Source organism: Juglans microcarpa x Juglans regia, chromosome 1S, assembly GCF_004785595.1.
Source record: "Juglans microcarpa x Juglans regia isolate MS1-56 chromosome 1S, Jm3101_v1.0, whole genome shotgun sequence".
Lineage (NCBI taxonomy): Eukaryota > Viridiplantae > Streptophyta > Magnoliopsida > Fagales > Juglandaceae > Juglans > Juglans microcarpa x Juglans regia.
Window position 1 is genome coordinate 14,976,650 of NC_054595.1, and position 144,179 is coordinate 15,120,828.

At 36.6% G+C, this 144,179-nt stretch overlaps 5 protein-coding genes, 2 long non-coding RNA genes, 1 other non-coding gene and 1 pseudogene across 9 annotated transcripts; 3 read left to right on the top strand and 6 right to left on the bottom strand.

The window, feature by feature from the left end:
• Positions 1-21,292: 21,292 nt before the first annotated feature.
• LOC121245814 lies at positions 21,293-23,713 on the top strand. The gene is made up of 3 exons (XR_005937003.1): positions 21,293-21,310; positions 22,110-22,112; positions 23,395-23,713. It is a non-coding gene; the product is annotated as an uncharacterized LOC121245814 (long non-coding RNA).
• On the bottom strand, positions 23,473-26,036 carry LOC121245813 (adenosylhomocysteinase). The gene is made up of 2 exons (XM_041143682.1): positions 25,221-26,036; positions 23,473-24,516 (listed from the first exon to the last, which is right to left on the bottom strand). The coding sequence occupies exons 1-2, from the start codon at positions 25,929-25,931 to the stop codon at positions 23,770-23,772; spliced, it is 1,458 nt and encodes a 485-aa protein (XP_040999616.1). The 5' UTR covers positions 25,932-26,036; the 3' UTR covers positions 23,473-23,769.
• Positions 26,037-37,502: 11,466 nt separating this feature from the next.
• Positions 37,503-58,889, bottom strand: LOC121247084. The gene is made up of 4 exons (XR_005937212.1): positions 58,878-58,889; positions 52,401-52,405; positions 41,912-41,920; positions 37,503-37,626 (listed from the first exon to the last, which is right to left on the bottom strand). It is a non-coding gene; the product is annotated as an uncharacterized LOC121247084 (long non-coding RNA).
• A 7,475-nt stretch (positions 58,890-66,364) lies between these two features.
• On the top strand, positions 66,365-72,163 carry LOC121246621 (serine hydroxymethyltransferase 4-like). Of its 2 annotated transcripts, XR_005937151.1 has the most exons (7): positions 66,365-67,098; positions 68,084-68,474; positions 68,569-68,670; positions 69,033-69,352; positions 69,396-69,406; positions 69,576-69,586; positions 72,138-72,163. XR_005937151.1 is itself a non-coding variant. In XM_041144814.1 (4 exons), the coding sequence occupies exons 1-4, from the start codon at positions 66,421-66,423 to the stop codon at positions 69,275-69,277; spliced, it is 1,416 nt and encodes a 471-aa protein (XP_041000748.1). In that variant the 5' UTR covers positions 66,365-66,420; the 3' UTR covers positions 69,278-69,441. The 2 variants fall into 2 exon arrangements, 1 of the variants encoding a protein (XP_041000748.1); XM_041144814.1 differs by lacking the exons at positions 69,576-69,586; positions 72,138-72,163 and having other exon boundaries at positions 69,033-69,441.
• Positions 72,164-75,404: 3,241 nt separating this feature from the next.
• LOC121247340 lies at positions 75,405-79,656 on the bottom strand (annotated as a pseudogene).
• Positions 79,657-91,144: 11,488 nt separating this feature from the next.
• LOC121247341 lies at positions 91,145-93,387 on the bottom strand. Its single transcript, XM_041145706.1, has 3 exons — positions 92,360-93,387; positions 91,798-92,324; positions 91,145-91,323 (listed from the first exon to the last, which is right to left on the bottom strand). The coding sequence occupies exons 1-3, from the start codon at positions 93,385-93,387 to the stop codon at positions 91,145-91,147; spliced, it is 1,734 nt and encodes a 577-aa protein (XP_041001640.1).
• Positions 93,362-94,599, bottom strand: LOC121247342. Its single transcript, XM_041145707.1, has one exon. It carries the CDS (start codon positions 94,597-94,599, stop codon positions 93,466-93,468), a length of 1,134 nt encoding a protein of 377 aa, XP_041001641.1. The 3' UTR covers positions 93,362-93,465.
• On the top strand, positions 94,094-94,200 carry LOC121247960. Its single transcript, XR_005937360.1, has one exon. It is a non-coding gene; the product is annotated as a small nucleolar RNA R71 (small nucleolar RNA).
• A 17,510-nt stretch (positions 94,600-112,109) lies between the features above and the next one.
• Positions 112,110-113,706, bottom strand: LOC121247343. The gene is made up of 4 exons (XM_041145708.1): positions 113,149-113,706; positions 112,648-112,869; positions 112,337-112,506; positions 112,110-112,233 (listed from the first exon to the last, which is right to left on the bottom strand). Exons 1-4 carry the CDS (start codon positions 113,704-113,706, stop codon positions 112,110-112,112), a joined length of 1,074 nt encoding a protein of 357 aa, XP_041001642.1.
• Between the last annotated feature and the right edge of the window lie 30,473 nt (positions 113,707-144,179).

Genomic DNA, 144,179 nt, shown 5'->3' on the forward strand with positions numbered 1-144,179 from the left:
GTCATCACAAACATCTTCAGAGTTAGTAGCAGTAGAAAGAGTAGTTTGATTTGCAAGAAAACCAGATGGCTACTTAGTATGAAATTTGTGTCCAGGAGGATATCCATTCAATTTGTAGCACTTCTCCACCGTGTGCCCAGTCAAATGACAATGTGAACAAATGGGTGGTTAGGCATTCCCAATTTTGAAGCAGGTCTCCAAAGAATGGCCTAAGATTTTGCAATGGCTGCAATAGAGGCGATATTTCTTGGATGAATTGTTTGGTTTGGTAGAAAATCTGGGAGGAAAGTAAGGTTTCTTAACAGCCAACGCCATGGTTTCAGATGAGGGAACATTGGAAGCCATATGGTGATGTCTTTCTTGCTGTTGAGTTGGGTGAATAAGAATCATGGAGACCCATTAAAAATTGAAAAACACAATCTCTCTGGTATCAGTCAAGTAAGGTCTTCATTGTGCCGCAATTGCAAACATGTATGGGGTCATACACAGAGAGTTCATCCCAGATTCCTTTTAATTTTCCATAATAAATGCTTACCGAATCGTGTTCTTGGAGAAGGGCAGCCAATGCCTTTTTGAGTTGGTAAATTCGAGGACCATTCTGTTGAGAGAACCTATCTTGAAGATCCAGCCATATTTCTCGAGCATCATCAACGAAAAGTACGCTAGATTGTAGGGAAGGGCTGATTGAATTTTGAATCCAGGAGACAATCATATCATTACATTGCTCCCAGAGTTCAAGTAAAGGGACATTGGAATCGGTAGATTGGACAATTGAACCTATGATGAAGCCAAGCTTGTTTTTCCCTCGAAGAGCATGGCGGGTGGCGCGGGACCAAGTGGCATAGTTGTCGGTGGTGAGAGGTTTAGAAACAAGGGTGATAACAGGGCTATCACCATGGTCTAGACGAAATGGATTCGTTGGATCACTAAGATTCAGGTAACGTGGTAAGGTGTTTGAATGAGGTTTTGAGAAAGTTTCAGAGGAATTGGTATTCTGATATAAGGTGTTTGAATGAGAGTTTCAGAGGAATTGGTAGTCTGTTCTGCCATTAAAATGCACTCTCGAAGGCTCTTGATACCATGTAAGGTAAAAACAACCTTGCAGTTGAGCAAAATAAGAAAGCAGAGAGCAAGTTAATGGAGGCAAAAAGAATCTGCCATTCTCATTGAGAAGTTTTTTGTACAATGTAATACAGACCAAAATGGTCATATATACAAAAAGAATGCTAACTGACTAACTAACTGAACCTATGGCCTTGTGCCAGCTAATATGGAATAAAAGTAAATAACAAATGAAGCAAATAAATAATAAACGGCTAGTAGCTTTGGCCCGTATCTGTTAACAGTTGAGGCTTGAGGTTTCTTCATGCAAGAAGTATGTATATATAGGTGATTGAAAACAAAGAAGAAAAACCCTAGAGATGAGGAAAAGAAAGAAGTACGTGCATGGGACTATGGGAGTGGAGGCGTGGGGGGTTTAAAAAAATAACTTACATTGGTTCTCACGGGTTGGGTTTTGGGTGATCGAGTATGACCCATTTCAAGTATTTGGGCCCACGTTTTTGGGTAGTGTGTGAAAATAATAAATGGGATTTTCTCTAAATTTTGGGCCAGATGCTGCATTGAAATGGATATCACCCAACCTGTACAAAAGGGTTTTTGGATTGGGGCTCTTGGTGAAATGGGTAGTAGGTTTTTGGAGGTAGTTTTTCAAACTCTGCCCGCTTTTTTCCATAGGTGTCATGTTCAAGGTCATTCGGACACAAACTGCCACTTGTTAAAGAAATCTTCAAATGCAGTGGGAGAAATAGTGCAAATGAAACAAAAAGAAGCAAAGAAAATTTGGCAACAGGTTAAATGAACCGAGAAGTCTCATGAGGAGATAAGGAAAATTCGCATTGATGAGATTCTTCAAAGGATTCAGGCTAGACAGCAGTCAGGGGTGTCATCGGTTGAAGTCCTGTACGGTTCCAAGGATGGGATTGTGATGGGAGTGGAGGTGTTTGCAAAGGAGAGGGAAGCAGTGGAATGTGAAGATCATGAAAATCCCGAAGATAATTTTTTAGAGGCCATGGAGGAGGTTGGATCCCCATGGGATACCTAACAACTCTTGGCTGAAAAGCTGAAGTCCCCTCGAAGTTCTTTAAAATTGGTGGATGAACTGTTGGAGTATGAACTGGGACTTGTTGCACAACGAGTTATTAATGATATGGAGAGGGAGAATGAGAAGGAGTCTAGTTTGGTAGCAAAAGAGGATTCGGTTTGTGTTGTCTCAGACTCTGACATGCCGAATGAAGATGGTGACCAATCAAGGAAGGTTTATGAATCCGATCTAGACATGGGAGTGCCTATTCGAGACTTGTGGAATTTAGAGAGGATGAAATCTGGGGTGATGAGGGGGGTCACCACTAGATCCAGAAAACATCATTAATCATGTTTAACATCCTTAAGTGGAATATTCGGGGTGTGCGTTTGTTTATAAATCGTTTATCCCGGTTAATGAAGAAGTTAAAACCACGTATTGTTCCAATCATGGAACCTTTTTTGGATGACAAAAACATTCAAAGATGGGCTCCTCGTTTAAAGCTCCATAACTATGCTTCTAATTCGCAAGAGGGTCGCAAGATTTGGTTGTTTTGGGACGATGATCTACAGTTTACACCTGTTATGGCCACTAATCAACTTTTATCGGGTCGGTTCTCGCTTGGGGAGGAAAGGATGCTTGTTACTTTTTTCTATGCCAGTTGTTTTCGACGTCTGCATATGGAGTTGTGGCGAAGCCTAGACAGTGAGGGGAGGCCATGGTTCCTGGCGAGAGACTTCAATATTATTCGATAGGATAGTGAAAAGTGTCAAGAGTTTCATAAACTGGAAAATGGAAACTGTCATATGTACTAATGTAGACTATCTGAAATGAAAAATATTGAATGAATCAAGTGAATTGATCATTTGGGTTTACATCTATTTATACTAAAAATAGAAAATAACTAACTAATGTATATTGTCTACTTTAGCCTTCTAACTAATGTATATTGTCTACTTTAGCCTTGGCCTTTCCTTCTTTGGATTTTAACTCCATGTTTTCTATATGGGATGCTATACTCCAACACCCCCCGTCAAGCTGAACATGAATATTGAGAATGTACATCTTGCGTAGAGTGTGATGAAAAGGCAATGAATCCAGTGGCTTGGTGAGTATGTTTGCCAACTGTAGCCGAGAGGGAATGTAAAACAGCTTGATAAGCTTCTCTTGCAATTTCTCTCGAACCAAGTGACAGTTAATTTGTATATGCTTAGTTCTTTCATGCTGAACTGTGTTGGTGGCAATAGACATTGCTAATTTGCTATCTGTGTATAGAGTTGTGGGTTGTTGATGATCAATCTGCAAGTCCTGTAAGGCATAGACCAACCATTGCACCTCACATGTTGTATGTTGTAGCTACAAGAGCTCGATACTCTGCTTCAACAGAGGATCTTCTAATTGTGGCTTACTTTTTGGACTTCCATGAAATTAGGGAATTGCCAAAAAATATTGCAAAACCTATTATGCTTCTCCTGGTGTTGATGTAGCCTACCCAGTCACTGTCTGAGAAGGCTTTGAGCTGAAGTTCTGAAGATGATGAGAAAAACAAACCCTGCCCTGGTGTAGCTTTCAGATATTTGAGGACCCTCATTGCTGCTTTGTGATGGCTAACAGCTAGTTTTGCTAGAAACTGACTTAACACTGGATCATCAGCAGTGAGTTTGAGATTTGATTCCATTGGAAAAGCAGCAGGCTTTGAGCCTAGGTTACCAGTGTCTTGTAATATGTCCAAGGCATATTTTCGTTGGTAAAGTGAAATACCAGTTTTTGTAAAAGGGAGAATATTTTCATGGAATGTGACATTTCTAGAAATAAACACTTTATTAGTGTTTACATCCATGACTTTGTAACCATTTACATCAGAGGGGTACCCGAGAAATAAGCATTTGACAGCTCTAGGATCAAACTTATGTCTGTGATTTTGAAGTGTAGAGGCAAAACAAAGACAACCAAACACCTTTAAATGGGATAGTTTTGGTGTTTTGTTGAAAAGCATTTCATAAGGGGCTTTATTATTATGAAGAGGGATAGGTATTATGTTGATTATATGAGCTGTTGTGAGAACACAGTCACTCCAAAAAGATAATGGAATATTTGATTAAACATCAGTGCTCTAGCTGTAGTAAGTAAATGTTGATGCTTTCTTTCAACTATTCCATTTTGCTGTGGGGTTTCTACACAGCTTTTTTGATGTAAAATCCCATTTTTACTATAAAAATCTGTGAGAAAAAATTCAGGTCTATTATTTGACCTTATGGTTTTGACAGCAACATTAAATTGGGTTTTTATCATTATACAAAATGATTTTAACAGAAATGGAACTTCAGATTTAGCTTTAAGCATGTAAACCCAAGTACATCTTGAGAAATCATCAACAATTGTCAAGAAATATCTATAACCTAAATAAGAAATAGTAGCAAATGGACCTCATATGTCACAGTGCACCAAATCAAAAATTTTATTAGATTTTGTATGTGATACAGGGAAAGGCAATCTTCTTTGCTTTGCCAAAGGACATATATCACATATATGTTGACAATCCATAGAGATAGAAGAGTCTAAGTGTTTGAGGGAAGAAAGTCTAGAAATAGATACATGGCCTAATCTATAGTGCCAAAGGTCTAAGGGTTTTTGAGAAACAGCAGAAAATTGAATTGAATTGGATTTAGAAGTTGTGCAGGAAGGTATAAAATGATATAGTCCTTGTTTCTCAAATGCAATCCCAATCGTCCTCCTCTGTGATTGGTCCTGCAAAAGACAATGAGTTCCAAAGAAAGACAAAGAAAGATTAGACTATTGTGTTAGCTTAGGAACAGATAAGAGATTAAAAGAGAATGAGGGTACACACAAGACATTTTGTAGGAAAAGATTATTGGAAATGCAAATTGTACCAATGTGTGTGGATGGTATAATCTGTCCATTAGGTAGGTTTATAGATATATTGATTGGTTTATGAGGAGAACAACAGAAATGTGGTAAACAGATCATGTGATCTGTTGCACCAGTGTCTAATATCCAAGAGTGATCTGGTATAGCAGAAACAAAATTGCAAGAAAATTTACCAGAAAACTGAGCAGAAGTGACAAGGTTACAAGCAAGGGAATTCTTGATATTTGAAGAAGACTGAGAAGGTTGTGAAGAATTTGCAAGAGCTAAAAGCTTATTAAATTCTTCAGAGGTTAAAGAAACCATGTGAGACTCGTCCTTATTTTGATTACAGACTTCATTGGTTGAAATGATAGCATGAGCAGCATAATAGTTTCTCATTCCTTTTGGTCCAATCCAACTAGGAGGATATCCATGAAGTTGAAAGCATTTGTCAATAGTGTGTCCATTATACTCACAATGTGTACAATGGAGTGAAGATTTCTTGGCCTTTTCTTTTGAAAACTTGTATTGATTTGCTACTGAAGTAGGAAACTACTTTACCATTAATGCATGAGTTTCAGTTGAGACTGAGTTGGTCAGTTGCCTTTGGCTCTCTTCTTGAAGTAGCAAAGAAAAAACCATTGCCATAGTTGGTAATGGTATGGAAAGAGGCAATTGACTTCTAATAGATGCATAATATTCATTTAAACCAACAAGGAATTTCAAAACATAATCTGACTGCTACCTTTGTAACAGAAAAGGAAAGATGTCACATGTGCAACTTGACATTTTTCCACAAGTGCAAGTTGGGAAAGGACGAAAACGAACATATTCATCTCATTATGCTTTAAAGATACTAAAATACTCAGTAATGGATGAAGAACCTTGGTTTATAGAACTCAAAGATTTTTCAAGATAGAAAACTCTTGGTCCATCACTCCTTAGGTACCGTGTCTTCAATTCATTCCAAAGATCAAGAGCTGAATTAACATACAACAAGCTATTTCGAATATATTTGGAAATTGAGTTTATCAACCAAGAAAGTACCAAATTATTGGCCCTCATCCACGCTATGTAAAGAACTGACTAAGAAATCTTTGGAGGTCGAATGGAGCCATCAATGAATGTTACTTTATTCTTGACAAATAAAGCAATGATGATCGAGTGGCTCCATGCAACATAGTTATCACCACCGAAAATTTTTGAGACAAGAATGGCACTAGGGTTTTCACTCGGATGCAAATAATATGGACTTGATAAATTTTCTGATGGATTATTTTGTGGAATGGGAGGACTTTGGCAATCTAATGGATTAGTTTGCGGTACTGAGTTGACAGAGTCTGTGGAGCTGATAGAGGCCATTTCAAGAAAAGCAAGAAGAGCAAAAAATCAAAAGAATCAACAGAAGAATCACTACAAAATAAAATCAATGTAGTGCAGAAAAACTTGAAGTAACAAGAAAGAATCAATTTCTAGTAGAAAAGAGGAGTTGTGGAATTTTACTAATCTGATACCATGTCAAGAGTTTCAGAAACTGGAAAATGGAAATTGTCATACAGACTAATGTAGACTATCTGAAATGAAAAATATTGAATGAATCAACTGAATTGATCATTTGAATTTACATCTATTTATACTAAAAATAGAAAATAACTAACTAATGTATATTGTCTACTTTAGCCTTCTAACTAATGTATATTGTCTACTTAAGCCTTGGCCTTTCCTTCTTTGGATTTTAACTCCATGTTTTCTATATATATGGGATGCTATACTCCAACAAAAAGATAGGGGGGATACACCGGGCAGCTAGGGCAAAGCAAGACTTTAACAGCTTCATTGATGATTGTGGCTTGCTGGAACTTCCTTTTGAGGGCTCTAAATTATCTTGGTGCAATGGTCAACAAGGTCGTCGTCGCATATGGGCACGGCTAGATCGCATTCTAGTGAATATAGAGTTTATGAGTAGATTCCAACATGCAAAGATGTTCTATTTGCCTCGCACTTCTTCGGACCATAGTCCAATGTTACCGAAGTTGTTGGGGGATAGCAGTTTTTCCAGTCCACGCCAATTCCGTTTCTAAAGAATGTGATGTGGATTTTTCTATTGCTGGTTCGTAGAGTTTGGGATTGTGGGATGGACGGTAATGTTTTGGTTAGGGTGGCTAGTAAGCTAAAAAAGCTTAAAGTAGCCTTGAAACTGTGGAATGTATCCACGTTCGGGAGGGTGGATAAGGAATTACGGCTTGTGAAAGACCAACTGGTTCGCTTAGAGCATGAAGTTGCTGAAAACTATTCTAAGGCGGCAGAAAAGCAGATGCTAAACCACAAGGCGAAGCATCAGCTGTGGTTGAATAGGGAAGAGACGATGTGGAAGCAAAAATCACGCATTCGGTGGTTGGCAGAGGGTGATGCTAATACTTGCTTTTTCCACGTGAGTGTCATGCAAAAGAAGAGATGGAATACTTGGTCTAGCTTGACTATGCAGGATGGTACTTCCTTTCAATCTCCTGAAGAGATTCACGATTGAGCTATTGTTTCTTTTAAAAATTTGTTGGCTGCTGAACCGGTGGTTCGGGATGAGGATTCCCTTTATATCATTCCGCAGCTTGTTTCTGAGGAAGAGAATTTCGCTTTAAGTCAACCCCCAACCTTAAAGGACGTGCAGAGGCTCTTGAGTCCATTCCTGAAGACAGTTGTCCAGGCCCGGATGGTTTTACGGCGTGGTTTTTTCGAGTGGCTTGGGACATTGTTCGGGAGGATATATGGCAGGCGGTGGTGGAGTTCTTTAACGGTTCTCCTTTACCAACCTTCTATGGTGCTACAAACTTGGCTCTTATCCCAAAAGTTGATAAACCAGATAGTGGATTCGAAAATCCAAATAATCGGGGTTCATCTAGCGCCCAGGTGCCATTGCTGTGAAGGTAATTTTGGTACTGAAACTTATGAGCACCTTTTCGAAAATGGCTCTCAAGCTGAACAAGTTTGGGAATTCTTCTCCAAAAGGCTTGAAGGGAGCAAAGTATATATGATCGCATAACTCTTTGGTGGTCTAGAGCAAATAAGAACTCTTCTCAGCTGGGAATGTTGCGTAGTATTTTGCCGACCTTGATAATTTGGGCTCTATGGCATTTTCGCTGTCAGGTTCGGATGGAGGGCCGAAAATATTACTTGGAGCAAACTGATTCTGTTATTGTTTTTTGGATTCAGGAATTTTTTTCTAAGCCTATCAATTTCTCCTCGAACTCCCTCCATGACCAAGAGATGTTGCGGAGTATTCGATGCCCTATTTGTAATATCTCGCTCTTTCTTTTTTACGTACGCTTTTTTTATTCCTTCTTTTTGACGTAAGCAAGTTTCGAGGATGTAAATTATGTAACCGTCTACCCCTTCTCTCTATTGACTGTGAGACTCATCATGCGTGCCGAACTCTGATGGCGTGTTTCAAAATATATTATGTAACTTCTAAGGCATGCTCAGTGTTTTAAATATACTGAAAATATTTATAAGGAGTATTCCAGTGTCATTGAACTAAGTTTGATTTTAAATACGACAATTATAATATTCTTGAAGAGCTCCAAAAATATTATAATTGTCAGAATTCATTTTAATATTATTATTAAAATGATTTCAGTTATTTAAAATATTATGGGATTTAAATTACGTTGAAAACTTTAATTAATTAAATGGTTTTATCCTTTTAAATATATCAAATAAGACTTCATCCTTTATTAATGATGAAGAAATATTATTTTATAAACTAAAGTTAGTTTAACTAATATTCTACCTTAATTCCTTTAAGTGCTTTTAATTAAGTTAATGTTTATGCAATTTCAAATTAGTGTTTTAATCCTTCACCGTTAGATCATTTTGAGGATCCCAAGACGAAGGGACTCGGTTAAATACCCAAACCCCTCTTCCTTCTCCCTCACTTTTCCCTCCCCTCTCTCTCTCCTCCCTCTCCCTCACGGATTGCACTGCACGACACCCCCATGCCCGAATTCCTCCACTGCCCAACCCGGCCCTACCATGCGCCAGTGAGCCTCACCTCCGCCACCACCGGCACCTCTTCCCTCCGGTGAGTTATCCCATGCCGGTCTCCCTCTCTCACGCTCTCTCTTCCTCTCTCTCGGCAGTGCATAGCCTAAATGGGCTTGATGTTGATGCGCCGCCATACGCCACCACTTCCACGAGAGCCTCCCCTCCCACCGCCCATCCTCCTCCAGCGAGCTCGATGTCCACCGTGCAGCCTTCCCTCTCCTTTAACGGTAAGTAGCCAAAATGAGTTTTGAACCCATTTCCCCTTCTTGCGCCGTTGTGCGCGGCCACCCACGGCCACCAAGCGCCTCCATGTGCTTCCCCATCCCTCCATCTTCCTCCTCCATGTGACCCAAGGCCCATAGCCTCCCTCCACCGCACGGGCTCTCTCCCTCCTTCACACACAGGTTCTCCCCTTTCCACAGCCGTGCGCCGCCACCCATGGTGTCCAACCACCGTCATGAGCCTCCTCCATCCACCACCAACATATCCCGACCACCCATGGCCCCAATCGGCCACCCATGCATGCACACTCTCTCTCACTCTCTCATGGCATCTCTCCCCCTCACACAGGACCAAGTTCACCTCCACCACCGTGGACCACAGTGCCACCACCTCCGAGCCTCCACGGCTCCACCAGCAACTCCCTTAGCCGAACCCTAAGTCCAAACCACCACTTTATGTAGTGGGTAGCCACTACACGTGATGGACAGCCACTACGCGTGGCTGACCGCCATTGTACATTGCTAGATCCGCCGTATTACGCTCCTTGCCACCATCACATGGCCACCTTGAGCCCTTCCAAAGACCACACTTAGCTATCTAAACGCCCAAACAGTCACCGTAGGTGGGTTAGCTTCCACATACGACTCTTCCGACATCATCGACTGTGACGATCAGCGAGCAACGCACGGGTTATCTCATCGATGGTATAACCCTCTATCCCTCTTTAATTATGTTAGATGTTGATTAGTTGACTAGTTTGTGAACTGTGCTGCTAGTATTATGGAGTTTGCTGTGTTGTGATGTGCTGTGTAGTGTGGTTGTGGAGTATGTGTTGTATTGGAAACGTGGCATGTGGAATGGGAACAGTACACACTGAGTGTACTCTGTGCATGTGTGGCGTAGTGTGGGATAAAGAGAGTATATATAAAATATATCCTCCTGGCGTATTGTGAAATGGGAAGAGTACACATGAAGTGTACTCCATGTGGTGCAGTGATGCACCGTATGGCGGGTATGCCATAATGGTGATGTGGCGTAGTGCATATGAAGGGAGTACACATAGAGTGTACTCCATGTGGTGGAGTGATACACTATACGGTGGGTATGTCGTAGTGGTGATGTAACGTAACGTGTATGAAGGGAGTACACGAGAAGTGTACTCCATGTAGCAGAGCAATGCACCATGTGGCGCGTATGCCGTAATGGTGATGGGCCGTAGCGTGTGAAAAGGGAATATACGTGGAGTGTACTCCACGAGGCAGCGACACTCCGTGTGGCCTATCGTAGAGATAATGATAGTTGTGTGATCGATGGGGGTGGAATGTGATGAGTAGTATCGGGAACTGTGGAACAGTGTCCCAAAGTAGTTATGGCTAGCCTGTAGTCTGAGGTGACAAGTGTCACCTTGATGGACTTATGGCTAGGAGTATGCGTGAAGTAGCAGAACAAGTGTAAGAGTGCGCAGCGGAAGCATGACGGGGGAATGTCACTTCGTGACACGACTACTGGTAGTCGTGCTTATGATGGGTGAGGAGTTAGTGTAGAAATGATGTAGTAGGAACGTGATGAAATGTCACGATGTGACAGGAGTATGTGAGGAACCGTACTTGCGATGAGTTAGGAGTTGGCATAGAAATGACATAGTGGGATGTCAGGTGATGTGACAAGGTCATGGTGTAGCTTGGGTGTAGTCTCGAGCTATATGACGTAACATAAGGCGTGGTTGTGAATGGAGTCTTGTCGTGTTAAGTGTTGGGATGAACTGTCAAGAAGGACGGGTAGCATGAAGAGTCATGCTAGCCGGGTTAAGAGAAAGTTGGTATTGGAGTATGCCATTTTCCTCACGATGCTTTACGAAAACACACGAAAGACGTTTTATGAAAAACAAAGCTAAGTGTTCAAAGGTATACGTATGTATGGCCCTCCTTGGCAGCTCCTTTTTATGCAACGAAAGTATTAATTGTACGCATGTGAATGGATGGCTATACGTTGTATCTATTGTATATATTTTCTAAGAAAATTCACGAACTGATGGAAACGCATGAAAGACATGAAAATGGATGCTTTTATGGATCCTACGAACAGACACTTTCATGTGTGCCATGAGGTGATGCTCATGGATGCCATGAAAGACGACATTTAAGGTGACGCTTATGGATGCCATGAAAGCTGACGTTTAAGCTCATGTATGTTTTAAAATGACGTTTTCCATGAATGAACTATTAAATGAAGGATAGAGCTGAAATAAACTGAAAGTTTAAGCCCATGCCCTAAACGATATTTTTCCATGAACTGACCTATTAAAGGAATTGAAAGGACTAAACTGTAAGAAATGACTGAACGAATGAATGCTTTAATGTATGAAGATACATAACGGCCACATAAATGAATGAAAATGGTACCAATGAATGGGCAGATTGCAATGCCGGGTAAGTAGTACTGGAAGTGCACCAAATGCTGCCCCTGACTGAAAAAGGATTCCTAACCCATGGCCACGGGCGGAGTCCGGGTCCAAAGGAAGACCGCTAATCCCAACACACAGGGCGTAACAATGTGTACTGGCCTATGAAAGTGATAAGAAAGTATGGATGTAGGCACGAATGCACGAACTTACGAACTTTTAAGAAATGAAGGCACTAACGGGAGACATGTCTTATGAAAAGAAAGTCCCTTTTTAAAAAAAAACCTTGTCCAATGATGTTTTCAAATGAATGGACGTATGCATGAACACATTGCATTCTTGCAGAAATGAAAGTCCTGACAGGGGACACGTTTTACGAAAAGAAAATCCATTTTCCAAAGAAAACTCCGTCTAGTGAAGTTTTCAAGTGAACGCATGTATGCACGCACACATATACATGTAGTATGTATGAATAATGAATACATGAATAAAAACCTATATTGTTATATTTTAACTGTATGAAGTAATGTTTAAGAGTCATCGACTCATTTTAATTTTTATGCATGTCCTTCCCCCTCACAGGAATTGAATGATCAGGATGGACACGGCCCATGGGGAAGAGCACGGAAGTCTAGGCATGAGTTTTAATTGTACGAGAGACCTTTTTATTATAAGATTAATGTTTTCTACTGTAAACCTCTTTTATTCTCAAAGCACATTTTATCTTACAAATGTAAAGTCTTGCACCCTGGGTATGCAAGTAAAAAGTTTTAAATTGAACAGTAATTCCCGTTTTCCTTTATAAAAACATTTTATAAAAAGTCTCACCACAAGGACGGGCATTACACCATTATCCTTCCACAAGTTCCTCGAGTGAGAGCTTTTGCTTGGCAACCTTTATCGATGGGTTCATGGAAATTAAATGTTGATGCCTACTCACTTGGTAATCCAGGTTGGTCAGGTGGGGTGGTGTGGTTTGAGACAATAAAGTAATTTCTATGCAGGCTTTGCTCATCATTACAATGTTCAAACTAACATTGTTGCAGAATTCTGGTCTTTAAGGGATGGTCTTTGGCTTTGTCATGAGCTGGGTTTATCCGACATAAGAGTGGAAACTGACTCTCTGATGGTGACTTCTTGGATTCAGCGAGGTACTTGTTCTCATTGGTATCTATAGGGATTTTGGGATGAGGTGGTTGGCCTCCTAAGGGTTGTTGATGGACACGTGTCATATCTTTCAGGAGATAAATATGGTTGCTGACTTCTTTTCTAACGAAGGTGGTTGGAATTCTTGTCCTGCTCTTCGTGTTGGAAGTATCCTTGGAGACTCAGAGGGTTGCTTTGCCTTGACAAATGGTCTTTACCTTATTTACGGATGAGGTAGTTCCTTGTGATTTTTGTTGGTTGTGTCTTTTTCTGCTTGTTGTTAGCCTTTTACTAGTTTTTTTGGACTTGTAACCACGTTATTCTTCTGCCACAAGTGAGGGCTTATCAATAAAGCTTTGGAGGTCATAAAAAAAAAATGGAAAGTATGATAAATGGAATCCTACTTTATTAATATGAAAAATACCCCTAGGTTCCTTTGGTGATGTAATAAACTATATATTCACGGTCACCTTTGGCACCCCTTTTTGCAAGTGCATTAGCCACTTGGTTAACCTCTATGTAAACATGATGCAATGAGGATACCAGGTCCCTTGGCATCAACTGAAGCCTATCCCAACCATCATTTACTTCCTAGTGAACCTCTCCACGTCCATCCATCCAGTTTGCCACTATTTGTGAATCAGTTTTAACTTCCATGCACATTCTTGAATTGCAACTCAACTAGTCACAAAGTCTTAAGCCATCCAACAAAGTGTTTACTGTAGCCATCATGTTCATACCTAGTTGCTCCATTCCTAATCACCCCTCCACCGCCACACTTACCTTGGTTGCCGGCCAAGGTACGTACATCCGTCCATATCTAGTTTGGCACATCTAAGCTGAACTTAGGCATTGTAAAACCATAACATTAGGAGATCTAATGGGAATAGGAGCCATACAAAGTTGTTGTAAATATGTGTGTATCTACACTACTTATTCTTTTGAAAGAGGACAACTTCATCATTTGATCTGTAAGTAAGCTTTTAACTCGTAAACACATGACTCCCCACAGTCTCCAATTTATCTTCCATTCAAACTATGCATCTTCTAAGCCAAAGGCACCACCTTATTATAAATGGTAGTATGTCCACTACAACTCCTAACTGAGACGCATCATGGGCTTTATTGAGTCATTCCTCCTGTATGTTTTTCCAGCTTCTTAGAGCACTAGCATCGGCTTCACTATTCCATTTGTTGAAGTTTGCCTAATATCATACTTTTTTAATATATTTTATTTTAATTAAAAATAGAGGATGAAGATGAGTATTGGGTCGTTGAGAGAATTTGAGAAGAGATGGTTGATGATCAGATAGAAAATGTGATGGTTCCATTGATTTAGTTTTTGTTAAATCGACATAAATGAGAAGAAGCGTGGGAAAGACTAACTTGCATGAGGAAAATGAAAGGAAAAATACATATAAAGATAAAGAAACTAAGGAAAAAAAATAGAAAATGTCGTTCCGCTAAGAAGAGCTTTCTTAGAAATCTTATACCTGGATCAAAGTGGTGAAGGCCCTTGGTCTTGGGATATCACTCCCTTCAAGGTCCAAGGTTCAATACCTCATAGGTACAAACAATCCTTTGGGGCCACACCCTTGGTGAAAAATCAACGATTTAACCAATTCCGCGTAGGGAAACTTCCAATGGTGCAGTGCATGGGGCCAAGGTTTACTCTGCAGAGATGGGTTTGAAGAGCCCTGCCTTAGAGAGGTTCCCAACATAAAAAATAATAAATAAATAACTTTAAAAAATTAGGATGGCTTTCAATTACTTTAGATCAAAGCTTTGATGACATCATGATACCTAATCCCCTTCAAGCTAATTTTAGACGAAATTAGGCATTTAAGGGATTCTACTGGCATTTAGATAAGTCAATGCCAGTGCTCGTATACAATCAAATCTAAATCCCAGCAAAGAAGCAAATTCATGCCACAAAACAAAAGAAAATTCACTGGAGCAGTACAAGATATGGTCAATTGTTTCTTTATCAACACTGGAGCAACAGCTGCACTTCAATTCTAATGCAATGCATAGCTTTCAGATGTTTGAGTCAATCGGCGGTCTCTTATTAAAGTATCTCCACACGAAAATAGAAGTTTTGCAAGGGATAGCTTTGTTCCAAATCCATTTAGTCCAATCCACTTTGGCATGAGAGAAAAGATATTTACAACAGTGAACTGTGAAACCGCCGCGTAATTACTTTGAAAAAAAAAATGAATAAAACATAGAACCCACATGAAAAAAATAATTTTTTAATAGTAGACTCTACTATTTTTCAAAACGATTATACGGCGTTTACACACTTCCGAGTTGTATATAGAATTACTTTTGGCATGATGCTCTAATCGGTCATAGACCAAGCAGCTTTAATAATGACAACATTGATAGTGAAATTTTCTGAATTTGAGAAAAGCTTTCTTCATTTGTCCCAAATCACGTATACCAAAACCCCATTCTTTAGTAGGTTTGAAATCTTATCTCACGATACCCATTTTTTCTTCTTTTTACCCTCTTTGTCACCCTAAAAATAATCAGCGAAAGAGCTAGGCAACTCTTCCAAAACTATCTTTAGGACATTCAGAATGAATAATACATGCAAAAGAATGTTAAAGAGAACATGTTTCATAAGTGTTGGTCTTCTACTAGAAGACAACATTGCAACCTTCCAACCCGCTAGTTTTTTCTTAACTTTTAACAATAGAGGTTCAAGAGTTATAACAATGAGTTTACCTATGTGGAAGGGGGCTTCCAAATAAGTACATGGGAGTTTTTCTTCTTTAAAACTCGTTGCTCATAATATAAAAATTTTTCTAGCTTTTGAAACCATGGTAAGTAAGAATATGGCAAATTTACTATTGTTAACCCTTTGACCAAAGATACCCTAATATTGTTGAAGACCTTATGAGCAAGCCTTGAGAGAGCATTTTGAGCCATTTAAGAATAGAACATGAAGATCGAGGCCCTAGCCTCTCTTGCCCCTTCCCTTTTCTCTCAAGAGCGCCCCCTCAAAAAACCTAGAAGGGAAAGAGGGTTAGAGCTTCGGCTCCTCCCTCCTTCTTCCCTCCTCCCTCCTCCCTCTAGTTTTTTCCTTTATTTTATTTTATTTTTAGTTGTATTTGTTTTCTATTCATAGTAGGGCAAAATGTTGACTTGTTCTCCAGAGCCCAGTAACCACCACGCACCCCACCGCAAGATTCCCAAGACGTTGATCCTTCAGATGGGTGAAGAATCTCGTCGAACGAACCAGCGTGTGGGCCACACACACGTCCCATAGTGGCGCGTAGCAACCGCAAGGGGAGCTCTATCACCACCACGCGCATCATTTCTAAGACCAAGGCCACCGGTTTCTTCAAACTCGATTGTCCGCCGTACTCCCAGGATGGCGCATCCTTCACACGCCATCTCAGTCTCTATGTTTGCTTTTTTTATTTCCTTTAAAGTTGAAAATGCAGATCTACAACTTTTCAAAATGTATTTTGTTATTTTTCCATGTATTTTTTATGGTTTCTGTTATTTCATTTGTTTTTAGTCTCTTGGACACTTTATTCATAAAGTGAAAGTCCTATCCTCCACCAGAGGGTGGTGTTTGAAATCTTGAGAGATGGCTATGTCCAAGTTTGAAGTAGAAAAGTTCGATCATCAGAATAGCTTCAACTTATGGTGTATCAAGATGAAAGCTCTGTTACGACAACAAGGTTTGGCAAAGGTCTTGAATGAGATAGTGTTGGATGAATCTCCTACACCGACAGAGGAAGATGAAGAGAAAGCACATAGTGTTGTTCTATTGTCTCTCTCCGATGGAGAATTGCGAAAGGTCGCTGATGAGACCTCCACCAGTCTTTGGAAGAAACTTGAGAGTCTATACATGAAAAAATCGCTCACCAACTGGATGCATCTAAAACAACAGTTACACACTCTCAAAATGAAGGAAGATTCTCCTGTTTTCAAATATCTAAATGAATTTAATCAAATCATTATGGATCTGAGGAATATTGATATTAAGTTTGAAGAAGAAGACCAAGCCTTAATTATTTTGTGTTTGTTATCTATATCATTTGATAATTTGTTGAACTCGATGCTATATGGTAGAGATACTATCTCCTTGGCAGATATAAAATTTGTTTTGAATTCTAAAGAGTTGAGAACTAAGTTGAGTATAAAAGGCACGGATAATCATGCCAAGGGCTTGTTTGTTAAAGTTTCCTCTAGTAGAGGTAGATCTGGTGAAAGACGTTCGGAGAAGGGTAGGGGTAAATCTAGAGGCAACTCAAAATCAAAGTTTAACAAAAAAAAAAATATTAAATGTCATTACTGTCATAAATTTGATCATTACAAGAATGAGTGTCCAAGACTAAAGAACAAGGAGGAAGGTACAAGTTCCTCTAATGCCATTAGCGTTGCTGATGAAAAGTCTAACGGCTCAAATATTGTCCTAGCAATCAGCGGCTCTAACAGTCGCATTGGTGACAAGTGGGTTATGGATTCGGCTTGCACATTTCATGTGTCCTAGAAGAGATTGGTTCACCACCTATGAATCAGTCAATGATAGTTCCGTTTTGATAGGAAACAATATGGCCTATAAGATTGTTGGGATTGGTTCTATAAAGATTAAGATGTTTGATGGGATTGTCCGAACCTTGTCTAACATTCAACATATCCCAGATTTAAAGAAAAATCATATTTCTTTGGGCACTCTTGATTCGCTGGGTTTCCGGTACACAAGAGAAGGTGAAATTATTAGAGCTAACAATGGCTTTATGGTTCTAATGAAAGGAGATACGACTGATGGTCTTTATTTCCTTCAAGGCTGTACAGTGATTGGTGCAGCTGCAATATCTATTTCAGACGATCCAAACTTAGACATTACTCGGTTATGGCATATGCATTTGGATCATATGAGTGAAAAATGAATGTCTATTCTGAACAAGCAGGGCTTGCTTTGTGATCAAAAGATAGGAAAATTTGACTTTTGTGAACGTTGTGTCTTGGGGAAATAGTGCAGAGTTTAGTTTACTGCAAGTGTTCACAGAACCAAAAGTAATGTGGACTACATTCATTCTGATCTTTGGGATCTATCTTCTATTCCATCCAAAGGTGGTGCTCAGTATTTATTCATGTTCATTAATGACTATTTAAGGAAAGTCTAGGTTCATTTTCTGAATCAAAAGAGTGATATATTTTTTAATTTTAAACAATGGAAGGTTTTGATCGAGAATCTACCAGGCAAGAAGGTAAAGCGTCTTCAAGCTGACAATGGGATGGGATTTTGTGGAGGTGAGTTTGATGAATTCTGAAAAAAAATGAGGGCATTGTCAGGTGTCGTATAGTTAGACACACTCCACAACAAAATGGAGTAGTTGAATGGATGGATAGAACTCTCTTGTCTAAAGATTTTTGAGCTAAGGCCATTAACACAAATTTCTATTTGGTGAACCGTTCTACAGCCTCGGCTATTAAATTGAAAACTTCAAATGAAGTATGGTCTAGAACTCCTGCTAATTATTCAAATTTGAAAATTTTTTGTTGTCCTGCATATTTTCATGTGAATAAATGTAAACTTGAACCAAGGGCAAAGAAGAGCATATTCATTGGATATGTTAGTGGCGTGAATGGATTCAGACTGTGGTGCATTGATCCTAAATCACTCGAGTTTGTAATTGACAAATATATTGTATTTGATGAAAAAACCATGCTTAATCTGAGAAATGAGTCCACTGTTTCCACAGGTGAAAAGAAGGGTAATGGCAAGAAGGTAGAGTTACAGGTTGAAGCTTCACAAGGAGTGCATAGTGACACTCATGATCATGTGATTGTTGATGAGCATGATTCTGATTTTGACTATTGCACACAGTGTGAGCAAGATTACAATATAGCTACTGCTAGACAGAGCAGGCAGTTTAGGCCACCTCATAGATATGCTCATGCAGACATGGTGGTGTATACACTTACTATGGCAGAGAACATTGACAATCAAGAACCTTCCACTTATTCAAAAGCTATCAAGAGTAAGGAGCAAAGTTTTAAAAATCGTTTCGTACCGGCCGGTACGGCCGATATTTGCCGTACCGGCCACTGGGCCGGTACAGATACTACCTGTATTTCGTACTGGCTTAAATATCGGTCGTACCAGCCGGTACCTGCAGTTTCGGCCTAAATTTCAGCCTGTACCGGCCTAAATTTCGGCCTGTACCGGCTGATATTTCAGCCTTCATTTTTTTTTTTTTCATTTTTTCAAACTACAAGTTCATTTTTTGACCCCCAATTTAGACTAGACTATTTATAATTTATATATATGTATGTATTTATATATAATTTATTCATATATAAACTATTATTTTAGAATATAATTGTTATATATATTTATATATATAATTTATTCATATATCGACTATCCCGAAACGGTACACAAAACGGTACCGATACTGAAATATTTTGTTCCAGTGCCTTGACCGGTACGCCATCCGGTACGGTATTCAAAACATTGGTAAGGAGTCTTCACAGTGGTGCTCTGCGATCACTGAAGAGATCGAATCTCTTCATATGAACCAAACTTGGGATTTGTTTAAGTCGCCTAAGAAGACGAAGACTGTTGGGTGCAAATGGGTCTTCAAGAGAAAAGATGGAATCTAGGGTGCTAAAGATGCAAGATACAAGACATGCTCAGTTGCAAAGGGCTATAGTCAAAGAAAAGGTGTGAATTTCAATGAAGTTTTATCTTCAGTGGTAAAACACAACTCTGTTCATGTGCTGCTTGCCATGGTTGCTTTGTAAGATTTGGAACTACCGCAACTTGATGTTAAAACAGCTTTTCTACATGGTGAGCTTGGAAAGACTATCTATATGCATAAGCCAGAGAGGTTCATTATTAAAAGTAAAGAAGACCATGTATGTAAATTGAATAAATCATTATATGGTTTAAAGCAAGATCCGAGGCAATAGTATAAGCATTTTGACACTTTTATAGTTGATCATGGTTATTTGAGAAATAGCTATGATAGTTGTGTCCACCACAGACAGTTGTCTGATGGCTCTTTCATTTATTTGTTGCTTCATGTTGATGACATGCTCATTGTTGCCAAAAGCATGTTAGATATTAGCAAGTTGAAGACACAACTCAATAATGAGTTTGAGATGAAAGATTTAGGAGCTACAAAAAAGATTTTGAGGGTTAAAATACACAGAGATAGAAAAGCTGGAAAGTTGTACTTATCACAGAAGAAGTATATTGAGAAGGTGCTTGAGCAATTTGAAATGACCAATTCTAAATCAATGAGTACCCCACTCGTAACACATTTTAAACTTTCAGCATCTCTATCTCCAAATGATGAGGAGGAACAATTTATGTCATGTGTTCCTTATTCTAGTGAAGTGGATAGTATCATGTATGCTATGATTTGTACTCATCCAGACATTTCACAGGCCTTAAGCATTGTTAGAAGGTATATGGCTAATCTGGGTAAAGTTAATTGGCAGGCTGTAAAATGGATACTTCAATACTTAAAGGGCACTTCAAATGTTGGCTTGGTCTTTGATAGAGGAAACGACGTCAGTTCAAGCGTCGTTGGTTATGTTAACTCTGATTATGCTAGGAACTTAGATAAGAGAATACCTCTGACATAGTATGTCTTCACTGTGTGGTTCTGCCATTAGTTGGAAAGCAATGCTACAATTAACAGTTGCTTTATCAACTACAAAAGCAGAATACATAGCGGCAGCAGAAGCAATGAAGGAAGCCATTTGGTTGTGGACTTTGGTTAGTGACTTGGGGCTACAAAAAGAGAGAACCTTTGTGTTTTGTGACAACCAAAGCACAATACTTTTGACCAAAAATCAAATGTGTCACGAGAGGACCAAGCACATCAATGTTAGATATCACTTCCTTCATGAAGTTGTTACAAAAGGAGTAATAGTAGTCCAGAAGATTGCTACCATTGAGAATCCAACTAATATGATCATGAAGCCAGTTCCTGTATACAAGTTCAAACTTTGTTTGGATTTGATAGGTGTTTGATATTTGTGAGTCCCTTAGGGGATTTGATGGAGTCGGTTTGGTGGAATTCACTTTGTTCAGGCTTAATGAAATTCAAGCCAAGGTGGAAATTTATTGGAATGGTGGCTTGATTCCTGTTGAAAAAACATCATTCTAGATTGTTTGCTCGACGCCTACTCAGTATACAGCTCAAGCGAATTTCAAACAGCTTGTTCGCTTGACATCCACTCGATATACAGCTCGAACAAACTTTAGACATAATGCCCACTCAAGCGAATGTTCAAAAAACCTAGTGTTGCGGCCAATATACAAAAAAAGAGAGAAAAAAAAAATCCTTTTGTGAGATTCTTGAGAGCACATTGGTTGTATTGAAACTTTGGGATTAAGAATTTTTGTGATTACTCGTGTACTCGACCTTTGTTTGATAGTGAATTCATTAATATCGACCTCGTCAATAGACGTAAGCTTGTTTAAGTAGAACCACTTAAATCTTGATATTTTATGTATGATTGTCAATTTTACTATTTCCAAAATGTTGGTATATAAAATAACTAGTTATTTGGTATTTTCTGGGTGATTGTCAATTCTTCGAATGGAATGGGAACCCATGTTTCACTGTGTAGGAGCTAGAAGACTTCCTCAACATCTCTGCATCACTCCGTACATATTTTTTCACGAGCCTCACTTTTGTTTTTGAAAAGGGTTTATTCATAATAATCTTTTTAAATATCATTCTTTAATCATCCCTAAATGTTTGATGTCATATTAGGAGATGATGCAAGCACAATGATTAATAGTATTCTTTCTATATTTTTTTCTAGATCAATTAATAGAGATTGGGATCTTTTGTATGGCTTGAGAACCAAATGCCACAAAAAGAGGCTGGTTTGCACAATGAGAAGAATAGCGACGGAAATTAAGGCTAATTCAGGATAGTCCTTACTGATTTGTTTTTAAATATACTAATATAAATATACTAAAACATTAACTTTGCCGCTCATCCACTCGGTGAACAATTTAAGGGATCCAACAGTCCAAACTGCCAGCCAGCCCACTCGGGATACGGGGATAAGAAAAATTCTAGATATAAACGTCACTCTCTGCACACTATTTAAAAAAAAGAATAACTTCAGACCATAGACTCCTATAAGGTTAGAATATCAGAGACCAGTAAGAAATAGACACGTAAGCGAGCGCACATGACCTCCCCCTCTCTCTACTCTCTCACTGGATCTGATTCTCCCCTCCCCCTCTCTGTCGAAAGAGAAAACCTCTCCTCCCCAATGTTTTGAATACCGTACTAGATACCGTACCAGTCAAGGCATTAGAACAAAATATTTCGGTACTGGTACCGTTTCAAGATAGTCGATATATGAATAAATTATATATATAAATATATGTATATAAATTATATTTCAAAATAATAGTTTATATATGAATAAATTATATATAAATACATATATATATATATAAATTATAAATAGCCCAGTCTGAATTGGAGATCAAAAAATAAGCTTGTAGTGTGAAAAAATGAAAAAAAAATTAAGACCGAAATATCAGCCAGTACAGGCCAGTACACAGGCCGAAATATTGGCCGGTACGACTGGTATTTGGGCCGATACGAAATATATATAATACTTGTACCTGCCCAGTGACTGGTACGGTAAATACCAACCGTACTGACCGGTACGGTACGATATTAATAACAGTGCTCCTCCCTCTCTCTCTGCTCTCTCACTGGATCCGAAAGAGAAAACCCTCACTGCCTCTCATCGAAGCCACCAAGCACACACCAACGTATATCTGAAATTTTCCAAGATTTTATAGAGATAGACGTAGCATTACACCTAGTTTATCAAGAAACAAAATCAAGCATATTATTACAGGCCAGCAAATTTGTGGACAAATCAGACCAGAACCATACGAATGAGTCTCACCAGATGGCTCCCATATATGCAAAACTAAAAGACAAGGTGAGAGGAAAAGAGAGAATTGAAATGATATCAAGAACAAAACCATAAACTCAAGAAAAGAAAATCTCATTAGCTTGGGGGGAGAAAACTGAAAAAGTTGAAAAATCAGAACCAGAAAATAATAGGTAATTTACGCAAGCAAAACAATGAAGAATTAGATAAAACAACCACACAAGGGATTCAAAAATGCAAATACAACCATTAAGAAAGTTTATGAATTGGGTACTGGAAAAAAATAATAGACAAAAATTGGAAAAAAAAATGTTCATCTAGTAATCATCCAACGATTCCAATCGAACGAGAGAGAGGGAGACTCGATCGACGCGTTTCTGAAATCTAATGAGAGAGTTGATCGAGAGTGGTTCGAGATGAATTACCGAAGGAGAGAGAGGAAATCGAGAACGAAGGAGAGAGAGAAACTCGATCGGGAAGGACAAAACAAGATGACCTTGTATGCGTCCCCACATTAACATGGCATAGAAGGCTTACGTGTCATCTATTGATTGGTCTCCGATAAACCCACATTTTAGGTGTCTCCGTTCTGAAGCGTTTTTGTTTAAAAAATATTAATTTTACTTTTTTATCCTTCCATTTCTGGAAAGGAAGTTTAAAGTGTACGAAAGTCGGAAAGAGTAATGCCATTTTGGAAAGAGAATTGAAACAAAATAACTAGTTCTAACATTTTTCATACCTAAATTGAATAATATTGGAGAAACATGATTCGAGAAAGTCACAAAGTAAGACATTAGTCCTAGGAAAATAGTGCGGTAGCTCTTTTTTTCCCATTTATAATAATGAAATGATAAGAAACGCAGCAAAACTCAAAAGTGCAGCCGTTACAATACAACTCCCACTCGGTCCCATCCATATTTATTCATTCAAAAACCCAACCTGGTCTTTCATTCAAAGGAGACCCATCAATTTCTTCCCATACCATTCCACCAACAAACACAAACCCTACCAAAATCAACTATAGCATCATACCACAAACAATCAAAGCCGTCCAAATATCCAAATATTATATATTTTTCTCACCTTCTTGAATCTCTCAGTACCTGTAGTGAGCAGGCTTGTAAGGTCCCTCAATGGGCACGCTAATGTAATCAGCCTGGTCCTTGCTGAGCTTGGTGAGCTTAGCCCCAAGCTTGCCAAGGTGTAGCGCAGCAACCTTCTCATCAAGGTGCTTAGGCAACACATATACCTTCTTCTCGTATTTTCCACTTGTCTTCTCCTTCCACAACTCCAGCTGGGCAATCACCTGGTTCGTGAAGGAACAGGACATCACAAAACTAGGGTGCCCTGTGGCACAACCCAAGTTCATGAGCCGACCCTCGGCCAAAACAATGATGCCCGAGTTGGTCTCGGGGAATACCCACCTGTCTGTTTGAGGCTTGATGGTGATGCGCTTCACGCCCGGGTAGTTCTCGAGCCCAAGCATGTCAATCTCATTGTCAAAGTGGCCAATGTTACAGACAATGGCATTGTTCTTCATCTTCTTCATGTCACTCACCATGATGATGTCCTTGTTACCAGTGGTGGTAACGAAGATGTCAGCCTCTGAAACAACGTCCTCAAGGGTCAGGACAGGGATGCCTTCCATGAGGGCCTGGAGAGCACAAATTGGATCAATCTCGGTCACAATAACACGGGCACCAGCTTGCTTCAAGGCAGAAGCACAGCCCTTTCCAACATCACCATATCCACAGACCACAGCAACCTTGCCAGCAATCATAACATCAGTAGCTCTCATCAAGCCATCAGGGAGGGAGTGGCGGCAACCGTACAAGTTATCGAACTGTTTAAACCAAGATCACAGCCACTATTAGATCAAACAAGAGAAAGGAATCTAACAGTTAAAAAGTATCGAATTTGAAAAGAAAAACTCGACTTTGATTTGGTAGGTATAAACAAAGATCTGTTTGTTAGTTGAGAAGTTGTTGAAAAATGAACAGTGAATCCGTCCAACAAGTATTTTGCAATCTTAGAAAATCGACAAAGGCTCCATTCCGACAAAGACATGAAGCAAAGCAAAGCAAAGCAAAGAAAGCATTGGATCTTAGATTCGAAATCCTACGAAACAATATTCAAATGATCCACAAGAATAAGCACATGATTTTATTATCACTTTTCTTGCAGAGAACAAAAGAATAATAGAGCAAAGATTCGAAATTAAACAAGCATTTCATGGCCACAGTTTTTACGAGGCCTCAACTATTCAAAATGAATGCGTTTCGTTGAATAAGGACAACAGAGCAAAGTAAACATAGAAAAACAGAGCCTTCATACTTCAGATCTGGTTCAAAACCCATAAGATCAGTAAGATCAATACCTAAATCAGCTTAAATGAATGAAAACCAAATTACGAATAAAAACCTAACAGATCTGAAGCAAAATCCCTATAACTAGAGGGGGGGAAGGGGAAGGGAACACTATCCAGATCCAAACAAAATCACACAGATCTACAAGTACAAGCAGTGAGCAAAACAAATAAATTTTTACCTTGCTCTTGGTGACAGAGTCGTTAACGTTAATAGCGGGGAACAGCAAAGTACCATTTAACTGCATCTGGTAGAGCCTCTTAACCCCGGTTGTGGTCTCCTCCGACACTCCGACCAGTCTGTCCTTCATCTTGTGGTACCTCTTGGGATCGGTCTTGAGCCCATCTCTGATAATGGTGAGCACAATCTGGAACTCGGCGTTGTCGGTTGAGGCAGGGTCAGGGAGTGTCCCACTCTTCAAGTAGATCTCCTCGGCCTTGACACCCTCGTGGATCAAGAGGGTGGCGTCACCACCGTCATCGACGATAAGGTCGGGGCCACCGCCGGGGCCCCAGTCGAGGGCGCGCTCGGTGCACCACCAGTACTCCTGGAGGGTCTCGCCCTTCCAGGCGAAAACCGCAGCGGAGTCGCGAGCAATGGCGGCTGCGGCATGGTCCTGGGTGGAGAAGATGTTGCAGGAGCACCAGCGGACCTCGGCGCCGAGGGCAGTGAGGGTCTCGATGAGGACGGCTGTCTGGATGGTCATGTGGAGGGAACCGGTGATCCTGGCTCCCTTGAAGGGCTGGGAGGGACCGAACTCGGAGCGGCAGGACATGAGCCCAGGCATCTCGATCTCGGCGAGCTCGATCTCAAGTCGGCCGAAGTCGGCCTGAGACATGTCTTTGACCTTGTATTCACGGCCAGCCGTGGTTTTCTCCACCACCAAAGCCATCTTATGAGAATAGAGACGGAAAGACGAACAGAGATTTTCAGATTGTGGAGAGGAGGGATGGAGAGTGAGTGAGCGAGCGAGCGAGGAATGGGAGAAGCAAGAGTTGGTTTAAATAGGTTAGATCTCTAGGATTGACGGTCCCGATCTCTCTATTGGGTTGGTGGATTTGGTAAATGATAACGAAACGTTTTTGCTTGCGATACGGAACATCATGCATGTGAGCAGACATAGTGCGTTACTTCTATTTATCTGATCTCCGATCGATTCCGTTTGCTTTTATAAAATATTATTAAAATATTATTTTTTAATAATATTATTATTTTAAAAGTTAAAAAATTGAATTTTTTATTATATTTTATATAAAAATTTTAAAAAATTATAATAATAAGATGAGATGAAATACTTCTTGTATTTAAATAGGACCACTTTTTTTTAACTTCTTTTTAGTTTCATATTTAGCTCAATTTAGAAAAGAATTTTTTATAGACTTTTAAATTTTAATTTAAAAATTAAAAATTAAAACTAAATCATTAACTGTTGATTTATTTATATACTAATATCTAACTTATTTTTATACTAAAGTTATACTATAATATCTAATTACATATTATCATATTGTAATATTACATATTATTTCTAGTGTCCAATTATATGTTATTATACTATAATATTATGTATTATTAACTTATGATATTAGACTTATTTCTATATTAGACTTATATTATAGTGTCTAATTACACGTTATTATACTTTAGTAAATTAGTATTATGTATTATTAACTTATTATGCTAGACTTATTAGTTATTTATATACTAGTGCCTAATTTATTTCTATATAAGACTTTTACAATAGTGTATAATTACATATTATTATACATTAGTATTATATATTATTATATTAATGTCTAACTTATTTTAACTTAATTATATACTAGAATTCCATATTATCATACTTTAGTAAATTATTATTATGTGTTATTAAATTATTATACAAGGCTTATTTCAATATTAGTATCTAACTTATTTTTATACTTGATTATGTATGGTAGTAATATATCATATTTACATATATATACTAAATTATTATTAGTTTATTAATATTATAGTATGAGTATATTATTTTATAATAATTAGCTCATACTAATATATTATTGAATCTAACTATATAAGTTCTAATTATTATTAGTTTATTAATATTATAGTATGAGTATATTATTTTATAATAATTAGCTCATACTAATATATTATTGAATCTAACTATATAAGTTCTAATTATATAGTTATATAAATATACTAGTATGATTTTTTTTTAAAATTTTTTAGTCAGAATCAGTTCAGCGACACCTCCGACTCACTGACATAGAAGGTTTAAAAATAATTGCATAAAAAATGGTCGTTTTCCATTGCAGTGAATCTTGATTAAACTAGGAGAGAGCCATGACAGATTGAACATGACAATATGCGAGCCCGCTTACAGGTCGAGTTCTATACAAGTTAGTTCGCGAATATTAATCGAGTTTTATTTGAGTTATATGGTTTATAAATAATTAATTATAATGTTATGTTTACGAACGATCTTATTTAATAAATGAATCAAACACGAGTCGAGTTTAATAGAACCCAATCCGAGCTACCTATCGAATAGCTTGTTTAGATTAGACCCGTAGGCTGTAGCGACAATCTCATTCTCAACCTCATCCATGAGAAGAATTGGGAGCAGATTTGCCACGGTTGTTGTTACTATTAAGGCTCTGTTTGGATAGTAAAAATATTTTATTTCATCTCATTTTATCATTATAATTTTATCAAATTTTTACACAAAATATAATAAACAATTTAATTTTTTTAAATATCAAAATAATAATAATATTAAAAAATAATATTCTAATAATATTTTATTTAACTTTTAACTTTTATTTAAAATTATTTCATCTCATCTCATTTCACAACCTAAACCGTATCTACAATGTAGTAGTAATATCAATTGAGGCAACAGTCATCATGCTAGGATATTTTTGTTGCTCCAGTTGTAAAAGACCGGGAATGAGGGGATGAAGGAACAAATTAGTCACTTTGGGAGGATTAGACGCTTGTCTCGGCAATTGTTTTAAGGCCTAGTTCACTTTTATAAAATTTTTTATCTCATTTAATCTGCGAAAACAAATAAAGCCTAAGAGAAATACCTTAGAACAAACACTCGTAATATCCCGTAATAAGATGGAAATACCGCATATACGTACTCTAAAATTATCTAACAATTACTTTGCTCTAATACCATAAAGCAATACAAATATTTTGGAATTATCCTCTATACAAATCAATGGAGGCAATTCAATTTGTTTAGAGTTCTTATTACATATATACATGAAGAGTCCTAGTCATGATACTAACTAATTAAGCACTAGCAGAATCCTTGTGGCCATGTGATTGAAAATTTCCTCGTAGAGGTTGATCACGTTGCATATAATCAATGTAAGTCTCTTTCTGATTGAGTTTCAAATTTCTTTTCATGCACCGTTTCTAAGTTATTAGAGCTGCAAAAGTTAAATTGTCTCGGAAAGAGATTTTTCAAGCATACTAGTACTCTATACATGGAATCAAAATGTCAAGAACTTGACTAGAAATAGATCATCACTTGTGATCAACAATACTTCTCTCCTTTCTAAGATAATTTTATCATTATATCTTTTGATGGAATTGGGATCAAACTAGGGTTCGAGCTGTAGCAAACCAACACTTATATGTATGATCTTTTAGTTTTTGACCCGCATCCTGATAGGACTTGAGGTTTGATATTTATAGGTTTTCCAACAAGTAGATCAAGATCAGGTTCAACCAAAAGATTCTAGCATGTAATGACCCGATCCAATAATTCTAAAGTTGGAATATTTATAATTTTTATAAGACTTAAATTATATTTAATGGGTCATATTGGATACGTCCACGAGCGATAAATAATTGAGGTTGATTAGAAATTTAAATTAGGCTCAATAACTAGGTTAAATTCTATTTATTATTTATTAAACGAATTAGACTCCTTTTAGAATTTAAAAATCCACCATTAGAAATTTATTTTAATTTAAAATCACCACTAATTGAAGTCTCCTACACAATCTCAGTCACTGCCAATCTTACATTGAATGAACTATTAGATCGTGTTTTTAAATTCAAACTCTTCTTGTATGATCGCGATCAAGTCCAACTCGAACTCAAACTCGTCAGCACACTCTCTTGAATCTCTCTATAAACATCTCACTTTCATGTGTTATTTGGAAAAAAAAAACCATAAATCTCCATAAGTGCAGCAGCCGAACCCAAGATACCCAGTCCAGCACTATGATCGATTTAGTGTCAAGAATTTTAGGAAGCAACACTAAAAGGTAAGTAGTTCAATCATAAATTAGAATTAGCATACGTTAGTTAGTTATATATATTATTATCAAAGTCAGTATGTACGTACCACATATGTAATAATATTTACAAACACGTCATTCATCATGTTTCATTCTGCATATTATAGTTATGTATGTATTATACATCTTACATTGCATAAGACATTTAAGTTTTCCCATGATCAAGTGTAAGGCAAGATCGGATTAGTTAATAAGATGATCATTTAGATGCAGGATACCAATGCGATTTATGAGTGGATATGCAAGCCACGGATCTAAACGTGGTCCACCATAGTATGTTAGAATATTATTACCAGCTCCACTTGCAGCCGCAGGATGTGGGGCCAGTGCACAACCTTGCACATAGGATTAAGTGTGTAGGCCAGTAAGATAAGTATGATAAGTCAAATAATTCGAGAAAAATCATGCATGGCATAAACATACGTACGAATGATCATAATTTTAAGTACTCAGCATAAAATATTACATGAAAACCTTGTATTAAATATGTTTACGTTATGATAAGTTTCTTACTGAGTTATCGACTCATTTTAGTTTTTTTTTTTTTAATGTTTTTAAACTATTCCAGGTCAAAATATTTATGAAGGTAGAGCTACAGGATGTGACTTAGTCGAGGGAGGCATGACAATGGCCTAAATCATGTATAGAGATTTTAAGTTATAATTTTTATGGTACGGATTTTGAAAAATTTTAATAAATACTTTCGCGCACTCTCATTTATGATTTGAGTATTTTAATATAAAATGACTCTATTTATTATAAGGAATCTTTATACTTGACGCTTCCTTTAGAAAAAAAATATATATTTTTAAGTCGGGTTCAATAGTAGCACTCCAGCTTCCCTAAGAATTTCTAAAAGTGACATTATTATTAATCGTGGAGAGCGGGGTGTTGCATAGCCTCTATCCTTTGAGTTAATAAAAGAAATGCTACTTATTTCCCTTCTAGAAAGAGGACTTGAAGTTTAATACAGCCTTATGAAAATTATTCCTCGTTCCACATATACTACACAAATGCCCTACCTAATTCAAGACTTGCCTAAAATTCATTAAAAGTCACTTTTGTATATATGAAAATGATTAATACTATTTTAGAGTGTACAAGTCTCACGTACTTTTTAAAAAAAAATGGACAACTCTAAGACCCATATGAAAAAATCTACTTTTTAATTGTGGATGACACTTTTTTTTAAAAATGTACATGAGTCTTGCACACATTAGAACAATATCTAGCATTACTCTTGTCTTGATATTAAACAATTCATTTTCTTTTTTAAATGGTGAAATGCATGAGCCTTTGAAAACTAAAAAATAAATAATAGCATAATATTTAAATAAGGTTAAGAAAACTTTTAAAAAAAGTATATCTTCGATTAAAAAATATGAAAAACGAGCATTATAGCTCAACTTTAATGAGTGTTGGCCTAGGTGCTCTTAGGCTTGGTTTGATTTCACAATGTTGGGTTGTATGTGGAGTCTGGTTTGTGAGTAGAAAAAGTGCAACCCATGAGTTCTCTAAACTGTCACTCGACCTAGCGCTCGAGCGAAACTCAACCCGTAAGTTCGCTTGAATCTCGCACAACAATGGATTTGAGTGAGACACAAATCTTAGTGTTCGCTCGAGCTGTGCTCGTCCATTGGTTGTTCGCTCGGGTCACACTTGACACGTTGCTCAAGCAAAGAATCTCTTTTTCAATTAGGGTTTCCAATACCGTTTTCTATAAATATATAATATTATGATCTCTTGTACATGTTCAGCAGTTTTAAAGTGAACAAAGAGAGGCAAAGTGTAAGTGCATATTGTGAGAGAGAAAATGCCCTAAAGTGAGTGAGTTGAGATTGTGTGATTGTAATTTTTTCTGAATTAATAAAACTTCTACAGCTTTGTGAACGTAAGCACGTTGTCGAACCACGTTAAGTGTGTGTTTTGTGATTACTTGATTGTTGCTCTTTATTTGTTTGCCATCGTTAGTGTGTGTTTTTCACAATAATTGGTATCAAGAGCCAAACTTTGGATTTGAAGGAGAACAATGGCTGGAGACAAATTGAAAGCACTCTGGATCGAGAAGTTCGACGGCACTAACTTCGGGTATTGGAGGATGCAGATCAAGAACTATCTCTACGAGAATAGGCTTCATCTTCTACTATTTGAAAATAAGTAGGAGATCATGAACAATGCTGAGTAGAATCTATTGGATCGACAAGTTCTGGGGTTTATTCGGTTGAACCAGTCCAGAACAGTGGTGCACAACGTTATTAAAGAGAGAACTACGGCGGATCTCATGACAGTTTTGTCAGGTATGTATGAAAATTCGTCGACAAATAACAAGGTGCATCTGACGAAGAAGTCGTTCAATTTGGAGACGTCGAAAGGTATGCATGTAACCCAACACTTGAATGATTTTAATACGATCACAAATCAATTATCTTTTGTAGAAATTGAGTTTGATGATGAGATCAGAGAGATGAAAATGAATTACGGTGATGTACGTGACATGATTATTGTTGAAGAGGTACGTAGAAGAGATTCTGGTAAGTTCTCAAGTTCGGGATTGGCTGTGAACATTGACAATCTAGCAGAACATGAAAGGTTAAGCTCTAAGAACAGGGGCAAGACCAAGACGAGATTTGGACAGCAGATCACTTACTAGAGTTGGGGCAAGTCGGGACACATAAAGAGAGACTTCCGGAATCACGAAAGTGCTGAGAATGACGTTTTGAATGTAGTGGCTGAAGAAATACAAAATGCTCTAATCCTTGTAATGCATAGTCCGATTGATGATTGAGTGTTGGATTCAGGGACTTCATTCCATAGCACTTCACATTAAGAGATCGTACAAAATTATGTTGCAGGTGATTTTGGAAAGATGTAGGCGGCTGATGGAAAGGCACTGGATGTAGTGAGAGTGGGTGATGTGTAGGGGTGTAACCGGTCCTGTTCGGTCCGGTTTTGGATAAAATTTAGGACCGAACCGGTATGTACCAGTTTTGTATTTTTCAAAACCGATTACGCACCAGTTATCCTCCTAAACCGGTACTTCCGGTTTTACCGGTTTCCGGTCCGGTCCGGTCCGATTTTCCGGTTTTTTTTAAAATGTACGTTTCACAATTTGTTATTAAAAATTTGTTTATAAAAAAAAAAATTGATTTAAAAACAATTGTTTTATACTTTTATTAATATATTAGACTATATAATAGTATTAATATTAGACTATTGGTATAGTTATAAGTTATATATTAGTATTAGTTATAAACTTTTAGTGATTTAATATTAACATTTTATGTAATAATTTATAAATTATAACAAGAAATTACTTCATATATGAATATATATAATTATATATATATTATATATAAAAATTTCACATAAAAATTTATAATTATACATTATGTATAAAACTTATATATATTAATATTTAATATATATAAAATATTTTGTATAAAACTTATATATAAAAATATTATTTTTTATTTTTTTTAATCAATCGGTCCGGTCCGGTTCGGTCCGGTCCAAAAAATCCTGGAACTGGAACCGGACCGGAACCGGCCGGTTTTTAGATTTTAAAAACCAGTTCCGGACCGGACCAGTTCAAAACCGGTAAAACCGGTCCGGTCCGGACCGGTTTTCCGATTTGAATTTACACCCCTAGTGATGTGCGCATCACAGTTTTGAATAGGGGCATGTGGGGTTTATAACAAGTCAGACAAATTTCAGATCTAAAGAAAAACCTGATTTTTGTGAGACTACTTAATGACAGCGGTTATGCAGTAGTGTTTTCTAGAGAAGCATGGAAGATCACTAAGGGTGCGCTGCGCATGGTAAGAGATCTAATTCTTTGTATTTAACATCATGGTCCAATGACGTGTAGGAAAATACTGGAGTGCAAAAAGGCAGATTTAGTCGCGCAAATCATATGAGGAAGTAAAAGGGAGTCAGTTTTGTCGTTCATCATGCAAGCCTGAGGAAGTTGGCTAAGGTTGCCAAAATCAGTTTGAGACTGGATACTCCTAGTGTAGTAGGAGTTGTGAGCCGCGCAGTGGATGTGCTGACTAATGGCAATGCATGTGAGAGACTGAAGTCGGGTTCGACTTTAGTGCTTCTTCTAGCTTGAATACGGGAGCTGTGAGCTACAAAGGTAGTAGGGCTTGGCTAGATGTGGAGAACCAGTCCCAAGTGGGAGATTGTTGGGTTGCATGTGAAGCTTGGTTCGTGAGCAGAAAAGGCACAACTCGTGAGTTTGCTCAACTATTGCTCGAGTGAAGTTCAAACCATGAGTTCACTCGAGTCTCGCGTGACAATGGACTTGAGCGAGATACAAACTCTAATGTTCGCTCAAGCCAATGTTCTTTGGTTGTTTGCTTGAGACACGCTCAACATGTTGCTGGAGTGAAGATCGTACTTTTTGTCAATTAAGGTTTTCAATGTCATTTTTTATAAATATGTAATATTTTGATCTTTTGTAAATGTTTTTCAACAGTTTTAGAGTGAACAAAGAGAAGCAAAGTATGAGTGCATATTGTGTGAGAGAAAAAGTCCTAGAGTGAGTGAGTTGAAATTGTGTGACTGTAATCTCCTCTAAATTAATAAAACTTCTACAGCTCTGTCATTTGTGGATGTAAGCACATTGTCGAACCACATAAATTGTGTATCGTGTGATTACTTTATTGTTGCTCTTTATTTGTTTGCCAATGTTTGTGTATGTTTTTCACAACACACAAACCCTTCATACTATTTCATCTCATCTCAACATTCAAACATCATTCAAACACAAATATTTTTCAATTTTAAATTTTCAACTTTTTCATCTAATCGTTTCCTAATCATTATAACTTTCTCAAACTTCAAAATAAAATATAAAAAATAATTTAACTTTTTTGAATCTCAAAACAAAAATTATATTAAAAATTATATTCTCCCTCTTTTAACTTTATAATTTTTTTATTCAACTTTTTTTCTTATTTTCCAAAATCTCATAAAAATTTAACTCAAACCATCTCATTATTATTCACCAATTATCTCACTATTATTAATAAATTTCTCATCTTATTCATTTCATCTCGTATATTTACCCAAACGAAACCTTAGACTATGGTTATTTATTACGGTGGTATTTTTAGCATATAAAATTGAATGATAATTAATAGATAAATAATTAGATCGAACCCAGCAAGTGCTTGGCATTTCATCAAGTACCAATGTATCGTGCTAAACGAATAATTCTGGCATCTACCACTACTAGTGTAAAATTCTTTGTCTTTTTTATATTATGGATAATGTTACATTCAGTCGTAGAGTATTCAAACGTCACACAATTTTTTTAAAAATAATAAAGTTTACTTTAAAAATATTAATTTTTTATCATGTGTATTTCTATTTATTCACTTTTTTTAAAAAGATTGTACAATATTTATACATTTCATAACTGCTAATATTATTTTCTTTTATCATTTCGTGACGTAAAACAAAATGATTTTATTTGTAATATTTTTCTTTTATAACTGTGCACAGCATCACCAGCTACATCTTCGTGGGTGCTCTTTAATTAAGATTAAATTCTTATTGCCAATGAAAAATATATTAAAATTTAGATTAAATCCCTACCAAAGATCGTGTTAAAACGTGAGCATATGTACGTGTGGATGGATGATCCCAACTGGCATGTTGTCACGTGCGAAACCTACATTGTTAGGTATTTCAAGTTTTTTTTCTTTTTTTTTCTTTTTTTTTTTTTCTGTAAGTAGTGGTGGCAGCATTTCTTTACATCTAACAAGAGAGATTCTTTTATTAAAAAAAAAAAAGAAAAGAAAGAGGAATAAATTATTTTTTTGTTATCGTGTGGATAATATTAAAGCTATTCTTGGAAAAAAAAATATTAAGTTTATAAAGTGAGTTATAAAAAAAAGTCATATTATAAATTTACGTGACTTACTATAAATTATAAATCCCTCTTTTACTTCACACATTATTATTGTTAAGTTTTAACTTACGATTTTGTTTTTGAGATTTTTATCTTTGAACTCATTGATCTTTCCTTTTTTTTCTTTTTTCTTTTTTTCTTTTATTTTTTATTTTTATAAATGTTGAACCTCATACTGTTCATTCAAGTTAGATTTTTTTCCGGTCCAGTTTAAAACTAGGAATCTAGGTTCATATAGGCGGTTATCATCTCGAGTAAAATCTAGGTCGAGAACCAAATTCTCTACCCCCATATAAGGGGACGGATACGGTTATAAAATACAGGTATTAGGTAAAAATCCGATACACGAGTTTTAATTTTGAAAAAATTAATTTTATGTGCACAACTAAGTCGATTTGGTCTGCAATATTATTTTCTACATGTATTATGTATTGCATAAATTTTACATGATAAATATTATATATTTTTTTTTATCTTGCATGCAGGTAGTTAAAAACGTAATAAGTTGTTTCTAGCTTTAGCTATTCTTTTGACATAAAATTTAGTTTTCTATTTTGATATATTTTTATTATGTTGGACAATGGACAATGTTCAATGTTTTGAGATTTATTGTCTTTGTTATTTTTTCAACATTATTTTCTTTCTTGAAAAAAAATTACTAACAAAAGCCTTTAAAAAATTGGGATTTTGTAAAATTTGAATGCTCGGTACAACCTGAGTAATTGGATTGCTACGTTTCAAAAATCTAGGAACGTCTGGGTACCCGCCCTAGTTATAACTCGGGCTACAGGACGGGTACTCGAACCGCATTATACATTCGTGTCTGTGTATAGCTTAATACTAGAATCCGCACCTGAGTGAACAATACTATTTTAACTCATATTTTAATCATCTAAGATTATTATAGGAAGAGGGCTTATGACTTTATTAATTGAAATCTGATGTAAACCCAAATTGATATAGGCCATTTGGACATTCTGCCCGGTGTCAAAACCTTTGTTATCGATCATTCGTTTATTATTATTCTTTAACACATAATATGAATCTATCTCTCCATTATGTCATCCCTTAACATCATTCTTCTTAGGATAAAAAAGCATACACAAATGAGGTCGCGCTTACCAAAAGAATGTAGGAGTTTAATGTAATGAGATAATAGACATTAACAATGTTAACCCATGTATCCAGTCCCTTGTAATGGTTGAAAGCCATCTGCCATGTTATATGGAATGAAAGTATCAGTTATAATATACATATATATATATATATATATATATATATATATAGGAGTTTAATATATTAATGAGCTGGTATCTAAAAGTCAACTAAAGTTCAATCACAAGTCATAGGCCAACTTGAACTCAAGAAAAGTTTGACATTTATAGTATTGTTTTCCCTCTGAGTGCAAGAAATACAAAAGATACCGTTAAAAACTTCCATAAAACTTGAAAGATACCCTTTCCTGAAATTGGCTATTCAAATATAGAAGAAAACCCATCTAAGACAGTTGCATGAGGGTTAAATGCTACTTTTGTGAATGCTAGTAATTGTATTTATTGCATCATAGGTAACCTATGCACTTAATCTTAACTTTCCATTAAAAAAAAGAAGTAATGCTTCTCTTCATATTAGATTTTGTTATCCATGATCTTCTAGTCATATTCTTTATAAGTCAACCATTTAAATAAAAGTCAAGTCAAATTATAATAACATCAATTGTTGTGACTAAAAGTACATAACTGTCAAGTTATAGTTAGAATTTCAATCACAAATAAAAAGAAATAATAATTAAAAAAAATAGAAAAGAGGAAGCTTTCATGCTTACAATTGTGGAAGATAATAACTTTACACAAGTCAATACGTTTTTTCCCATTTAATAGAGTCCAATCAAAAGCTGTCACGTCTGCTATACACGGGTTGGCCTGTGTGAAGCATTTCAGGAGATTTTTTTTTCTCTTAATCTGTGAGTGCCTTCTCTCTCTCTCATTTTTTTTTCTTTGTCTGTGAAACCCTTCTCTCTCTCTCATTTTCTTCTTCTCTGCCCCCCGAAGGACTTCTCCTCCTGCGTCCTCCCTCTCTCACTGAAACAAACCTTCTCTCTCTCTTTCTCATCTTTTTTCCTCTTAGTCTGTGAAACCCTTCTCTCTCTCTCATCTTTTTTCTTCTTAAGTTGCGTTTGGATGTTGAACAGAATTGAGTTGAGTTGAGTTAAGATGATAAAATATTATTAGAATATTAATTTTTAATAATATTATTATTTTGAGATTTAAAAAAGTTGAATTGTTTATTATATTTTGTATTGAAATTTGAAAAAATTGTAATGATGAATTGAGATGAGTTGAAGTGAATTGTAGTTCCAAACGAAGCTAATTTGCAAAACCGGCCTTCTCTCTTTTTGTGTCTCATTTTCATCTTCTAGGACTCAAGAAAAACCAACATCGACACACCTATTCATGTCCCATTTTCTGAAAAATGGAAAAGAAAATAGAATTTGTTTACGCTTTTCTTTGTTGCAGTTAAATGGAAAATACAATTTTAAACAAATATTAAATTAATTTTTTGTTGAGAAACTCATATAAATAATGTTATATATTTTAGGATGAAACTTGAATGTATTTGTATTGTGTGCGACGGAAGATCGGAAGGAGTGGAACGAAAGAGGTGTGCCGGTCTACTCTGAATCTCCTCCACTAGGGTACGGCGTGTGGCTTTCGGTTGAAGGCTAGGGTGGAGTATGACTAGGTGACAGTTATTTTCTGTCTAAGGGATTTTGTGGGAGTCACGAGATCCAAGTGAGATTTCTGTAATTGACTCAAATGTCCTTATTATGGTACAATTAGGTTTATAGGTTTCGTTTGGATTGATAATTCATTTTAACTCATCATTATAATTTTTTTAAATTTTAACACAAAATATAATAAATAATTTAACTTTTTCAAATTTCAAAATAATAATAATAATAATAAATAATATTCTAATAATATTTTATCAATTTAACTCAACTCACTTTAACATCTAAATACACTCTTAAATTTCATCTTTTTCTAATCCTAAAGTTCCGTCTTATTATTGGTGTACTCCTTTTATGGGACAGACGTGCTCAAAGAGGATTGTGAATAGTCAATGTTATAGTAACGATAGGCAAGCCAAACAACAGAAATACTTTATTTTGAGTAAAAGGTGGAGAGATCCAAGAATAATTACGTAACAAAGTCACAACAACGTATTAAAAAATAAAATAAATGGAAAAAAAAAGTGTAAAATGGAGTCAAATTAATAACTGTCTTGGTTCATCAAATATAAAAAGTGATTTGGGTTTCTTTGCCGAACTTGAAAGGCGTAAAATAAAAAAAATAAATTATTATTATAATAATAATATTATTTTAATATTTTAAAAAAGTTAAATTATTTATTATATTTTATGTAAAAATTTTAAAAAAATTATAATAATAAGATGAAATAAGATAAAACACTTCTTATATCCCTACCGTGCCAAAGTTAATTCTACAACATCTATAAATGTTTAAGTGAATTTTAATTTAATAAATATTATGAAATTCACCGTATGTGTCTACTTTTCTCTACATATTGTATTTCAGTCAAGAATTTCAAAAGTGAAATCCGTAAAAAATAAGCTGTAAAAAGGACTTATACAACAATTTTAAAAGAATAATTTTTTTTATTAGTTACTATTTACTGTCTCACACTTCACATCTTATAAAAAAAGAAAAAATTATTAGGTATGGGAGTAAATAATAATTGATGTATAGTAAATCCTTTAAATAATTTTAAGTATTTTTATAAAATAATTTATAAAAATAATATTATTTTACAGAAACTTAATTTAAAATATAATTATATAATAAATTATTAAATTTATGATACATGTGCTCATTTATTACAGCAGCCCCGAGTACATAGTATCCCTGTCTGCACCAACCCTTTCGATATATCTATTAGACTATAGGGACAAACAGGTTGGCTTGTGGTTGGTGAAACTCCTTATTTATAAAAAAATGTATGAATTGGATTGCGGCTAACATGGGAGAGTAGTGGCGAAGTGCTCCACAGCCTCCACCACCAACCGCATGGACTGCGTAAAGCCACTTTCAATTCTGGGAATGTGACGTCTAAATTGACCAGATTGCCCCTCACCAACCCTCAAAACTTCTAACATCGCCTCAATGTACTGTTATCCCCGTACCGGTATAGTATCTTCTGCTTCATATTTTAGTTTTTTCCTCCTTTTTCTTTTTTATTCTCTTTCATCATTCTTTAAAAAATTCATTGCAAAACTAGTAGTTCAATGTTACACATTTTATAGATTGAGAGTTAGACTGAGTTTGTATACAAAAAATATTTTATCTCATCTCATCTAATTATTATAATTTTTTAAAATTTTTATACAAAATACAATAAACAATTCAATTTTTTCAAATTTCAAAACAATAATAATATTAAAAATAATATTCTAATAATATTTTATTCGATTTTCAATTTTTATCTCAACTCACTATCCAAACATACCTTAAAACTTTTAATTTTTACAAATTTAATATTTGAACTTTAAAAATTCGCAATTAGGAACCCTCATTTATCTCTAGTAAGAAAATTAATTATAAAAAAACTCTACTTGCACTCGGGGTTGGGAACCTCCTGCGTACACGTCCATCCATGTATAAAAATGATATGAGTCGTTTCGTTCAAATTCGGATACCTCTCTTCTTCTTTTCATCTTCCTATTTTCTTCTCATCTTCATTTTTTTATTTGAAATGCAACCCTCTCTTTTGTATACCCACAAATTCGGCTTCGGTAGCAAGCTTCCCCATAGACGACCACAAAGATGAAACATGAAGACAGAGTCTTCTCCATGTAATAATTGAAAATCATAGAACAAAGAAAGCAGAGAAAGAGACTTTCTTCGACCCAGAGGGGGGGACATACAAAGATCTTTAAAGAAAGGCTTTTTTTAGTAGCTCTAGTTTCATTTGCTTTGCTTCTCAAGTTTGCTTTGTTTAATCGACGTCCCCGCAAAAGCCATTGCAACAACACGATGAAAAATAACTGAAAAAAAGAGTTTTTTTCAAAACATTGCACTTTCCCTTCTCTGATCAGGTATGCGCTTTATGTCTTTCCTTCTTTCCTTTCTCTTTCTTTGGCCTTTTGACTTTGGAGATTTCTTTGTTTTGTTTCTCGTTTGGCCGCTGAGTAATTGTGGGAAAAGATAAAGATCAGAAAGTGGAGATGAATGGAGGCATTGGTGTTCTTGAGTCTTAAACAACGAATACTTCCAGCTTTCTTTCTTTTTTTCTTTCTTTGTTTAATATAAATAATATTGGTCACGTCAGCTGATTCCTCAAAAGATACCCAACGTCGGGTACATATAGTAGAATTATTAATTATATGCCACTTTGAAGCCACCCGCATCGCACCATCGTATTCCCAATTAATTAAATGGTGCGTGTCCCATATGTCGGCGACCGTCAAAACTCCAATTGTCACATGTGCCGTTTCATCAATTATTGATCCTTAGATCTTCAAGATCTGACCATTCACAACCCTTCATAGCCAACACGTGGCCCTCACATGCCATCACGATTTAGACTACTCCTTGGACGCTTGCAAAGTTGTGATTATATCGTTCCTCTATTCCCACCTATCCTAACATCCATAATCAATGTACTCTCTTATCCTAGTCTGTGGCGTACGGGACGAAAACCCTCTTCAGTCACAACAATTGACCCAGATCTGGTGTAACACCATCTACAAGCACCTCTCATAGGTTTAGAAGAAACCCTAGGTAGACCTCTTCGAGGACTGTCTACAAAAACTATCTTTATGGTTTGCCATTTCTTGAACCATACTGCAATAGTTTGTAGATTTTGGAGTGATTGTAAAGGTTTCTAACCCATGCCTACTATTCTTTCGATTATTATTGTAATGAAATCATTTGCTTATATATATATAAAAAAAATGATTCACTTACAATTATTTTATAAGAGTAATGCTATATACAGTTGTGGAGTGCGCAAGCGCTGTGCAGTCACTTTGAAAAAAAGTATGATCCATTATTAAAAAATTAATTATCTTTTCATGTGGGTCTTGTATTCATTCAATTTTTTCAAAGTGATTGCGTGGCACTTGCACACTCACGACTACAACTATCATTTCTCATTTTATAATTTTACAAAAAATGAAGGGTAGTTTTGTAATACTGAAATTTACTTTTAATGGAGTAGCATGATTGTATTGGTTGATTGAAAATGAGTTATAAAATAGTTGTAAAGAAATCGTAAATGTATAGTTACCCCAAAAAAAAAAAAATTGAACTTATGGTCCATTTAAGTACAAAAACATAAGGTATTTTGATTATTGAGTTAAATGATTAATCGTTAAACCTTTTATCTTATTACTATTGTAGATAGCAATTATCATTAAAACATTTACTTCACTCCAAGTAAATTGAAGCCCATGATAGTGTCTCAATCTTATTCAAATAAAGTATTTTTAGCCGTTAAACAAACCGAATTCTATCTACCTCAAGCTGCTCGGTTAGACTTGTGAAAATAAGGGCAATACATAATAAGAGCCACTTCAAAAATGCTCGGTTGTTTGGCAGAAAAAGTCATACAAATCATAAATCGTACTACCCTTAGATTCTAAGAGAAGTTAGTTATTGGTCAAGACTTTGCCAAATAACCACTCAATTTTTATTTATTTTTTAATAGAAATAGACTTCATTTCGTTTAATGAAATTGAAGTTACAGCTGTGACTGATCAATACAGGAAAAAATCCAGATTACAAGCCAAACTACTCATCTGTTAAAGGCACCCCCGCCCACAAATTTCTCTGTGGTGGACATTGACTTAACTTCTATAAACTCTCTCCAGACACAGAGAAATCGCTTTGTAAAAATAGAACTAAACGACCTGTTTTCCAAAGAAAGATAGGTACTATCACACTCCGTCCTCCCAAGGATGAGGAGTACTATCACACAACTTCCTCCAAAGGAGGAGTGAGACTTTTCTGCTATGGACACCAAGTCCAATAGCTTATTTATTTTTATTTTTTACCTAAACTAAAACAACAAAATTGCAAATACATAGAAGATACTGAAAACCAGATCTACAAACAAAAGAAACACTTGGACAGAAAAAAATACTGAAAAAGGGGCTGTAGTGGTGCGTGAAGGGCATGAGCCACTCTGGGAGTAAGCCCGACGGTCGATCTTGGAAGTCCCACAGTCACTGGCCCTAGAAACGCCTCGAGCGGCTTCGGTAGAAAGCTCCTCGCGGTGGTGTGTCAGAGCCACGCGCTCACCTTCAACCCTTGCATGCGTGCTATATGCCACTCTGTTTGGCGCCGCGATTGGTAGTCTTGAAGATCAGGGTTGGAGAACACCATGGTGGAGCACACGTTCGAGTTGGGTCGTCGGAAAATCCTAGATCGGCATTTCTCCCTTATTTGACCTAAAAAAAACAGAAAATAAAACAAACCACAACACTGGAAGTAAAAACTAGGCAGAGGTGAAGGGAGGATGGGAGGGAGGGTGGGAGGGGGGAGGAGCCAAAGCTCCCACCCCTTTAGCGGGTTTTTGTGTTGGGAGAGTTTTAGAGAGACGTTCTCTCTCTAGAACTAGGGGTTTATTTTTCCCTCTTCTCATATCATGCATACCACTCAAATTAAACTAAAACAAGATTTAATAAGTATAAATATTAATCATATTTTATTATAGAATTTGTAAAAATTATAAAATAACCATTCTGTCTTTATTTGGCTGTTTAAAAAACTTTCCCATGGCACTCTATAAATCCGATGCAACATAGGTAAAAGGCAATGAGAGATAAGTAGTTTCCCACTTGAGGTTGAAATATCGTGAGAATTATTCGGTACAGTTAATGTTTAGGAGAAGTTAATAGGAAGTTGACGTGTGAATATTTATGTAAATGCCAAAAGTCGCATAGTAGGTCGGAACAGAAGAAAGAGTCATTCCCGATCCATTTAGGTGATCCAAGTCTCAATGAGGCGGTCTGAAGCCCACGATAGCGGTCTGAAGCGGTGGTATGGTACCCGTACGTACATCCATAGCAGTGAATATAAAATAAATACAACAAATGTAAATAGAGATGGGGACACACAGATTTACGTGGTTCGGTATATGGCCTACATCCACGTGTCATTTGGAGGAAAAATCCAATATAATATGAGTATTTACAATCTCTTATGGTCTTTCATTTTTCTATGTATCTAGAGAAGATCCTATCTCAGGAGCTCTTGTCATGAGCTTGAAGATGATACTCTGTGTTCTAGTAATCGTCGCTCTAAAGTCCCCCATTTCCCTTAGATCTCAAATCCATTTTCTTGTGTCCACTAGTGGTAGGTGAGGAAATCAGTTTTATGTCATTCATCTCTTACATGTCTAACTTGTTTTCCTCCATTTTCTCTCTTTTTTGTCACCTCCCCCTTTCTATCTGATAATTGCTTTTCTTTGTCCACTCTTTGTCTCTTCTTTACTCCTTGATGATGGGACTTTGGGCTGGACCTAAGATGCCATATGGGCTAGGGGAATTTTACCCCCTAACAGGGTGTAAAGCCATTGTATCTTACAAATCTTGTATATGGGGTAAAACTTAAAAAAATGAAAACAAAAAACCTTCTTCAAAAGAAGAAGCAAATATATAATATTAATTGCAATTCGTGTCAAATTATTCGGATTTATGTTATAAATGAACCAATCTTATGTTGATCAAAATAGCTATATATATACAAATCGGATTTGGGTCATTTAGATTCGCATAAGGTTAATCTTCTTCTTTATTATTAGTCTTGCACACGAGTTAATTATTCTAAAAAACTCTTAATTTGTTAAATTAATTGGCAGTCTGTTATCACTTCACATGTATATAAGCAGTTTTACTTTTTGCCTTTTCATATAATATACAATACAAGAACTTTACCATCTTCTCAATTCTAGAATGGTATTAGAGCAAACATTCATCTGCTCCGATCCTCTCCTATGGTAAATACGATTGATGATCCTACAATCCTTACTTCATTCATCAAGGTGATAGTCCCAGTGTCCTCATTTCACAGTCACTTATTTGTGAGAATTTCCAAACTTGAATTTGGTCAATGATTATGGCGTTAGTTGCAAAGAACAATTATACCTTCGTTGATGGAAGTTGCAAAGAACGATCCTCTATATGTTTCTTGGATATCGTTGCAATACTATGGTTCTATCTTGGATTATTAATATATTGTCCAAGGAGATTGCCTCTAGTCTTATATACATGATTGACTTGGTTGAAGCAATGTGGAAAGTTCTCAAAGAAAGATTTTCATAGGCCAATGGTCCTCATGTTTTGCAATTGAAGAAAGATATTTCAAGCCCGGTTCAAGATCATGATCCTTTTAGTTCCTATTTCACTCGGCTGGAAAGCTACTGGGATGAGATACAAAATTTTTGTCAAATGCCGAAAATGCAGTTGTGGCGCACTGCAAACTGTTCTTGATTATCAACAACGAGAGTATGTTTTGCAATTCCTGATGAGACTGAATGAGACATTTGCTAGTGTTTGTTGCCAGATCTTGCTTAGGGATCCTTTACTAAACATTAACAAAGTCTTCTATCTTGTTCTTCAAGAAGAATGCCAATGATCTATCACTATCTTGACTAATGTTTCAAAACTTGTTGTGATGTTTAGTAAGAATAGTTCTAACAAAACGTTTCATAGAAATGGCGCCTCAGGTTATTCTCATGGTAAAGATAAATCTATTTGTACACATTGTGGTAAAGAAGGTCACACCGTTGACAAGTGCTAAAAGCTTCATGGATTTCCACCAGGTTTCAAATTCACTTGCAATAAATCTTCTTCTGCTAACAATGTTTCTTTTCAAGGTGGTCCAGATTTTATTAATATTCTAGTGTTACCTATAACACAAGAGCAATGTTAGCAAATCCTTGCTTTTATCCAGTGTCGGACCAATTAACCTATGAATAATCAATCAACTGAGCCTTGTCAGAATGATCAACTTATGACAAATCATGTTGGCAGTTCTCTTTCAAAATTTGCTATTGATCACTTAATTCCTCGTCTTTCAAGTATATCAAATTCTTTCAAGCATTCTATATTTTCTTCATTTCTGCCAACCAACTATTTCATCAATTCTTGAATAATTGACTATGGTTCAACTTTTTGCATCTTTTACCCTTAATAATGTCTTATGTGTTTCCTCTTTCGATTTCGATCTCATATCTGTAAGCAAACTAGTTTCAGATTCACTTTGTTGCTTGATTTTCTTTTGTCAATATTGTTTTGTGCAGGATCTCTCCAGGAGGATGATTGGAGCGGCTAAATTTCTTCAAGGCTTATATTAATTATTGCAAGACTCGACTTCTTCTACAAGATCAATCCCTACTTCTATTTCTTCATGTACTTTTAATTCTGTCAATAAAACTTAATACGTGTGGCACTCTAGACTTGGCCACTTATTTGATATGATCTCCTTCTAAGATGCAACTTTTACACCATGTTTTTCCATCCATAAAACTCTCAAATAATAATCATTGTACCATCTGTCCTCTTGCTAAACAAAAATGGATATCCTTTCCAACTAGTATTATAAAATCTACTTCTGTGTATGATCTTATTCACTGTGACATATGGGGTCCATTTTTCACCCCCTCCTATCAAGGTTTTCATTATTTTCTTTCTATTGTAGATGACTTTAGTTGTTGCACTTGGGTGTATCTAATGAAACTAAAATATGAAACTAGAGAGCTCATACAATCATTTTTCCAGCTTTTAGAAACACAATTCAATTTAGAGATCAAAGTAATACGATCTAATAATGACAATGAATTCAATATGACAAAATTCTACAATAATAGATGTGTTATATGTTGGAATATGTTGTAATATATATTTAATTATTGAAGGAAGAGAGTTTGTGAAAAGATTTAAAAATCTGTGTAAACCAAGCCTCTTAAATTATTGAAAATAAAATGAAAAGCCACTTGAGGGTTGGTGGGATTTGAACCAATGAATGGGATGTGGAGAGACGCGTCTCAACCACTGGGCTAGCGCGTCACCTCATTTGTACATGTAACCGTTATATTATTTAAACATAACTTCAAACGGTTAAGTTACAAAAATGTGTGACTTTTTACAAGCGTCTCTTTAAGTTTATAAAATAGATCTGGACAAACGCGAGAAACAGTTTGTCTTCTTCATCCCAGTTTCAGACTTCACAATAGAAACTCAAGAACTCTCCAAAATTGCTATTTGTAGAGTTATAGGCTTTGTTATATCCTGGAGACGATTTGCTAGGAACCTATTAGCAAATTCTAATCGAGTGGGGGCAAATATTGTCTTAAAGACAGTATTTTTATATGCCTCAAAGTCTACAAATTTCTTAGATTCTCTTTTCAATTCCTTATTTCCCAACAATTTTAAGATGATATTTCAACGGAAGGAGGGTCTGATGTAGCAGGTTTCAAAGTCATGAATCAAGATTTTGTGAAATTGGACAGATTTGATGGAACCAACTTCACATGCTAGCAAGACAAGATGAAGTTTCTTCTCACTGCACTGAAGATTTTCTATGTTTTGGATCCAAGTCTAAAGCCAATTTTTTATCCAACTCTTGAAGATACTGAAAATATTATTGCAGAGAGGAAGAAACATGAAGAGAATGAACTTGTCTGCAGAGGTCACATTCTCAATACTCTCTCTGAGCGTTTATATGATATTTTTACTGCTATTAAGTCTCTTAAAGAAATCCGGAATGCTCTGGAAGAAAAATATAAGATAGAAAAATTAGGTACTGATAAATTCATAATTTTGAAGTACTTTGAATTCAAAATGGCTGATAATCTGTCTGTCTTAAATCAAGTGCATGAGTTGCAAGTCTTGGTTAACAAACTTCGTGATCTGTCAATTAGTATTCCTGAGTCTTTCCAAGTGGGAGCAATTATTGCAAAACTTCCACCAAGTTAGAATAACTACAGGAAGAAGCTTCTGCATATGGCATAACTCACTTTAAAACAAATTGAAAAAAATCTACGAATTGAAGAAGAGAGTAGAATTCATGATGACAACCATTTTGATTCTAAAGCGAAGGTTAACAGTATTCAAAAGGGAGATGACAGAAAGCAGAATTATCTTAAGACCAAGAAGGGAAATACCTTCAAGAAGAATTATTCGACCAACAAAGACAAGAAAAATAGGCCATGTTTTAACTGTGGAAAAAAAGGCCATCATATTCGTGAATGCAGATTCTTAAAGACTAAGAATAAAGAAAATGGCAGTAGTTCAAACATGGCAAATGCAATTGAAGAAATCATTGCAATGGTAACAAAAACGGAGATTGGCATGATTACTGAGGTGCATTTCGCTTCTACTACAAATTCCTCTAATTGGTGGCTTGATTCTGGTGCTACTATGCATGTGTGCAATGAGAAAGCACAATTCAAGAACAATGTCATGGCTACTGATGGTCAAGAAGTTCTTGTGGCAAATCACAATTCTTTTCAAGTTCATGGAAGAGGAAATGTAGAGATGTTGCTTACTTCTGGGAAGAAACTAATTTTAACCAATGTTCTTCATGTCCCAGATATTAAAAAGAATCTCTGCCAATTTGTTATGTAAAAAGGGCATAAAAGCTGTCATTGAATCTGCTAAGTTGATCTTGTCAAAGAATGAGGTATTTGTTGGAAATGGATATTCTTGTGATAGGATGTTCAAACTCAGTATTATGAATAAAGATGTTACACATTCTTCTTATATTGTTGAGTCATTTTCTTTATGGCATGGTCGATTAGCGCATTTAAATTTTAAATATATGAAACATATGTCTAAGCATGGTTTAATTTCTTACAAGAATGTTGATGATACAAAGTGTGAAATTTGTATTCAAGCTAAAATGACTAAGAAACCATTTCCTACTGCTAATAAAAATTTACAAATTTTAGAACTTATACATTCTAATATATATGAGTTAAATGGCATTTTGACTAGAGAAGGTAGGAGATATTTTATTACATTTATAGATGATTTTTCTAGATATACTGTTGTGTATTTAATGAAGAATAAAGATGAGGCTTTTCACATATTCATTCGCTATAAATTTGAAGTAGAAAATCGAAAGGCAAAGAATATAAAAATTCTTAGAACCGATAGAGGTGGAGAATATTTCTCACGTGAATTTTCTAATTTTTGCGAAGAACATGAAATTGTTCACCAAATACTACACCTTACACACCACAACAAAATGGTTTGGCTGAATGGAAAAATAGGACACTTGTAGACATGGTTAATGCTATGATTTTAAGTGCAAAGTTGCCTTTTAATTTGTGGGGAGATGCATTACTTACAGCATGCCATGTGCATAATATAATACCATCTAGAAAATTACAAATGTCACTATATGAACTATGGAATGGAAGAAAACCAAATCTAGATTATCTTAAAGTGTGGGGGTGTCAAGCCTTTTACAGAGTTCCTGATCCAAAGATGACTAAATTAGGACCTAGAGTAATCAAAAGTGTGTTTTTTGGTTATGCTGAAAATTCCAAGGCATTTAGACTATTAGACTTAAGCTTTGATGTCATAGTGGAATCAAGAGATGTTGAATTTATTGAAAATAAATTCAATAATGATACTAAATTTGTTTTAGAACCTAGTCAAACACAAGTTTCTAACTCTGATTTGAGTATCTCTCTTAATAAAAATAAGAGCAAGTCTACAGATTTGCCAATAGAGCAAAGAAAGAGTCAGAGAGTTAGAAAAGAAAAGAATTTTGGTCCTGACTTTATTTCGTCTCTAGCTATAGTCTTCCTTGTGGAAGGAGACATAAACATAGTCCTTAATAAAATATCCATTGTTCTTAACACTAAGGATGATCCAAAAAGTTTTGATGAAGCCATGTCTTCTAGAGATGCAGCTTTTTGGAAAGAAGCTATAAATGATGAAATGGACTCAATATTATCTAATGATACTTGGGTGTTAGCGGATCTACCTCCAAATTCAAAAACTATTTGTAACAAATGGGTATTAAGAAGGAAGTTTAATTTTGATGGATCAGTCCAGACTTTTAAAGCAAGGTTAGTTGCAAAAGATTTTAGTCAAAAGGAGGGAATAGATTATTTTGATACCTATGCTCCAGTAGCAAGGATCACATCTATTCGTGTACTTTAGCACTTGCATCTATATATGACTTATATGTACATCAAATGGATGTAAAAACTGCTTTCTTAAATGGTGATCTTGATGAGGAAGTATACATGGAATAACCTGAAGGGTTTGTTCTGCCTGGAAATGAAAAGAAAGTATGTAAATTAGTTAAGTCATTATATGGTTTAAAACAAGTACCAAAACAATGGCATGAAAAGTTTGATTCTATTATTTTATCTGATGGTTTCAAACGCAATAGTGCTGATAAATGTATCTATTCAAAATTCACTGAAGATTATGGTGTTATTATTTGTCTTTATGTTGATGACATGCTAATTTTTGGAACTAATATGAAGGCATATGTGATACCAAGAAGTATTTGACTTCAAAGTTTAAAATGAAAGATCTTAATGAAGTAGATACCATTTTGGGAATCAAAGTGAAAAAACATAGTGATGGTTATGCATTATGTGAGTCTCATTATATTGAGAAAGTGCTTCTTAAATTCAAGCATCTAGGAATAAAAAAAGCAAATACACCATATGACTCTAGTGTAAAATTAAGTAAGAATTCTGGAAGGGCAATAGCACAGCTTGAGTACGCTAGTGTAATTAGTAGCATGATGTATGCTATGCATTGTACCAGACCAGATATTGCCTTTGCAGTGTGCAAACCTAGATACACTAGTTGTCCTAGTATAGATCACTGGAAAGCAATTGGCAGAGTCCTTGGATATTTAAAGAAAACATTCTACTTATGACTCTTTTATTCAAAGTTTCCAGCTGTATTAGAAGGATACTCAGATGCTAGTTGGATTACTAGCACAAGTGACAATAAATCTACGTCTGGTTGGACATTTACCCTTGGTGGAGGTGCTATTTCTTGGGCATCAAAGAATCAAACATGTATTTCTCATTCCACAATGGAATCGGAGTTTATAGCATTAGCAGCAACAGGAAAAGAAGCAGAATGACTCAGGAATATGTTGTTGGATATAAAGTTATGGCCATAACCTATGCCAAGTATTTCCTTGCATTGCGATAGCGAAGCTACTATGTCTAGAGTATACAATAAAGTGTACAATGGAAAATCTAGACACATAAGTCTAAGACACGATTATATTAGACAATTAATAATTGATGGAATTATTATGATTGTCTATGTAAGGTCAAGTTGTAACTTGGCAGACCCTTTTACCAAAGGTTTATCGTGAGAATTGGTAAGGGTTACATCAATTGGAATGAGACTAAAACCTTTTCAAAAGAATTACCAATAATGGTAACCCAACCTTTTTTCATATTTAATCTGAGAAAGAGTTTAATGGGTAATAACAAGTTACTGATTTGTGATTAGTTGAGCACAACAAGAACAAAGTCTCATTTAGAATGGATCAGTGCAGACTGTTACGATTAGAAGGATGAGTTTTATTCTTAATGAAGTTCAAATATAGAAGTGTCTTGGTAACAAGGACATAAAAGGATTTTCACCTATATGAACATAGAAGTGGTGCCGCTTCTAACAAGAAATTTAGGTTTATACTTGTAAATGTTCATTAAACCAGGGTGTAGCACAAGGCCATAATAGTGCTAATAATTATGAACTTATATTGTGAATTAGATATTCTCATGTGTGTATTATTTCCAGTTTTGAGTAAAAAGGTTTTGGTTTAAGCCTAGGCCACCAATTACTTTTCAGAACTTTGAATTAATTACACTAAGAGAAGGTTTAAGTCGAAAGATACATTCTTTTACGCATGATAATATCAATACTGAAACTGAATATAAAATATATATTACAACCTAGTGGAGGATTGTTGGAATAGGTTGCAATATATATTTAACTATTGAAGGAAGAGAGTTTGTGAAAAGATTTAAAAATCTGTGTGAACCAAGCCTCTCAAGTTATTGAAAATAAAATGAAAAGGTGCTTAGGGGCTGGTGGGATTCAAACCAATGCATGGGTTGTGGAGAGACGTGTCTCAACCACTGGGCTAGCGCATCACTTCATTTGTGTATGTAACCGTTATATTATTTAAACATAACTTTAAACGGTTAAGTTACAAAAAGGTGTGACTTTTCATAGGCGTCTCTTCAAGTCTATAAAATAGATCTGGACGAATGTGAGAAACAGTTCATTTTCTTCAACCCAGTTTCAGACTTGCAGTAGAAACTCAAGAACTCTCCAAAATTGCTATTTGTAGAGTTATAGGCTTTGTTGTATCATGGAGACAATTTGCTAGGAACCTATTAGCAGAGGGGGCAAATATTGTCTTAAAGATAGTATTTTTATACGCCTCAAAGCCTACAAATTTCTCAGATTCTCTTTTCAATTCCTTATTTCCCAGCATTATACACCATAAAACTTATGTATACACACCTCAACATAATGGTGTTGTTGAACGAATAAAGCATTAACTCATTCTAAATGTTTCTATAGCCCTTAGATTTCAATCCAACATTCCTCTCTTTTTCTGGTCTGATTGCATTCTTACCTTAGTTTACATTATCAACATATTACCTCCACTATTGTTGTCTAACAAATCACCATTCGAAATGTTATTCCAGAAAACACCTTCTTATAATTATTTTAAGGTTTTTGGATGTCTCTGTTATAGATCTAGATTTGCTGCTTGTCGTTCAAAATTTGATGCAACAGTCAAACCTTGTGCTTTCCTTGGCTATCCCCCTGAAATAAAAGGATATAAATTATTAGTCTTTGTACCAAATCTGTTTTAAACTCCAGAGATGTTATTTTTCATGAGGACTCTTTTCCCTTCCAATCCTCATTACCATCTTCTTCTATTTCAAATCCATTTCTAGTCATTCTTTCCCCTATTATAAAAGACATTCATCTTCAGTCTATTCGTATTACACCTAATGATACTTCTCTTCCAACTCATGCAAGGTCTATTTGTACCAAGACTTTTCATGTTTCTTCCTCTACACAATTGGTTGACATTCTTACTAAAGCTCTTGGATTTGACCAACTATCCATACATCTTCGCAAGTTGGGTGTAATTAACATCCACACTCCATGTGAGGGGCATATTATTAGTCTTGTACACGTGTTAATTTGTTAAATTACTTGGCAGTCATTCTCACTTCACATGTATATAAACAGTTTGACTTTTTGCCTTTTTCATATAATATACAATACAAGAACATTACCATCTTCTTGGTTCTAGAATTCTTGTTCTTCTTTCTTTTCTTTTGCACTCTCAATTTTATTTTTCTTTTTTCTTTTGTTGAATGGATCTACTTCAATTATATTATTACCAAATGCTTTCTAATGAAACATCTTCTTATTTGCTTCATCATTCATTTGCACACCCTAATATATTGGTATTAACGATAAGATTAAGAATATATTATAAACTTGAAATGTTTAAATTTTCAAGAATTCAAATATAGATTGAAGCACCCAACATAACGTAACTGCTTTACAAATCTGGAAAACTAGAGGGTTTCTACTTGAAAGTTTATATCAGCTCCTAAAGGCAACATGGATTGAATATTTGGATTTTGACTAAACTGTCGAAGTTAATGATAGAATCTCTGAACAGAAAAACTCTATAGATCATCAATTGTTGTTGATCCCACACCCCACACTTGACGTGTGGTTTTATTTTCATCTTCCTTTTAACACGTTATAAAACAAAACTTGAGGAGAGTTTGAGGAGAGAGAGGTCAGAGAGGAAGGTCAAGGAGAGCTTGAGGTCGAAGAGAGAGAGAGAGAGAGGTCGAGGAGAGCTTGAGGAGAGAGAGAGGTTGAGAAGAGCTTGAGAAGGGAGAGAGAGAGAGGTCAGAGAGAGATTAAGGGGGGAGAGGTTGAAGGTGATGGCGATGGGTCTGACATAAAGCTGAAAAAAATAAAGTGTGGTGTGTGAGGGCAAAACAGTGGCTGATGTATAGTAGGGCTCCTTTGAATAAGGTTTATCCTATATTTTTGGGATTTTTTGAGGGTTTTCAATTTTCAACACCAGCATATTTTCCTTTTGGGAATTCACTAGGTTTTGAAAATAGACGCAATGCATTTTTGTTACATGTTTAATATTCAAGAGTAAAACAATCACTAATAATTTATTCATGAATTAATTAAAACTTTTTAAAAGTATATCAAATAAATTGGTTAGTCAAGCCAATCCACATGACTCGAATATGACAAGATTATTCATCGACTTAATTCGGGTTTGTGTCAAGTTGATCTAGATCTAATTAAGTTTGATCGCAATCTTATTATTTCACATGATGTCCATATTGAATTCATAAGTCTTATCAAAGATTGTTAGTCCTACAAATACGTGAACATGTAAAACTAGAAAAATTTTACATATTACACTATATTCCTATTTATATTGTATTATATTGATGTAACATTTTTCATTATTCTTGTATTAGAAATTATTTGAAACAAAAAATTTAAATCAATAAACAATAACAAATTAACATAACAAGGTAAAAGTAAAATAAAAGTGCAGTATATACTTTAACTCGTATAGCAAACTAAAAATAAGATAAAAGTATAGTATATAAACTTTCCCGTAAAATTGAAACAATGTAAGTACTATAGAAGTAAAAAAATCCAATAAACAAGAAGAAAAAAGTATAAATGTGAGAACCATTTTAGTTAGGGCTGCTACTTGCCCTATATGGCGGGTAGTGTTCCTTCCTAACCCCCATCCTTGCTTGGGCGGGGATGGTCCCATGCTATCTCATCCCCGAACCCGTCCCAGCCTCTTTCCGCTTGTAGCCATTGAAGATGCAAGTGAATTTTTTATATATTTGATCTATCGATTTTGGTTTTTTTTGTTTTAATTTTTTTTTTTTTTGTGTTGAAGATCATCATTGTGGCGGGTTTGCAAATAAACTAACCAAACAATACAGAACTATAATAAACTAAGCAAACTCGACAAATCTGCAAAATAAAGGGTCACATTGCATTGTGCAGCAATCGACGATAATGTGTTGCACTGCATTACGCAGTGAGATTAACTACCATTAGAAGGGATGTTTAGGTCCCGTGGCAATAAGCCCACGTCTAGAGGTTAGATTTGGCCTATGGGCCCAAGATTGGGAGAATCACGGCCCAAAAGCCCATGGCACAAACAACGTGATATGATAACGCTACTGGATTAGGTTGGTTATCTCGTCCACTTGTTAAGGGATTATTCATGATGAGCCATTGGATTTAATGTTTATCTACGTCCTCAACATTTCTATAAATAACACCTGAATGTAATAGATAATTTATGATTACTTGCACACTTATATTGAGACTACAATTCTCTGACTTAGGCATTGGAGCTCCTCTGAAAGCCTAGTGCCGCCTTCTCATATGTTGCAGGTTATCGAGTAGTTGGCAATGTTAAACACGTCATTTACATTGGCACCGTCTGTGGGATCTTTACAGACTTCAGTGTGATTTTCACATGCCAACTACTACGCGATCTTAAGCAACCCGCAATCAAGAGATGAATGCGGCAGGGGTAGAAGCAAGGCTGGTAGAAGTCGATGAGAAGTTGAAAAAGGCCATGACGGTAGTTGAGTAGTTACAGAAGGAGAATGAAGAGTTGAAACGGCAGAATTCCGCTACACTGCCTGTCCAGAATGGGCAAGTGGAAGGAGATGCACACAATGCAGAAGACATGAATGGTGAAGAGCTAGAAAAGAAAATGTTACACAACGAACTGTGTAACTTCATTGACAAATATGAGGAGATGGCGAGAAGAATGGGAGGGTCCTTTTCCATGGAACAATTGCTTAATCGGACTGACTTCCCTTATAGCGAGGAAGTAATGGCAGTGCCTTTCCCACCCAAGTTTATGGTTCCTCAGATCAACATGTATGATGGGTCGCGGGACCCTGTAGATCACCTGGAGAACTGCAAAGTGCACATGACTCTCCATGGCTTTTCCAGAGAGGTGGCCTGCTGGGCTTTCCCGCTAACGTTAAAGGGAATTCAAGGCTTTGCATCTGGGATCCATTAGAAGTTTTGAGGAATTGGCCAAGCAGCTCTTAACGCAGTTGATGGCAAGTAGGAGGTGCTGTAGACCAACCGCCTATCTGCTCACCATTAAACAAAGAGAAGGAGACAGCCTGAAGGCATATCTAACTCGCTTCAACAAGGAGAAGTTGACCAGATGATCAAGATGAAAAGATCATGCTAGCCACCCTCCTAGGGGCATATGGCCTCGGAGGCTATTTATGGCTGAGTTGGCCAGGAAGACCCCCTTCCACCTTGAGGGAGTTCATGGATAGGGTAGACGACTTCGTTAATGCTGAGGACACATTGCAAGCTCTTTCCTAGCCCAGGAAGCAAGAAGTAAAGCTAGAGACTAGGAACTCGAACGACACTAGAGACAAGAAGACTGGGTAGGGTCATCAAGATGGGAGGCATGAAAGGTATTCCAATCGATTAGAGCAGGGGCACTACCTCATCTACAATAATCTAAGTATACAAGAAAACGACCAGGCGACGAGGAAGGAAGCGAGTCCACCGGCCAGAGGGCAGCACTATTGCAAGTGCCACCAGTTGGATACTCACTAGACAGAAGATTGTTCAACGTTGAAAAGAAGGGTTGCCAGCTTGGTAGGAAGTGGGGAGCTCGAACGAATGTTGGCCGAGTATCTCAAGCCAACAAGAGAAGAAGGTTGTGAACGTAAACCTAGACGAAGTAGAAGTCCCAAATGACAAAAACATGAGAGGGAACGAGGACACAACACCCCTCGGTAGCCACATGATCAAGACCAAGCTCTTTTTGGGGAGATCCACACTATAGTGGGAGGGCTCGCCGGCGAGGGTGTAACAACGTCCAGCAGAAAGGCTCATGCCAGCAGAGCAAGGTATCATGAGGTGTATATGGCAGATAAGCCTCCTAAACACCCTAGACTAAATACCACCACTACCATCTCATTGGAAGATGAAAACTGCTAGTGGGTTTTATACCCCCATGACGGTGCCTTGATCGTCACCCTCCTGATAGCCAACTACACGACCGGGTGGATTCTAGTTGACAACGGGAGCTCAGCTAACATCTCATTCTGGAATGTTTTCATCATATTGAGCATTAGCCCTGATAGTCTGTATAGCTCTTCACCATCTCCCCTGAAGGGACTCTCGGGAGAAACTGTCCAACCCATGGGTGCCATTGTGCTACCCATCACAGTTGGCTAATGATGGGAACCAAAGTGGGCCTAGACTTAAAGATCATTTGCAAGTTTCATATAAGCCAATTACAAGGTCAAGAGCCAAGAAGATCAAGGAGGCAATGCAATGATTGATGCAATCTACTTAGGACGAGTTTAGCAAGAGCCCAATATTCAAGATGGGCTTGAAAGATAAAGATCCAGTTTTGATTCATTTGATAAGCTATGGAAGATGGCAACAACATGACTTAAAGGCTTTGGGCACTTGAAAGCTTTTAATTTGTTTAATTCATTTAAAGGACTTATTTTATTAGTTTAGAATAATTGAGTTTATTATGGGAATGACTTAAGGGGGGCCTCTGCAAGGGCATGTTAGGAAATTTATTATTTTGTTGAACTAGGATTTTAAGAAGTATTGTAGCGAACTAGGGTTTCAAAAGTACTGTAGCGGAGTTACTGTAGCATCGTACTGTAGCCGTGGCACTATTCACTCAGGGTTATTTTTGGAAGTTGGGGCTTTATTTTGGCTAGGGTTTTAATTAGGTTTTGTTTTAAATACTCTTTGTTGCCTCATTTTAAGAAGTTTATGAAATTTAATGAATTTATTCATTGTGAGTTGAGTTTTACTCCTCTTGTTCTTAATTGAACTTATCAAAAGTAAATTACAACATTTGTGGCGTTCCTCCTTTGTAATCTGGATTCTTGAGACTTGTTCTTCTACGGGTCTAGATTTTAATATAATCTAGGTTCTTGAAACTAGTTCTCATCGGGTCTAGATTTTCTATCTATTGACTTGGTTTTGACTTTTTTGGAGAGTTTTCAAATTGATTGTGGGTTCAATGGATTTCATTTCCGCTGGTTTATATCATTTGGTATTTAGAGCAAGATTTCCAATCAGGTCCGATTCTATTTTTTAATTCTTGCATCCTTAAATTTAATTCTAGGGCTACATTGTTCTAGGGTTACCAAAAAAAAAAAAAAATTATGTCAAAATTCTTAGGGTTTTGGGTTTGGCTGAAATTTACATCACCTAGGGTTTCAAAATTCAAGGGTTTAATGCATCTTTAACTTTGTCAATTGTTTGGAGTGCCGTTCCATTGATTCTCTTCTATTTCGTTGTCAATTTTTGTGTGCTTGAATTCAATTGCTTAATTTTCACAATTGATTATTGATGTTTGTGATTTAATTTAGAGAGATGAAGAGAAAAAGAAAGGAAAAGAAAAGAAAAGAAAGGAAAATTCGAAAAGAAGAAGAAGAAGAAGAAAAGAAAATGTAGCATATTCAAAAGTTGCTACATAGTTACAATAAACAGAAAGAAAAACATTTGTTGATTGAGCTTTATCATCAAATGTGTAACACGCCGTATTTTAGTATATTTTTATTGAAAGATTATTTTTATTAATTCAAAAATTTATTCTCTTGTTTTAAAATTGTCGGATTTTTAAATGGTTTATTTTTATGATCTTTAAATTGTGAAAATTAAATTTGATATGTTTCCTTAATATTAATTATTGTTATGCATTTAAATTGTCCTTTATTTTAAATTAATTTATTGTGGGATTTAATTATTTTATTTTTATTTTGTTATTACGTTTAAATTATTTTAATTCAGATGCTGTTTTGAAATCTTTTTCGTTGGATCATTTTTGTGACCCAAGATGTGAGGATTGGACCTCATTTCTTTCCCTCCATTTTTCCTTTTCCTTTTTCTTTTCTTCTTCTCTTTTCTTTTCTCCACTGCTCTCCCGCAAGCGAAGGCTTCTCTCCCTCCCTCCCCGTGCATTGCTTCGCCTCACCCAGCCTGCCGCCGTAGCGCCGCCGTGTGCCTCACCGCCCTTCCCAACCTCTTCCCCTCCGGCCGACGATCACACCCCTCCATTCTCAGCCTCCCTCGCGCCGCCGTTTGTCCCCACGCCCAACGCGATGTTGCGGCCTTCTCTTTGCTCCAGCTCCGCCATCGCGCCACTTTCAGCCACCATCTCTTCACCACTTCATCCTTAACCTCATAGCAACCCAATGCACCCATCCTCAGCCCCGATCTACCGCCGGTGAAGCCCATCTATCTCTATCTCTAATTTGGGCATTTTGGTCTTCGATCGCCCTCTACGCCGCCACCCACGGCCAACCACCACCACCACTAGTTTCACAGACATCCTTAAGCCCTACCCTAGCAATCTTGGGTCTTTGTTTCTACCTGTTCAAAAGTGGGTTTTTGAGACCCACGACCACAGTGTATTTTGCATTGAGCCACCACTTCTTGCAGCTCTGTGATCCTTCAGAAATTATTATATGGCACTATAAGTATTTTTTCAAAGAACTATCATGATTTAAATATATTTTTGCACTAACTCATTTTATTGTGATCTGGTTGGTTATGCCGGACTGAGTCCGAGAAGTACGGGGGTTGGATGGATTGGAGAACGGAGTTGTTGGTGTGTTTGGTTTGTGTTGTGAGTTGTTGGTTGTTGGTTGTTGGTTATGGCGTCGTTCATGTACATGGCATATTTGCACGCATGATCATGTTTGTAAATGAAACTGAGTTTTCGTGTAAATGCATTCATGTTCATGTGTTTATTGAAAACTGGGTTTTCATATGTTAAAGGATTTTTGGGTGTGTGTGTATCATGACCCCAAGCCGAGATGGGGTATTATCTCGGTGGAGCTCCTTTGGTCACTCGGGAGTAGAATATACTGAGTGACGTCCCCTGGTTTGTCGCTGGGTGACAACGGGATCAGACAAGATGGTCTCGTGCCGACTCTGTTGGCCCCTCTGCTGGCGGGGGCTAGAGGATGCTTAGCCATGAACACGTTGGGCACGGAACTGGGCATCGCTACGAAGCCAAGATGTGCGGATGGTTTCTAGGGGAGATCATGGTGCATATGGTAAAATGGATTAATGAATTATTTTCTAGAAAAATAGCGTGTGTTGAATAAAATGATTTTTATGTGATTCATTTTCTGGGAAAATGATGTTTTATTGATTTGGGTCATTTTCTGGGAAAATGACGGATTATTATTTTTAGGCCAAAATGGAATTTTGGCGTGTGTTGGAAAATATCAATTTTCGGGGAAAATGATATTTTGGGTCTATCGCATATTTCTTCATATGCATGCATGTTGGTTGCATTAATATGTTTTTATCTCGTGGTTATTTGGTTTATACTTACCTGCGGTACCGTTCTATGGTAATGCAGATTTTGATGCAAAGAAGGATGAGGGTGAGCCTGAGAATTCGGCTCCGCCCGAAGAGTGATTGGGATCACTCGTATTTGGTTTGAGACTTGTATTATATTTTATTTGGGATGACTGTATAACTCTTTTAATCATTTTACTTATGTTAGTTTGTATTAAAAATTCTGGTACTTAGTTGACTTATTTATATTTATCTGCTGCGTTGTTTATTGTACACTGTTGCATGTACACACACTTGGCACTTTCGTTAGGATGCGTGACCGTGTTGTTATCATCCTGGCGTCTCGATTCTCGTGTTTCCTTACATGGGGGTCGGGGGCGCCACAAAAGGGGTTGAATATATCTTTGTAGTTGGTATCTTGTTTTATTATAATTACTCTTTTCCTCGAATAAATTCTTTGAGTCTCGTGTCATTTTATTCCTTCCTTATTTCTTGTTTTTTGGATCTATATTACTAGTTGGAATAATACAAGGTTGTATTGTCTTGATTTAGTTCAACTAGTTTTTAAAGAACTTGAGCGGGAAAACTTTTGAGGTAAAAGACAAGAGAGTGTGAGACTCTTATCGGGAAAGAGCCAATTAAGAGTGAAACACGAATGGAGTGCCATTATTTGAGTGTAAACACGTAAGGGAGTGTGTGAGGTTTTCCACTAACATTCTTTTGTGTAGCACTTTATAATATCTCACCGGAGTGGCTCTTCACTAAAGGGGATGGTAGATAACTCATCTTTTGTGTAACAATCCAGGCAATAACAGTTTGAGCAGTTGAACTTGGTGTTGGGTGAAGTGAGGGATATGATAAATCATCAAGATGCGGTAATTAGAAATCTACAGGGCAGGAGAGATAGGAGGCGAAGTGAGTCTAGTGTTGAAAACGGGTATAAGAAAGAAGAGTATGGTGATTCTCTTGTTACTACTCGTGCACTCAATATACAAATTAAGATGGATGATACAAAACAGTAGAGCGAGAACATTTTTCATACTAGATGCCACATCAACAACAAGGTATGTGGCATGATCATTGATTTGAGGAGTTGTATTAATTTGGCTAGCACTACTTTAGTTGAGAAATTGAATTTACCAATCTTGAAACACCCTAGACCATACATATTGCAGTGGTTGAGTGATTGTGGGGAGGTTAGGCTAAATAAGCAAGTACTAGTTTCTTTTTTAATTGGGAAATACCAGGATATGGTCCTTTGTGATGTAGTGCCTATGCATGCTGGCCATATTTTGTTGGGAAAACCGTGGCAGTTTGATAGGAAGGTGATACATGATAGGTTAAGGAACATTTACAGTTTTGAAAAGGATGAAAAAACAATGAAGCTTGCTCCTTTAACTCCAACACAGGTCCATAGGGACCAATTGAAGCTCAAAAGTGAGGTTTCTCAAAAAAGAAAGAGTGAAAATGAGAGTGATAAAAAAAGAAAGAGTGAAAGTGAGAGTGATCAAAAAAGAAAGAGTGAAAATGAGAGTGATCAAAAAAGAAAAGATGAAAAAGAAATTGAGCTAAAAAGCAAGAGTGAAAGTGAGATTGAGCTAAAGAGTGAAGGCGAGATTGAGAAAAAAAGAAATAGTGAGGCCGAAAATGAGAGTGAGAGAAAAATGAAAGAGAAAAAAATATGAGGATGAGGCTGAGACCTCAAGAAAAAGAGAGAATGAGTTGAAAAATAATTGTGAGGTTGAGAGTACAAAAAAAGATGAAGAAAAAGAGAGTAACAGAAACAAAGAGAGTGAAAAGAAAAAAGAGTGAAAGCGAAAAAGAGAGTGAAAAATAAAAAGAGAGTGGAAAGAAAAGAGAGAGTGGAGAAAGTAAGAGAAAAATAAAGAGAAAAATGAGTTTTTATGCTAAGGCGAGTCTTAATACTAACGAACTTGACGTATCTTTGCTTAGTATTGTTGTCTCTTTGTTGCAGGGATATGAGGTCGTGTTTCCTAGCGGTGTGTTTAGTGGATTGCCACCTATAAGGGAGATAGAATATTACATTGATTTTGTGCCAGGTGCGACAATTCTTAACCGACCTTTCTTTCAAGAACACGAGTCATTGACACACATGAAGGGACAAGGTAAGTTGCTGACTAGAATGCATGCTAAGTGGGAGGACTATATTGATACTTTTTCTCATGTACTCAAATACACACAAGGTATGAAAAATTTTGTGATTGATGCTTTAATAAGAAGGTATGTCCTTGTCTTCGTTTTAGATGCAAAATTGTTGAGACTTGAATATGATAACGAATTGCATGCTAATGATGATGACTTTGCTAGTGTATGGAACATGTGAGAAAGCATCATTTGGTAAGTTCTATAAACTAGATTGGTACTTGTTTATAGAGAATAGATTTTGTATGCCTACTAATTTTATGCTTAAGTTGCTTGTGTGTGATAGACATGGTGGTTTGTTGGGTAACCTTGGTGTAAGGAAGACTTTTGTTGTGTTGCATGAACGTTTATGGGAATATCATTTGCTATTCAATGACGTGTTGCATAAACGTTTGTAGAAGTATCATTTGCCATTCAATGACGTGTTGCATAAACGTTTGTGGAAGTATCATTTGTCATTCATTGAGGTGTTGCATGAACATTTGTGAGAGTATCATTTGCCATTCATTGACGTGTTGCATGAACGTTTGTGGAAGTATCATTTGTCATTGTTTAACGTGTTGCATGAACGTTTGTGGAAGTATTGCTTGCCATTCATTGAATTTGCATATAATTGGAGTAGTCATTTTCGTGTAAGGAAAGCTTTAGGTGTGTTTCATGAACGTTTGTGGGACTATCATTTGCCATACATTGACTTGTTGCATGAACGTTTGCAAGAGTATGATTTGTGTTTCATGGAGTTTGCATATAATTGGAGTGGTCATTTTGATGTAAGGAAGACTTTAGATATGTTTTATTAACATTTGTGGGAGTATTGTTTGTCATTCATTGAGTTTACATATAATTGGAGTGTTCATGCCACTATTCAATATTCACCTTTTGAAATTGTTTATAGACTTAATCCATTTACTACTTTAGATTTAAAGCCTTTACCAGTTGATAACAGGAGTATTTTGGATGGACTATTCCAAATTCTTGAACAAATTAATGATAATGCATATCAAGTAGATCTTGCTGGTAAGTATCATGTTTTTGCTATTTTCAATGTTACTAACCTTTTTCCCTTTGATCCAGGTGGAGATTAGAGGTCGAATCCTTTTGAAGAGAGGGGGAATGATGGGAACCAAAGTGGGCCTAGACTTAAAGATCTTTTGCAAGTTCCAGATAAGCCAATTACAAGGTCAAGAGTCAAAAAGATCAAGTAGGCAATGCAATAATTGATGCAATCTACTTGGGACGAGTTTAGCAAGAGTCCAATATTCAAGATGAGCTTGAAGGATGAAGATCTAGTTTTGATTCATTTGATAAGCTATGGAAGAGGACAACAACATGACTTAAAGGCTTTGGGCACTTGAAGGCTTTCAACTTGTTTAATTCATTTAAAAGACTTATTTTATTAGTTTAGAATAATTGAGTTTATTATGGATAGGACTTAAGGGGAACCTATGCAAGGGCATGTTAGGAAATTTACTATTTTGTTGAACTAGGGTTTTAAGAAGTACTGTAGCGACTAGGGTTTCAAAAGTACTGTAGCCGAGAGTTATTGTAGCGCCGTACTGTAGCTGCGGCATTATTCACTCAGGGGTATTTTTGGAATTTGAGACTTTATTTTGGTTAGGGTTTTAATTAGGTTTTGCTTTAAATACTCTTTGTGCCTCATTTCAAGGAGTTTTTTTTATGAAATTTGATGAATTTATTCATTGTGAGTTGAGTTTTACTCCTCTCGTTCTTAGTTGAACTTTTGAACTTATCAAAGGTAAATCACAACCTTTGTGACATTCCTCTTTTGTAATCTGGGTTCTTGAGACGGGTTCTTCAACGGGTCTAGATTTTAATATAATCTAGGTTCTTGAAACGAGTTCTCATCGGGTCTAGATTCTCCATCCATTGACTTGATTTTAGCTTTCTTGGAGAGTTTTCAAATTGGTTGTGGATTCAAGAGATTTCATTCCCGCGGGTTCATATCAGCTAAGGTGCGCACAAAGTTACAACGATGACAGATTTCTTGGTGGTCAAAGCTCCGTTATCTTGCAATGCCATATTGGGGAGACCAATCCTAATTGACTTAAAGGTAGTCACCTTTACCTACTACTTGAAGATGAAATTCTCGATGGAAACAAGCATTGGCGAGGTTCGTGGAGAGTAAATTCTGGCATGGGAATGTTATGTTCAGGAGCTAAAAGCGGGGGTGCCTAGCGTGTTTGTCGCAGACAATTTGGAAAAAAGGCCACCGCCCTCACCCTTGGTCGAAGTTGGTCAGGATATAGAATCAAGAGATGAGAACAACTTGATTCCGACCGAAGCGAATGAGCCACTAGAGATAGTAGCCTTACATCCAGAACGCCCAAACACCACAATGAGAGTAGGGATGAGACTCCCGCCAGAACACAGAAAGGCTTTGAAGTAGTTGCTGATCGAAAACCAAGACGTGTTTGCCTGGAGCCAAGAAGATATGCCAGGGATTGACAATGCCATCATAGAACATAAGTTGTGTGTCAACCCGAAGGCAAAAAAAGTGTGCTAAAAGAGAAGGTCATTCAGTATGGAGAAGTGCATGACCATAGGCGAGGAGATAGATCATCTCTTGGCGGCAGGATTTATAAAAGAAACATACTACCTAGAGTGACTCTCCAACGTAGTACTATTTAAGAAAGTTAACGGAAAGTGGAGAATGTGTGTAGATTTCATTGACCTCAACAAAGCCAGCCCCAAAGATAGTTTTCCATTGCCACGAATCAACGTCATTGTAGACACCATGATAGGACACAAAGTTTTGAGCTTCATGGACGCGTATTCGGGGTGCAATCAAATCCAAATGAATAAGGCGAATGAGGAGAAGATGACATTCATCATTGACAGAGGCCTTTATTGTTATCGAGTAATGCCTTTCGGGTTGAAAAACACTGGAGCGGCCTATCAAAGGCTGGTTAATCGGATGTTCAAGTATCAAATTGGCAAAACTATGAAAGTGTACGTCGACGACTTAATGGTGAAGAGCAAGGAACCTGCCTAGCATCTAGCAAACCTTAGAGAATCCTTTGTGGTGTTATGCAAATACAAGATAAAGTTGAACCCAAGTAAGTGCACCTTCGGGGTCAACTCGGGAAAGTTTTTGGACTTTATTGTCTCGGAGAGAGGCATTGAGGCAAACATCGAAAAAATTGACGCCATCTTAAATATGGCATCGCCAAAAAGTATTAATGACACGCAACGATAGGTAGGTAGGGTAGCCGCCTTGAATATATTCATATCGAGGTTTACGAACAAGTGTCTTCCTTTCTTTAGGGTCTTGCGAAAAGCACACCCAAGGAATGAGAAATGCGACAGAGCCTTCTAGAAGCTGAAGCAATATCTGGCCAACCCGCCTTTATTATAACTGCCAAATCAAGGGGACATCTTATATGTGTACCTGACAGTTTCCCCCCACGCTGTTTCAATGGTCTTAATCAAAGAAATTTAGCAGGATAACTGGAAGAGATGTTTAGGTCTCGTGGCAATAAGCCCACGAGTAGAGGACAGATTCGGCTTATGGGCCCAAGACTGGGAGACTTATGACCCAAGAGCCCATGGCACAAACCGTGTGATATGATAATGTCGATAGATTAGAGTGGTTATCTCGTCCACTTATTAAGTGATTATTCATAATGAGCCATTGGATTTAATAGTTATTTACGTTCTCAACACTTCTATAAATAACACCTGAATGTAACATATAATTCATGATTACTTGCACACTTATATTGAGATTACATCTCTCTGAGTTAGGCATCGGGGCTCCTCTGGGCGCCTAGTGCAACCTTCTCATCTGTTGCAGGTTATTCGAGTAGTTGGCGGTGTGAAACATGTCATTTACAACACCATGGTCTCTACGCTCATGCCGTTAACAAGGTAGCACAGGGTCACAAACCAAATATTAAGAAAAAGAAAAAGAAAAAGAAAAAGAGGAGGAGAAGAGAATAAAAAAAATAAGAAATAAATGAAGAAGAGGAGAAGAGGCGTGAGAGATATTCCGTTTTAATGTTAAAAGTATTTTAGATAATCTATGAATAATAATGAAAAATAATGATATAGTTTTTGAATAATAAAATAATAATAATGAATAATTTGTGAATAATAATGAATTGTTTATAATTAATAATAAAATAATAAAAAATATCTAAAAATAGTTCAATTTTCAAACTTATATGTATTCGGTTGTTTACACATTTTGTTTCTCGATATTGCCCGCTCGCCTGTCCGAGATAATGGGTAGAGAATAAGGGCGGACTACGGGGCCCTCATTTTTGTACTTAGAAAAAAACACAAAATCGACGGACTAAAAAATGTACAGGCCTTGTGTGGCCTGGCAACCAACCCTATGGACCCCACACGCCTACAACCCCAACTTCCCACCAAGAAAATAAAATGTATAAAGTCAGAAAATAAAAAAAGGGTAGATACGTACTTTTATGTCCGAATGCATTTCCTATAAACAGCCCCGAACCCAGCTGCTTGTTCGTTGTCCTCGCCTCTTTCTCCTCTCTCTCTCTCTCTCTCTCTCTCGATGGATCCCGTTAACGCATGGGGAAACAAACCGCTCCAAACTGTGGATCCAGAAATCCATGACCTTATAGAGAAGGAGAAGCGCCGGCAATGCCGCGGCATCGAACTAATTGCGTCGGAGAACTTCACCTCCTTCGCCGTCATCGAGGCCCTCGGCAGCGCCTTGACCAACAAGTACTCCGAGGGCATGCCTGGGAACAGGTACTACGGTGGGAACGAGTTCATTGACGAGATCGAGAATCTATGCATGTCACGTGCCCTCCAGGCCTTCCACCTCGACCCCACTGGCTGGGGCGTCAATGTCCAGCCCTACTCCGGTTCCCCTGCTAACTTCGCTGCCTACACAGCCGTTCTCCAACCCCATGACCGCATCATGGGTTTGGATCTTCCCTCTGGCGGTCACCTCACCCACGGCTACTACACCTCCGGAGGGAAGAAGATCTCTGCCACCTCGATTTACTTCGAGAGTCTTCCCTATAAGGTGAATTCCACCACTGGGTATATTGACTACGATAAATTGGAGGAGAAAGCCCTGGATTTCAGGCCCAGGCTGATCATTTGCGGTGGGAGTGCATATCCCAGGGACTGGGATTACGCCAGGTTCCGCTCTGTTGCCGATAAGTGCGGCGCGCTCTTGCTTTGTGACATGGCTCACATTAGTGGCCTTGTTGCTGCTCAGGTACATTAAACGTTTCTTCTTCTTGGTTTTTAATTGCTGATGTCTTTTCATGTATATTGGAATTCGATTAGTCTTGTTGCCTGCTCTGGGATTAGATCTGCATGTCACTTGGTGTCTGGTTGTTTTGGAGAGGACAAATCTAACATTCTGGCTCTGAGTTTTTATCTGATTCAGATATACTTATAGGTTGGTGGACCTGAGTTTTGAGTGATCGTTTGTGTAGATCTGCATTTGGGCTGTGACTTTGAGGTCTTAATCATGATATTGAATTATGGGCATCAAACAATCAGTTACAATTATGTGCTGCGAGATCGTTCCACATCTTTTAGATTGAGTGAATTATGAGTTTAGCATATGTTAAAAATGTGATGCGGGAAGAAATTATACTGGATCATTGCATTGTAGTGTTACTTAAGAAAAGAAAAAAAATCTCCGTGTAGTAGTGTCTGATCTTGAATAAATGTAACGGGAGATTGTAATTTTGTATTGAAACTTGTTCTTTCTATTACATTGCTACATGCAGTAGACATGCAGTGGACATGAAAGTTTAGATCTGCCATAGTAATATTTCATGCACCATAGTAATATTTCATGTAAGTTTTACCTATCGAAAAATATTTCATTCAAGTTTCTAAGTGCATGGGTTGATTTTGGTTGCTTGCAAAATATGTTAATCTGTGGTGGGAGGGATTATGAATTTTTCTGTATTCTGTATACAAGGCTTCATTATTATTGGTCTTGTACAGACAGTCAAGTTGAAAGTTAAAAGTTAAATTGAGTCTCAGAATTTTTTTATCGGAAGCTTGCTTAATGTTGTGCTCAAAGTTTCAATTTCAAATTTTACTCAAAAATTAGTAATTAGCTTATTGTATTCCTTCTAACATTTGCATTTTCTTTTGTGTATCGTCTATGCATATTAGATTTCTACTTAAAATTTTCAAGATCTGATTCTTGTCTATATAATTAATTTTCCTTTTGTGTGTAGGAAGCTGCGAATCCCTTTGAATACTGTGACATAGTCACGACCACAACTCACAAGAGCTTGAGGGGTCCTAGGGCTGGTATGATCTTCTACAGGAAGGGGCCTAAACCAGCCAAGAAGGGCCAGCCAGAGGATGCAGTTTACGATTTTGAAGACAAGATCAACTTTGCTGTTTTCCCCTCCCTTCAGGGTGGTCCTCACAATCACCAGATTGGTGCCCTAGCTGTTGCTCTGAAACAGGCCATGTCACCCGGGTACAAGGCCTATGCCAAACAAGTCAAGGCCAATGCAGTCGCCCTTGGAAACTACCTGATGAGCAAGGGATACAAGCTTGTCACTGGTGGAACTGAGAACCACCTTGTCCTGTGGGATCTTCGGCCTCTTGGGTTGACTGGTAAAATAAATGATTTAGTTGGTTTAGAAAAAGTTACTGCTGTGGGAATTGATTCCACTAATATGAATATGAATTATTGATGGCCTTCTTGCAGGCAATAAGGTTGAGAAGCTTTGTGACCTGTGCAATATTACTGTGAACAAGAATGCCGTGTTTGGTGACAGTAGTGCCTTGTCTCCTGGAGGAGTACGGATTGGTAAGTGCTACCATATAAAATTAATTGATGTTTAGGGTCTATCAATGAATATGTTAAGAGTGAAAGCGATGGTTTTCATAAAATGTGATGTTAGGTCCTCGTTCTCTGGTTCTCTGGGGATGAGATAACGGTGGTTTCTTTTTCTTAATGGTTGTATGCATATTTGACGGTTCCATGTCTTATATTCTCTTGAAATAGAAAAAGCATTCTGCAGCCTTTTTATCAAAAGGACATCACACTTGAAATCAGCAGTCAGTTTTCACCTGGTAGAAGGATTATGAACAGAGCATTCATGCACATATTAATATAATTGGGACTCCTTTATCAATCATGAAGAATTAATGGTGATTGTTTTCTGACAGGTACCCCGGCCATGACTTCAAGAGGGTTGGTTGAGAAGGACTTTGAACAGATAGGAGAGTTCCTTCATCGCGCCGTGACAATCACCTTGAACATCCAAAAGGAATTTGGAAAGCTATTGAAGGACTTCAACAAGGGCCTGGTGAACAACAAGGACATTGAGAATCTCAAGGTCGATGTTGAGAAGTTCTCATCCTCTTTTGACATGCCCGGATTCCTGGTGTCTGAGATGAAGTACAAGGATTAGGTCTAGTGCTTGATTCATTCCTATTATATTTGGTCCATTGAAGAAGAAAAGAAAAGTTTGGTTTGGCTAGGTTAGTTGCTGTATTATCCCACTATATATATATATATATATATATATATATATATTAATGTGTTTGTTGGTCTATGTTATGAGAGTATAAATCATATCCTCTCCTAGCAACAATTTTTTGTCCTACTTAGTTTCAATAGAACAATAAATTACAATTCCTGTTCTTTTTTTTTTTTTTTTTTTTTTGCCCTTTTCTGTTTGTTACTAATAATGATTGGTAATATATGAGATTTTGATTTTGTGTAAGAGTTTGGTTTGGAAATTGGATTCAATAGATTTGAGAACTGGATGAATTGATAAAAAAGATGGGTCAATATCATCTTGAACCCCAAGCTAGCTCCGCTGTCAACAGAATACAAGTCCGGCAAGAGTCCCTTCCTGTAACGCCCCAATCCCGGATGAGTTGGAAAGTTAGCTCTTATCACTTAAAATCGCCTTCCAACCACATGGTATATACTCCAAATTTCTCTATCCAGGTTGGGGTGTTACACTTACTTTCCATTATCTTGTATCTGCGCCAACCGTTTTTAAAAATTTTGAACCGAATGAAATACCATTATCTTTGATGTAGAACAACTTCCACATTAATAAAGGAAACTTATAAATTGTATTCTGTGTGCAAACGCATTATGCTTTAGAACGAAGAGGATCGGAGAGCTCAAAAAAAAAAAAAAAAAAAAAAAAAAAACAAAAAAAAAAAAAAAAAAAAAAAAAAAACAAAAAAACAAAAAACAAAAACATAAACAAAAACAAGAACAAAAATGAAAGCATCAGGAGTCGTAGAAGGATATACGTGAGACCTATCTAGAGAAATCTTATATACTTGGGCACTTTTCTTTTTGAACCTCCACGCATGAATTTGCTATTAACACTATCTAGAGAACTCCCATTTTAATCTATATTGTTCTCAATATGTGCAATCTAGATAGCTTTGTTGCCTAGAACGCTAATTCAAGACTGTGACCATGTTTCCTTGTTTTCAAAACGTTGTCTTCAAAGAAAATAGAAGAAGCCAATATCCAAATTTTATTAATATGCCCTCGCTATTAGTCGAGGAATACTTTTTACAAGTAGGAGTATGAAGTTATCAGAAATTCCAAAACCATACTCATAGAAAAAGCTATAATAAAACTATGCTAATTACAAGATAAACCTGGAAAATACTACATAAAAAAGCCATAATTCTTAACAAATCATTTAGAGAAAAACATAGAGTAAGTATCAAAGGAAACCTACCAGCCATTCATTACCTGAAATTTGGAAGACTTGCGTGGTCCCTAACTTAGTAACCAATTGATTTCTTGGGGAGATGAGGTAAAGATTGAAAGGTAGAAGAAAAGCCATGCGCCCCATGATTTTCCAAGCTATCTACCAATGCATTTCTTTCTCCATAGACATAAGGGAACCAAGTATATCATCCCATAGTTCATAGTATTTCCATGGTGGGATGGAATTTGACTTCAACAAATTTATAGCCAACAAAGAGCCAGTTTCTATAATGAGTTCTTGCAAACTGAGTTGATAGCATCAAAGCAAGCCAATCTTTAAAGCTGAAAGTTCAGCATAGACATTCAGACACGTTAAATAAGATTACTTCGAACTACCTCATAAGTTCGGATCTTTGCTTGTCTTATAGCCCACAAATGTTGTAATTGTACCTCTACATCACTTAGGAGGCTACTAGAGGCTCCTACAATAATTCCACACTTCAAGATCAAGAGTTTAAGATAGTCGCTCTAGAAAATTGTAGAGAGAGAGGAGAGGATTTTTTTTTTTGTATGTTCACTTTTTCCACACTTATAAAACTAACATACATAAAACGCTTATTTAAAAAGTTTCATGATGGAGTAGTTAATTAACTTTCCTAGAAGTTAATTAACTGCTTATAACTCCCCACCCGTGTGGACGCTAAATGGGTCATGGGATACCATCCATTACTATAACATTTCCCACTTGTCCACAATAGGTGTCATCCCATTAACAATTTCCTCATAATCTCTCAATTAATTATTCTTCATATGAAAAATGAAATGTACAACTTGACGAGAAGGCAAAGGGTAGGACCGTAGGAGTACTATATTAAGTCACCATCTTACTAACATAATACATCACTTATAACATCTTGTCTATGTCCCGTACTATTTAATCTCACTAGGTTAAGGGTCTTTAATCCTTCACGAGTTAATAACTCAAAACAATTATTGACCTCACATTATATAATATGTTCGTGATTATATCTAGTGACGGAACCACGTTATCTGGTCCTCTATTTTTTTTTTATTTAAATTCAAAATATCTCCTAGTTATATATATATATATATATGTATATATACACACACATAAAACGGTTGCCTTAAAATTATAATTCCCATACTCTCCAAAACTTTCTAAAACTTCTATATACATATAAATGCCTCTTCAATGTCTTTTCCTATAGGCCTAAGATTTTGTATAATTTTCATATATTATTTATTTCCTATGATGAGGCCCATCCAAAATTAAGTTAAAGTTAAGTTTATGAGAAATAACAAACTTATTAATCTATATCCCAAAGTCTTTTATTATACAATATTAGGTTTCTCAATATGGAACTTAAAGTGAAATAAATTCAAGAAAATTATTTAAGTTTGATAATCTATATGAAGAATAATTGAGAAGTTTTATCCCCCTAGACATCATTGAGTAAGAAAATGTTTATTTAAAGTGAAAGATAGGCTTCTCAAAGATCACTTGATAATTTTTATGAAAAAAATAAATTCTAAATATTTCGTTGCAAAAATAATAATGGATGAATATATATATATATATATGAAATATTGTGGTCATAAATCTAAATAGTTGTTAAGATGTATTTTTATAATTTTATCTCCGCATGTATATAGCAAATTATCGATAATTGATTTTTATATATAGTTATGTTTTTATGATTCTTTGTGAAATTAAAATTAAGATTTACCATTTTTATTTTACATAAATGTGTGATACATTAGAAAAGCTAGCCCCAAGAAAACTTTCTAGTTCCACCATTGATTATATCGAGTCAAAACACATAATAGTCCAGGCTGTGGAGAATATTTCGGGCAGGTCGTCGTGTTTTTGGTCAGATAACACCCTCCAATGGGAGAGTGCCACATTAGCGGCGCATTGAGCTAAGCATAGGAATGGACAATACATGATCACTCAACAACAAGAGAAAACTTTGTTTAAAGCCGAGCTTCCCCTTTCCCAGCTGAGCCTGAGCTTGACCCCCAAAATTGTCGTGAATCTTGAATCGACGAGATCTCACCCATTTCCATCGACGAAGAAGCCCCTCAATTCTGATGAGATCTCCATAACCCTTGCTTTCAATGAGATCTAGGTGCGGCATTGCCATCGATGACGAAGAGGAAGAACTCGTGGCTTGGGAAGGCAGTTGTCCCTAAACACATGTAAAAGGTGCTCGCTTGTGAAAGCATTACACTATATTTCTCTCTTCTGTTCAAATGCATTACACTTTTAATTCAAAAGATAAATTGAAAATGATAGTGTAAGAAAATATAAACGTATAATTTCTGTGAGTTTCGTTCTCTATAATTATCTTTTTGGGTTTCGTTTGCTCGTTCATGTTTGGTGATTTTTGAAGCTTTCTGATTTTTGGGTTCTGTGGATTTAGTTTACTTATCCCCATTTTTGTTTCTTTTGGAATTATGAATATGATGATGTTTCATGCTGATATGATTTTTCCAAAGGAAAGCAATATTCAACTCAAATTAGCGGAAAGATTGGGGCATGACAGAGATAAGAAGAAAGGATAAGAGGAATATGTAGAAAAAGAAAAATGGAATCAAGATCCAATATGATTAAATTGTGGAACTTGATAACTAAAATGCTAGGGATAGGTCTTGGCGGTGTAGAACATGGTGGGCAATGTTGTGGTGTCGTGCAGTAGTCTTGAGGTCACTAGTTCAATGGCTCACAGGTTCACACAATAAACAACCCTCTGTTTTCAATGAAGCCCCATCATTTTTTCTTTTTCACGTAGGTCACTAGATTTTATCACCTATAATGAGTCTCATGATTTTAGTCTATGGAATGTTAGGTGGCCGACTTTTATTGAATGGTGTTAAACCCAAAAAAATGGAAGGTCTGTTTTAAAGAGGAATTGCAAGCTATGAGACATAAAATAATAAGTAAGAATCCAAATAATCTTTCTTAGACACTCATGTCAATTCAAATAAACTTGACTGCTATCCTAGATATGCCCCACGAGACTGTATCCTTCGTGACCTATGCCATGAGATAGAGTAGGGACCCATCCAATCACTCGATCATATGGTCGTCTATAGCACATGTAGTATGAAATGTATGTTATGACAAAGTTCCTACTCAATTAGGCTTGTCACATTCAAATTTCGTAGGAATCTTAGTCTAGTTGCCATAAAGGCATCGTAACTTGAGTTTCTTAGCACAATCACTCATCTAGCATCTGTCTAAGTTTTCACATTTCGCTTTAATCAGGCTTCATGGAGTTATGCGAATACTTCATGAAGATGCGCAAATACTTTATGTATAACATTTGTAAGTCTCATCTTAGCCAAACTAAGGCTACATTCTTTGAACTTATCTTGAATGTTTCTAAAGCATCAATATGTTTACTTGCTTGTTTTTCAAATGCCAAAGTAACCAATTTGTCTCATCTTGCAGGCTATACAAGCGCCAATGTGATCATCCATATGAGTGGACTGATTTTTCGCTTGTGACATCTTTATGATGTGTACTTTTCACTTAGTATCAATTAACTTATAATATGAGATAAACACAATAATCTCATCGATGCAATAGATACTGACAATATTAAATGTACAATAAAGTCTAAGGTATCCTTAATTCAATATATAACAAATCCAATGAAGTCTCAAACTCCTAACATGAGTTTAGAAAATATTTTTATTAGTAGCCTTAGTAAGAGGATCAACTACTATCTTACTAGTAGAGATATATTGTAGGATCACCTCACCTCGTGCAGTAACATCTTGAATGTAGTGAAATCGAATATCTAAATGTTTGGTTCTTCTATGTTATTTGGGATCCTCGGCATATGCAAAAGCCGCCATACTACCACTATATATCTTAATTATTTCATCTGCAAGAGTCATAACCTCTTGGCGTTAAAAAAATATCCTCAACCAAACAGTCTCTTGTACAACTGCTGAACAAGAAACACACTCTAACTCTATCAGGGACAAAATAATGTATGATTATATCTTGCTACACCGAGAAACAACTCCTCCACTATGCATAAATGCGTAACCCATCGTGGATTTACGCTCATCTTTATTATTAGCCCAATTAGTATCATGTCTCCACCTTGATAGCAAAGAACAAGGTCTTCTGTCCCACGAAGATATCGGAAAATCCTCTTAATTGCTTACCAATGAACAAGCCATGGGTTGCTCTGATAACTATTAAGCAACCCAACTGCAAAACAAATATCAGATTGTGTACACAACAAACATCAAAACAAACATCAGATTGTGTACAAAACAAACATCAAACTTCCAATTGCACTTGCATAAGAAATTTCGGTCATATCTATTTTTTCTTATTATTCTTAGAGCAATGATCTAGACTTAATGTATAACCATTCTCAATCGGAGTGTTTACGGGTTTAGAGTTGTGTATGCATAATTATTTTAAAATATTCTATAGGTAAGTTTCTTGAGACAAAACAAGAAGTTTCCTAGACCGATCTCTTAAATTTTAACTCCAAGTACATAATTTGCTTCATCTCAAAAGTAGAGGATAACCACTATTTTGTGGTAACAATTATCTTCATATCATTTCCAACTAGGCGTACACAATTGGCCAGCCCAATAAAGTTTTGGCCCGACCCAACTTGGTCAGCAGGCATGGTCAGGAAAATCTAAACCAACCCGACCCAAATTAAAAAATTATCATTTTTTTTTGTAATTATTTTTTTATTTTTAAATGATCATTACTTTGAAAGGCTTTGTTATGATATGCAGAGAAGATTACTTTCAGTTCTACTTTTTTTTTTTAATATTTTGTGACCAACATATCACCTATTTGAAATTCTCGACTTCCACTGAGGTTTTGAATAAAATAAAAACTGCACAAGAGCTCTGTCATCTGCTACAATCAGGCAAAAGCCAGGCTCTCTCCTCACCCCACTGTCATCCATCAACTTCTCAGCTTCTCAACCCCATCCCACTCGCCCCTTGAAGCATATATGTTAGATAAAAGTACATAATCCCCACTATGGTCCCTTCTCATTTCAAGTAGCCACTCATTTGTAAAAAGTTCAAGGAAAAAAAGTTTTGTCAACATCGCTTAGTTTTCTCTCTGTATGAAGCTTAACCCGTGTGTGAACAATGTTTGAGAGAAACCCTAACCTTCATATCCTGCCCCACCCTTACCCACCATCTATTGGAGAGGGACACCGCAATCACAGATAAGGCCGACAGGCCCCGGTGTCCTCACTGAGGGCCGTCGGCGTTGTTTCCTTGCTGGCGAACACTGGTATTATTTTTTATTTTTATTTTTAATTTTGTCAGTATCGGTCGCTATGCACTTTGAATCCGTCATAGAACTGATCGACAGACCCAGGTGTCTTCGTCTTGGGGCCTCTAACGTTAGTCTTTCTTAGGCGACTGGTATTTTTTCTGCTACTCATCCGCTTCTCCTCCGGTGATGTGTGATCTGAGCCTTTCCATTAGCCACTGCTACAGACTGTTTCAACAGATTCCGACGACCACATTGTGGGCATTCGACGTCATCCGCCGATGACTAGAAGTTCTCCGTTACCTCAAGGATTTTTGCAAGAAAATCCATGAACTCAGGGCCTCCAACAGATCTGTGTTTTACCTTAGGATGAAGTGGGAGTAGTAGGGAGCATTAGGAACAGATTTGCAGTGGGATTTGACAATGAAGACGAAGCATGATGCAGTTTCGTCGCAGTTGGAAGGTGAGAGGTGGTTGAAAGTGGAATAAAAAACTTTCATTTTTACAAAAGAGGGAGGAAATATCTTTTGTATTTCTGAACGTAGCAAAATGATAGCTATGTTCATGTGTCTAGGGTGGACGACAGTTTCGTGGGTGGCTAAGGGGATTGAGGATTGTTTAGACCTTAACTGCCATGAAGGTTTCTTCAGAGAGCTAAGGATGGGTAAAGGAGTTTTTAGCATTCAACATCATGTTAATGCAAGGGGCAATTTTCTGCAGCTCTCAGAATTCCGTAATGGAAGTAGGAAAGGTTTGTTGGTGATTCCGGAGGGCGCAAATGGCATTGGATGGAAAGGTTTTCTGCAGTCCATTTTAAGTGTCACCGAATCCAAAGCCACTTCTCGAAGTGGAGAGTTTGTTGATGGGAAATCAGTGGGAAGGCCTTCCTCAATCAAAGGTGCTTCATACGGCACTTGTAGGAGACAAAAGACCTCAAGTGACTTTGGGAGAGTTGGAAGGGATTTTGTGGATGTCAAATCTCAGTTGAAAGGAGTTATGGGTTATGTAAGAGATATAATGATTATGGTGGATAAGGGGTTGGACCTAGTCGTGGGTACAAGTGTGCTAGCAAGTGTGCTGAAAAGGGTGTAGGCAAAGGGTGTGTCAACGATAGGGTCGTTGGACGCTAGCATCTTTGTTCATGCCAGTGTCACTATACCTTCTGAAGGAGCTGTAGGGTTTCATGCACCAGTTCCAGATGTAGTTGGTCCTTCTGTCCAGGGTTCATTTGTAGTTAAGAAAGACGGGGTCCCTCCAAGGTCTCGAGTATTTTCGAAGAAACAGTCGAGCCTCTTTTAGAAGATACAAACGGGGTAACAAAAGGTAGTGCTTCCCCTCTTGAGGAAGCAATAGGGCCACACAAAGTGGCACATCAAGGATCATCAAGGGGTGAAGCATATACACAAAATGTTGATGGAGGAGAGGAATCTATAATGGTAACAGATGGAGGGGAAAACAACCATATACCTATTGAGCAACCATTTGGCGAGAAGGAAATTATCGATTTGTCATTGGTGCCTTGTGTGGGGGAAGGTTCAGAGTCGGGAGTGCAGTTGGGTAATGTGGCTGGGGATAATGTTGTTTCCCTAGTTTCTCTTCCTTCGATTAACGATATAGCAGGTTCAATAGCGGATTGGATTCTGAATAAAGATAATGGGTTTTTACAAACTCTGAGACTTTCATATGGAGAGCAGGGAGAATATGAAGACCAATTTAAAGCACTACTCAGTGCGATTGAGGCGAGCCACACACTTGAAACCAAATCTAAGTTTAAGAAAAGCAGGGAGTTAAAGAATCTTTCTTAGGCAATCAACTACAATACTAAGGGAGCTAGCTCAAGTCGAGGGAAGGCTAAATGGAGGGTTTTGTGAAGACATTCTCGTAGTGGGATGAAGGGGATGGGGTTGGGGAGGTGTATTGATAGTTTTCCAATTTGGGCTTGGTGTATTTTGGGTAGGTTTTCATGGGCTTTTGGGTCATTAGGGGCTTTCTTGTATGGGCTAGGTGTTTTTCTTGTATACATCTAGTGTACTTGGTTACTCCTATTGATATATATATATATATAATATTATTACTTATAAAAAAAAAAGTAGCCGCTCATTTGCACGCCTTGCCAATTCAACATTTCCATGTATTCTGCATGCCACAAGTAGAGTCCTCCAAGCAATGGCATTGGGCTCAATCTCCATCGAGTCTATGAACTCAAATGCTTCCTTTAGTTGCCCTGCTTGCCCAAGCAAGTCCACCATGCACCCACAATGCCTAATGTTTGGCTCGATTTTATACTCATTCTTCACAATATTTAAGTATCCTCGTCCTTCTTCCACTTTTCCTACAAACTACCAAGACATTGACGAAAGTGATCTCATTTGGCCTGACTTTCAACCTCCTCATCATGATAAACAGATCAATTGATTCCTTGGCGTGGCCATGGAAAGCCAAGCCTCCTATCACTAAATTCCAAGTAGATACATCTCTGTCTCTCATTCCTCTGAACACATCGAGTGCTCTCTCAATACTCCCGCACTTGGCATACATATCTATAAGTGCATTCCCAAGTAAAATGCTCAAGTTTCTAAAACATATTTCCAAAAGGTTGTAGTGTATCTTCTGCCCAGCATCTAAATTTTCCAAATCAGCACAAGCAGACAATACACTCAACATGGTCACCTCATCTAGCTGCTCTCCCACACTTCCCATCTCCTTAAACATCTCCAGTGCCTATTCATTCAATCCGTAAAGCACATACCTAGGAATCATTGCATTCCAAGTCACCAGACCTCTGTTTGGAACCTTGTTAAAGAACTTCCTAGCGCTCTCCATCTCCCCTTACTTCACATACCTATTATCATGACATTCCAAGAGATCAAATCTCTACCTAGCATTTCATCAAAGAGCTGCCTCTCAATACCTAACACCCCACGCCTCGCATACCCAGCTGTCAAGGCTAACCAAGGTACAACATCCCTTTTTGCCGATTTGTCAAATAATGCTCTTGCAACACTCAACTCCCTACAATTTGCATGAAAATAAATAGTAGCTGAAATAGTAATTGCACCAGCGAAAAATGATCTCTTTGAGAGTGGAGGGATTCAAGTTGAAGCCGTTGACGAGTACAAAAAGGCTTCTTTCAGAGCCCATAGGCTGGTGCATTTTTGCCATATGGTTGACTGTTGGGGACGGTTAGTACTCCTGTCGTTCGTTCCCTTTCGGATCATTAAAGTCTTTGAAACAGAGAAATTTGAAGCATGAGAAACGGAACATACCTCAGGAAATCGACTTGATCTTGGAGTTGAGGCCTAACGGTGATGGCGAATGGTGATGGAGATGGCAACAGGGAATGGTGATGGAGAACGCCACTGCAAGGGTTTCTGCATGCAGCGGGGAAGAAGAGAATCGGTTTTGTGACTTGTGTCCGTTTTTTACTAAACACAACCTGCATGTATATGTTGGTCCGATGAACCCATTTTTGTTCGGGTTGGACAGATCGGTTAGTCGGACGAGTTGGGCCCAAAACCCATTACGCACAGGCCTAGCTAATATGATGTTATCCATGTAAAAGGACAAAATAAAAAAACTGTTCACTATATGTTTGATATACATACAATGGTCAATGATCTTTCTCCATTAACTTAAAGCCAATTGAAATAATGGCCTCATGAACTTTGAAGTACCATCGTCTAGACGATTGTTTAACATTTCAGCTTGTATACTTTGCGCTCTTGTCCCTTAATCTTAAAACTGACAGATTGATCCATATAGATTTCCTCGTCTATTTCAACATTGAGAAATGCAGTTTTCACATCCATTTGAGAAAGTTCCAAATATAAATGTGCAACTATAGTTAGAATGAGATGAATGGAAGCAAATCTCACCACAAATGAGAATGTTTTTTTTTATAATCTATACATTCTCTTTGGGTATAGCCTTTCGCCACGAGCATGACTTTATACTTGTCAATTGATCAATCTGCCTGTCATTTAATTTTTAAAACGCATTTGTTTCCATAGATTTGTGCCTAAGTGAAAGATCAACTAACTCCCAAACTTGTTTCTTTGCTATAGAACTCATCTCACTTCTCATAGCAGCCAACCATGTATTTCAATTAGGTGAATTTAGTGCTTCCCCATAAGAAACAGGCCCATCAAGGTCACAAGCAGCACACATAAAATATTCCTCTTCAATCTCAAAATGATGAGGAGAAATGGTTTTACGTTTGCTTCTACGTAACTGAGACTCATGTGAACTATCTTTTGCATTTCTAGGATGTGAGAATTCTACATCCTCATCAAAAGATGGTGTAACTCTCTCGAGTTCTTGCAACTCAGAACGTGCAAGATCTTTTTTTACTTCACCAATATTAGGAAAATCATTCTCAATAAATGTGACATCACACGACTCTATCTTTGTCATTCCTCCGTTAGGATGTTCACCATACATTACATAACCCTTTGAGATTTCTGAATATCTTTTGAAGATATGCTTATTTTTCTCTAGGGCCAAGTTTCCCATCTTTACGAGAAGTGGTGTGAACATAATCCACATAACCCAAGGCCATAAATGTTCCAAATTTATTTTTGTGTCATTTCATAGTTCATATGGGGTCGAAGGAACAGACTTATAAGGTACACAATTCAAAATATAGGCAACAACTAAAAGAACATCTCCCAAAATGGTATTCGCAAGTTAGCTTGCACCATCATTGATTGAATCATTTCTAATAAGATATGATTACTTTTTTCATAACACCATTTTGTTGTGGTTTACTAGGAATTGCTAATTGCCTACTTATCCCATTTTGCTCACAGTCCTTGAAACTCTTTAGAAAAGTACTCATAACCTAGATTAGTTTGTAGAATTTTTAAGTTTTTTTTTTTAATTCTCAACCTCAACTACAAAGTGCCTGAAGTAGTCCAATGTTTTAAAGAGATGGGAGATCAAATAGACATAATTGAAATGTTCAGTAGTCGTTTATAAAGGTGAGAAAATAAGTGCCATCATGACGTGCCTTCACATTCATAGGTATGCAAATATCAGAATGAACTAGCTTTAAAAGATAAGATGCCTTAGAAGCCTTTCCAAAAGGCTTTCTACAAACTTTCCTAGCTAAACAGGGCTTACACACAGGTAGGCTTATAGTAGCAAGAGATCCCAATAGGCATTCTCTAGCTAGTCTAGCAATTCTATATTTTTCCATGTGGCCTAGTCTAGTATATCATTTTGATGTATTATAAACAACATTATCATCATTTGAAGCCATAAAAGAAAATGAAGAATTATCTAAATCTAACATAAAGAAACCATTCAAAAGAAAACCATGTCCATACAAAACTCAATCCAAATAAAAGTTCAATTGGGGGCCATCAAAGTGAAAAATAAAACCAAGTTCAAACATAGAAATAATTAAAAACAGATTACATTGAACACCAGGTGCATAAAGTAGATCGTGAAAAAGTAAAAAATGCCAAGACGCATCTTAAGTTTGTAGGTGCCAACTCCGAATACTTCCTCTCAAGTTCCATTACCCAATATAATGTACTGTTTGTCAGCTAGTATTCTTCTATAATCTATTAACCTAAGTTGATGTCAAGCTACATGTTTGGTTGATCCTGTGTTTACAATCCATTCGGGGATTTAGTAAGCAACAAAAATATGTGAACAAACATAAGTAATGAAAGAGTTGTGTTTAGTGGATACTTTCTTTGCCTTAGTGCACTCACAGACAAAGTTTCCTCTTTTCCAATTTTATTAAACTTCAATTTGAACTTGTCCTTGCCTGCATGCTTGCCTCTATGGTGCTTTGATACTTTCTCATATCGTGACCCAAGATTATTTGTTGCTCCAGTAGATCTCCCATGTTGCTTGCGCTTAGGCCTGATGTCTTGTGCTTCCTAGCTTGGGCAACAAAAAAAGTACTACAGTGTGCATCTGTGCTTTCCACCACTAGTTCCAAATGGTGAGTTATATTAGCAAAAATTTTAATATTCTCATTGTGTTAAAACGATATTCATTTGCACCTATGCTGTCTCGGGCAAAGATCTTATCACAGTGGTAACTTGCTGTTCATCAGTGAGATTCTTGCTACCAGCCTTTAGATCATGAATCAAGGTAGACATCGACCTCATATGCTTAGTCATGATATGTTTAGGATCTATAACATACTGCTTAAACTTCAAAGTAAGAGCACGGAGCCTAGTTACTGATGCCCATCATAGGTAATTTTTAGTTGGTTCCATATATTTTGGGTAGTTCTCAAATTCCACAATGAGATCATTGTGCATACTACTAAGTATGGTAAAGTACTTGTACCAATCTTTCTTTGCCCAAGTCTAATAGACTTCCATATTACGATGATGTTGGAAAATATTCTATTTATAACACCCCGTATTTTAGTGTGTTTTTAATTGAAGGATTATTTTAATTAATTTAAATATTGGTTCTCTTGTTTTAAAATTTATTGGGTTTCTCGTTGGTTTATTTCATGATTTTTAAGTTGTGAAATCTATTTTGGTGTGCTTCTTAATATTAAATATTGTTTTGCATTTAAATTGTTTCTTTAATTTAAATTAGTTGTTTGTGGGTTTTAAAATTATTGTGTTGTTGGATTTAATTATTTTATTTTACTTAGTCTTTGTGTTTAAATTATTTTATTTAAATTTATTGTTTTGAAATAATTTTCGTTGGATTATTTTGTGACCCTGATGTGAGGATTAGATCTCATTTTTTTCCTCTCATTTTTCTTTTTCCTCTTTTCTTTTTCTCTATACTCTTTTTCTTCTTTCTTTTACTTCTTTTTCTTCCTTCCTCCTCGTGCACGAGCCCCTCTCTCCCTCTCCCCATGCATTTTCTTCTTCCTCCCTCAAGGCCGCCGTGCGCCACCCATTGCCGTCACCGCCTCTCTCCTTCTCTTCCCCTCTTGTCGACGATCACCCCACTCCAATTTCATCTCATCTCTTGCCGATATTTGTCCCCACACGCCACTTTATTCCACGGCCTTCTTTGTGTTCCCACACTTCCGTCACACCACTACCAGCCACCATCTTTTCACCACGTCACCCTTGACATCCGAGCAACCTAAACCACTCATCCCCAGCTACGATCTGCTACCGGTGAAGCTCCATCATCTACTTTTTTGATTTGAGCATTTTGGCCTCCAAACACCTCCCACGCCGCCACCCATAGCTAACCACCACCACCATTAGCTTCACCGACATCCCTAAGCCTTTCCCTAGTAATCTCAAGTCTTCGTTTGTCTCCGTTCAAAATCTTGCATTTTGAGACCTATGGCTATAGTACATTTTGCACTGTTATGTTATTGTGCCGCTACTTCTAGCACCTCCATGATCATTCAAAAATTATATTATAACACTGTAAGTATTTTCCCAAAGAACTTTCGTGATTTAAATGTATTTTTGTACTAACCCATTTTTATTGTGATCTGGTTGGTTGTGCCGGACTGAGTCCGAGGAGTAAAGGGGTCGGATGGATTGAAGAATGGAGTTGTTTTGTGTTGTGATTTGTTGGTTGTTGGATATTGTGTCGTTTCATGTACATGGCATATTTGCACGTATATTCATGTTTGTAAATAAAAACTGAATTTTCACATGATTGCATACATGTTCATGTGTTATGAAAACTGGTTTTTAATGTGAGAAATGGATTTTGGGTGCATATGTATCACAACCCCAAGCTGAGATGTGACATTATCTCGGTGGAGCTCTTCTGGTCACTCGGGAGCAGAATATACTGAGTGACATCCCCTAGGTTGTCGCTGGCGACAATGGGATCGGACGGGATGGTAATGCTCACGTGCCGACTCCGTGGCCCCTTTGCTGGCAGGGGCTAGAGGATGCTTGGCCACGAACGCGCTGGGAGCGAAACTGGGCATCACTCGTTACGAAGTCACTCCTATGGTCGTTACCCATGGTGTGACGAAGGGAGCCAGGGTGTGCGGATGATCCGTATGGGAGATCACGGTGCATACAGTGAAAATGGATTAATGGGCCATTTTCTAAGAAAATTGCGTGTGTTGGATAAACAGATTTTATGTGAATTATTTTCTGGGAAAATGATGGATTATTGATTGGGGTCATTTTCAAGGAAAATGGCGGGAAATGTTTTTATGGATATGTTTTGGGTCAAATGAGATTTTTGCGTGCGTTGAAAAATATTCATTTTCGGGGAAAATGATGTTTTGGGCATAATGCATATTTCATCATATGCTTGCATAATTGTTGGTTGCATTAATGCATTTTTATTCTCGAGGATTGTTTGGATTATACTTGCATGTGGTACCGTTTTATGGTAACGCAGATTTCGATACAGATGATACTGAGGGTGAGCCTGAGGTTTCGGCTTCGCCGTGATATGGGATCACTCATTCATGTATTTGGCCTTGTATTATATTTTATTTTGAGATAATTGTATAACTCTTTTTAAACATTTTACTTATGTTAATTTGTATTAAAAATTCTGGTACTTAGTTGACTTACTTAAATTATCCGTTGCGTTATTCGTTGTACATTGTTACATGTACACACACTTGGCTATCGTTGGGATGCATGACTGTGTTGTCATAATTCGGGCGTATTGATTCTCGAGTTTCTGTACACGGGGGTCGGGGGCGCCACACTCTTCCTCAGGTTGTATCATATGGTGAGGCATATTTTCTAGAATCTGTTGTTCATTAAACAGATTTTGGATTTTCTATGTCATATGTTATAATTGGTCCCATCCAATTTCTCTATTTTAGTAAGGTTAGCAACTGCATTCTTAGATGCCATTGTCACTATATTTATTGTGCGAGATTGATATTAACATACATTTGATTTTCTTTCGAAATCTAACTAGACTATGAAATTCCTTTCCACATAGTGAGATTTAAGAATTCGCAAAAAACTAGTAATCATCTCACACTATATAAGTCAAAATAGCATATCTAATTAATTTTGAATAAAATTTATTGAGCAGTCTTAAAAACTCATAGCTCATGCACATATGATTGATTCATCATTGTTGCACTAAACACGTTGCACGTAGGCTTCACCCAAAGCCTCATTAGAGATTTGGTGCATTATGTTAAAGTAACCTTAAAGTATATGACATGAAACACACCCTTTTACATGGCCTTCATAATGAAATGACATTCCCAACATTACATTTTCAAACAAAATTCTATACAAATATTCTAGGAAAATAGTAAATAAATAGAGATGCCACATTGCCGATATACTTATAAGCTACTTGTTATCCATCTACATAAAAATAAATGCATACATTACTCATGTGCATAACTACTTACCAATGTCAACTCCATCCATTTTAAATAAAAAAATATCAATGAACTCAAAGATTCAATCATAATGGTATGCATGATGGTTCAATGGATAGAAGACTCACACTCTTAATTAATGTGACGGGTTTAATAGGCCATTAAATCTAGTATAAATATTCAATATAATAGACATGCAATATTTAACAACAATTCAATATATGTATCCACAAATAATATGTATAAATGTTCATGTAACTTTTATTATGTCCTAAAAATAACTTTTATTATCATAATTTTCGTAAGCATTTTACTAAAAATGATTAGAAAGAAATATTCTCGACTCTCGGCCTCTACAAAAAAATATATGTACGAACTTTATAGACCAACCCCAACCCCAGAGTACATGTGCCACACGTGAACAAACATGAATAGTGGAAACCGGCAAACATACCCCCATGCGCCTACTGCATATGTGGTGTGGTTTTGGCTCAAGAAGTTGTCTTGCCTTTGTTTCACATGCCGTGGCGAAGAGTGCACGACACCTCTACCTTGTACAGACTTTTCGGCTTTTGTTTCTATTGTCATTGGGTCTATAACTTTCTTTTAAAGTCATAGTATGGTTAAAAAGTGACTAAAAGTGCGAGGGTGGATGCACTATCTAAGATCGAGAGTAGGACGGAACCGTAAAGAGAGGAGAGGTTTTCTTTTATATTTTATATACGTTCACTTTTTCCACACTCGTAAAACTAACATAGGTAAAACTCTTATTTAAAGAGTTTTTGACAGGGTAGTTAATTAACTTTCTTAAAAATTAATTAATTGTCAGTGATGGAGAGTTAATTAACTGCTTGTAACTCCCCCACCCATGTGGACATTAGTAATGGACTAACAGTACCATTTCCTAGAAAAACAAAGAAACCAAATAGAAAAGAATAGTTGAAAGACCTTAGGACACTCGATCCGTAACCAGTCTATTGAATTAGCCTTTGAGGAATGTGGGGATAATTGAGAACATAAATGGTTGTATTGATGGTTAAAAAGGTTCGTCTAATAAGGGTATTCATCTCTTTTAGCCATGTAAGAACCTTCTGCTTAACAGATTAAAATGAAGGAAAAGTGGCCGTTGAATTTGGCAGTATTTCTTCCCAACCATAGTTCCCTATATATATTATGAAAATTGGGACTAGTTAAGCAATCAAGTGATACTGATCAGAGCCTTTGAAGAGGGACCACCATAGAGTAGTTTTGTCCTTCCAAATGTTTGTCATGATGTGAAAACAGCCAAAAAATAATGAAAAATGAAACCAAACATTATTAGGGAGACAGGCCAAGAATACATGATAATTTGTCGATTCAGAATGACCCAAACAACATATACAGATTGAAGCTAGCTAATCAGCTTTTAATTTTGACTTCCAAGCGTAGAAGCTGTCAAAGTAATACAAGGGTAAATCCCAAGATCGAATTCACAGGGACAATGAGTTTAGCAAACATTTCATTTTCACAAGACAACATATTACCGTTTGGAGTGACACGAAAGTTTGAAATGATAAGAAAAGATTAAACTAAATGAGTTAGCAATGAACAAAAAATAATAAAAAGAAAAGAAGAATAAATTTTAGAACTTAACTGCTAACTATATTCACATCTAAATGGAGCTATTTACTAAAGGAGCGTGGAATGAATTATGAGAGAAATTGTCGGGAAGCTCAAGCATAAGTAAAGCTGAAAATAACAGTGAATCTATTTTTCTAAAATTGCTAAGAATCAAGAGATTTAAAGAAAATGTGCGGGAGTTGACTTAAACTTGTAAGAAGCAATTAAACAAACACATGGGATGCAATTTTCGCCCACTAATTTGGTGATGGATTTACTTCTCTTTTCATTTTCTCTCAACCATTTTTTCATTCCTAGAAAATCATGGTCGGATGATATAGCAATGAACCACCATTTTTATTCTAACAAAACTACTTGACAAATTATATGACAATCATAGAAAAGTGAAAGAAAAACATCAAAGTCATGTTACTTGTTCAAGTATCAATTGTGCCTTTACGTCTACAATTGATCTAAACCAAGAACAAAGAACTCTAATCTTTTCTAGATGCACATTGAAATATAATCCATCAAGTTAATCATCAAAAGCACTAAATATTGAAGAGAATCCAACCCCAAATAGTCATGAGTTACTCATTGAATCCCAAGCTAAAAATCTAGCCTATCATCTCTAGATTAACAAAATGCTCAAGAAGATTAAAATCCAACATCACTAATTACTGCACTAAACAAAAATTGCAAAATGAAAATACTGTAATCTCCAAATGTGCTGAAAACCCAAAAGCCGAAGAAGAAGAACCAGCAGCAGGAAAATAAAACCGAAAGAAAAAAATCTCAGAGTAAAAAAATGCTGAAGAAAAAAACAGACGAAAAAGAAAAAACAAAAACTAAAAACGGAGAGAACGGCGCATGAAAAATTCTTTTCTTTTTATACTCTGCGTTTTGACTCTCAGCCCGTGCGTTTCGCCCCTCAGCTTTACGTCTCCAGCCGCATTTTACATTCCACTTCAGCCCAGTTCTGCGTTTCGCGTCTCGATTTCCTGCGTTTTGAGCGTGCGTGAGTCAACCCAAGATCGCGTTCCAGCTCCCAGCGTTTCACGTCTGCAGTGCATGCGTTTTGCTCCAGCCTGCTGTGCGTTGCTCGATCCACTTCGTGCGTTTCTGTCCGCGTGAGTGCGTCCCTGCTGCTGTGTGTTTTGCTCAGCCCCAAATTCTCATCAGCCCTGCACCGTTCCAGCTCCCAGCATTTCTGCGTGCTGCGTCTCCTGGAAGCTGTTATCCGCATGTCTGCCCCTCAGTTCAAAGTGTGATAGCGTGAGTCTTCAGAGCATTCTTTGTAGTTGCTGTGTCAGTTGGGTAATTCCGAGAATACCCATTATTTTTAACAACTTTCCCACAATGCCCTGCAATCATTAACAAAAATATTAGAATAAAATTTGAGATATTAATCATAATTTAACATTGAGTCAAGTATTAAACTTTACTATATAATTAAGTGCTTAATTCATATTTTGGTTAAACAAATCATTCATTTTAGCAACTTAATCATGTAATTTTTAACACTTTATCACACCCCTCAACTAGCTTTTTGCTAGTCCCTAGCAAATAATGCGATAACAATATTGTAGGATCCAAGAGTGAGCTACTAAACTCAAAAAATATTCTCTACAAAAGATCAATCATATTGAAATCATGGGCATTAGAGTATAGTCAAGTCTAGTTTTAGCTCAACACAAAAGCTTATAAAATTCTCAAGAGCTCAAACAAGGGAAATGTACTTAAGCTGAAGATATTTGAGTGCACCAAGTGTGTGACAGATTTCTATTTGTTAGTTTCAAGATTTCTCACAATAGTTTCACCCTAACAATTTTTTCAAGAAAAACCAAAAGGTCTTCACTCCAATTCAAAACCATTACATTAGCGGCTTTCACGCTATCACACTTTGAAAGACCCATTTTTTTTTCTTTTTTTTTTATAGATCCCGGTGATAGGCAGCCTTTTCCAATGTACTTGCCCCAATTTTTTTTTTTCATCACACTTTTCCTAAGCTATTAAGATATGGTTCATTGTAGTTCTTGCTAATTGCTTAGAAGAAACCACTGATTGTCATCAAACAAACCACAAAAAGTATCTGCTTGTGTCAATTAAGGTCATCAATCAATAGCTTTGAAGTAACTTTCCCAAGTTTGAGTTGCTAAGACTAATCATAAGGTCAAGTGTCAAACTTAAAACTAACCAATTGGAATTAGTGTAGCCCAAAACTGCAACTATATGATCTTAAGTAGAGAAGTGTGAAAATGGTAGCTTGGTAGCTACAAAAATTCAGACCCCACAACTATTAATCCTGAGAGACTAATGGTAGAAGGCTCTCCTTACCCCCCAACTAAAAATGGGTAGTGTCCTCAATGCAAATCATGAATAAAACGAGGGATGAAAGAAAATAGGGTCGAAGGAAAATACCTGAGATGGCTGAAAGGATTGTGAACGTAAAAATGAAACCATAAAAGAATAAACAGTGCTGAACCTGAAAAGATATACTAAAGAAAAAGAAAAAGAAAAAACATAGAACTGAAACAAATAAAAACAGAAAAATAAAAAGGAAAAGAAGAGAAAAGGAAAAAAATCAAAACAAAAATGAGCTAAGGACCATGAGAATAAGTGGGATCTTCCAAAGGAATGGAAGTATCCTCATGTGAAAGTTTTGCCAAAAAATGTTTAAGTTGTTGGCCATTAACTTTGAAAGTGTTTCCATTTTGAGGATTAGTAATCTCAACAGCTCCATATGGAAACACAGCCTTAACTACATAAGGCCCACTCCACCTCGATCTTAATTTGCCTGGAAATAGATGGAGGCGGGAATTGTAAAGTAAGACTTGCTCATTAGGCTCAAAATTCTTTCTTTGGATGTGCTTGTCATGTAATACCTTCATGCGTTCCTTTGACAATTTGGAATTGTCATATGCATCTCGCCTAAGCTCATCCAATTCTGAAATCTGAAATTTTCTCACAGAACCAGCATGGTCAATAGAAAAATTAAATTGTTTAATAGCCCAATATGCCTTATGTTCAAGCTCAACGGGAAGATGACATGCCTTTTCATATACCAAGCGATAAGGAGACATGTTAAGAGAGGTTTTAAAGGCTATCCTATAAGCCCAAAGTGCATCAGTAAGCCTTAAAGACCAATCTTTCCTGTTGAGGTTGACTGTTTTTTCTAAGATGTGCTTAAGTTCCCTATTAGCTAATTCAACTTGCCCATTCGTTTGTGGGTGATATGGAGTGGAAATTTTATGGTGTATACCATATTTTTTCATGAGGGCAGCAAATGGTTTGTTGCAAAAATGAGTTCCATTATCACTAATAATAGCTCTAGGCATGCCAAATCTAGCAAAAATGTTTTCTTTCAAAAACTTAAGCACAATCTTATGGTCATTTGTTTTACATGGAATGGCTTCAACCCATTTAGAAACATAATCAACAGCCACGAGGATATACAAATAACCAAAAGAAGATGGAAATGGCCCCATAAAATCAATCCCCCAACAATCAAAAATCTCAATGACCAAAATGGATTGTAAAGGCATCATGTTTCTCTTAGTGATCGTGCCTAGTTTTTGACATGGCTCACAAGTTTTGCAAAAATCATACGCATCCTTAAACATACGCAGCCAATAAAACCCACTTTGTAAAATTTTTGCAACGATTTTATTTGCAGAAAAGTGCCCCCCACAAGCCTCATTATGACAAAAAGAAAGAACAGCTTGTATCTCATGATCAGGCACACATTTCCTTATGATCTGGTCAGAACAATATTTAAACAAGTAAGGATCATCATAAAAGAATGACTTCACCTCATGCTTGAATTTTCGTATGTCTTGAGCACTCCAATGGGGTGGAGTTTGTCCTGTCACCAAAAAATTAACAATGTCAGCAAACCAAGGTAAATTTTCAACTGACATTAATTGTTCATTAGGAAAAGAGTCAAGGATAGGGATAGTGTGATCCTTTTCAGCAAATGTAAGCCGAGACAAGTGGTCGGCAACTACGTTTTCTGCACCCTTCTTGTCTTTGATGATAAGGTCAAATTCTTGTAGAAGAAGAATCCATCTGATTAACCGTGGTTTAGCATCCTTCTTCGACAATAAGTACTTTAATGTTGCATGGTCAGTGAAAACAACCACAGGAGAACCAAGAATATAAGTTCGAAACTTGTCTAATGCAAAAACTACAGCAAGCAATTCCTTTTCAGTGGTAGAATAATTTATTTGGGCTCCATTTAAAGTTCTACTTGCATAAGAAATGACATGTGGGAACTTATTTCTACGCTGTCCAAGGACAGGTCCTATGGCTACATCACTAGCATCACACATTATCTCAAAAGGAATAGACCAAACAGGGGGCTGCATGATAGGGGTTGTGGTGAGCAAAATTTTCAGCTTATCAAAAGCATCTTGACAAGAAGAGGTCTATTCAAAAGCAACATTATGCACAAGTAACTCACACAAGGGCTTAGAGATAGAACTAAAATTTTGAAGGAATCGCCTATAAAACCCAGCATGCCCAAGAAATGATCTGATTTCTTTCACTGTTTTGGGTATAGGAAGCTTGGAAATAAGTTCAATCTTAGCTTTATCAACCTCAATACCTCTTGATGAGACTATGTGACCAAGAACTATGCCTTGTTGAACCATGAAATGACACTTTTCCCAATTGAGAAGCAAATGCTTCTCTTCACACCTAGCTAAAACAGCTTGTAAGTTAGTCAAACATGTATCAAAAGAACTGCCAAACACTGAAAAATCATCCATGAATATTTCCAAACAGTTTTCAATCATGTCGCTGAAAATACTAAGCATACATCTTTGGAAAGTAGCTGGTGCATTACATAGTCCAAAAGGCATTCTTCTAAATGCAAAAGTGCCAAACGGGCAAGTAAAAGTTATTTTCTCTTGATCTTCGGGGGCTATTTCTATTTGGTAAAAACCAGAATATCCATCAAGAAAGCAATAGAAATCATGACCCGCAACTTTTTCTAGCACTTGATCGAGAAATGGCAAAGGGAAATGATCTTTCCTAGTGGCGGCATTCAACTTCCTATAATCTATACACATTCGCCAACCAGTAGAAATCCTAGTAGGAATCAGTTCATCTTTCTCATTTTTCACAATGGTAAGCCCAGATTTTTTTGGTATTACATGAATGGGACTTACCCACTTGCTGTCTGCAATAGGGTATATGATTCCCACGTCAAGTAATTTCAAAATCTCTGTTTTTACCACCTCTTTCATGGTAGGATTTAATCTCCTTTGCATCTCCCTAGAGACTTTAGTATTTTCTTCTAAATAAATCCTATGAGTGCACACAAGAGGATTTATACCTTTTATATCTGCGATTTTCCACCCAATGGCACCTTTGTGTTGCTTTAAGACTTCCATCAATTTCCCTTCTTGGTCATGAGAGAGTTGGGCTGAAATCACCACTGGGAAGGTGTTGTCCGGTCCCAGAAATGCATATTTCAAGTTACTTGGCAATGGCTTCAGCTCTAGTATTGGAATTTCATTTGCTGTCAACGGTGGGAGTTGCTCAATCTTTGGCCTCCATTTAGTCTCCAATTTATTTTCTGCATTAAAAACATGAGAAACATCAATGGGGTGTCATCAGTGAGGAGTTCACAAAAATTTTCTAACTCAAACAGGTTAGTGGGCTGGTATGCCAAATAAGTCTCCTCCTCAAGGATGCTTTCCAACAAATTCACTTCTTGTACATCTTCCAAGTCTTGAGATTGCCTACAAATATTGAAAATGTTTAGTTCAAGGGTCATGTTCCCAAAACTCAGCTTTAAAACACCACTCCTACAATTTATTAATGCATTTGAAGTAGCAAGAAAAGGTCTCCCAAGAATCACAGGTGCTTGAAAAGAAGATTTTGGTGTCAAGTGAACATCCAACACAACAAAATCAACGGGATAAAAGAATTTATCCACTTGAACCAAGACATCCTCAACAACTCCTCTTGGCATTTTAATAGACCTATCCGCTAGTTGTAAAATGATAGGAGTTGGTTTTAATTCCCCCAAACCAAGTTGCTCATAAACATTATAAGGCAGTAAATTCACACTTGAACCAAGATCTAACAATGCTTGACCAATTTTTGAACTTCCTATAACACAAGCAATTGTTGGTGAACCGGGATCTTTATATTTTGGTGGGGTATTGCTCTGAATTATGGCACTGACCTGCTCAGTAAGAAAAGCTTTCTTCTGCACATTTAATTTTCTTTTAACCGTACACAAATCTTTTAGAAACTTAGCATATGCAGGAATTTGTTGTATAGCATCCAACAAAGGGATATTAATCCTCACATGCTTGAATATTTCTAAAATTTCAGATTGGTGTTTGTCTTTGTGCAGAGGAACCAATCTTTGAGGAAAAGGAGCAGGTACAGGACATGAAATCTTTTCAGTTTCAGTTTCATTTTGTTCAAACTCACCATTTTCAGCCTCATTTTGTATAGGTTTAGAGACCTTACCAGCCTTGTCTGAACCTTGAGCCGGAATGTTCACCACCTTACCATTTCTCAAAGTGGTGACCGCCTTCACTTGCCTCACATTTGAACTCTCAACTGCCCTTTGTGGTGGCTGACTTTGTGGATTGGGTTGAGGTTGTGCAGGAAGTTTTCCTTTCTCTTGAGAGCTCCATGTCGTAGTCATCTTTGTAAGTGTGCTCCGAATGTCATTTATCGCTTGAGAGTTTTGATTGTTGATTGTTGCTTGACCTTGCATAAACTGCTACAAGGTGTTTGACAATTGCTGTACTGTCTCTTCAAATCCCTTCTTTTGCATTGGAGGTGCTTGAATTGCGAGTTGAGAGGGTCCCGGAGCCAAGGCTGCTGGAGCTACTTGCTGGTCATTCCTCCACCCAAAATTTGGGTGGTTTTTCCATCCTGGATTATAAGAATTAGAATAAGGACCAGAATATGGTTTTTGTATCATATTTACAGCATTAGATTGGTCTAACAATACCTCTTTGAATGCGGGGATCGTGGGACACTCATTAGTTGAATGCCCATGATCCTCACATATGCTACACTTCTCTGAATTTTTATGGACAGCATGCACTTCATTTACCTTTTTTAATTCCATAGCTTCCATTTTTCTAGACAACAAAGTTAATTTAGCACGCAAATCATCATCTTCTTTCAAAGTATATTTTCCATGACCAGACTCAACTTGCCTAGACCTATCATGCACATCAGTTGTGTCCCAAGATTGAGCATTTTCAGCAAGGTAATCAAAATATTCAAATGCTTCCTCAGGCTCTTTGTCAAAAAATTCTCCATTACACATGGTTTGTACAAATTGGCGCATTTTAGGTGTCAAACTTTCATAAAAAAAACTTATCAAACGCCAATTTTCATAACCATGATGAGGACAAGCATTTAAAAGATCTTTGAATCTTTCCCAACTTTGATAAAAAGTTTCAGAATCTTTTTGGGTAAAGTTCATGATTTGTCTTTTAAGTGCATTTGTCCTATGTATTGGAAAGAATTTCTTCAAAAATTCAGTTTGCATTTCTTGCCATGTGCCTATGGTTCTAGGTCTCAATGAATTTAGCCATGTTTTAGCCTTATCCTTCAAAGAAAATGGAAACAACTTTAGTCTAATAACCTCCTCAGTGCAAGTCCGGTCCATGAATGTAGAACAAACCTTTTCAAACTCTTTGATATGAAGGTAAGGATTCTCGGAATCCATGCCATGAAAATGTGGAATTAATGGAATCATTCCAGGTTTGAAGTTAAAGGCATTTGCATTCAAAGGTTGGATTATACATGAAGGTGTGCTAGTTCTGACAGGTTGTAAATAATCTCTAAGTGTCCTATTCTGATTCACTACTTCCCGATCATGATTCTCATTTTCAGCCATGGTACTATTAGTGTCAGAAGATGACTCAAGAGAAAGTGATGCTGAGGTAAAAGATGCTTGTGATTCTGTCCTAACCAACCGAGAAGTTTGGTCCCTAGTCCAACCAGTCATACAAACAAGAACAGAAAATAAAAGAGTATGCAAAATAAACACAAAAAAATAAAGTAAAATAAAATAAAGAAAAATGTCACCCAAGCTGTGAAGAGGTTCACAGCACTACAAGCGTCTTCTCAACAATATGAGAATATTCTGATAAACACCAGTTGTCCCCGGCAACGGCGGCAAAAAACTTGATCAGCTTTTAATTTTGACTTCCAAGCGTAGAAGCTGTCAAAGTAATACAAGGGTAAATCCCAAGATCGAATTCACAGGGACAATGAGTTTAGCAAACATTTCATTTTCGCAGGACAACATATTACCGTTTGGAGTGACACGAAAGTTTGAAATGATAAGAAAAGATTAAACTAAATGAGTTAGCAATGAACAAAAAATAATAAAAAGAAAAGAAGAATAAATTTTAGAACTTAACCGCTAACTATATTCACATCTAAATGGAGCTATTTACTAAAGGAGCGTGGAATGAATTATGAGAGAAATTGTCGGGAAGCTCAAGCATAAGTAAAGCTGAAAATAATAGTGAATCTATTTTTCTAAAATTGCTAAGAATCAAGAGATTTAAAGAAAATGTGCGGGAGTTGACTTAAACTTGTAAGAAGCGATTAAACAAACACTTGGGATGCAATTTTCGCCCACTAATTTGGTGATGGATTTACTTCTCTTTTCATTTTCTCTCAACCATTTTTTCATTCCTAGAAAATCATGGTCGGATCATATAGCAATGAACCACCATTTTTATTCTAACAAAACTACTTGACAAATTATATGACAATCATAGAAAAGTGAAAGAAAAACATCAAAGTCATGTTACTTGTTCAAGTATCAATTGTGCCTTTACGTCTACAATTCATCTAAACCAAGAACAAAGAACTCTAATCTTTTCTAGATGCACATTGAAATATAACCCATCAAGTTAATCATCAAAAACACTAAATATTGAAGAGAATCCAACCCCAAATAGTCATGAGTTACTCATTGAATCCCAAGCTAAAAATCTAGCCTATCATCTCTAGATTAACAAAATGCTCAAGAAGATTAAAATCCAACATTACTAATTACTGCACTAAACAAAAATTGCAAAATGAAAATACTGTAATCTCCAAATGTGCTGAAAACCCAAAAGCCGAAGAAGAAGAACCAGCAGCAGGAAAATAAAACCGAAAGAAAAAAATCTCAGAGTAAAAAAATGCTGAAGAAAAAAACAGACGAAAACGAAAAAACAAAAACTAAAAACGGAGAGAACGGCGCATGAAAAATTCTTTTCTTTTTATACTCTGCGTTTTGACTCTCAGCCCATGCGTTTCGCCCCTCAGCTTTGCGTCTCCAGCCGCATTTTACATTCCACTTCAGCCCAGTTCTGCGTTTCGTGTCTCGATTTCCTGTGTTTTGAGCATGCGTGAGTCAACCCAAGATCGCGTTCCAGCTCCCAGCGTTTCACGTCTGCAGTGCATGCGTTTTGCTCCAGCCTGCTGTGCGTTGCTCGATCCACTTCGTGCGTTTCTGTCCGCGTGAGTGCGTCCCCGCTGCTGTGCGTTTTGCTCAGCACCAAATTCTCATCAGCCCTGCACCGTTCCAGCTCCCAGCGTTTCTGCGTGCTGCGTCTCCTGGAAGCTGTTATCCGCATGTCTGCCCCTCAGTTGAAAGTGTGATAGCGTGAGTCTTCAGAGCATTCTTTGTAGTTGCTGTGTCAGTTGGGTAATTCCGAGAATACCCATATATTTTTAACAACTTTCCCACAATGCCCTGCAATCACTAACAAAAATATTAGAATAAAATTTGAGATATTAATCATAATTTAACATTGAGTCAAGTATTAAACTTTGCTATATAATTAAGTGCTTAATTCATATTTTGGTTAAACAAATCATTCATTTTAGCAACTTAATCATGTAATTTTTAACACTTTATCACTAGCGTTATACCACATTACTGAGTTTTGTCATCCAAAGGAAAGAGTGAAAAGGAAAATAGGGGAGCTTATCTCTTGAAAGGATATTATTTTTCGGCTTCTGGCCACAATGAAGAGATGGGAAGAATGATTCATTTAACAAAGTAATAGATCAATAGTTCTTATTGGAAAGAGAAGGATCGACCTTTATAATGAAATCTTTTAATAGTCTGATATAATTTGCAGCCCAACTATTGTGTTGCAAACATGATTAAAGGAAGCCGAAACAACTAATAGATAAATGCAACATATACTTAGAAAACAAGGATAACTGGGAAAGATAACATGTTGCAGGATTTCCTGGATATATGCATTGGTGAGGTGAGATTTATGTTGATGATATATAGATCTTCCGAGAACATTTTTTAATTAGATAGAGTACTGGAAAATATAGTAGTTTGTTTTAAACAACTTGAGAACAAGTGTAATATTACAAAACGATTGGAACACTTGAATGAAATTGATAGGGAAGGAGACTGTTCATGGGTGGGATCTGATGAAAAGACAATTGATGCAATTAGTGTTTATCTTTTAGAATATTTATGTCTTTTATGGAATACATTAAGATTTGTACGATATTAATACCTTCTTGTTTATGAATGTAGGAAATTCCACAAGTAGCTAGGTTTTGAAATATGCGTTAGGCTCATGTTGTGAGGTTGCAAACATTAATGTTTAGAGGTATAAGTGCCATTGGTGAGGGAGCTTTTGAACATATAATAAGATATATATGACGAGTTTAATGATGAATTGTTAGAGTAGTTAGATGACTCATAGCCATGTCGAAAGACCTGATCTCAATGCATATAGTATTGATGATATTCTTTATTGATTTGGGTCAAAGAAAAGAAGCGGGTTAGTACTCCTACAGCCCAAGATAGGAGTACTAACCCTATCTTTATTGATTTAAATTGAATTCATTAGGTAGACGAGAAAAAGAGAGATTATAAATCATTGAAATGCTATCATGATGTTTTCGTTATGGATCATTAGTAGGTTTCTATTTTTCTAGTACTTTGTAACAAAATATTTGAGAAATTGTAAGGATTTATCTTTATATATGTTTCTTTTATTTTCTAGCATTATAATTCATTCTTTTTCAAATTATGTATTCTTATTTTTATATATGTTTGTTCTTAGTTTTCATTATTCGTTTTTCTATGGAAAATAGTGATCATGACACTCAGATAATAAACGCGACAATGCATACGGTGAAGAAGAAAACAAAAATGATATCAATATTCTGGAAGGGGTGGTCTTGGTACTCATATTTTGTCTCCAAACAAAAGAATTTATAGCAGACTAGGAATGCATACCTATAATTCCCACGACTTAGGAATATAAATTCTCATTTCGAGAACCAAACATACCCAAAAGACACATAACAATTTTTTTTTTTTTTGTTTTGAAAGGAAACTTGGATTCATTCAAATCCTTAGAAAAAGGAAACAAATCAAGAAGGACAAAACTCCTGATTAACAGTTACATCAATAACTAATAAAGCTGATCTTGCTAGAGAATGAGCTAAGTGATTAGCCTCCCTCTTCACATGACTAATAGACCAACTAGAAAAGCACAAAAGCTTTAACTTAATATCCTGGATCACCAACACATAGCAAGACAGATTATTATTGTCTTTTGGAATGTCTTGTATAACCTGGACAGAATCCCCTTCCAAGATGATGTTTTGAAAGCCTAGATTTAGACTGAAAAGAGTGGCCTGTAACGCCCCAATAGCTTCAGCTAGGAGGGGATCATGCTTGAGAAATCTGTTTGTTCTTGATGTTGCAATGACTGACGCTGCACTGTTTCTCATGACAATGCCAATACCAATAAGACCTCTCTCCTTGTCTGTTTCAATATCCCAATTGACCTTCATGATGTGTGCAGGTGGAGGTACCCATTCTTGTAACTGTCTACTCCCTTCATTCCCTCCCTGGTCATTCTTGTTTTTTCCCTCATACAACTCCTTTAACACTGCTTGAGATTGCAAAAATACCTCATTAGGATGCTGAAAATTTGTTTGAAAAATGAACTTGTTCCTTCTTTGCCCAATCCTTTTTGCCACTACTGAAATTTCCTCCACGTTGTCAATATCAGATTCAGAGCAAAAAGCCTGATCAAACACTAGTTCTAGAAAATTAGTCTTCCACATAGCACATTTCTGAATTTGTTTAGAGCAAAGGCACCAGACGTCTTTATCTGCTGGGCATAATCATAAAGCATGAACAACTAACTCTTTAGCAAAACATATGGGACATTTAGGATTACAAATCCTTCTCTTAAAAAGATTTAGCTTAGTGGGCAAACCCTCTAAACATGCTCTCCACACAAAGATTCTATCTGCAGGAGGGATATTTAATTCCCATAGCACAGACCAGAGTTTTTTCCTGTCATTAGAAACTGAAGGTTGACCTTTGGATAGAACCTTGAGTTCTTTTTCAAAATGGTAAGCACTTTTAACATTAAACTAGCCATTTATTGTCCCTTTCCAGATCATCTTATCTGGCTTATTTGTGCAACTAATGGGGATTTTTAAAATGTTCTCAGCATCCTCTACTGAAAATAACCTTGGAATCAGACCATTCCTCCACTAGTTTGTCTCTAGATCAATCAGTTCTGGAACAGTTGCCTGTTCCTCACCAACATTAGCAGTACCTTGTGCTATCATAGTGCTAGACCCTAGGATCCACTTGTCCTACCAGATTTTTATATCTCGATCATTTCCAACCCTCTAATTGGTGCCCTTCTCTATCAGTCCTCTAGAAGCCATGATACTTCTACAAATGTAGGAAGGCTTGCTTCCCAATTTGGTTAAAAAAAATGGACTTTGGAAAAGTACTTTTGTTTCAACATCTGAGAGGCTAGGGAGTTAGGATCTTGCAGTAATCTCCACCTTTGTTTGGCAAGCAATTCCAAATTAAAATCCTCCAAATCTTTGAAGCCCAAGCCACCAACAGCCATAGATCTGCCCATCTTTTCCCATGGAATCCAGTGAATTTTGCTCACTTTCTACTGTTGCCTCCACCAAAAATGTTGCATCACTTTGTTAATCTCCTTCAGTAATGAATAAGGAAGCTTAAACACTGACATACTGTAAATGGGTAGTGCCTGTACAACAACTTTTAAGAGAATTTCCTTAGCTGCTAGAGAAAGATATTTGACCTTAAAATTACTAATCCTTTTCCTGACTTTGTCTAGTATACTACCAAAAAACTTTGCACGAGCTCTTCCAACCAAGGCAGGGAGACTCAAGTATCTTTCATGAGACAGACTTGATTTAATTCCTGCAATCTCCAACACCATATCTTGAGTGTCTTTTGGTGTATTTCTACTGAATTGTATTGATGTGTTCTCCTTATTGAGTCTTTGACCTGAGGCTTGTTCATATGTATTTAGTAAATAAATTAACCTGCTCCATTCAAGAGAGTTGGCTCTGCACAAAAGCAAACTATCATCTGCAAGAAAAGGTGATTAATGTGTAGTTTGCCTCTCTTTAAATGGATTCCATTAATAGCTCTTGAGTGTTCATCATGATTCAACTGTGAGGATAAAGCTTTAGCACAAATGAGGAAAAGGTAAGGTGATAAATGGTCATCTTGCCTAACCCCTCTGGTTGGTTTGAAATACGATTGAGTGATACCATTAATCAAGATAGAGTAAGAAATAGATTCCACCCGCTTCATGACCAACTCGATCCACTGCTGAGCAAAATCCATTTTCCTCATGACAGCTCTCAGAAAAGCCCATTCAACACGATCACATGCCTTACTCATGCCAAACTTCAAGGCCATGTAACCAGTTTTGCCATATAACTTGTTGTTCATAGTATGTAAGGCCTCATAGGCAACAATTATGTTATCAGAACTAAGTCTACCAGGCACAAAAGCAAATTGAGTTGGGGAGATACATCAGGGAGGATTCTCTCCAGTCTATTAGCAACATTGTTTTATATTATTTTATAGAGGACATTGCAAAGACTAATAGGCCTGAAATCAGGCACCTTAGTGGGAGATTTTTTCTTTGGAATCAATGTAATAAAAGTATTATTAATATCAGAAACCATACCAGCAGAATTCAGGACATAAAGAGCTACTTCTGTAACTTCATGACCAATAGATGGCAAATGGGTTTGATAGAAGGCAGGGGGAAACCATTGGGACTAGGTGAACTTAAAGAGTTCATGTGAAACACAGCCTCCTTTACTTCCTCAGCAGTAAATTTTCTAGTCAACATGCCATTCATTTCTTCAGTAACCACATGTTTCATGTTTTTCAGACACTCATCAATCCCGCTTGGACCATCATTAAAGAACTTTTGAAATTGAGCACCAATGGCCTCAAAACTTGTCAAAGTCTCCCCAGCATCATTAAGGATTTTCTGTATGGAATTTTTTTTCTTCTTTGGTTTGCACACTGATGAAAGTATTTAGTGTTCCTGTCGCCTTCCCTGAAGCCATCTTTGTTTTGCTCTTTGCTTCCACTTCAAATTTTCCTCTTCAAGAAGCTCCTCCACCTCTTTGCTCAAGCTTTTGATTCTGTCACCCCCCTCACCATTATTGGATTCCTAAAGTCTCGATAGCTAAGATAGTTTGAGTTGATGACTCTCTTAGTATTCCCAAAATTTTCCAAAATGAGGGGCCAACATTGGTTTTTTCCATTCCTCCTTAACTAACTTTAAGCAGTCCTCTCTATGTGCAACTTGCCTCATACCTGAAAGGCTTCTCACTTTTATGCATATAAGGCATCTGTTTGGCCATATAAATCACAATGGGCCTATGATCTGAGCTTTGAGCTATCTCGTGAGACACTAAGTGTGAAGGGAATAATTCTTGCCACCTAGCATTTTCAAAGCCTCTATCCAGTCTTTCTTTAGTGAACTGTTGTCCCTCTCTATTGTTTCTCCAAGTGCATCTATCTTTCATGTAACCTAAGTCACTTAACTCACAATCCTCCACTACAAGTTTGAATGCCTCCATTTGAGAGTAGGGCTTCATGGCAGCCCCATACTTCTCCTCTTGCACTAGCACCTCATTAAAGTTTCCCACATATAGCCAAGCCAAACCAATAGGGGGTTGAACAGCTCTCAGTAACTGCCAACTCTCATTTCTCCTTGCTGTTTGAAAATGTCCATAAAACCAGTTAAGATCCAATCCTCACCTGCCAGAGAATCAGTAATCCTTAAGGAAATATGGTGCCTAGAGATTCCAAAGCAACCTCATATTCACTTCTCCAAAGAAAAGCAATCCATTGAGGCCTTTGCTGTCAATCAAAGGCCTTCTCTCTATTGGATTTAGTCTCTATTAAGAAAATAAGACTTGGGCTCTTATTTTTCACCAAATGTTGAAGATCTCTAACTGTCAGGGGGTTCCCAAGCCCCCGACAGTTCCAACTTAGACAACTTATTGCTTTTGGTGGGGCTGCCAAGTAGCTGCCACCTTTCTTGTTTGTGGTATGCTCTCTCCAACTGAGCTTACTTTTTTAGCATTTTAAGAAATGCCATTAGACTCATCCTCAATGTCAATCAAATTACTACTCCTTTTAAGATGATTTGGACTTGCTGACCCCATCTGTTGATCAGTAGACTGGAAAAACTTGTCACAGGTCCTCCTTTTCCAACTAGCAGTTTTTTTAGTATCAACTAGAACATGAAGTTGGTCTTTAATAAAATGATCTAAAGAACTCACCTACTCAGAGATGGACCATTCCTTATTATGAGTGAGAGAAATATCGATAGGTTCCTGAAAATCTTGCTCAGTTTCAATTTCCATCAATTTTGTCTCCCCTGATATAGCTCCTTCAAATTTGGGCATAGGTTCCTTTTCCGCAGTGCTTTCTGATAAGGAAAATTGCACTTCCTCAGCTTCTAACTTGGCCTCCTCAATTCCTGCTTATTTTTTATTCAAATCTTCAGCTGAGATAGGAAACTATCCATAATTACCTTGATCCTTTTTTTGATTGGCATTCTCTATAATTACTTTGATCCTTTTCCATCTCCTTGCCTGGAAATTCCTTTTGCCGGTGGTGGTGAGGTTGCTGACTCTGACTGCTACCATACTTTTGATGAGGATCACCACCTGATTTTGGAGGATTGGCATGTAGCCATGGACCATACTAAGTTTTTCCCTCTGCAGAAGCCTACTGTCTCAAGTCAGCCATAGAGCAGCCTTGTTTCCCATGTTTCATTACTCCATAATAGAAGCAAAATAATGGCAGTCTCTCTCAGATTTGAAAGGCAGCCATATTTGTCTACCATCAACTGATAAAAACCTGCCTCGAGACAAAGGAAGGTTTATATCCATTGCCATCTTAATTCGCATCCACTGCTATCCACCTCTACATTCAGAACCTCCCCCAGTCCCTGAACAATATGACTTCCCACCTCTTTTGTCATGCTAGCAAGGGGCATGTTGTGAATCTAAACCCAAAAAAACCTCTGTTGAGAATGGAATCTCCTTAGGGGGAGTGGTCCCATCAAATTCTTGCATACAAACTAACATCCTGTCAAAAGAACACGGTCTACCCAACATCACTTTTATCTTATCCTTTTCCAACTGGAATTCCACAAGCATTTGATTTTCTCCCACTTCCTTGAACCTTATCCACCCTTCTGGTTTCCAAACTGCAGACATAGTTGTTTTGAAAGCCTCCTTATTCACTGTCTTTTCAACAATCACTTGGACAAGAAGACAATATCAACCTTTTGACGTGGCCTCTTGCATGGTTTCTGAAGATAATACAACAACTTTCTTCTCTTTCTCAGGGAGGCTAAAAGAGGCCCACACTTCTCTAATTCGCTTTCCATGTCACCCTCTACAGATAGAGTCTGGAAGACAAAGTCTAAGAGACGAACTCTTTGCTTGAGCAAAGAGAGAAAATCCTCACACTTCAGAAGGAGAGGATCCTTCATGTATGGATGTTGGTTTTAATTATGTGTTTAGACTAGAGTTGAATTGGTCTTGGACCATTATTTTAGTTGTTGAAATTACATTGGCTTTTTGTCATTTTTTATCTTGTATTTAAGGACTGGAGTAATGCAATGAAAATCATCTTTTCGGTCCTATTTGTACAAGTGTTTCTGGAGGTCCTTGGCTCCTTGAACTGCCATAATTCTCTTTTGTTCAACTTATTATTATTGTGTTCTTAATATGTTTTCTTAGTGCCACATTCCCACGACATGGACGGCAGTACTGGTAATGCTCAACTAGTGGAAGCGCTGGCAACTTTGTGTGGTGAGACAACTTCCTTAAAGGACAAACACGATCTAGAATGGGCATTGATGGAGAATGTCTCGCAGTAGATCAACAATCTAGCAGCTAGTTATGACAACTTGGCTTAACTTTTCTCAAAGGCTCACTTTGGGGAAGGTTTTTCAAGTGGTGATAACCTGAAATTAAATATTTCGTTTGAAGGATAAGGTCAAATTCAAGCTCGTACACTTCATTTGGATTTCCCTCATTTCGATGGTTTGGCCCCACTGAATAGATCCTCAAAGTTATAGATTTCATCATATTGTGAGACACTAGAAAATCACAAGTTATAGATCGTTGGTTAATTGAGTCAAGTCCAATAACTAGTTGGAACGATTTTTTGGTCGCGCTTAGAGTTTGATTTGGGCTTTCAGCTTATGAAGACCCATTGGAAGCTTTTACTATACTCAGACAGACTATTAGCATAGAAGAATATCATACCCATTTTGAAATTCTATTCAACAAAATTATAGGTCTCAGGGGGAGTTTTGAATTAGTACTTTTTTTTTAATGGGCTAAAGGATGATTTGAGGATAGTAGTTACCATGTTCAAGCCTACTACACTCTCTACGACCTTTGGCCTAGGTAGATTGTAAGAGGAGGAAGTCTGAAGGTGAAACAAGAGCTACCGCACCACTACCCCTATATCACACCCTATACCACACCAACCAAGCCAACTACATCATGGCTTCCTGCCCCTAACCCCATCTAGAGATTACCCGCAATACAACCATAACAACCACCTCAAAATAACACCTAGCCACCTCGTAAACTAGTCTACCCCATTAAATAAGGTCATGTTTGGATATAGAAACAGTTTTTTCTCATTTCAATCATTACAACTTTCTCAAATTTTCACACAAAATATAACAAATAATTCAACTTTTTTAAATTTCAAAAAAATAATATTAAAAAATAATATTCTAATAATATTTTATTCAACTTTTATCTAAAACTATCTTATCTCATCTCACTATCCAAACAGAGCCCAAATCATGCCCAACCAAATGCAAAAAATGAGAAATTAGGGATTATGTTGTTATTGTAATAAATAATATCAACCTGGACAAAAATGTAACCGACCCAAAATTTACTTGTTGGAAAGAATGGAGATAGATCAAGAAAAAGAGGGAGAGCAAGGAATCCAGCCACCATAGAGCCTGGAACTGATTCTGAAATAGAGGAGTAGCAAGAAAAATTATTGGACATCTCATTGCATGCCATAGCTAGTGCCCCATCCCCAAAAACCATGAGGTTGCATGGCATCGAATTGTTTCATAAATTAGATTTAAGGTTGGGAAACCATCAAATCAAGAAGAGGCTTGAAGATGCACCCAAAATTGCCTTTTGCACATATGAGAGACACTATGAGTTTTTTGTAATGGCCATTGGGATTAGCAATGCACCATCAACCTTTTAAGGGTTGATGAATGAAATATTTAGACCTTACTTAGAAAATCCGTGCTTGCATTTCTCGATGATATGCTTGTATATAGTAAGACATTGGATGATCATTTGAAGCATTTAAGGGCTATTTTGGAAGCACTACACAATCATTAGCTATATGTCATGCTATCCAAGTGCACGTTAGGCAGCCAAGAGGTTGAATATCTTGACCACCTAATTTCCAAAGGAGTTAAAGCCAATCCTAGGAAAATATCAGCAATGTTGGACTGGCCACTTCCTAAGAATCCCAACGCTTTGAGAGGATTCTTAGGTCTCACGGAGTATAGCTTCTCCAAGCATACCAACAGGACCCCAGTTGCATAAGCTAATCAACAACTACCATCAAGGGGCCCTTGACCCAAACAAGGACAACTTATATGATGGCTTATTATTTTACAAGGGTCGGATGCACTTAAGGACTCTTGTAACACTCCACCAACAAGTACTACACCAATTTCATAGCAGTCCACTAGATGGTTGCTTGGGGCACATAAAATGCACTCAAGGATTAAGAGAGAGTCTTTCTGGATTGGGATGCAACGTGATGTGATAACCTTTCGAGAATGCAATGTGTGTCAGTGCAACAAAATAGAAACTCTCCACCCTACAGGAATCCTCTAACTCTTGTCAATTCAAACTCATGCATGGGTTGACATCAGTATGGAGTTCATTGATAGTCTTACACCTTTTAGAGGCCACAATGTAATCTTTGACAGATTCAGCAAGTATAGTTACTTCCTCTCTCTAGCTCAACCATATATAACTGCTAATGTTGCTCAAGTATTCATGGACAACATCTTTAAACTATATAAAAATGCGACAAACCATAGTTAGTGATCGGGATCCTAACTTCACAAGTAAACTTTTAAAGGAGATGCTTTGGATTAGTGGGACCGAGTTGCTTATGAGCTCAGCTTATCATCCCCCAACAGATGAGCAAAGCGAGATTATGAACAAGGGCTTGGAATGTTACCTTACATGCTTCTTAGGTGACTGCCCGAAGGACAGGGCACGATTGGTTTCCTTGGCAAAATGGTCGTACAATACTTCCACACACACCTTTACCTAGTCAGCCTCTTTGAGGTTGTTTATAGTCACCCACTACCACATCTCCTACCTTTTGAAGAATGTTAGATTGGAATTTCTTTTTGGTCCATAGGACAAAGCCTAGATTGAATTAGAGGTTAAGATTATCTTCAAAAATAGGAAGATATTGTTGAGGGTAGGATTATGTGTCTTATACAATGCCGAAGAGGTCATAGGTGTGCAAGATAGGCAAAAATTGAGAAACCAGGTAGTTTGAGGTGTCAATTTTAATGGAGATAAATTGTGTAAAGCTCGGGATAAGAATGGAAGAAGTGAGAAGAGATTTCAGCCATTTGGACCGAAATTGGTATAAACTACGTGGCTCATGGTATCATGTAAGAAAACAAACAAAGGATGCGAGGAAATGCTCAATGATTTCATTGATATGCTAAAGGTGTTTATATACACAACTTCATGAGTAATTACAGAAGTTGAGTAAATACAATAATTTCTATATAGCTAATCAATCAAGTTAAAAATGGAAAAAAAGAATTAAATACAATCTTAGTATGTAACAGTAGAATCCTTGATAATAGGCTGAGTTGGCTATCAGGATCTTGAAGATTGAATATGGCATGGATTCAACTTGTCCAGAGATATGCTCTAACTTAAGTCATGGCCTACAGGATCATTTGAGTTGCATCCTTTGCCGGCTTGAGAATCTATAACATTAACATGCAACTACCTTTCTTAATACTTCTTGGCCTGGTTGAGATAACAACTTTTCCTTCTGCCTTATAATTTTGTCCAAACCCTTATTTAACATCTCTCAAGGATCTAAACTTTGATTCACTCATTATAGCTAGTGAATCTCAATATATTTCATGTCCCATAGCCTCTTGCACTCCCCATATCTCCTTGATTCTTCTATGATATACGTTACTAGCATTCCTGTTGAATGTAAGTTTGGTTTTGGACTCGTTTACGATCTCACTAGAAGCTGCAACATAATAAGTGGCATCTCGTTCCTTGTTAAAGATCTTGACAAGAATCCGTGGTACCAAAGGTGCTAGCCAAGCAGTCAACACCCAGTGTTGGTTGGGAATCTGGTGTGCCATGTCCGGATGGAAGTGCACGTGTCAAGTTTCAGACATAAAGTCGTAATGGAAAAATAGAGGATTAGTCAGTGACTAAGACCTTGTAGTACCAGAAAATCTAAATTCACAATATAGGAATAATTAATGCCATCCTTCATTAATTCCATATGTTGAAATATGTACAACCCCAAACAGTTCATTCATCGCCTAATGGCAGTGGACCGAATACAAGTGGTCGCCTTATAGAATACAAGTCAACTCGCTTGTACCCTAACACTGGTCAACTCTCACATAGAGACAACATGTTGCATTGAAAAAACGTCTACTTGGCCAACCAAATCGAGGATGTCAACACATAATATGCAGGGGGTTCTATATCTCGACTATCAGGTGAGGCAAAGCACAATACCACCCCACCCTAATCTTTCACAAAAAATCCCTTTACCCGTATTAATCTCGTGGCGACGTCTCATAGGAATAGTCCAGGGAACTCCATCTCGTCCATGATTATTGACGCACAACACACTTACTCACACAAAGATATAGATATTCACAGTGAGATCATAAGTTAGGGAAAAAATAACAAACACATTCAAAGTCTCAAAATACTGGAAATGAACATAAGAAAAACATAATGAGTATAACATATTTCTTCATGTTCAGATGGGGAAGGTTACAGAATATGCATATGTCTCTTGCATCCAACATTCACCCCACATTCCCCAATATTGTCTAAAAAGCTAACCTACCTCACTACCTCGAGTTTGCTACTTTGTCATGCCACTTATTCCTTGCTTTCTTAGAAGAATTTAGCTCCATGAAAGTTTAGGTGTTTAAGACATCAAAAGTGAGATTTTGTCTCACGTCCAAGTCTATTTTATAGGGTGGGACTGTCAGATGTCCTTCTAACTCCAGGTACGCTTAAATAGGAATCTTTTAACCTCGTTTGTCATATTGCAAGATGAAAGAGACAGACAATGATCGCATGGTCCGCACCTCCTTACAACCTAGCAACTCTCAGTCTTTCCTGTCTTCGACGTGCAATTGGGTCATACCTCTGGGTTCACATAATATGACATGCCGAGTCGTAACCCTTCTGCAGACCAACTATGAATGTGACCCTTCAGGTAGAGTGTGTGCTTTTGTGTATGACACTACCACTCTTATGACATTTTGCGTATTGTTCTGGAAAATACCTATATCTGGCCTAGTTGATCCTTGATCGTTGCTCTCCTTGGGCCAGTAGCCTTTGCTCGCCTTGGGCCGGTAACTCTTGTCTCATTAGATCCACCGGCATCTTCAGCTCCTTATTCTTGCCCTCACAATAGGTAGCCTTTCTAGCTTGCATACCATAGGGTGAGACATTAATCTTTATCTCACGCTAAGATGTCTCTGCTAGGCCTTATACAAGGTGTTTGCTCACCCACATGTTGGACTAGCTCCAATTGTAGAACTCACAACTATTTTCTTCACCAAACCAATGGAGTGTTTTTCATCTTTCTTTGCACTCAACTCCATTGTTGTATGTCCCCTTGCATTGGTGGGGCCCTTACATAATAGGAGAATGAGTTCCCCTACAAATCGATACCTTTGTTTTTTAAGGTGATAATACTCAGTTGTATAAGCTCGATAGAATAGGATGTTTCATCAGTGAAAAGGTGATGACTATTCTTGGAGCTCCCCTACAAATTCATAACCATGTCCGTGTCAATAGGGAAGAGAAGTCTTCTACACAAAGCACAAATAAGTAGTGCATAGAAGAAATACAAACCATCAACAGATCTATCCATTTTGTATGAAAACCCAACCTATGCATTACCCCTCTCAAGGACCTCCATTCAATCGTATCATAGGTTTTGCTCATATCCAATTTAATGGACACGAAACCCTTTGTTCCTCTTCTTTCTTGTTCAACAAATGCATAGGTTTAGGAGCTATAAGGATATTGCCCGTGATTAATCTATTTGGAATAAAAGCACTTTGCCTTTCGACCGGAGATGATATCTGACATAATATACTTAGATCTATTGGCCAACACTTTGCAATTAACTCATGGTATACATTTACACAGGCTAATGGGTCTGCTATCTTTGGGATTAACACAATGTGTATAGTTTCACTCAGAGAGAATTTGGCCAGAATTAAGAGCATGTAGTAAATGATTAGTGATTGAGTCTCCTGTTGTATGCCAATATTTTTTAAGAAAGAGATCAGGGGGCATACCATCCCATCTAGGGGCTTTTGTGGGGTAGGGTGCATTTGATCCAGAGCATGCATGCTTGATTTCAACTACAGTAAATTCTTTGAAAATTTGATTCATTGTTGGTGCGCTTGAAGTAATTATATGGTGAGAGGCTTTCAGAATAAAATATTTAGTTATTGATCTCTGCTTCCGAAGTAATTCCGATGATCCTCTCATTTCAGAAGATTAATCATTAACTTCCTGTCTTATTCTCTAATCTTTGCCAAAACATTATCCACCTGATCGACTGCTCCTATGACTAACATGCACAGCCAATTCCTCAACTTAACATTATATATATAAACAGATATTTTTTTTTAATTATATTTGGTATCATCAACCTATCACCATTTTTTTTTCAAGAGACGGAGTCACATGTTCAAGAGTGACCCCCTCCCTCCAAATTTTATTCAAAAAAACCTTACTTATGGCGGAGAAATACCATGGTACTATTTGACACATGAGATAAACCACAAAACCAAAAAAAGCCCCATCCCATGTACCTAAAACACTCCAAAAAATAAAGAAATACTACTACCAAACTCAGATAACACAAACGAAACGAGACTAAAATTAAAACAATCAAACTTATAAACACCCACAATATAAAAGACTTAGATGGGAAACCTATTTTCTCAAGTCTAACCATTCCTCGTGCACTTCGTGGGAGCCTATCACCTTCTCCATATACTATATTTATGCCCGCCTCACCATCCCGTGCCAGGAAATCAGATATTTTGTTGCCTTCACAGAAAATATGAGTGATAGCAAAACTCAAACCTTCAAGACCTTCCATTAACTGCTCCCAATAGTCCCACAAATACCAGACATGACATGCCTTTGTGGTCAGCCAATGTACTATTAATTCAGAATCACATTCCAGTTCAACCTGATAAAAACCATTAGCTTTACACACCACAACACCTCTAGACAACGCTCTCAATTCTACAGCATTGTTTGTACCGAAACCAAAATATTCCGAGAAGGCCGCTTTGACATTCCCTTGATGATCCCTAATCACTCCACCACCTCCACAAGTCCCCGGATTTTCCCTACTACTCCCATCCAGATTCAATTTCATCTAGCCCATTCTCGGTTTCGACCACACCACCAAGCGCAAATTACACTTCACTACTTGCTTAATGGGCACATTAAGAGCAGACAAAAGAGCATGATCACTTGATGAAATACTGCTGCACTTCACAATACTGTTAGATAATTGGATCAAACAAAACTTCACCACAATCCAAATAGCCTCAACCAATTCATAATTTGACTCCATTCTAGCCTTGCATTTGCACAACCACAAGCGCCAAGTGATTAAACTTGGAAGTAATCCTACAAGAGTACCATGCTGAGAAGCTCGCTTTGCACAACTGAACCTAGAAGAAATCCGAGCACGCCAAGTTAAGAATCCCATACACCGAACACCTAGTGCTGAAGCCGCTCATTTCCAGATAGCCTTAGTGATATCCCCTGTGCAAAGGACATGATCTAACGTTGCCAAACAACCATTAAAACAGCAATCACATCGAAAAAGCAAGCGAAACACCCATTTCACTAATCCGCATATCAAAGGGCAAACAACAAAACCAAGCCTTCCAAACACAAACCGCCACCCTTCTAGGAAGGATGTTATGCCAGAACCATCCCTTCCAAGGGAGTTCTTCTCTTCGTACTCTAATAATGTCCCAAGCAGAAGTAGTTGTGAAACTTCCACTTTGGTTTGGTTCCCATATATAGACATTAGACCCCTCTTTCCCAGCCATAACCGCATGCCTCACCTCAATAGCTTTGTTTTCCCCCACCAACTTAACCAGAGCATTTTCATCCCAAACATTACCAACCCATAAATCTTTTACTTGATTCATCGGATTAACAATATCTTGGACATGAACACTAAGAGGTCCACTCGACAACCACTTATCATGCCAGAAAGATACGTTACCTTCCCTCACCCGTACCCTGGTGTGCTCATATACCTCTGGGAAAACCTGCATAAGATCTTTCCAAAACCGTGTGCCACTCCACCGTGAAGCTGCCATTACAAGATTACCATCCTTCACATACTTAGCACGAAAAAACTTTGTTCAGAGATTTTCCATCGTGATAAGCCTCCACACTAGTTTCATGTGCATAGCTCTCTGTATTTCATTGAAATCCCGTAGGCCTAAACCCCCTTCATTGGTTGGTTTACAAATAGACGACCATGAGACCCACTTCTTCTTAGGCTTACCATTATGTTCCCCCCAAAAGAAGGTTGAAAGGAGAGAATTCAGCTTGGATAAGATGACTTTAGGAACATTAAGCATTACCAAGAGGTGGGTTGCCATACAAGATAACACATGCTTTATCAAGGTTTACCGACCTCCTTGAGATAATATTTTAAATTTCCAGCCTGCCACCTTGTGGATTTTGTTCACCAACGGTTCCAAATGCCTTGCTGTAAGCCTCCTTGTCACTAGTGGCACTCCTAAGTACTTGGCTGGAAAAGTTCGTTCCACAAAGCCTGTCATATTTAGTAAGCCACACCTCCTTGAATAAGAGATTTTTTTGACATAAAGAAAGCTGATTTATCCATATTAATAACTTGACAAGACCAAAGTGCATACTGATCCAACATACGAAGAAGCCTTCTAATGGATCTCTTCTCCCCATTTGCAAAAATAAGGAGATCATCTAAATAAAGAAGGTGCGAAACCAAGGGCGCTCCTCTTGGATGAAAATAAGAGGTAATTCTACCTTGAGCAAAATTTCGCCGGAGCAACCGAGTAAGGACTTCCTGCATTATAATAAACAAATATGGCGAAAGAGAATCCCCTTGATGCAACTCCCGAGAAGGTTTGAAAAAACTTTTGTACATTCCATTCATCATGATCGAAAATCAAGGGGATTCCACACAAGTCTCCACCAGACTACAAACTGAATCAGCCAAGCCAAAACCCTTCATAACCAATCTTAAGAAAGACCAGTCAACTCTATCATACGCCTTTGCCATATCTATCTTCAGCATTACATTCCCTCCATTAGTATGGCGATGGAGTGAATGTACCATTTCCTGTGCTAGAGTAATATTCTCAAAAATACTACTCCCCGGAACAAAAGCACCTTGTTCCCATGAGATCATACGAGGAAGCACAGTCGCCTACCGATTCACAAGAACTTTCAAAAAAAATTTATAAACCACATTGCACAAACTAATCAGCATGAACTTATCAAAGCTCTGAGGATCTTGCACTTTGGGAATGAGTACAATATACGAAGCCAAATAAAATCTTGGCAGCGGCGTACCCCTAAAAAAATCACGAGCAGCTTCAATCACATCATGTTTAACAATCTCCCAACATTGTAAATAAAAATCTGAACCAAAAACATCAGGTCCAGGGCTACTCTACTTCGGTATAGAAGATAATGCCTTTCAAACCTCCTCGTCAATAGGCTCCTTAACAAGCTCATAGTTCTCATCAACATTAGCCACCGGGGATAATAAACCACTCAAATCGGGAGTCCCTGTAGGTCCCTCCCCCGTGAGAAAAGTCTGGAAATAATCCACCGTTGCATTATGAATCGCCTCCTGAGAATCCAAAACAACCCCATTCGGGAGGGTCATTTTTGAAACAACGGAAGCTCTTCTACGTTGGCTTACTACCGCATGAAAGAATTTTGAATTACGGTCTCCTTCCTTAAGCCATTTCTTTTTAGCCTGTTGAGCCAATCTGAGTTCCTCCCTATTTTCCCAAAGCTTCAAATCAGCTTTTGTACGTAAATATTCATGCTCTAGCTCAGGGAGAACCCCCTCTTGCATCCGGACCTCAAGACCATCCATGTTCTCCTCTAATTCCTGAATCGACCGATCAACCCTCCCAAAAACCTCTTTGTTCCACCTTCTGAGAGCCAGCTTAAGCTTTTTCAGTTTTGCAACCAACAGAAATAAGCATGTCCCAGTTACCTCTTCCCTCCAAACCTCATCCACACAATTCATAAAATTTTCATGCGTGCACCACATGCTTTGGAACCGAGAAGGAGAGGGACCATAACTATGCACATCCGAATCAAGTCTCAAAAGCATGGGCTAGTGATCCGAAGACCTACGTTTTAAATAATGCATACACCCGTTCAGGAACCTCTGAATAAAGGCAATATTCGATAGCACTTGAACAAGCCGTACCCAACTCCTCAACAAATCTCTATGCCCATTACACCACGACATCCTACCACCATTGTAACTCATCTCCACACATCCACAATTATGAATACATGAGCTAAACTCCGACATAGCCGACAATGGCCTGGGATTACCACCTATCCGCTCCCCATCCTCTCAAATTGTATTAAAATCCCCCACTACTATCCAGGGAACATCATCCACTCGAGTAGCTTCAATATCCTACCAGAGCATTCTTCTTTCCACTTGATTGCATTTTGCATATACAAAAGACATATTTATACAAATTCCTCCTTACTAATTGAACCCTAAATGATTTGGTCAGACATACCCTGCATATCAAAAGAGAAACCATCAATCCAAAACACCCAAATCATCCCTCCCATAGCTTCATTAGCACAATAAAACAGAAAGCCAAAATAATTAGCCCAGGAAACCATCAATGCCTCTGCCATAAAAGGTTTAGAAAGTACCAAAACTGAAGGCTTATGTTGCCTCACCAAACTCTTGAGTCTTCTTTTTTATGTACTCAATCCCCGCACATTCATCAATCATAAATTTAGTCTTTCAGGACGGGAAGCAGCCCGTCGATTCTGTCTCACAGCTTGTCTAGTAGACTTCTTCATAGATGGACCCGAAATTTTTAAGTCCGAATCTGAACCATACCCTTTCTTTTTTGCCAACACACCTAGATTATCCTCATTTTCTTGATCAGAGCCTTGTTTATCTTCCCTCAAAACCTTCATGCTTATATTTTCCATTTCTAGTACTTTAGAAACTATGACCTGTTGTCCCTCGATAGGCTGTCGATCCCAAGTGAAAATCTCCTTCATGACCGTGCCTTCCGTATCAACCTAGTGCCAATCAACCTTGTCCGTTAGTCCATCAAACACCCCATTTTGTATGACATCCATGCCTTCCGTCCCCACCTTATCTAACTCACTCTGACTCCCCTCAACCTCAATCACCTGCTGCCCCGTTTCCCTGATAACATCAGTTGTAATTTCACACCCCTCTACTGACCCGTCAGAGATAGGGATCTCACCAGGGGCCACATCCTGAACAGGAACCTTCGATTGTTCTTCTGCGATCATCATTTTACCATCGCCAATCTCTTCCTCAGTCACATTTTGAACTTGGGCATTAGACGCTTCGAGTTGCTTTACTTCCTTCTCCTCCTGCGATCCTTGTGCTTTAACTCTCCATGCATCATATTTCTTATTAACCTTTTCCTGATGTTTAACCACACGATCCTCCTGGACTGGTTTCTTCATCCCTACCCAGCATACAGTTTCTCAGTGGCCCTGGCACCGTTTGCAATAAAATCTCTGCTTCTCATACCGAACCTTTTGCCAAATGGTTTTGTGCGCCGAAACAACAATAGGAAAACCTTGAACTTGTTCCTCAAGAAGGTCAATCTCCACACATAACCTAGCACCTGAAGCCCTAGTCTTGTTTATAGTAGCATTATCCGTATCAAGAAATCTTCCAAACCTTGCCCAGCCGATACATATGCAACGGGAGACCTGGCAGAAAGATCCATTGGGGTGCCAAAGAGGGTTTCTTTTTCAGATCAAACTCTTTCGTCCATCGAAATAAATGAAACACACAACCATCCATAACCCTCCCTTCTCTCGCCCATGCATGAACAAAATCCTGCTCAGAATGTAGATTTATGAAAACGTGATGATGTGCATCCATGAAATTGATCATAGGAATCTCTTGTAAACCCCACGTTTTTACCACCACAAGTCAGATGTTGTCAATAGATGGCCTAAGCCACAGGAACTTCAAAACCAAAGCATGGCGAAACTCCTCCGCAACCCTAGTCATCTCAACTTCAAAGAACACGAATCCTTGCTAGCCATCTACGTCCACCGGATAAAGCATAGGCAATTTGAAACTGGGTGAAGACGAATGTTTAAAGACTGCCTGAGCGTAGGAAAGTGATTTCTCAGTGTTCCCCGCCGGTGTAGAGGACACCAGAGGGGCGACTGCAGCCACCATGAAGCAACCCTAGGTCCGTAAAAAGATGGGAATCCAAAAACGGCAAGTCCGTAATATGCAGAGCAAAACGATCACTTTCCTACGTTCAAATTACAAACATATACAAACATTTCCGAATAAGAAAGGTCACCAAACTTTCTTCCAACCTATCACCATTTATTTATCTCTTAACCATGAAAAAAATGATGTTATTGTGTTATCCTTCTCTCATTTTCCCCCACTTTAATCTATTTTTAATTTACTCTTAAAAAGTCAAACAAACACATTATAGAAAAAAAAGATATATGAGTAGATGATCGGAAAATGATAAAATAGATCGACTGACAAAAGGCCGACATAACAAGTTGCAGAAGAATGAAGAATGCTTGAATTCATTGGAATCAAAGCCTTGCATTGGTTGTGTTGACATAGAAAATGTAACAATTGACATTTGACACATTATAATATCTCAATGGAACATTGGACATTTGATCAAGCAAAGAGGAAAAGTAAATCACTTCATGTCTAACAACTTATAAATAATATTCCTCTCTTTTTTTATGAGCAACTAAATATTCCTTTTGATATGCTAAAGGAGACTGTGCATTTTATATTTTATGCTAGTCTAGACTAAAGTCAAACTCTTTTAAAAAGACTTGATTTTGCTCTAATTTATATTGAAACTAATTAATCCGTACACATTCCAGATTTCCAATCCAACCCAAACCTTTGATTTTGTTGAACTTAAAACAATATTATATCATGTAATTTCTCGAGTTAATGGAATACTGACCATCCTCTCCTGCTAGAGGGTGAGGTTTTGTCATTGTGAAAGCAAAGGCTCTTTGGCTAGAGTGGTGTGGGGATCAATAGAGACCGAACGGCAAGGCTTCTCGCTGTAACTATCAAGAGAGACAAGAAGTGGAGGTTCCAAAAACTGATGTTCACAGAGGAGTACTAGGCAAAGGGAAACTATGCATTATGGCACTGGTCATTTCTGAGAAAATGATCAACAAAAAGGCTTTTCGCGTGACTATGTATAAGGTTTGGAACACTGTGAAATGGACTCAATTCAAGGAGATGGGTAATAACAAGTTCTTGGTTGAATTTCAACGTGAACAGGATAAGTTGAAGGTCTTTCTGGGAAGACCTTGGACGTTTGACAGATTTTTGGTTTGCATGGAAGATTTTGATGGGACTCTTCTAAGGTTTTCTGGATCCAAGTTCACAATATGCCATTGGTCATATGTCCCATGACATAGGAATGCAGATTGTTTCTGGAGTTGGAAAAGTGCTAGAGATGGACACTGATCGCAATGGTAGTGCATGGGGACCTTTCTTATGTATGAAAGTGATGGTGGATATCACAAGGCCTCTGATTTGAGGTACGAAAGACTGCCCTCTTTTTTCTTTCAATGTGGAGTCATCAAACATAAGGATGAGGCTGCTCGAAGGGTCCCCGGGGAAGAAGTAATGAATATGGCCCTTGGCTTCGACTTAATCCACCAAAGGCAGGCAGCACTTCCACCAAGAGGTATGAGGGTGGTGGCAGGAATTTTGAGCCTCCGCAACAGCAATAAGAATAGGCAGAGGGGGAAATTCTTTTTGACAATGTTAATTAGTTTCCTGATTCTCTGGAATCTCCTTTTGTTAAGCCAAAATGCTTAGTTTCCAAAGAGACTCATTTACAGAAAAGGCAAGTTGGCTTGCCTTTTAAAGAAAGCCTCAAGGATAAGACTGTAGATATTTCATTTTCTGCTATTTGTCTAGAAGGGCCCTCAATTAGTGGAAAGGTGATTGAGAAGGAATATTCTAAGGGAGGAAATTTAGGAGAAGTTGTTACAAGATTGAATGCTACTGATAAGGGTAGTGGGCCCTCGAGTGATTCTGTTGATGTGGTTATGTTATCTACTGGTCATAACGAAGATTCTCATAAAGTGGCACTTAGGTCCTCGATAGCCTCTTAGGTCAATTCTTTTAACCAGTTTATGTCCCATAAAATTCAGCAGTTATCTTTGGGTAAGAAGAATTGAAAATGGAAGAGAAGGGCAGCGGAACATCAATTGCAACTGGTTGATAGTGACTGTGATGAAAGAAAGAAGGGCCAGGTCTTAACTCCTTTGAAGAGGGAGGTTGAGACTGCTCAAGATGTATAAGGTTTTCTTGAACTTCATAAAAAGAAGAAACTTAATGTGCCTTCAATGGGGGGAGTCAAGAAAGAATAGTTGGTGGTGGCTGCTAGGTAGCACTGCCAACAACCATAAATTGTATAAGCTTGAACTGCCAAGGTCTTGGGAACCATCGGATAGTTCATGAACTTCATCTTTTGGTAAATTCAAAGTTCCCAAGTCTCATTTTCTTAATTGAGACTAAATGCAATAGGTATAAGGTGGAGAAAGTGAAACATAAGCTAGGTATGCAACATTGTTTTGTGGTAGACAACATGGGTGCTAGGGTGGACTGGCTTTTATGTGGACTGATGTAATTAATGTGGTTTTGGAATCTTTTTCTCAATTTCACATTTTTCTCAAAAAAGGGGGACAAAAGAAGGAGTGGATCCTGACAGATTTCTATGGTCATCCGATGGCCTCACAGAGGAAAAATAGCTAGGAGTTATTACAAGCAGCCAAACCTGAGGAGAACTTACTATGGTTTTGTGTAGGGGATTTCAATGAAATCTTGCACAATGGAGAGAAGTTTGGAGGTGGGTTCTGACCTTACTCTCAAATGGAAGCTTTCAAACAAGCTTTAATTTACAGTGGTTTGAGTGACCTGGGCTACAAGGAGACAAGTACACTTGGTGCAATAATTGACAAGGGTCTCATTTCACAAAGGAAAGATTGGACAGGGCTTGTGCCAATGCAAAATGGATTGAGATGTTCTCGAGGCCCCTAGTGAGATAAGAAATTGCCCATAAATCTGATCACAGACCCTTAGTCATTTCCATTTCCTTAGGTGGCCAGTTTTTGTTAAAGGGGAGAGGCCTTTTAGATGTGAGGCTTGTTGGGCAAGTAGGGAGGAGTGTCACTAGGTAGTGGAAGAGGCCTAGAAAAGACCATGGATGGCCAGGAACAAACTAGAGGGTGGGCTCCAACTTCGACGGAGTCGAGTGCCCACCTTCAACCTCTAACTCCGACTGGGGTTGGAGGTCAAAATACCCTCCAACTCCGATTAGAGTCAGAGTTCGACTGCGATTGGAGCTCAGACTCAAAGCTCGGAGCTCCAATCGAAGTATTTCAAGCCCAATTGCCCTATTGATTGGCTCAATATTAACCACTGTTTAATAATGTAAAAACATAATTAATAAAATCTAAAATACTGTAAAAAAATAAGTTAAAAAGCTAAAATTTAAATACAATAACTAAATCAAACTAAAAATCATAATAAATTTAAATTTACAACACCAAAATAATGAATAATACCATAGATTTCATTCAAATGTGAAATTGCCACAATGGCCAATGCCTCGCATCAGTCTTGGACAATCCATGCGTTTAAGTTGATGACTCGATAGTGATTTCTAATTTTCTTCCATGAAGTTTTAACTTTTATTGATCAGATGCACTATCATTTCTTTAGTCATTTAACTATAGATTTCTAAACCATCAGCCAAGACTCCAAGTGATATTATGAACTCGCATCCATCTCTAACTCTGATGAGTTTTGCATGATGGTAATCATCCCACAATGCGTCGTTCTCAGACTCTTAGTCATCCACAATTAGTCTAGAGTTCATAGCTAGGACTACAAAATCATATAAAATATAAATTAAATAATGAGAACATTAAAATTATGTAAATAATCATTTAAAATAATAAAGGTACCTGATTCAAGTCTATAGCTCTCGGCATCAATGGTATCTACTCCAATGGGCGTTGAACTTAAAAATTTCTGTGTGCAAACGAGGGCCTCAAAGGTGGTCGGAGACAATGAACACCAATAAACATCCAAGACACGACCTCTGGTGTTTAACGCCGAATCAGAGGCAACCGTAGTGATAAGAATGGCTAGTACATTCCTGGCTATTCGGGAAAAGATTGAAAACTTGCCAGAATTCACCTTCCACAAAGTTAATATATGGAATGTATTACTAGGTGCTTCGACATCTTCCAGAAAGTAATGCTCAATCTCAGACTTACACTACATAATATTCCTCGACGCACGGTTTTGATGATACCGTCGTAGCTGCAATAAATTTGAACTTTGTACATGTGTGTCATCCCAAAAAGATGTCAAGCCGGTAGGGCGAGAGGAGCTACCACCTTCGGTTGAAGGTTGACCACTGCTATTGTAATGGCTATATAAATCATTAATATCATATTTAAGCGATCTTATAAACTTTTCAGCGTCTTCATCACCATGGACGTCCCTAATCCAATTATCAACAATCGCCAACTTATATCAGAGGTCAAGGATCGCAACCACAAATAATAATCTATTCATCTTCTTCACATCCTCTCAATATTTATTATATTTGATTTTCATCCTTATAATCATTGCGTGCAACAAACCTACACTGTAAACACAACTCTCTTACAAGTGGGCATAAAGCCTTGAGAGCTCCTCGAAGTAATATTTGTAGTAGGATATTTTGTCTCAGATATCCACATAGTTATATCATAAAATAACTTCAAAAGTGAACAAAATAACTAACCTTGGCCCAATCAACTGTGTCCGGCGCAATGAGCCCCATTCTCCCTCCAACTGACTCCAACAAAGCAGATTTCATGCCCTCATTCTTAACCTCTATCCGCTCAAACACTGTTTGGTACTTTTGCGCTACATCTAACATCATGTATGTAGAATTTCATTGAGTCGGAACGTCCAGTTGCAACATACTGGAAGATGGGATCTCCAGTTGTTCGGCTATTGCCTTAAACTAGCAGAGCCGTTGGGAGGAAGCCCTCACATATCTCACTAGGTTCCAGACTTTAATAATGGATTCATCAACCTCTTTGAAACCCTCAGAAACTATGAGGTTGATGATATGGGGACAACATCGAACATGAATAAGTTGGTTCTCACGAATGATATCCTCATTTTCCTTTGTATTCCTCTTAAACCAATCAATGGCAGTGTCATTTGCACTGGCATTGTCAACGGTGATACAAAGTACTTTTCTGATCCTTTAGTCCTTTATACAGTCATCCAACTTCTTGCCAATGGATGAACCCTTGTGATAAACAATTTCTTTGAACCCAATAATCCGTTTCTGCAGTGTCCACTCACTATCAATGAAGTGGGTTGTGATACACATGTAGCCTACATTCTATATGGAGGTCCATGTATCAGTGGTAAATGACACTCTCTTTCTAATGGCAGCAAATATTTCTTTCATTGTTTCCTTCTCCTTGGCATGCCTCTTCAAATAGTCGAGCATCAAAGTATACCGTGAAGGCATGAGAAATCATGGTTCTAAAGTGTGCACAAATTTGCGGAAGCCTGCCTTGTCAACCATGCTAAAAGACATCTCATTAGTGATGATCATCCCCACAAGAACATTCCTCAACATCTTTCCACTATATTAAGAGATTGATAGCTTCTTAATCTAAGTGTCATCAGTGGTCGTAGAAGTATTGTAACTCAATTTCATTTGATCAATTGCTACCAGCTCTTTGTGTATCTTATATCGCTGGCAGCCCGTAAGATATGCTATTAATACTAACGTGCCTTACTTCTTCGAATGACAACCACATAGTTTCCCACAATAGTGGCATCGAGCCTGTGGGGTCTCATGATCACCGGGAACTTTAGTGAAATGTTCTCATGTCCACAATCGTTTTTTACTAGATCGTGCTAGTGAATTGGCCTTAACATTCATCAACTCCTCCTCCTCATTAAGCATATTTACTTCTTCTAGATCTATTGAGACTCGACTACTTGCATACGAGGTAGCTATTCTAAATGGGGGTCTATAGCCGGAAGTACAAGTTGGTGATGCCAACGGCTGTGTGTCATCCTCTTGTGAAGACTCGCAGTGAGAATGAGATGGTGTAGAATCCATAATTTGAGAAAATAATATGAAACAATTAACAAACAACTATCATTTTAAATGTTATGATAATTATCTACAAATTTGAAACATATTGAAAAGGAAAAAACATGTGTCTAGTCGTGTTTGTGGTTTTAAAAATAAATAAAACGCAAAAAAAAAAATTGAACGTCTGCTCGAGGCACACTCGAGCCAAGGCTCGAGCGAACAATCTGTGTGATGTTCACTCGAGTTTGGGCTCACATATATGTGTGATGTTCGCTCGAGCCACACTCGAGCGAACGCTAGATCGAACAATCTGTGTGATGTTCGCTCGAACCAAACTCGAGCGCCACTCGAGCGAACCTAACCTGGAACAAAAAATTTGATTTTTACAAAATCTAAATCCATCAATTCTTAAATTTAACAGCCTAAAATTGAAATCAATGAAATGAAAACAACAAATTTATTGAAATAAACAACAAATCATACACATTTCACAAATGGAGTCACAAATCACATTTTACAAATCGCATTTTGCAAATCACATTTTACAATTATACGGAGGAATGATAAATCTATTGGAGGAGAAAGATAGAAATCATTCTTACAATTACTCCAGTGACGACAAAGTCACAGACAGCAGCTGAAGGTGACGGCTAGCGACGTTTAAAGGTAAACTTCCTCGTGCGAAAGCTAAAAGTTGCAGTGTGCAAAAGCTGAAAGCTTGAAACTTCCAGAAGTGAGGGGGGAAAAGGGGGTCTTGTGGTTTGGACCCCCTTCCTTCACGAAATGACGTCATGAAGTGGAACGACGTCATTTTGTTCATGTTGTTTTTTGTTTAAAATAGTCGGAGTTTAGATTTTGGAGCTAGCATGGGCAACTTCGACTACTATAGTCAGAGTTCCTCTGACTCCAACTCCGGAGTTGAAGCCTCATTGAAGCTCGGAGGGAGGAATTTTTGCCCACCCTTACAAACTAGAACTGGCAACGGCAGGCTTGATTAGATGCCAAGATAAGCTCAAAATTTGGAGTAAAACAGCAATTGGTGACTCTAAAAAGGTGATGCAAGCTAAGATGAATCAGTTGTCTAATTTACAAAAGGCTAACAAAGGGGACATGACAGAAGCAATTAGGGCCACAAAGCAAGAGTTAGATAAGCTTTTAGAGGAGGATGACACAAAATGGTGGCAAAGGGCTAAGTAGAGATGGTTGTGGGAGGGGGATAGGAATACTAAGTATTTCCACCAGTGTGCAACTCAAAGAAGAAAGATGAATTTAATAAGGAAGGTAGCTGATGAGACTGGTGTTGTGGCAGTGACAAATGATGATATCAGTGCAAAATTCCAGGCCTTTTTCAAGGATCTATTCACTACTTCCTGTCCTAATAACATACCAGTTTACTTACAACATTTAGATAGAAAGGTTACTGATGACATGAACCCAAGCTTCTTAAAAAGTTCACAAGGTAGGAAGTTGAAAAAGCTATCTTTAGCATGAACTCTCTGAGTTCTCCAGGGCCAAATGGTTTTCCTCCAGCTTTCTATCAAATTCATTGGAGCTTAGTTGGTCAAGAGGTATGTGAAGCTGTCCTTTTCATTCTCAATTTTGATGGCCTGATTGATGATATAAATGCTACTCATATTGCACTCATTCCTAAGATCAATTGTACCTCCAAAGTGTCTAACTTTTGACCTATAAGACTATGCAATGTCTTGTATAAGATTGTGTCCAAAGCAATTGCAAACATATTGAAGCTTATCCTACAAGACATCATTTCTCTTACACAATTTGCATTTGTTCCAGGCAGATTAATATAAGATAATATCTTAGTGGCCTTTGAGGCCTTACACTTCATGAGTAGCAGAATGAAAGAAGAAAGGGTTACATGGCATTGAAGTTGGATATGAGCAAGGCGTATGATATAATTGAATGGGTTTTTCTGAGAGAAGTGATGAGAAAAATGGGATTTGTTAAGGAATGGATTAGGCTTGTGATGAAGTGTGTGGAATCAGTGTCCTATTCCATCTAACTTAATGGAATACCTCAGGAACCCTTAAGCCTACTAGAGAGATTAGCCAAGGATATCCATTATCTCCATCCCTCTTCATCCTCTGTGCAGAAGTTTTGAGCTCAATTCTAAATTAGGTTGAAAGGTCCAAAGCAATCTCGGGTGTTCCGATTGCAAGAGGCAGAATTCATATCAATCATCTACTTTTTGCAGATGATTGCCTCATTTTTTTAAAGCAAATTCCCTAGAATTGGAGTTGAATTATTTTCTTGTTGAATACATATGAAAGTGCATCAAGCCAACTTTTGAATAAAGAGAAGACCTCCATACAGTTTAGTAGAAACACTTCAAAGGAGAATCAGGATATTATTTTGAGTATTGCAAGGGTGAGGTCAAGTCAACCTTATGAGAAATATCTTGGCCTTCCTGCCTTAATAGGAAGGTCAAGATTTCAGTCTTTCCAAATCATTTTGGATAGAGTTAGACAAAGATTGAGTAGCAATAGAGTTAAGCTTTTGTCTCAAGCAGGAAAGAAATATTTCTTAAAGCAGTGGTACATGCAATGCCAACCTATAGTATGGCAGTCTTCAAGCTCCCTTGGTCCCTTTTGAAAGAAATAAACAAAGTAATGAGGCATTTCTGGTGGGCCCAGATTGAGAATGAAAGGAAGATCCATTGGATCTCTTGGATTTCCATGGGAAAGTCTAAAGATGCAAGTGGGTTAGGCTTTAGGGATTTGCACAGCTTTAACCTTGCAATGTTGGCTAAACAAGGATGGAAGCTATTGCATCACCCTCAAGCTCTAGCATCTTAGGTACTGAAAGCAAAATACTTCCCTCTTAGTGATTTCTTTCAGGCCAAATTGGAAAGTAAACCTTCTTTTATTTGGAGAAGTATTTTGGATGCAAGAGAGCTATTGAATAATGGCACCAGATGGAGGGTAGGGAATGGTGAATATATTGAAATCTGGAAGGACAAGTGGATTCCAAGGTTGTCTTCTTATAAAGTTTACAGTCCAATGAGTAGTTTGGGTCCTGAGGCTACTATTAGTATCTTAATTGATCCAACAACAAGACAGTGGAAGACTAGTATGGTGGAGGAAAATCTCTCACTCGAAGAGGCAAGGTTGATCAAGCAGATTCCCATTAGTTATAATAATAGTACATAAGTTAATTTATAGGATCAGCTCAAGGGTCCTCTTATGTGAGAAGTGTCTATCACTTGCATAAGGAGATTATGGATGCTGAGAGAGGTTAGGCTTCAAATAGCACAAATCCAGGAAGGTTTTGGTCAAGAATGTGGCAATTACAGATTCCACCTACAAACAAGATATTCCTTTGGAGAGCCTGTCATGACATTTTGCCAACTTACTAGAATCTTTACAAGATATATGCCCTATCTGCTTGAAGGAAGAAGAGTATGTGATTCATGCTATATGGAATTGTCCTGCCTGTCAAGATGTGTGGCACCAATGCTCAAGACAACTCTAGAAATGTTCTTATTTCAAAACCGCTATTAGGGACCTCATGGTGGAATTGGATGCAGCAGGTCATAAGGAGCTCGTGGAGGAATTTGTAGTGGTTGCAAAGAGAGTTTGGATGAGGAGGAACCATTTTTTATTCCAACAAGATTTCAGGTGCCCCAATTCAGTAGCTAGATTTGCTAAGGATACTCTGTAGGAGCTGAGTGTCTCTTCGACAGTTGCATCATATCAGCAAAGTTTACTGCAGCATGTGATCACTTCATGGAATCCCCCCTGTGAATGTTTATAAACTCAATTGGGATGCAACAGTTGACAAGGTGTAATGCATGTGTAACACCCGGGCCTAGCGCCAAGCTTTTTTTTATATATATATATATTTTTTTGTTTAAGTATGTGAAAAGGCCAGTTGGAATTTTTCGAGTATTTTTTTTGGGCCGAGAAAATTTAAGGAAAAGCCTATTTATTTTTTTCCACTACCAATCATGGGCCCAATTTTTTTGAAATGGACCATAAAGCCCAAATCCATGGGATTTTTCTTCTTGACCCACTTCATGCACGTCTCTCCTTCCTGCTTTCTCTAGGATTTTTTTTTTTGTTTCCTATATATTCCAAAGTTAACTTCATAGTTCACGCCAATCCCTCATGCTTTTATTGTTCATCTTCAACCCTAGATTAAGCCACCCCGTTGGTGCGTCTTCCCTGTCTGCCACCATGCATCGCATCTTAGCCACTCCACAAGCAGCAACGATCACAGAAACCACCATCATGCAGCCCCACAGCTTCTACCAGGTTTCTCCTACCGTCAGCATACTTAGCACCGTACCCAAGCCTCACATCACAATCCTCGCTCCCTCCCCCCCCCCCCCCACCGTGCACTTATGTAGTGCACCACCACGACCAGCAGAGGAAGATCATCACCACGGGTAGCACAACGTGAGACACCGAGCACAGATCTCACGGCAAGAGACTCACCCACGCACGGCCAAAAGCCAGTCTGCACCTTCACGGTTTTACTCAACCATCACACAGAAACAGCAGCTTCCCAAGGAGGTCAAGCCGCTGCATGCTCCTCCACAACGCTGCCATAAGCCACCACAGTGATCCAGACGTGAACCCACCAGTGTAGCCACCGTTAGCCATCCCGCAAAACCTATGTTCCTCACTCTCGAAATAGAGGATGTGTTCCTCCTACCTTGAGCCACTGCAACCACTCCCCATCGAGAGCTCCTTCACATTGCAGCCCCACAAAAATCGCCGGTGAAGACTTCCATCACCCCAAGTCCGCCTCACGCCACCTCCGCCTGACGGTAATCTCCCTCTCTGTTTCTCTTTTCCTCACTCTCCATCTCCCTCACATTTTGCTCTCTCACTTCGTATTTCTCTCTCTCTCATTAGTTGGTCTCTCAGTCTCTCTCTAACTAGTGTCTTGCCACTGTCCTTACCACTGTAGACAACTACCCAGCTCGCCGCCGTCGTGCTCCCCATCTCTCGGTAGGTCCTTCGTTACTCTCAATGACGCCGCTTTGTGTTCTAGCCTAAGTGTTTAAGTGGTCCCCATAAACTTACGTAGGTGTAGTAAATATTTTGAGTTTTAATTACAATTTTACCCTTTTAATCCAAATGTTTCTTGAACGAATGGATTCATTAGGATATGTTTTTTTTTCATGGGCCTATGTCATTTCCAATAAATATTTTTAGTTTTGTACATGGTTTTGTCTTACTTTATATGACAAAATTATATTAGTTGTTATTAACGTTTATAATAATTTAGAATTTATATTTTAGTCAGAGATATTCAGTGAGAATGGATGTATGTGAGAAATGATAATATTTTAGGGTCGAATTTCAAGTTTTCGAGGAATTAAAATAGGTTAACTTAGTATTTAAGATTAAATATTGAAATACGTATTCAATTAGAAATTTACGGAACTTACGTGACTATTTGTTATAGGTGATTAATTTTTGTTCAGCACTTTTGTGAAGAAATTCTAAAAGAGCTAAAAAGTCTAGGTAAGCGGAATTCCTATATTAGATTTGCATAAAAATAAAATGGGCTAAGATTGATTTTTTTTTTAAATATGTATGTTTTGTTATGAAAAGATATTTGAACTACCTCAGTTATTTGTTCTGCATTACTCATGAGATTCTGTTTAAGAATAAAGTATTTTCTGGCATGACTGGTGTAGACATGAGCTATTTTGCATTTTGCTTCTGAACTGTGCAAAAGAGAGCGAATATGAAATTTTGTGCATAAAATTATGTTTTGTGATCTGATTCTGTTCTGTTCTGAAGATGTTCCGTACTCTGATATGATATGATGTGTTTTCTAAAAACCTCTGGCATAACATTATGTTTCTGTTTCTGTTCCATTCTGACCTTACCACGGGTGTAAAACTGTGGCCTTTGTTCGGGTTAGTACCAACTTTTCAGTTTCTGATGCACCCACTTTGAAAACAAAATAGTTTTCTACATGGTCTTTCCTATGTGCACACTCGGGGCTCCGAGAATGAATAAGGGGAAAATTCACATTCTGTTTCTGCTTGGTTAGCTACCGAGGTTTGCACAACTCTACCACGGGGTTAAACACGGTCTCTGTTTTGACATGATAATATAAGGTGAATATGTTCAGTTATGCTCTGCCAAAGGAAAATTTTGCATAAGAATGTTTTCTGAAAGTTTCGCTCTTATATTCTTGGTAATATGTTATGATGTTGCATTTTGAAAACAAGTATTCTGATTCTACATTCTGAAAGAAAATATTTTGTTTAGCATTCTGAATTCTAATAAATGCTCATGTTTACACACTAGTGTATATTCTCTGCTTACTAAGTTATTGATAACTCACCCCTTATTTCCAAATATTTTTTAGATAATTTTGATAGTTCAGAGGGAGAACAAGAGTAGGAAGTTTAGCAAGGTGTGATGATTGTAGTTGAAGAAGTGTCTGAGGGTACAAGTGCTTATTTGAGAGTCGTAGTTAGTAAAATAAAAATTGATTTATTTTTTGTTATTTTGATTTGATTAGTTAAGAATATTTTTCGAGTCTTTGGAGAGTTTTTAATTTATGTTATTGAGAATTTCTTTGTTGTCTCATAAAGGAATATAGATATTTGGGTTGAGTAAATAAATTAATATTTTATGGTATTTTTTGAATTTTATAGTTGTGTTATTGAAGCTGATACTAAGTATTAAAAGCTAACTCTCCAAACCTTCAAGATCGGGGCATTACAGCATGATTGGCATAGGCTTAATTCTCAGAGATTAGAATGGGAGGACTTTGCCCACATCAAGGATACTCAGGCCTCTTTTCCCTGATCCATTACTGGCTGAGGCACTTGGGGCAATGGAAGCTTCACGTTTTGGCTTGCACACGGGGATTAAAGGGATCATACTAGAAGGAGATTCAAAAGAAGTCATAACAACTATTAGTAGGAGTGAAAACTGGTCAACTACATGTATGATTATTGAAGATGTCAAGAACCAGTTGAGCTGTTTTTAGGATTAGTCAGTTTCACATGTTAGAAGAGAAGGCAACAAAATTGCTCATGCGCTTGGTAGAGATACTTTGTTAAATTCCATTTCTTCTATTGATGTGGAGAATGTTCCCACTTGCATGCTTGACCTTTGTTGATTTATGATTAATGAAAATGTTTTCCTTTAAAAAAAATCTCGATTTATTTATTTATGATATTATTTAACTTTTATTTATATGATTCACTTCTCCAATACTCATTCAATTTTATTTTAATTAGGTGTTAGGAACTTAGAGAAAGAATCGCAAGCAAAGATTTCAATAATGCATGGCACGCATGCTACCGACAATGAGGACGGACAAAATATTATACCACATCCCATGGTTTAGGCCTTATTAAATGACAATAATACTTATTAATTTAGATATGTCACACAAATTATGGGATTAATCAAATTATGTAAGGCAATATAAAAGATATCTCGATAGCTAGGCATACTTATTGGTCCCATCATGACAAGTTTTTGTCATTATGAAAGCAGAAAAAGAAAAATGTTCTTTCATATATACCATGTGGTATTTAGATCATGTCCAAAATAGTTGGGGTGCAAAGACTGAGTTTTTTTTTTTTTTTTTAATAATGTTATACACTACACTTGTATCTCACTTTTATTTCAATATATAAGATGTGACATATTTATCACTATTGGATAATAAAGAATCATTCAATAAAAGATCATCTAATGATAATAAATGTGACACATTTTATATAGTGCGATAGTGTGGTGTATAAAATTTTCCTTTTTTTTCTGTACATATTTAGATTTAGGTCTTAACTTCTTGTTCTGGGTTTATTCATGTCATCAGTCTAAAAGATACTTTGATCAAATGTTAATCAATCATTCATATAAGATTTGTACATAGGTTTTTTTTAATGAGGTAAGCAATACTATTTTTTTATCTTTGATTTTATTATATTTAGGAGATGTTTGGGTAATGAGATGAGATAAGAATTATATCATGAATGAGTAAATTAATGCTACGTCATATAAGCGTAGAGTGCGCAAGCGCCGTGTAATCGTTTTGAAAATGAGTGTGATCTATTATTAAAAAATTAATTTTTTATTATGTGGGTCCTGTATTTACTCACTTCACAACTGTAAATATCATTTCTAATAGTATTGAAATGGTTTATAAATAGTTGTGAAGTAATTTGAGTTAAGATGTTTTATTGAGTTTTGGAAAAGAAAAAAGAAAAAGTTAAATAAAAGTATAATAAAGATAAAATATTTTTTTGAATATAATTTTTTAATATTATTTTTGTTTTGAAATTGATAAAAGTTGTTTTTTTTTTTTTTTTTTTTTGTTTGGAAGTTTGGAAAAAAATTTAATGATTAGGTACTAATTATTAGATGAAAAAATTGAATGTTTGAAATCGAAGTGTTTTGTGTTTAAGTGATGTTTATATTATGAGAATTTTTTAGATGAGATGAGATGAGATGATCTCTATTGCAAAACAAGACCTTAATCACACATACTGATATCTCACATTTTAGAGTTATTTTAAAATATAACAATAAATAATATGCATGATTGATAAATTTATTTGGACAAACAACTATGTGACCAACTCATTTGTCGGTTTGCTTGGCTTAGAATTCAATTCAAGTATTAAACATGTGCAAAGCTGTGGGAAGTCCAAGCAATCAAATAGTCTTTGTCTCGGAAGAAATAGGAACTGAAATCATGAAATCGAGGCTCCACAGGGCGTCTTATTCCTTTCTTTTCACAAGCATAGTAAAGCTATATATATTATCTGATCTTACTCAGCTATGGAGCCTTATTTATATGCACACATATAAATATAATGACAAACTGATCTACTCATCTACTTGTCCTTCTCTTTTGCAATGATTTTGGCCTTTGCTTTCATTGAATTACGCCTTCATGATCCAACAACCTCTATGACCTTAATTTCAAATCTTGAAAGGAACGTCCATGAAAAGATGTCTTAATGTAGAGGAATATTTAACCATATATATCCACAATATTTTTCATAACATTTTACACAACTATATTTTAAAATGTGGAGTATTTTTATAAAATATTTCGTATATGTAACGTTACTTTTCAAATAAATATATCCTTATTTTAAAACAAGATTGTGAAATGTGTTGTGAAAAATATTGTGTGAATATCATTACTCTTATTATTAAATAACATTGTATGTTTTAATAACCCTAATTCGTGTACACAAACTCTCGTATATATGAACAGTAAAACCCTAATACCAATTTCTGTTAAAGCCTATATCTCGGTCTCTCTCTTGATTCTGTGTCTCTCACATGAGCTTAGTTCCAGAAGTGCGATCGACAACATTAATTATGAACACCCAGGCTAACTTGTGAAGAGTACTGCAAGTGTCTATATATATATATATATATATATATATATATATATATATTATTCGGTAACGTGAGACAATGGGCGGGGACTTTTGTGCTTCACAAGACAAAGGGGATCCATTTTTCAAACGCAGCCGCCATAATTCCATGATTCCATTCATGTCATCTCTTGTATGCATGCTGTAATTAAGTGCATTAGATTTGATTGTTTGTGTGACGAGAAAGTGCAAGAAAATAACTCTAATGGTTAGTTTAGATGATGAGATGAGATGAGAATTATGTTAATAGTAGTGAAATGATTTGAATTAAGATATTTTATTAAATTTTGGTAAATAAAAAAAAAAAGAGTTGAATAAAAATATTATAAAGTTAAAATATTGTTAGAATATAATTTTTTAATGTAATTTTTGTTTTGAAATTTGTAAATGTTGTATTGTTTTTTGTTTTGAAGTTTAGAAGATTTGTAATGATTAGATGAAAAAGTTGAAAATTTAAAATTGAAAAGTATTTCTGTTTGAATGATGTTTGTGAATGATTAAATTATGATATCAGATGAGATCACGTCAATTTCCAAACAAGTCCTAAATCTTAGCAAGTCTAATTAATTAGCTCATGCTTTACTAAGCTTTCTTAATTTTCTTGATGAGGATTGAAGCCCAATGCGCTTGAGGTCACTTGCTTTAAGAGAGAATACCATTAATTAGTTGAGGCTATATGTTCTGTAATCACATATGAATTTCTATAAAATGCTTCAAAAATATCTGTGAATATAAACTACTCATGCTATGCACCATCGAACTACCATTTTTTTCTTTTTTTTTTAATGCACATCAAACTAGCAAAATTAACAATTTAGAAAAATTCTATTCATAACCATCAACATCACACACCAATACCCTTTTTGTTATTTTTTTAATTTTTTTTCTCTTACCAAATGTATGGTATATGGATGATGAGTAGAAGAATTCAATTGTTTTTAGAATAATAAAACTAAAAAAAATAAAAAAGAAAGAAAAGAAATTGTGGAGTGTGGAGCTTATGAATAACAAAGCTGCTCTAACAATTTAATACCGTAAATTACCAATTTCTTACATTCGAACCATTCTTCCAATTACCCTGCATGTAATATGATGGAACCCTAAAAATTTTGAATGAAGTGTTTTTGTTTATCTTCACTTCATCACAGACCTATCTTTTCCTTTGAGAACCCTCTCTCTCGCTCCAAAACAAAAAGACCTCCAGATTTGAGTTTCGCCGGAGGAGGAGGCCTCCTTCCCTCCTTTCTCATTTCTCTTTTCTCCTCCTCTTTCTCCCTCTCCTTCCCTCATTTCTTAGTTTATTTTTCTTACTTCAAGGCCGAAAAAATCAGATCTACAGTTTTTCATCAACTCTTGAGAGACACGCAACATAAGAAGACTCCCAAGTTACAAATCATTCAAAGGATAATGGCGGTTTTGCTGAAATCACTGTGTGTGGTCCTCACGCGCCACTCACAACTACACATTGTCCTCACACGCCACACGCGCCAGATCACCAGAATGACCACTACCAGATCTTTCAGATCTAACTTTTGTGGCTGAACAAAGACAAGTTTGTTGCCTTCACGTGCCATCAAAATCTACCGAAATTGGTCTAAATTGTAAACCATTTTTTTTCATTCTTCTTTTCTTTATTTTATAGTAAAATTAAAAAATGAGTTCGTCTCTTGGATGGTTTGTCTGTAGAGGTAGAGTCGTCCCTTTTTATGAAGGGTGAGGTTAAGTCTCTATTTAGGCAGAGTGTTGTCTCTTGAACATTTGTCTGTAGAGAGTATCAGTAGCAGTGAAATCCAAACCAGTCCAGTAGTGTGCTATTAGAGCTCCAAATGGCTGATATGTGGATATCCCCGCATATATCCGATCATGGATGTAAGAGTCTCTTGATGAATGAATAAATGATGACATTTCCTTTAAAAATAAATAAAAAATAAAATATCTTCACTAAATTTAACAAAAATGAAAAATATAGCATTCATAAACAAAAGCACAAAAGGGCCACCCTCTTGGTTGCCTAAATCAGGAAATCATGTGGTATTTAGGCAAGCAACATGGTGGCCTTGGCAATGACCCTCATGGGTGGTTTTTTTTACTTTAGTTTTATTATTTTTCATTTATAACATTATTTTTCTCTCTCTTTTCCTTTTTTTCATTGAATTCAAGTGAGGGAGTTTTAGAAAAGTCAATCAAAGATTCTAAGATTTTTTCATATTGAACTAATCAACTGAATTGATGATGTAAATTAAAAGAATAGTGATAGTTTGGAGGTGAAAATAAAATTTCTCCAAGGCTAAACCCTAAGCTACAGCCAAACTACGAAAACAAAATCCTCCTTTTTTTTTTTAAAGGAAAATCTCATCTCATTAAAACATTAAACAATACATAACTTGTCTTTCAAAACAATAGACAAAACCTGTGCTAGACCCTCCTCGAACCACACCCTCTCACATTCAGTATTAATAGACAACTTAGCTGTCATATGAGCAGTCTTTTTTCCAGACCTATGAATAAAAGAGAGTTTCCACAATGGAAATCTTGACAACATTTGCTTTATATCATTTGTAACTTGTCCCAATCAAGAATTATCATCTGAATTGGACTAAACAGCATCAATAACAAACTTGGCATCACCTTCGAAGTGAACCTGATGAAAAGCCAAGTCAATATACAATTCCATAACTCTTAACAAAGAATAGCTTTCAACAACAAAAATCGAGGTAACACAATGCTTAGGAGCAGAAAGAGCAGCTTGTAGAGCCCCTCCACTATCTCTGATAACAACTCCCAAACCTATTCTTTCATTTTCCTTATCAAAAGCAGCATCATGTCAAATTAGGCCAAAAAGCTAGTTTTCATCTCTGTCTTTTTGTTTCTATCTGACTTGTCACTGTTGGACTAGAACCATTTAGATGCACTTGCTTATAAGAAAACTTATCATCTTGAGCCAATTCTAATATCTTTGTCGGACTGTTAAAACTAATTTAAAAAACAAAACCATTCCTTCTGGTCCATATTCTATGAAAGATGACATAAATCAACTCCAACTGATCCAAATATAGTCTCGTATATAATTTAGCCCATAGCATCTCAAAATCTGCACAAAACCTTTGCCACTTTTTAATTGGACTTGCATCTCCACCCCAAACATCAGCTGATGCAAAACAGGTCCAAAGAACATGCAACACAGACTCCTCCTCCAATTTGCATATTGGACACAAACCACTGTCAATCACTTGCTTCTTAAACAAATTACCTTTTGGAGGTAAAATATTATTCAAAGCTTTCCATGTCAATTGTTTTGTCTTCCCTGAAACCCCTATCTTCCATATCTTTTTCCACTGATCTTCAGCCCTCCACAACTTGATGACTCCCCAGCTTCTGACTTTTCTGCATAAGATCTTCATAATAGGCACTCTTAACAATACTGTACAAACCCTTAGCTGAACCCTTCCATATAAATCTGTCACTAGCTCCCCTTCTACTAATAAGAATAGCACAAATCACTTTGCATCATCTTCATTAAAAGCTTCAATTACCTCTTTTTTCCAACTCCTCTTCTCATTATCAATGAGTATCTCAAATCTAGCTTCAGAGTCAAAAGTTGTTATACTATTACTGTATATTTTAATTGTTTCATCTATAAGAGTTGTATCCTCTAGACATTGAATCTCTTATATAGTTGTTGAACAAACAATATACTCTGACTCCATCATGAACAAATCAATGCATGATTATTTTTTGCTACACCTACTAAACATAAATGTGAAACACATCATAGACTTACAATCATATTTATCACTACAATCAACATCGTTATAGTCCTTTCAATCTTATATCTCCACCATGATAACAAAGAACGGGATATGTTGTCCCATGAATTAGAAAATCCTCTTAACTGCTTGCCAATGAACAAAGCCTAAGTTACTATGATAATGACTAATCAATCAAATTACAAAGCAAATACTAGGTTGTGTACACACCATAGCGTACATCAAACTTCCAATTGCACCTGCCTAAGGATTTTTGATTATCTATTTTTATTTCTTCATCACTCTTAGGGCAATGTTCTACGCTTCATGTATAACTTTCTCAATTGAAGTGTCTATGGTTTTAGAGTTGTACATATGAAGCCGTTATAGAATCTTCTTACTATAAGTCTCGAGGCAAACCAAAAAGTTTCCTAGATTAATCCCTTGTAATTTTAACTTCATGCACATAATTTACTTTATCCATGCCCTTCATCTCAAAAGTATAGGACTACCCACTTGCAACAACAATTATCTCTATAGCATTTCTAGCTAAAAAATGTCATCCACGTACAAAGATAACATCAAAAAGCTCTTCCCTGCATGTTTGATATACACACAATGGTCTTTTTTAACATTTTAAAACCAATTGAAGTAATGGAGTCATGAGATCTGAAGCGCCATTTGTCTAAAGATTATCTTACGGCAAAAAATGGAACGTTTTGGCTAACACACTCTGCACAATTGTCTGTCAACCTCAAAGCCAACAGGTTGATCCATATAGATATTCTCGTTTATTTCTCCATTGATAAATGTCATTTTCACATCCATTTGAAAAAGTCTCAAACCTAAATGTGCAATTATAGCTAGAATGAGGTGAAAGCAAGCAAGTCTCACTATAAGAGAGAATGTTTCTTCATAATCTATACCCTCTCTTTGAGTATAACCATTTGTCACGAGACGAGCTTTATACTTGTCAATTGACTCATTTGTCTGATGCTTAATTTTTAAAACTCATATGTTTCTAATATATTTGCGCCTAGGCAGAAGATCAATTAACTTCAAAACTTGGTTCCTTGCCATAGAATTCAGCTTATCTTTCATAGGATTCGGCCATTTTTCTGAAGAATATGAAGTTAGTGCTTCCTCATAAAATGTAGACTTATCAAGGTCATGCAAAGCTCACATAAAATACTCTTCAATCTCAAAATGAAGACTAGGAATGGCTCCACATTCACTTCTATGTATATGAGACTATTGTGAGTCACTTTCTAGTGGTACACTTTCACTTGGAGGTAAGTTTCTCCCATTATCTTTTGCAATTCGAAAATGTGATAACTCTCCACTTTCGCCAAAAGATGGTGTTACTCCAAGTTCTTACAGCTCAAAAAGTTCAAGATGTTTATTTTGTTCACCACCGTTCGAAAAGTTATACTCAATAAATGTGACATTACGCGACTCTATTTCCTTCATTCTTCCATTAGGATGTTCACCATATATTATATAACCCTTTGAGATATCTGAATATCTTGTGAAGGTATGCTTATTTGTTATAGGATCAAGTTTCACATATTTATGGGAAGTGGTGTGAACATAACCCACAGAACCCCAACGCTGAAAATGTTCCAAATTTAATTTTGTGTCATTCGATAATTTGTGTCACAGTGGTAACTTGCTACTACTCATCAGTGAGATTATTGCTAGCAACCTTAGATCAAGAATCAAGGTAGACATGGACCTCAAATGCTCGATCATGGTATGTAAAGGGTAGATAACATACTGCTCAAACATCAAAGTAAGAACATCAATATTCATCCGGTTTCACATATCTTGGACAGATCTTAAACTCCCTAATAAGATTATTGAGCATGCTACTGAGCATGATAAATCAAGAGCATCAATCTTTCTTTGCTCAGACTTGATAGTGAGGCTTCCATATCATGACATTATTGGAATCCCATTCCTTAGGTTCTATCATAAGTTGGAACAAATTCTCAAGGATAACTTATTCTGCATGTATAAGATTTTCCTATGTCAAATGCTACAATTGGTCTTATTCAATTTTACTCCTTTAGTAAGGTCAGCATTCACTTTCTTAGTAGCTATTATCACTATATTTATGGCACAAGATTGACATTAGCACACATTTAATCTTATTCCAAAATCTAATTAGACTATGGAATTTCTTTCTACATAATGAGAAATTGTTTTGCAAAAAACTAGTAATCATTTCCCTTTATATAAATTAAAATTCAGCATCTAATTAATTTTGAATAAACTTTATAGAGGAATATAAAAAACCCATAACTCATACACATATAATTTATTCATTATGTATAGAAAATCCATAGTTGTTGCAATAATACATTATATATAGATTCCACCCAAAACCTCATTGGTAATTTAGTGCATCATGTTAAGATGAACTTAAAATATATTGATAGATGTGAAACACATCCCTTTACATAGACCCAAAAATATATTTCCAATATTCAATTTCTAAATAAAACTATAAAGATTCTAGAAAAATAAATAAATAAGAATGCTACATTATCTTATAAGCTTCAGCTTTCCAACTTACTATTTCGATATCTTCAGATTTATAATTTTGTTTTAAGTCTATACCGTTGTGACTGTTCACCCGGCTACGAATCTGAGTACCCAACTATACCCAGACTTGGACCCAGATGTGGAATGCGGCCCGGATACCCACTCGGTTAACCTGGGTCATAACTCAGCCCAATACTCAGAATAATCCGGGTTTTTGAAACCCGAAACCAAAGTGGACCAAATTTTGGAAGAGAAAATCCACTTTTTTATTTTTATCTTTATTTTTTAAATTCAGGTACTAGGTTGTACTTGGTATGCACAACTTAAGTTTTTTAAAATCAAATCTGGGTTGCAAGTACTAGGTTTTAGTACCCACCTCCAAATACGGCCGGGTGGATAATTCAGTTACCCACCCAAGTTTTATTCATGCCAATTATCACATACGGAACCCCATTATTTGGGTTTTCAGATTTATCTATCTACATGAAATGAATTTTCACCAAATTTAAGGGACATACTTAGGAAATTATAGGGAATGATTCATGTAGTGAATTTCATCCTAAACATGCCATAACATATTCTTTAATGAAAATTATGAAACTCAAACTAACATGGCATATTATCAATCTCTCTTTTAAAATTCATTTCAAAACATCAAACAATCTCTAACCACTTTTATAAGAGTGAAAACAAGCAACCTGCCTCTAATACCAATGTTAGATGTGATTAATTCAAATTACTTCAAGCATAATTCTCCCAAATTTGGATCTTTGCTCATCCTATAACCCAAGTCAAATTGTTATGATTACACATCTACATCAGTAGGAGGTTATTAGAGTCTGCCAAATAATTCCAAACTTTAAGATTAATAGTCTAAGATGATTACTTTAGGAAATTGTAGAGAGAGTGTAGAGGCATTTTGTTTGTGCATTCACTACCTTTCATTTGGTTAATAAGAATCTCTTTCAAGAGTCTCCTAATAGGGTGGTTAATCAACTTCAAAAGTTAATTAACTGGTGCAGTTAAATAATAGGTGGAGAGCTATTTAATTGATAGTAACTTTCTGATCACCAATGCATGTAGACAATATTACGTGGGTCATGGAATACGCATTTACTATCCATATATATATATATATATATATAATAATAAATAAAAAAAGGTACCATCACGATTCACGAATGTGGTTGATTCAGAGGTTCAAAACCTTATGCGCCACTTGACTCATGGGTTAAGCAATTTGCCAATTTTTCAAATAAATTAATGGTCCAATTTTATGTTTTCTTTGCAGCTAAAAGAAAAGAACACGTCAACTCAAATCTACTCAAGGAAAAAAGAGTAATATTACATACAATCATATAATATGCATATTTTATGTTGTCCATTTGAATAAAAATGATGTTCATCATGAAAAATAGATATTTTCAATAGAGATCAAAGAAATATCTCGCTTTTTTTTTTAAAGGATAATACGAAACTTACACATTCTAAATCTATACAAATCATTTAAAAAAAAATAAGAAAAAAATTAAAATAAACAGATAAGGAGGATGGATAGGATCAATATGAAAGCTTGGACCGGATTGAAGACTGGCACATGGGAATGCCTTGTTCAAAAGGCCAAGTATCATTAAAGTGAAGTCAAGCTTTCCCAGTACTCGACTCGACTACATGAATATTTATTTCACATGAAAGTATCCATAACCAATAAAACAAAAACTCATGTGAACACTCCCTCATGATTCCCCCCCCTCCATGTGATAAAATACACCCGTTTGGATAGACGTGAGATGATATGAAATAATTTTAGATGAAAATTAAAATATTATTAGAATATTATTTTTTAATATTATTATTATTATTTTAAAATTTAAAAAAATTAAATTATTTATATAATTTTTTTTTAAATTTAAAAAAAATATAATAATAAAATAAAATAAGATGAAATAAAATCGTTTTCATTTCCAAACCACCTAAATTCTCATGCCAACAACGATATGGAAGGACTGTAGTATGTATGTGTCGGCTACGAACCTTCCCCTCTATTGCAATTTGCTTCCCTCTGGCCTAGCTTTTGCTGCCAACTGGAAAAATGGACATTTTTTTTTCCCCCACTTTCTGCTCTCTGCTCCCCATCATTTTCTGAACTTATATATTATCCATATTGCTTAATAAATATTAATAAATAATTCTATTTCACAGTCTAAAATAATTAAAATAAAAAGGTAAATAATAATATATAAATGAAAAATAAATTTAACTCAGAAAATCTGTATGTCCTGGCACGAATTACACAAACACGTTAGCATTGTTATTATATATATATATATATTTAAAAATAAATTATTTAATTTTCTCTGGACTTGACATCATGCATGGATGACGTTAATCGTCGGTGGGTGGGGTTAATCGTGGAGAAGATCAAACAAATGCAGTGCAATGATAGGGGTAGTGGCGCACATCATGTGGCAACCAATGGTGACTGATAAAAAAATATAGAAAATATATAATTATTATTTGGGTGAGTGGAATGTGAAATTTATTCATAATTTTCTTTATTAGTTTTTCTCATTACGTTGTGGGCTAGCTCTTGCTTAGGGTATTAGTATTGAATTATGTAAATATAAATGTAAAATTTATATAATATGACATGATTTTGTATTTGGTTGTTCCACTTGAAATTTATTTTTACATTGGATTATTCATATATTAGTCAAAATAATAATAAAATATTATAAATTTAATAATTTTTTTTCGTTCTATTAATTTTTTTTTTAAATTAAGAGCGATATGAAAATATTAATATTATATAATATGAGACTCGGATAAAGATGTGGATGGATCTTAGAGTGCAGTAAATACATTCTAAATATTTCATACAATACTATCGAAAAAAATACATCTATTATATTTTCATCTAAAAAAAAAACCTAGGACGAGGTATAAACATTAAAAAAAAAAACCTGCTCAATTGTAGCACAAGGTAGAACCGTAGAGCTACATTTTTTTTTTTTTTTGGTTGGTAGAACTAGTACTTGCCAGCAAATGAATGGGACCAGAACGCGCATGGGTGTAGGACCATTTTCTCGACCAAAATGCAGTTCAATAGTGGAAAGAGAGAGAGCGTTCAGATCGAAGAAATAATTTTTTAATAGATTTGATTGAGTTATAGTGAAGGTCAAATATAACTACAAGACATAATTTACTATAGCTGAAAGTTATTTTAGTTTACATTTGCATAATTCAGTGCAAGTTATTTTTATCTTTTATTAACTAAATTATCCATTTTCTTTGCATTTGCATAATTCAATGCCAATGTTCTTAGGTCTTTTATGCTCTAAATTCTACACACTAGTGCATTTATTATTCACAAAATATTTTACTACTATTTATAAAATTTATATCTCTTTTCACTCTCAAAACCAGCAATTTTATGTACTCTTGAAAGGGGAAATAAAAAAGATTAATTAGAGAGAGGATTTTTTTTTTTAATCAAAGTTTTAAGTTATTATTTGAATTTCAGAATATAGAAAAGATAATCATATCTATCATCAGTTAGATTCTACAACATTTATTTTTAGATGTCATGCATAAATTAAATGCTTAATAAATATTATAATAATGGCCGATTTATGTATTTATCTTTCTCTAACTTTAAAATCCAAATTTTGAGTAAGAATTAAAAAAAAAAAAAAAAAATCCCTAATCCAACTAGAGGCAAGATTTGAATGGTCCAATTTTTGTGAGAGTTAGATCCCTTAAAAGGGGGACATGTGTTTCATTACAATTGGCATAGAAAGAATGTCTCGTATCTAAGATAAGGAAAATGATAGTATGATTCTCAAATATGCCCACTAAATATATATGTCCATTCATATTTTTTATTTTTTTATTTTTTTATTTTTTTTTTAATGGTTAAGGAAGTGACTATTAGTGAATTTATATATATATATATATATATATATATATATTAATGGTTAAGGATGTTTAAAAAATATTTAAAGAAAAACAAAAAAACTCATTTGCATCAGTGTGCATATTTGGAATGCACATTTCGTCTGCACCCTAACATTGTCTGTAACATATATATCCAGTCTTAATATAAGGAATGTAATCCAAGTCAAGTTCTTAAATTAGTTATCAAGATTAGGCTATGCATGTATTATGAGAATCGAGGGATTTGATTCTTATCGAGGGATAAACTTGGGATTATACCATTTTTCTATTCCAACTTGACTTTGTAACTTTGTTCTTAAGCTTGATAAGTTTAATTCGGATTTAGAAATAAACAAATATTTTCACCATTCTTCATGATGAAGCAAGCAAGCAAGCTAGGTGTGTATTAATTATATTATCGATCATAGTTTATTAATGCCAAACAATAAATATAAGAAATGATGCACGTTTCACTACTATAATGAAAATATTATTAATTTTATGATCAACAGAAAACATTGATATCTTGAGTTCTTTGAAAAACCTAACATATAACCATTTATACACACACTTAATTAACTATGTATATTTATATAAGTCATCATCTTATAAAAAAAAACTAATTTTAAGATCGGTTGGAGTGATTATTGGACCAATTGAATGGTTTAATGCTTTATTTATAGAATGAAGGACACATTGATTGGTTATTATTATTATTATTATTATAGGCACCAAGTATCTAGAAATAACGTCCTGACTAATCTTAGGGATGCACAAGCCCTTGGCAAAGAAATTTCCATAAATGCACTTTGTGTAATTTAAGGAAAAAATCTCGAGTCTGATGGCCCTTAAAGATTGTTTACACCTAAGAGAATATGAACCTTAGACTTGGGAGAGCATACCCCTAAGCCTAAGGCTTTTACCAGTTGAGTCAACCCCTAGGAATTTGAACACATTGACCAGCTAAATGGGTCATTTTTTCTTTTTCTTTTTTCTTTATTTGGGGAAGGGGGTATCGAACTCCAAACCTCCATTTTAGAGGCTGCATGTTATGCCAACTAAACCACAGGTCTTTGTCGGGTCATTTTTATTTTCAATACCAGTAATCAATTATAGTCTAGGCACTGTAAATAAGATATTGAATTTGAGAGTTGGAGAATAATTAATTGAAATCCTCTTATTAGGGAGAATGAGTAATGATAGATAAAAATTCAGGTGTGCAAATCTTGTATAATTAGTATTATATAACTAAAGCCCACCATAAAAAAAAAAAAAATGTAAGTTTTTTTAATCACGTATTGCTTGTTTAAAAAAAAAAAAAAAGTCATATTCATCATATTTTTTAACCATAATCCACACATCATCATTTAATGCCGTATTAAATTATTGAAAAGTTATTTATCATCTTTTGCTTATCTTTTAATAATTTAATGTTACATAAGGAATGTTAATTGAGCGGAGGATAAATAGAATTTTTCTTTTTCAAAAGGCTTTCCCTTTTTGGATTTGCACAATTAATTTTTCATTAGTAGGGAAGCAATGGTAAAAATTAGAAAATTTTAAAATAAGATTAAGGAGATTTACAAAAAAAAAAACTATATATTATATTTTCATTATAAACTTTTGATTTTTTCTATAAAAATAAAAATATTTAAAAAATAATAAAAACACCACATTTTATCGTAGAATGGGAAGGTAGTAATTAGCATTACTAAAATTCTAGATGGAAATAGCCGACGCCAATATAAAAGCCAAGAAGCATGATTGAGATCAGCACCGACCAGCAACTGGGTTGGGTACGCTGCTCTACGGGATGAATGAACACGTGCAGCCAACACGGAGTAACTTTGAACTGAACAAACAAACAACGTACGCCAACGCAACATAGACACCGGCAAAATAAGGTAAGATTTTTGCATAATTTATTGTTAGAGAACTAAAAAAATATTAAAATGCCGCGTCGGTAACAAAGGGTCTCGTACCAGCAAACTGGTTATATAGACAGACAGATCATGATCTGTCGAGAATGCAGACTCGTGTACGCGTGAATTGATTTTTACACTACTCTTTGACCTTTATTCAAACAAACAAACGGCGAACTGCCACTTGCCCACGTGGGTTTTTCTATGCGTTAATTTTTTTCCAAAATTATCTCGTACGATTTGATTCTCTGCATTTTTATGCTCAATGGAGTAGTTTGGATTATGTTTAGTATATGAAGTTATTGAACTTATTTGGTTTTAAAAATAGAGAGATGAATTCATAATCAATCACATCAATTCATTTACTTAATCAAATAGAAAAATTTGATTTATCATCTTCACACATTGTATATACTATAATTTTTTATTATTAAATATGTGATATAAGAATAATGAGAAAAAAAATTCAATTAATTTTAAAAAATAAAATATAAAAAAATATAGTATATACGATATGGAGATGATGAATATCAAATCTCAATCAAATATATATAGGAATGATATAGGGAGAGGAAAATACTTTGTGCATTTTTCATGATATATATATATATATATATATATATATATTGTTTTGTTTATGAATTATGCATAAATAATATATTATTTTTTGTCTTCATTATCTCAAATTCGTGAAAAGAACGGTTTAATTCATTATCTAAGTTAATTCTTTTAAGTGAATAAAGTTATTCAGTATAATGAATATAAGCAAATCT

What these genes read in the sequence shown, in the direction of transcription:
- LOC121245813 (XM_041143682.1), bottom strand. Translation starts at nt 25,931, where the DNA reads ATGGCTTTGGTGGTGGAGAAAACCACGGCTGGCCGTGAATACAAGGTC. An exon ending in ACTCTGTCACCAAGAGCAAG is followed by an intron (nt 24,517 to 25,220) that starts GTAAAAATTTAT and finishes TGGTTTAAACAG; the next exon opens with TTCGATAACTTGTACGGTTG.
- LOC121246621 (XM_041144814.1), top strand. Translation starts at nt 66,421, where the DNA reads ATGGATCCCGTTAACGCATGGGGAAACAAACCGCTCCAAACTGTGGAT. An exon ending in GTGGCCTTGTTGCTGCTCAG is followed by an intron (nt 67,099 to 68,083) that starts GTACATTAAACG and finishes TTTTGTGTGTAG; the next exon opens with GAAGCTGCGAATCCCTTTGA. An exon ending in TCGGCCTCTTGGGTTGACTG is followed by an intron (nt 68,475 to 68,568) that starts GTAAAATAAATG and finishes GCCTTCTTGCAG; the next exon opens with GCAATAAGGTTGAGAAGCTT.
- LOC121247341 (XM_041145706.1), bottom strand. Translation starts at nt 93,387, where the DNA reads ATGACTACGACATGGAGCTCTCAAGAGAAAGGAAAACTTCCTGCACAA. An exon ending in ACTAACCTGTTTGAGTTAGA is followed by an intron (nt 92,325 to 92,359) that starts AAATTTTTGTGA and finishes ATGACACCCCAT; the next exon opens with TGATGTTTCTCATGTTTTTA. An exon ending in TCCTACTAGGATTTCTACTG is followed by an intron (nt 91,324 to 91,797) that starts GTTGGCGAATGT and finishes TCTCATCAAGAG; the next exon opens with GTATTGAGGTTGATAAAGCT.
- LOC121247342 (XM_041145707.1), bottom strand. Translation starts at nt 94,599, where the DNA reads ATGGCTGAAAATGAGAATCATGATCGGGAAGTAGTGAATCAGAATAGG.
- LOC121247343 (XM_041145708.1), bottom strand. Translation starts at nt 113,706, where the DNA reads ATGAATTGTGTGGATGAGGTTTGGAGGGAAGAGGTAACTGGGACATGC. An exon ending in AGGAGCCTATTGACGAGGAG is followed by an intron (nt 112,870 to 113,148) that starts GTTTGAAAGGCA and finishes GTGAATCGGTAG; the next exon opens with GCGACTGTGCTTCCTCGTAT. An exon ending in CTTCTTCGTATGTTGGATCA is followed by an intron (nt 112,234 to 112,336) that starts GTATGCACTTTG and finishes TAAATATGACAG; the next exon opens with GCTTTGTGGAACGAACTTTT.